Consider the following 144,179-nt stretch of genomic DNA (forward strand, 5'->3'; position numbering starts at 1 on the left):
CACCAATCCCGACTTCTTTGTATTTGTAACGCAGTATAACAAACATAATAAAAAAACTAAACTAAATCTAGAGCAACAAAATGTGTGATACAAAAAATGGGGCCACGACCCAGAAAAGTCCTTGTGAAGAAGCCTGGTAACTGCAGCTCAAGAAGAAACGTTAAATAACCTCCTTCACAGGCTCAACAATGTTGTTCTGTTTCAATGTATTTATGATTTTTTCTTCTCGGAATCATTAGAATATACTGTGCACAGTCTCCCGTGTGTTAATAACGAAGGCTGGCCAGGCTGTGGCTGCTCTTTTCCAAAGAGACGTTTCAATAGAAGCTCCAGACATGACATAAGAGAAATAAATAAAGAGGACATTAAAGAAAATGTGGAGAAAAGTGCAAGAAAAACCTAAATAAAGAGGAAAATAAAAGAAAGAATGCATGTCACATCCCATGGATGAAAATGGCTCCTCCATTTTTTTTTTTTTTTTACTTCAAAGAGTAAAATTTATCAGAAAAGTACTTTATTGTGGGTAAAGTCAATTCTTATTGACTATTCCTAATATTATTTTTTTAACCTCTGAGTTTTTATCTTTGATGTTTTTTTTTTAAAGGAATTTTTCAAGTAAAACAAATAATGTATATATTTACTTGTGTGTTGTAGTATGCTAGATGTTTACATATAATATTTGCTTTCCAGTAAAGATGGTGGGTTTTTTTTTGTTTTTCCAGCCCAAATCAACTGTTCTATTTGTAATTCCCAGACTGTCCACAGGGTGGAAGTGTTTCACCAGAATTTCCTTCTTCATTAAAACACAGTCAAATGAATAAAACTCCACTCTATACATCCCGTCTCAGGGTCTTGGGTTCGAGCTCCACGTCGGGCGAACACATTTTATGTTGTTGTTTTTTAAATAATATATATGCCGTCGATTAATATTATATCGACGCATCCCGTATATTGAATCCATTCATTATGTACAGGAAGCGAGAGCAATAATGTAATGCATAACCTACAGATGCTTCATTGTGACACTAGTCGGCGGTTGAGAAAGTTGTAGCGTTAAGCTGGTGAAACGCTTTGAATTATATATATATATATATATATATATATATATATATATATATATATATAAACAAAACAAAAAAAAACAGTGTGCGTCCTTGGGTGGGCTCGAACCACCAACCTTTCGGTTAACAGCCGAACGCGCTAACCGATTGCGCCACAGAGACCGCTTGCGCTGAATTTTTTTTCTTTTTTAATTTGATGAGAAGTCATTTTGGTGGATTTATTTGTCGACTCGTGGGTGAGGTTTTTCCTGTAAACGGCACATTGTTGAGTGAAAAAGGCAAATAGACATGAAGACAGACAGACGACAGAAGTTGCTCCTTCATTGCTTTGTTTAAAAAAGGTTTATTTTATAATATTTTTCTTTGCTCGGGTTCGTCAGGTTAAAGCAAGGGTATCAAACGCAGGCCACATTACGGCATAGTTTGTCCTCAAATGGGCCCGACCATAAAAATGTCGTATTATTGTTTCCTATTGTTAACACTTTCACGTTTAAACGACTGTGTAGAACCAAATTTTCCTAATTAAGTATTAATGCATGCAGATATTAAACGGGGGTCAGAATGCACGTGTGAGAGTAGAACCAATTACGACTATCCGTTTTTGACCCATAGCATCTATGCTTACTAGTTTTAAAGGGGGAATTACTGGGAAAACATGAAATGTTAAATAAAACTCATTATGGTAGGATTTTTATTTTATTTTTTATTTAACTATTTATTTATTTATTGCATTGCTGCTTTGCTATGGAGCAGATTCATTTCGATCAGTCTAGTCATTTACATTCATTAATTTCAACTTTGGGTACAATTAAAGTGAAATTCCTATTTCCTTCTGTCTATTTCACATCAAACTAAGCTGAATGTTTCCTCTAAGATTAAAAAAAGAATGTGTTTGATGCTTCAAAACTAATGTTTTAATCTAATTTTCACTTTGACCTCAATCAATTGATGAATTGAATGCTTCCGGTCCACGGGCCTTGAGTTTGACACCCATGTTTTAAAGCGTTTTTAAATGATGAATTAGAGGTCTGTTTTGGTAGCTTTAACAGCACAGGCTATACGTAAATAAGCTAACATCCCCACTGAGCAATGAACGTCTGTAGACGTCCAAGGAAAGTTGATTTCAAGTCAGTCCGTCCAGCCAGATATAGTTGAGAGAAGACAATGATATGAGGCGTTCGGCCTGGTCCCATTCTGGACGTCTAGTGACAGCCAGATATAGTTGAAATTAGATGTCCAAGCAGGCCATAATCTGAACGTCTATTTGACAGCCAGAAGTAGTTGAGAATGACATGAAGAAAATATGTTATTCTGGGCGTTTATAGACAGCCAGAACAAGTTGAAAATAGTCGTCTCTCTCAACAGGTGTTTTTTTTTTTTTTTTTTTTTTTTTTAACAACCAGAGTTAGTTGATAAATGCACTGTTCACTATAGCCTTACTGCTGATTTTGGTTGTTAGTCATTTTTTTTTTTTTTTTATTGTACACTTTTTTTCAAAAATTTCATGCCATATTGCTGTTTTTTTCTCATTTTTTTATTTTTTAATGTCTTATTGCATTTTCATCCAAGTTTAAGTGTGTTTATCATATTTGCACTAGTATTTTAGGGTCTTGTGATAACCTTATCTCAGGAAAAAAATTCTAAAAAATTTGAATTTTTTTGCCGGATTTGGGGTGTTTGTCGTTTTTCTCTCATTTTTCATGCCTGACTGCATTTTAATCCTTGTATAATTATGCACATCATATTTAGACTAGTTTTCGGGGTCTTGTGATAGCCTTATCTCAAAATTTTTTTTTTCAAACTTTTTAATTTTTATGCCTTACTATAGCCTTACCTCGGATTTGAGGTGTTTGTCATTTTTTTTTCATTTTTCATGCCTTACTGCATTTTTATCCTTGTATAAGTATGCACATCATATTAAGACTAGTTTTTGGGGTCTTGTGATAGCCTTATCTCAAAAATTTTTTTTCAAACTTTTTAATTTTTATGCCTTACTTATAGCCTTACCTCGGATTTGAGGTGTTTGTGATTTTTTTTTTCATTTTTCATGCCTTACTGCATTTTTATTCTTGTATAAGTATGCACATCATATTAAGACTAGTTTTTGGGGTCTTGTGATAGCCTTATCTCAATTTTTTTTTTAGGAAATTTTTAATTTTTAATTTTTTTTATAGCTTTACCTCGGATTTGGGGTGTTTGTCTTTTTTTTCATTTTTCATGCCTTACTGCATTTTTACTCTTGTATAAGTATGCACATCATATTTAGACTAGTTTTTGGGGTCTAGTGATAGCCTTATCTCAAAAAAATTTGTTGGAAATTTTTAATTTTTTTTTCCTTACTATAGCCTTACCTCGGATTTGAGGTGTTTGTCATTTTTTTCATTTTTCATGCCTTACTGCATTTTTATTCGTGTGTAAGTATGCACATCATATTAATACTAGTTTTCGGGGTCTTGTGATAGCCTTATCTCAAAATTTATTTTTTTCAAACTTTTTAATTTTCATGCCTTACTATAGCCTTACCTTGGATTTCAGGTGTTTGTCATTTTTTTTTTCATTTTTCAAGCCTTACTGCATTTTTATCCTTGTATAAGTATGCACATCATATTTAGACTAGTTTTTGGGGTCTTGTGATAGCCTTATCTCAAAATTTTATTTTGAAATTTTTAATTTTTATGCCCTACTATAGCCTTACCTCGGATTTGAGGTGTTTGTCATTTTTTTTTTTCATTTTTCAAGCCTTACTGCATTTTTATTCTTGTATAAGTATGCACATCATATTTAGACTAGTTTTTGGGGTCTTGTGATAGCCTTATCTCAATTTTTTTTTTAGGAAATTTTTAATTTTTAATTTTTTTTATAGCTTTACCTCGGATTTGGGGTGTTTGTCTTTTTTTTCATTTTTCATGCCTTACTGCATTTTTACTCTTGTATAAGTATGCACATCATATTTAGACTAGTTTTTGGGGTCTAGTGATAGCCTTATCTCAAAAAAATTTGTTGGAAATTTTTAATTTTTTTTTCCTTACTATAGCCTTACCTCGGATTTGAGGTGTTTGTCATTTTTTTCATTTTTCATGCCTTACTGCATTTTTATTCGTGTGTAAGTATGCACATCATATTAATACTAGTTTTCGGGGTCTTGTGATAGCCTTATCTCAAAATTTATTTTTTTCAAACTTTTTAATTTTCATGCCTTACTATAGCCTTACCTTGGATTTCAGGTGTTTGTCATTTTTTTTTTCATTTTTCAAGCCTTACTGCATTTTTATCCTTGTATAAGTATGCACATCATATTTAGACTAGTTTTTGGGGTCTTGTGATAGCCTTATCTCAAAATTTTATTTTGAAATTTTTAATTTTTATGCCCTACTATAGCCTTACCTCGGATTTGAGGTGTTTGTCATTTTTTTTTTCATTTTTCAAGCCTTACTGCATTTTTATTCTTGTATAAGTATGCACATCATATTTAGACTAGTTTTTGGGGTCTTGTTACAGCCTTATCTCAAAAAATATTTTTTCAAACTTTTTAATTTTTTTCTTACTTTAGCCTTACCTCGGATTCCAGGTGTTTGTCATTTTTTTAATTTTTCATGCCTTACTGCATTTTTATCCTTGTGTAAGTATGCACATCATATTTAGACTAGTCTTTGGGGTCTTGTTATAGCCTTATCTCAAAAAAATTTTTGGGAAATTTTGAATTTTTTTTTTGCCCTACTATAGCCTTACCTCGGATTTGAGGTGTTTGTGATTTTTTTTTTTCATTTTTCATGCCTTACTGCATTTTTATTCTTGTATAAGTATGCACATCATATTAAGACTAGTTTTTGGGGTCTTGTTATAGCATTATCTCAAAATTTTTTTTGAAATTTTTAATTTTTTTTTGCCTTACTATAGCCTTACCTCGGATTTGGGGTGTTTGTCATTTTTTCCTCATTTTTCATTTTTCAATGTTTTTCTTGTTTCAGTGTTCTGAAATTGGGGTAGTAGCTTAGTGGTAAAGCCATATGCTTTGTGTGTTTGAGATCCAAGGTTCAATCCCTGGCAACTCCAAGTAAAGAACAATCCAAAGCATTTAGTTTGTATGCGTCACTGTAGCCTTACCTTTGATTTGTGTTGTTTTTTTCTCATTGTCGACTTCTTCTCATTTTTCATGCCTTTCTGCATTTTAATCCTTGTATAAGTATGCACATCATAGTTAGACTAGTTTTCGGGGTCTTGTGATAGCCTTATCTCAAAATTTTTTTTTTCAAACTTTTTAATTTTTATGCCTTACTATAGCCTTACCTCGGATTTCAGGTGTTTGTCATTTTTTATTTTGTTATTTTTCATGCTTTACTGCATTTTTATCCTTGTATAAGTATGCACATCATATTTGGACTAGTTTTCAGGGTCTTGTGATAGCCTTATCTCAAAAATTTTTTTTTAAAACTTTTTAATTTTTTTGTCTTACTTTAGCCTTACCTCGGATTCCAGGTGTTTGTCATCTTTTTCATTTTTCATGCCTTACTGTATTTTTATCCTTGTATAAGTATGCACATCATATTAAGACTAGTTTTTGGGGTCTTGTGATAACCTTATCTCAAAAAAAAAATTTTTAAATTTTGAATTTTTTTTTGCCTTACTATAGCCTTACCTCGGATTTGAGGTGTTTATGATTTTTTTTTTCATTTTTCATGCCTTACTGCATTTTTATTCTTGTATAAGTATGCACATCATATTAAGACTAGTTTTTGGGGTCTTGTTATAGCATTATCTCAAAATTTTTTTGAAATTTTTAATTTTTTTTTGCCTTACTATAGCCTTACCTCGGATTTGGGGTGTTTGTCATTTTTTCCTCATTTTTCATTTTTCAATGTTTTTCTTGTTTCAGTGTTCTGAAATTGGGGTAGTAGCTTAGTGGTAAAGCCATATGCTTTGTGTGTTTGAGATCCAAGGTTCAATCCCTGGCAACTCCAAGTAAAGAACAATCCAAAGCATTTAGTTTGTATGCGTCACTGTAGCCTTACCTTTGATTTGTGTTGTTTTTTTCTCATTGTCGACTTCTTCTCATTTTTCATGCCTTTCTGCATTTTAATCCTTGTATAAGTATGCACATCATAGTTAGACTAGTTTTCGGGGTCTTGTGATAGCCTTATCTCAAAATTTTTTTTTTCAAACTTTTTAATTTTTATGCCTTACTATAGCCTTACCTCGGATTTCAGGTGGTTGTCATTTTTTATTTTGTTATTTTTCATGCTTTACTGCATTTTTATCCTTGTATAAGTATGCACATCATATTTGGACTAGTTTTCAGGGTCTTGTGATAGCCTTATCTCAAAAATTTTTTTTTAAAACTTTTTAATTTTTTTGTCTTACTTTAGCCTTACCTCGGATTCCAGGTGTTTGTCATCTTTTTCATTTTTCATGCCTTACTGTATTTTTATCCTTGTATAAGTATGCACATCATATTAAGACTAGTTTTTGGGGTCTTGTGATAACCTTATCTCAAAAAAAAAATTTTTAAATTTTGAATTTTTTTTTTGCCTTACTATAGCCTTACCTCGGATTTGAGGTGTTTATGATTTTTTTTTTCATTTTTCATGCCTTACTGCATTTTTATTCTTGTATAAGTATGCATATCATATTTAGACTAGTTTTTGGGGTCTTGTTACAGCCTTATCTCAAATTTTTATTTGAAATTTTTTTTTTTTTTTTTGCCTCACTATAGCCTTACCTCGGATTTGGGGTGTTTGTCATTTTTTCCTCATTTTTCATTTTTCAATGTTTTACTCATTTCAGTGTTCTGAAATTGGGGTTGTAGCTTAGTGGTAAAGCCATATGCTTTGTGTGTTTGAGGGCCAAGGTTCAAACCTTGGCAACTCCAAGTAAAAAACAATCCAAAGCATTTAGTTTGTATGCGTCACTGTAGCCTTACCTTTGATTTGTGTTGTTTTTTCTCATTGTCGAATTCTTCTCATTTTTCATGCCTTACTGCATTTTTATCCTTGTATAAGTATGCACATCATTTTTAGACTAGTCTTTGGGGTCTTGTTATAGCCTTATCTCAAAAAAAATTTTTGGAAATTTTTAATTTTTAATTTTTTTTATAGCTTTACCTCGGATTTGGGGTGTTGTCATTTTTTTCATTTTTCATGCCTTACTGCATTTTTATTCGTGTATAAGTATGCACATCATATTAAGACTAGTTTTTGGGGTCTTGTGATAACCTTATCTCAAAAATTTTTTTTTAAATTTTTAATTTTTATGCCTTACTATAGCCTTTCCTCGGATTTGAGGTGTTTGTGATTTTTTTTTTTTTCATTTTTCATGCCTTACTGTATTTTTATCCTTGTATAAGTATGCACATCATATTAAGACTAGTTTTTGGGGTGTTGTGATAGCCTTTTCTCAAATTTTTTTTTATAAAATTATTAATTTTTAATTTTTTTATAGCCTTACCTCGGATTTGGGGTGTTTGTCATTTTTTTTCATTTTTCATGCCTCACTGCATTTTTATTCTTGTGTAAGTATGCACATCATATTTCGACTAGTTTTCGGGGTTTTGTGATAGCCTTATCTCAAAAAAATTTTTTTAAATTTTTTAATTTTTCTGCCTTACTATAGCCTTACCTCGGATTTCAGGTGTTTGTCATTTTTTTTTTTTTTTTTTTTTTTTTCATGCCTTTTCTGCATTTTTATCCTTGTATAAGTATGCACATCATATTTAGACTAGTTTTTGGGGTCTTGTGATAGCCTTATCTCAAAATTTTTTTTTGAAATTTTTAATTTTTATGCCCTACTATAGCCTTACCTCGGATTTGAGGTGTTTGTGATTTTTTTTTTTTTCATTTTTCATGCCTTACTGCATTTTTATCCTTGTATAAGTATGCACATCATATTAAGACTAGTTTTTGGGGTGTTGTGATAGCCTTTTCTCAAATATTTTTTTTCATGAAATTATTAATTTTTAATTTTTTTATAGCCTTACCTCGGATTTGGGGTGTTTGTCATTTTTTTTTTCATTTTTCAAGCCTTACTGCATTTTTATCCTTGTATAAGTATGCACATCATATTAAGACTAGTTTTTGGGGTCTTGTGATAGCCTTATCTCAAAAAAATTTTTTTCAAACTTTTTAATTTTTTTGTGTTTCTTTAGCCTTACCTCGGATTCCAGGTGTTTGTCATCTTTTTCATTTTTCGTGCCTTACTGCATTTTTATCCTTGTATAAGTATGCACATCATATTTAGACTAGTTTTCGGGGTCTTGTGATAGCCTTATCTCAAAATTTTTTTTTTGCCTTACTATAGCCTTACCACGGATTTGGGGTGTTTGTCATTTTTTCCTCATTTTTCATTTTTCAATGTTTTTCTCGTTTCAGTGTTCTGAAATTGGGGTTGTAGCTTAGTGGTAAAGCCATATGCTTTGTGTGTTTGAGTTCCAAGGTTCAATCCCTGGCATCTCCAAGTTAAAAACAATCCAAAGCATTTAGTTTGTATGCTTCACTGTAGCCTTAGCTTTGATTTGTGTTGTTTTTTCTCATTGTCGACTTCTTCTCATTTTTCATGCCTTTCTGCATTTTAAATCTTGTATAATTATGCACATCGTATTTAGACTAGTTTTCGCGGTCTTGTGATAGCCTTCTCTCAAAATTTTTTTTTTCAAACTTTTTAATTTTTATGCCTTACTATAGCTTTACCTCGGATTTGGGGTGTTAGTCATTTTTTTTCATTTTTCATGCCTTACTGCATTTTTATCCTTGTATAAGTATGTACAGTACATCATATTTAGACTAGTTTTGGGGTCTTGTTATAGCCTTATCTCAAAAAAATGTTCTTTGAAATTTTAATTTTTTTGCTTTACTATAGCCTAACCTCGGATTTGGGGTGTTTGTCATTTCTTTTTTTTTTCATCCCTTACTGCATTTTTATCTTTATATAAGTATGCACATCATTTTAAGACAAATTTTTGGGGTCTTGTGATAACCTTATCTCAGAAAAAAAAAATCCTAATTTTTTCAATTTTTGTGCCTTACTATAGCCTTACCTCGGATTTTGGGTTTTTTTTTTTTTCATTTTTCATCCCTTACTGTTATAGCCTTATCTCAAAAAATTTTCTTTAAAATCTTTAATTTTTTTTTGCCTTACTCTAGCCTTACCTCGGATTTGGGGTGTTTTTTCTTTTTTTCATTTTTCATGCCTTACTGCATTTTTATCCTTGTATATTTATGCACATCATATTTAGACTAGTTTTTGGTGTCTTGTGATAGCCATAACTCAAATTTTTTTTGTTGATATTTTTCATTTTTTTGCCTTACAATAGCCTTACCTCGTATTTGGGGTGTTTGTTATTTTTCTCTAATTTTTCATGCCTGACTGCATTTTTATCCTAATATAAGTATGCACATCATTTTTAGAGTAGTTTTTGGGGTCTTGTGATATCCTTTTCTCAGAAATACAATTCTAAAATTTTTAATTTTTTACGCCTTACTATAGCTTTACCTCGGATTTGGGGTGTTAGTCATTTTTTTTCATTTTTCATGCCTTACTGCATTTTCATCCCAGTATAAGTATGCACATCATTTTTGCACTAAATGTTAGGGTCTTTTGATAGCCTTATCTCAGAGAAAAAAAAAATATTGTATGCCTTTCTTTAGCTCTGTGCATGGTGGCTCAGTGTTTAGTACGTCTACCTCACTGCAAGAATTTTCTGGGTTCAGTCCTTGGGGTTGACACTTTGGTCATTTCTGCTTGGAGTTTGTGTGTACTCCCTGTGCTGTGTGGGTGTACTCCGGCTTCCTTTTGCAATCCAAAAATTAGACTGTTTTTATGCCTTTCCTGTGATTTTGGGTGTTTCTCACTTTTTTTTCAAATTTGTAATGCTTTATTGCATTTACATCCCAGTTTAAGTGTTCTTATCATATTCACACTAGTTTTTAGGGTCTTATGATAGCCTTTTCTCAGAAAAACTATAGCCTTACCATTGATTTTGGGTGTTTGTCACTTTAGTATTGTATTTGGCTGTGTCTCTGGCTATAAAATATACTTAACCTCAATAAGCCTGCCCAACAACTACCAATAGGTAACATTGGGAACCCCATAAGATTTGTTATTAAATTGAGATTTTTTTTTAATTGTAACAGTTTGTGCTTCATACTGATTACGAAGCGTCCATGGCTCTCTGTGTTTGTGTGAGTGGTAAAATTGTTTGCGTGCATCACTGGAGCTTCTAATGGAAGTTAGATTGTCACATGAAAAGCACTGTTCGAAATTCTTTATGATGCTTCTGGCTCTGGAACATTATCATGCAGTGATCACTGCGGGCCAGACAGAGCATCTTCCTGTTTATTGTTGTGTGTAGAAGGGTAGTGATAACGAGAGTCCGATGAAAACTTGGCCCTTTTATTTATCATACACAGTTAACCTGATCGCTGTAGAAAGTCTCCATGCTGCAGGTTGAATGTGCTGCTGAAGCCTGGAGGCTCATGTCTGTTGATGAGAATCTGCAAGAATCAAATGAGGAGAAGGAAACTAGGTTACAGGAAGAAATGAGGTTAAGGCATGAGGTGAATTAGTTCCCGTGTTGTGCTCTGAGCAGGAAATATCTCTAGCTTTGTACAGCACTTGTTGGTAATTACATTTTCCTCAGAGTGGGATTCATTGTGTCATCAGCAACAACTCTCACTTTTTCACATTTTTCAATCAAAATCTTTGAATTTCAAACTCACATTCGTATTATCTCCGTTATTACAATACCCGTCGAGAGCTAGGCACAATCAGACGCCCAAGACCCTGAACAGGGATAAACGCAAGTAAGAGGATGACTGAATTAATAAATGATAATAATGATAAAGACACATTTGGAAATTGACGATTGGGTTTTCCTAGCACTTTTCCTAAAATACATTGTTTAACAGAAATTTACCAAACTATAGTTATACAGGTCTATATACTACAAACCAGGATTGGGGTGAATTATAATTGTAATTGCGTAATTTGTAATTGTAATTGAAAAAATCTGTTGCTGTTGTCATCATAATGGAATTGTAACTCAGTGTCGATAACTGACTTTGTATTTGTAATTGTCATGGATATTCTATAAAATTTAATTAAACACAAACCTGTGGAATCATGTTACAATTCTATGGCTTACATACATACTGTATGTAGTAATTTTTAAAATATGTTTTAGATTAAGTTTAACTGTCAGTTCTCTTGAGGATCATTAAAAAAAATAAAATAAATATTAAATATAATATTAAAAAAAATTGAAATCTAGGGGTATTCTGACAGAAAAAAAGCTCCGACGCCCACACCAAAAATATTAATACCAATATTTTCAGGGATAAGGAAGCCTAACATGGTAACCAAGAGATGAGAAACAAATTAGATGATAAATAATATTTTCTTTGTGTATTTTACAGCTGATTTAAGACATGGGTCAAAACTGACCCATTATCATAAGAAATTCTAATAGAAAGCTAACACAAGAGGAGAGTTAGGTTTTATTATTATTATTATTATTATTATTATTATTAAAGGCTCAGTGATGGTAATTGAAAAATGTAATTGACTGCAACCCTGTTCCAAACTGCTAACAGTGAAAAGCAACATTATCAACAACAAAAAGCCTCTGCTGAGTTCTTCCTGTTGTGTTTGCTCCTCCACCTTTGTGTATTTGACTTTTAAGCGTTCAGCACTCGGAGAGAGCCTTTGATCGATGAACAGCCTGGAAATGTCAAACTGCAGGCGGGAGGGGAACTCAGGATCGGCCCCGTTCCCAGCACACTCCCTATGAATGACCTGCTCGATTCAGTCAGATGTGCTGCGGTGAAGTAGTGCATGAAGGTGAGCTGTGGGAGATCCACTTTGGTGGGTTAAGATGTGTTGTTTCCTGAATATGGTGTTTTATAATATTGATTGGAATGAGACATGTCCATTTCTAGGTCAGATTGAGGTGTCATTTTGCCATAACATGATTTGTGTGGCTTTTCTTTTCATGTGTGTGTATGTGTACTTGTGTGTGTTAAGTAGGCCAACAGGAGACCCTCTGATCGGCAGGGAGAAGACCCACAACGGTGCCCTAATATCAAAGTCTGACGCATAAATGGATTTGAAACGATGGATTACTTGGAAGGACATTTGTGTCAGATGGAAGCAGCTCACGTGCCAGCATTGTGTCTCATCTGTGACTCTAAAGCCCAATAGAGGACAAAAGCACACGGCACGTGAGCCAACTCTGCCGTTGTCCTAACTTGCAGATGACAGTCACAATAACCAGCAAACATGAAAGCTTCCGATTCTGCTTAAAATACCTTCTAAAACCAGTAGAGTCCGGCTCTGTTATTCATTATGAAGAGGCTTTATTCTCATACAAAGAAATGATTTAAATTCAATGATATGAATGTACAGTAATTAATACTAGAGAAAAATATAAAGAGTCGTTCCTCAACTGAAAACAGGGTTTATTGTCAAAGTTTTACATTTCAGGGCTTGGTTACATGTCATTCAGGTCCTTGAACATGAACATTACTATGGACAGATTTGGACGTTTGGATAAAAATGCCAGTGGGTGTAGCATTTAGACGCTACTATCGTCCATCTTTACAGATGCCTTCAAGTTAAACAAAGACAACACCTTAAAACAGGCCATCACATGCTTTTAGCCTTATAAATCCAGTTGGAGTTACATGAATGGATCACTTCCTCCATTACATGAATGGAATCAGATTGTGGTGTCAATACTTACAGCTTTCATTGTTGTCCTAGATGAGGGGAAAAGCAGTTTGTAAATCAACAACATTTTTGAAAAATCCATTGTTTTCAACATCTGCAATATCAAATGTATCAGTTTGGTTCAAAATATTTATTTTTATCATGTGGTAAAGCAGACTTAAGCAACTGGCATTCGGCCCTCGGTCTAGTTTTAAGCAGCTCCCAAATGAAATGTACAAAATAACAGAAAAATACACAAAACAAGAGCAAGAATACGTTCAAAAACACAAATAATTACAACATTGCAGGAAAATACAGTAAAAGACCAGAGAAAAACAAGGAAAATACTCCAATAACACACAAAACTACTACAAAAATGAACAAAACGACAACAGTAATAAACAAAATGACTCAGAAAAATATACAAAATTACAGAAAATGACAACAAAAGTACACCAAAAGACAAGAAAAACACAAAAAATGGCTATGCAAACCCACAGCACAAACAAACAAGCAAAACAATAACAGAAATACACAAAAAATACTCCAAAAAAATGAAAATTGACAGCGCCAATACACAATATGACTCCAAAAAACATATATTTTAAAATTTACAGGATAAATACACTAAACCAATACAGAAATGCATAAAATGCCTCACAACGAACAAGACAACAACAAACATACGCTCACTATTCTAAATGCTGACATGAATGTTGATTAAACAAACACTTTTTTGTGGCCCCGCTGTGATAAAACATACCTACCTCTGTTGTAAAGGTTCTCATTTCCCCAGGTCAAATGCTATTAGCAAAGACTTGTGAAGGCAAATCATCCTAAAGAAAAAAAATGCATATTAATAAATAGTCTTTCATTCATATTCCCTTTGCATAGGCTGAGATCCAATCAACCCACAGCCTCGTCTTCATTTAGTTAATGGTGATGATGATGTTTGACTTTTCCCAGGACTGAGCAACAAAAACAGGAATGGTCAATTGCACAACTGCCATTCAATGAATAGTTCAAGGGTCCCAGCTTTTCATTTTCCCCCCTGCAAATGACTGACCTGTAAAGTGCTGAGAGGGGCACGGTCGTATCTGTGAGCTGTTAATGGATATTAGGAGGGAGATGTCTATAAAGTGTGCAATAACGTGACAGAGAGGGAATCTGTCCAACACCTCCACTACCGTGTGAGCTTCATTAGCATTCAGGCAAAGCTCTTTTTGATTTTTCAGCGGGAGTAAACAGCAGGCTTACATCACTGTTGTTTTCTGTAATTGGAGTGCTTCTGTTGACGGTGGCTTTAATGATGTGACGTGATTCAAGACAGATCAAAGTGGGTTGATTGGCACCAGGTTGTTCTTTGTATTTCACTGCGTGTGTAACGTGAAGGAGACGGGATTTATTGGATTGTCTCATGCTCTCCATCAATGCTGGCGTTTTTCCTACTTTGTTACATTCTTCAGGCCATGGGCTGTGCTGACCCTTACCTTGAAGTTTCCCTGATATAATGTACATGAAAAAGAAGGGAGAGAGGTGAAGTAATCTGTCGTGGATATGAATCTTCAGATTATGATTAACAGCAAAGTTTCTGGAAAAACAGTGATAGTTGTGGAAAATGAACACAGGGTTCAGAGTGAGCCAAAAATTCAGGCTGAAAGTTTTTTTTGTTTGTCCTAAAACTACTTTGAATCAGCTTCTCTGGACAACATCAACAAGATATACAGTAGATACAGTATAGGACATATTTTTTTTTCATTGATTCAAAATGTTTTTGTTGATTGAAAAGGTATTTTTTAATGAAGTCATCTTTTTTTGTTTTTGGGTCATATTATGGGTAGTACATTTGTCTTTATTATTCAATCAAAAAATAAAATATTTCAATTAAAGGAAAAAAAATGCAAAAAAAAAAAAAAAAAATTTGAGCCTCAAAAAATTACGTTTGAAAACGTTTTTTCTTTGATTGAAGTGAAAAAGTTTTTGAAGGGGGTTATGGGTAAGGTTCATGTTATTGTTATAATTATGGCTTAGTGTTTGCCTCTGATAAATACAAAAAACTAGGATTTTGTCCTTTCGGGTTTTGTTATGGATTTGACTCTTTTTTCCTGTTTCCTATCCACACACACTTCACAATGTTATTTTCAATGATTTGCACACCACACACTTATAACACAGAGACAACTATTGTTCCAACCCACAATGTTGGCAAGTATTTCTACCTTCAGTGAAGTCTTTGAATGTTATTAATGAAGGACTTTTCTAATCTCAGTAGGAGCAGCAGAAAGAGAAAATGGGATTAATTACAGCTACAGCTTTGGGAAATGTGTCAGAGCGACCCAGAGGAATTTCAGAGGGCGGGTTTAGTAGGAGAGAAGTCCCTTGGGTGCACATACTGTTTAAATACAAGCAAGGACTCATAGACATGTGTAAGGATAACAGATTGTAAAAAGAAAAAACTATTGAACTTCTGTAAATCTAAAAAATATTGGGAATCAAAGCATTATTTTGGAACATTGGAATTATTTGCCTTTTATTTAGTTTCATAAAGGGATATTTATTTTTATTTTAAACTAACTATAATAATCGGGGTATTAATTTGTTGATGTTGTTGTTGTTGTTGTTGTTGTTTTTTAAACAGTAAATCATTATTTTCCCAATATTTTACCTTTATTTTTTTTGGTGTACAGAATTTTTGTTATACTTTAATTGCTAAATTAATTTTCTTCTTCTTCTTCTTCTTCTTCTTCTTCTTCTTCTTCTTCTTCTTCTTCTTCTTGATGGCCAAGATGGCCGCATCTGCAGATGGTGGAGGCGCTGCTCCTCAGTTGCCGTCAGAGAAAGACATTTTACTACTAAACACCAACAAAGAAATGACCAAACTACGGGAACGAGCTAAAAAAGAAAGATGAACTACTCACCAAATATACGGACACGGTTGTCTTTCCTCTATAGTACTCTATGTGACAACGATAGTTCCCTGGGAGAATCGGGGTTCAAGATTGTCCTGTTTCACACCACAGCTGCCATTGTGAGCCAAAGTTGTAGTCCACTTACTATCCGTAATCGCTTTGAAGCCTTTTCGTACGAAAATGAAGACAAATTCAATCCGATTAAGTGAAAGAACTGCCAGGAAAACTCCTCCACCACCACCTAAATTAAATCCCCAGTGGTCGAAATCATCTGCAGCCCGTCGTAAACTCCTTAGAACAGCCGTCCAGAGGCATTCTATCACCACGCACACAGCCATCAACAAGCACCGCCCTACTCCACGTGTTGCTGAAGCGCTTCTTTGGCAGCTGATAATGGAGGATCCCACGCAGACATCAGCGACCCCCTCGCCTTTAGACGCAGAGCCGCTTCAACGCCGAACAGCGCCGATAACGGAGACTTCCCTGCAGCCTTTAGCGACCCGAATACCATCAGACACCCACACACAGCTGCCCCAACGCCATCCAACTCTGGTGACGGAGGCTTCACTGCAGCCAGTCCATCAAAAACAATTGGTTGTGGACTGGTTAGGTAAGATTTTTAAAATTCGGCTTTTGAAAGAGGCCTGGACAAGGAGAAACATGACAGCATTATTTTGATTTTCATCGCCATCAAAACAGCTATTGGCATAAGTCGGAGCTGCCATTTAAGCATGTTTTCAAGACTGATGGAAAATATGTATTTGGAGGCTCTTCAAGTCTGAGTTGTAATTTTACACTGATACACTGAAATTCAGGAATATTTTTGCAGCAACCAGATGGTGGGAGTTGGTCTTACTTCAACAATATTTGGCTCGCTTCATCATCACAACTTGGTTAAGTCTGAAAATGTTAAAAATGTCTGGAACCATTTTTCTCAAGAATGAGTACTCAGATTTGTGCACTCACTGATACAATAACCGATTACAACTGATTAGTTAGAGGTTACATATTATACCAATTTTCACCTTTTAAAACAGTTCCCTGTGGTCTAAATGACATATCTGGACTGAGCTATAAAACAGCTGTTTCCTAGCACTCAGTTTTGGGGGGCGTGTCCCTTGAGTTGCAAAGACCTCCCCCTCCCCCCGCCCCTCTCTTCCGCAGGGTGGCACACACTGATGAAGGTGCGTTCACACTGAATGCGATTGAAATAACTAGATTACATTCAAAATCAATGTAAATGACACAACTTCAAGCAAACTTCCTTCAAGCGACGCGACTTGCGTGATTCTCAAAATTTTAACTTTTCAAGCGACAACTCCCCCGTCCTTCACTGTCTGTAGAGCCGAGGCAGCAGTCCCTCCCTCCCGCTACAGTGAGACAGCTGCAGTGGGAGGCTTCCTCAACTTACCAGGGCAAAATTAAAGCGGTTAACTTTTGACTAAGCCTACATTCTGAGTGAACTCATCCTTTAGTAACTCCGTAAGTTGATCATTTAAACCGTAAAAGCGGTTGTGACTGCAGTCGCTACAGTCGCGTTCGATGTGAATTCACCTTCACTTCTTTGCTAGCAAGAAAAACAATGGTGGACTTTTGCAAAAGTTTTCATCAGGTTAGGGGTCGAATCCATGGGTAGAGTTACCAGCGGAGGGTAGGGTATTTTCTTTGCTGAATTAACTTGTGACATCACAAACTTAGAACATTTGAAACTGAGCACATTTCTCTGTGTTGTAAGACTTACACAGACCACAAACAAAGGACTGGATGGTTTTATTTCACATTTTGTGTGCCGATGGACACTCAAGTTACCTCATACGGTGTTCAAAAAGACAGCAAAACTGAATTTTTCGTAATTAGTTTAAATAAAACACAATTTCACTCATACAGTTCTTATTTTTCACGTTTATTATTTTTTATTATCCAACCTGGCCAACAGCTAAATGTTGAATTTCCAAGGTACCTTACTAAGTAAGATAACACCTATTATTGGGATGTTTTTGGGAGGTATGTATAGAAGGTGTTGTATGTTAATTAATTTGTTTTACTGCCTGTGCTCCCACCAGTAAATATGTATATATTTGTATCCGTTATACTTTTTATATATATATTTTTTTTCTATTTATGTTTTGTTTATTTATACTTATAATAAACAAAACATATACCCTCTATTATTATATTGCTTATTTCATCTTCAGTTCACTATTTTTCAGGTGTCTTTTGGGTTTTCTGTGTGTTGCTTTCTATTGTCTTTTTTATTGCACTTTATCTGATGTGAGCTGTCATGACAGTAAATTTCCCCACTGCGGGATCAATAAAGATACTTTATTCTACTCTACTGTACTCTATAGATTGAAAACAAGTTTGCAGCCTGTGAGTTGAGAACCTATTCTAAAGATACATGAAGCATTTTAATCCAACTGTGTTGAATGTTCAGGGTAAAACTCCCATATATCTCAGATGTTGTTTTGTTTGAGTATCCTTGAAAATGCTAATTTGTTGCAACAATAAATATTGCAGATAAATGTAGAGTCATCTAAAACTTTCGGGAATGGTAGCTTGCATGCTGAGAGATAAAATTCTCCTCAGGAGGTAAAATTGAAGCAACTTCTTCGTTTTGATCCTCCAGCTGAGCCCAGAGACTAAATCACCCTGTTGATTGCGATCCTCATTTGCCTAATCAAAGTAATTTGGCGTGGGCATTGAAGGGAGAGGAAGGAGCTGGTGTCACTGGGGGTGAGAAAAAGGCCTCCTGTGGCCGACCTGGTTCAAGCAAACACCAGCGGGATCTAAATGGAAACGTTCTTCACACCTGAGGAGCTCACGGCGCTGGGAAGGACGGATCAAAGGTTGATTCTCCACATGGAGAAAAACAAAACTAAAAGTGGCAATTTTCAGCTCAACGATGAGAGGAAGCAGAAGTGTTTTCCAGACATCCTGTTTAAAATCTGTACAATCCCACATCCCCAATTATGGGGCGCCGATTGTAAAGTTATGCATGCAAAAATAAACACATTTAGCAACAAACCATTTTTTTTTTTATTACTTTCCACGCGATGTACAGCAAATAACATTTATATTTACATTCAACATTTAAGATTTAGATTTAATATTTAACATTTAGAATTTAACATTGACATATTTTCATGAGAAAAAAAATCACAAAATTCACATATGTTTTTTTAAACGTGGTTTGTTGCTAAATGTGGCAAAGAGTTGCTGTTTATTTTAGCAAGCACAACTTTACAATGGGCGCCCCATACATTTACAGTAAATAACATTTAGATTTATATTTAACATTTAAGATTAGATTCAACATTTAGATTAAAGATGTATATTTAAATGTAACATTTAGATTTCGATTAAATATTTAACATTTAGATTTAAATTTAACATTTAGATTTAACATTTAGATTTAGATATAACATTGAGCATTTAGATTTCAAATGTATATTTAAATGTAACATTTAGATTTAACATTTAGATTTAGATTTAATATTTAAGATTTAGATTGAGATTTAACTTTTTGTTTTTAATTTAACATTTAGATTTAGCATTTAGATTTAATATTAACAATATATTTTCATGAGAAAATCATATTTAAAAAAAATTCACATAAGTTTTTAAACGTGGTTTGATGGTAAATGTATCAAAATGTTTATTTTGCAGCCCATACCCAACCCTCATATTGTATAAGTACTAAAATCTGCACCTGGAATACAAGAGCTTTTGGTTGTAATAGTTGATGGATGATGGAATTAAAATAAGTGAGTCCTCAGAGTGAGAGGGTCATGCTGTTGAACCACATGCTGTTGTGAAGGACTTTGAGTTTGACTTAACACCTGTTAACCACTGTAGGACGGATGCTTAGCATTAATGTGTGTACTATCACTTTAGACATCTGGTCATCTTTTGTTAATCCACTTGCAAAAAAACACTGTGTATGTAATAAGCTCAATATTGAAAGGTTATTTTTTTCTATAATGTTACAGTTTTCACATCATCACCTTATTTGTTGTGGAGTTCAACTGTTTAACCACTTAGATTTTCACTCTGGACAACTACTGAGCATGAATATACAAAACGTTGCGCTTTCTGTTCTTATTTTGCACAGATGATGTTTATTTGTGGTAAACCTACTTTCAGTGTAGCGTTACATTTAAAGTAGACCTAATGTGGTAATTCAATGGTGATAAATATAATGTGAGCTAAAATGACATTGGTTCATATCAGACATTTTGTGTTGGACAGTATAAGCATATTTTTGACCATCAGGTGTTTCAACTGTTGTGGCAAACATTGAATAGCGCTATCTGTAGTGAAATGTCTAAATAAAATGTATGAAATGAACCTTGAACAAACAGCAGAAACACATTTACAAAGACAAGAAGGATTACATTCTGTCACATGCACACAAAACCATCAGCACACAAACACGAAAGATGTTAAACCTATTCGTCAAACCCAGTGTCATGATCTACATCCTGGGCTCAACCCAATTAACCTTCAGACAAAGGGTGGGATGTTGGGAGGTGAAGAGGGGAGCAGCACTGAGAGAAATGCTGACATGGCTGGAATGGGATGGCAGATGAGTGAAGTGAAGAATAAATCCAGTGAAAGGTTAATAACACCAACGACCTTAATACGTTTTTTTTTTTTTGGTTTTAGCAAACATAGATATTTGATCCAGTAAACTGTTGTAATAGTAAACTTGTGTGATAAAGGGGGAGAAATAAATAAATACATATCACACACCTCTCGTATGTATCCAACCAACTGGGTGTCATTTCATTGTCATTAACATCTGCTGTGCTCTGTTCTGCTGTTCCGCTCTTCTTGCTTTAGCCTTTTAGCTGGGGTTCATGGATGATCAGGGAGGAGTGCGCTCCTGGCCTCCGGCTTTCCACGTAAGAACAGAGACAGGGCAAGGTGGTCTCAGAATAGACCCATACCGCCAAATGTAAAAGTACATGCACATCACTGTAAAGCGTTTGAAGACGCGATATAAAATCCAATGCATTATTATTGAGCATAAATCATTTATTTTGACTAAAACGGTCCTGACTGAACTGCGTTGATTATATTTGATTGTAAAGGCTTACTGGGGTGACTAACATAACATTCTGCCATTCTGGGGTGGAATTAATACAGTAGGTAAAAATAATCATGTTTGTCTTCTGATTGCCCTTCACAACTAAAAACAAGTAGATGTAGAGTATAATTAGGTTCTTCTGTTTGACCCTACTTATTTTATTCATATTTTATTAAAAAAAAGCTGAGTTGGCAGTTACTCTGTCAGTAGGTAACAGTAACAGTATGGAGAATTGGAAACACTATATTTCCCACCAGTCGCAGAAGGAGACATGATAGAAGAAGAATGTTTTTCTATTTATTATTGATTTAATCTTTGGCAGAAGTTTAATGTTAACGGAACTATACTAAGCTTGCTTTTTACAAGCATGTATGAATGCGGTGGATCATTTATCTTTGTCCTATCCACCTCAATTGATGGCTGGCTCCTGGACGAGGTATTTATAATGGGATTCTGTTATACCTTATGGATTTTCTGTAAATCCTACATACATCCGGATTTATGGCTCAAATCATTGAATTTTCTGACTGATCATAAAAAGCCAGATTAATCATTCACCACGACTGACAAAAAGAGCCTTGCAGGGATTTTTACACCACTAGGTAATAATATATATAGGATTCTGGGTCTTCAAAGCTGTGGAAAATATCCATATTTAGTTTGTGCACAGGATGGATCGTTAAAACTGGCACCACTATAACAATCAGGCCCTCAGTTCTTTAGAGCTGCTGTTATAGTCAGTGACGTGCAGTCAGGGTAGGCAAGGTAGGCAGTGCCTACCCAAGGGTGAATTGATATTTTGATTATATGTTTTAATTATAATACAATTATAAATTATTTATTTTTCAATTTTCCTATAATACCTATACGTTTTAAAGTGTCAGCATTTTCTGCTTTTCATGGCCTAAACGAATAAAAATCACTATTTCTTGGTGTAGCAGAGATTCTTCAGAGTCTCGCTCCGTGGTAAGGCAGGAGGAGGCCACACCCTTTCCATAGCGTGTTTTTATGTTTGCGCATGCGCAGTCAGTTCCCCAAGATGAAAACCATTTACGTAAAAGGGCAGCTCTCTACGCTGCCTTTGGACGTAACCATGCTATGCTAAATGCTATATGTAAGTTCACAGTGCGTTAGTGAATTGATACAATGTGGCCGCTGCTCCTACGTTCTCTCGCGAATGGGCGGGATCACACTACAGGATGACAGAAGATAGAGAAACTTTCTTTTGAGGAAAAATGACAACTTTTAAAAGATGGGAGACCAACACCTGAGCTACCAGACCGTCAGAAAAGTGAATGGTACAAAAAGAAGGATTGGCTTTGTGGATGCGCCTCACTGAGGTTGTTCCAAGTTCTTGTTGTTGTTGTCATTTTCTACGTGTTTCTGTGTTTCCAACACAAACAACGGATGTGCTGCCGTTTCATGAGATATATTTTGTTGGGAGAGTATGGAGGCTATTGTAAATAATTGTTTATGTTTCTTTAATGGTGTTTTACGATCTTGATTCTGTTAGATGGCTAAATGCTTGTTCATGTGGATCTTGTTGGGTTTTTTCTTTCTTATTATTCATTTTATATTTTATATTTATAACCCTAGTGCTCATGACACGTCACTGGTTATAGTCCTTTTTACATTCTATGAAACCTGCTTTGTGACCAGCTCAGAGGAAGAAGAGCAATGGATGAAGAGGAGGTGACGAAGAGAGTCAGGGCTGCATTAAAACGTGCTGTACGTCTCTGCACCCCCTGACACAGACCTGCAGCAGCACGTCAGCTCCAATAATAACACGGGGGTAAGGTCAGCCTCCGGTTTCAATTAACATCAAGTGTGCACCGGGTTGCACAAGGATTCTGTCATAAGGAGGGAAGGTCTCGCTCATGGCAGCTTCAGGCCAGGTTCATTATATCTGATGCTGTTACGTGATTATTGCTGGTTTGGGGGTGTCTGAGAAGATAGATTTTCCAAATGTCCCTTAAAAAACACAATCAGTTTGAATTTTAACAAAAAATACGTATCCCTTATTAATTATAGTGATAAGGGACATACTTTGTACCCTAAATTCTTTCCATCGATATTTACTGTATCAGATAAAATCCAACAGTGAAAGCTAAGATGTTGTTCTTTCCAGCCAAAATGATATCATTTCAGTAATCCAACTAGCAGAGGTGAAAGTAACGGATTACTCACGTTACTGTAACTGATTGGCTTTTATGGGTACTTGTACTCGTTTGAGTGTTTTTCTAAATCAGTCATTTTACTTGAACTGCAGTACGCTTTAATAGAAGTAAAGTCATTCATTACATTTTTACACCCAACAATTTGTAACATTGTGAAACTATAAAAAAATGAAATAACCAGAAAACAATCAAATGCATCACTTCATAGCCGACCAACCAGGTTAAACGTGATGCACCGCACCAATGGAGGTTGCAGTTCATAAATTTTGCAATACTTAGAGCCTGAGAATTTTATTAATTTTCATTGAATTAATTGGTGTTATTTCATTTTGAAAATGAGAATTATTATTTTATACAGATGCCTTTGAAGAAAATAAAAAAAGTTCCAATTGTGCAAGAGTTGGTCTCTTCCTTTTTAAGTTTATACATTAAATGTTTACTGTATGTAAGGGAACCTTGGTGAGATTTATTACCTAAAACAAACTTGGGGGTGAACGTAACTACTAAAAAGCTTCCAAACTTCACAGACGACAACTACTTACTTACCAGCTACCGTACATTGTATATTTCTATTACAACAAAAGTTCTCAACTCGCACATTCATTTCATAAAGGCAATAAAAACCTAAAAACCTTCTGCTGTTAATGTGACTTCTCTCTTCACACCTCTGACAGCAGAAGTTCAGTTTTAAGAAAGATTGATTTTAAATACTTTATTTTATACTTTAAATTGCACTTTTTGTTAAATAAATTTGAAATTTTGAAATAAAAAAACACTTGTTTAAAATAATTTTTTGTTATACATTTTCTGTATTATCGCCACTATTTTAACTTGTATTACAGTTGAAGTTTTTCCTCAGTTTGAGTTGTGGGTAATTTTTATTATTAGTATCGGTGATGCTGGATCTGGAAATCAGTGCAGCTGAGAATGACTGTAGTGCAAAGTATATTTAAGCTATTTTTTTTAAAATCTAAATGTGAACTATTTCTCTTTGGTTACAGATTCATTTTAAGGAGCTTTGTGCACACACTCAGACTTGGTGCAGGTGTCTATGTGCGCCTGTAATGTGTGGTGTACAAACAGTCAATCGATTAATGAATAAAATCAATTAAAAGCAATCTGTGGTTTCCAATAAAAATGTCACACTGTCATTTATTGGCTTGTAGATGATCATTCCCTCTGCAGATGTTAGCCACTAAAGTCAGCAACATGCCCCCGCAGATGTTTCTTCCATCTGTTGCGCTAACAACTGAAAGCAAACTATAATTTGCACTGCATGACATCAATGGCTTTGTGTTGTCTTTAAATGCCTTCTGATCATAGCAGGGATTACCTCACATCTTGCTACTGCAATTTATTTGGTACAATATTAGCTTTTTTATTGACATAGAAAATAATGCAGAAAACATGCAATGTCGGCTTAAAGAATGAAGTTCAAATTCATCCCAGCTCAGAGATTCTTCCTCATCCTGAGGTTCGAGTGGAAACTACAGCTAATAAATCAGCACAAATATATTCACACCCGTTCAAATTTCCACTGATGTAATCCGCTGACTCTCACTCAGTGGGTTTAATTACAACTTGAGGAAACCGAATGTGTTAATCTAAGGCTGCGTCCGAAAATGCGTCTGAAAATACACGTGAGCAGGTTCTTTTTTGGAGTGAACCGGAAATGGGTCAATACGAACTGTTTAGTAAAAGATGCAGAGTTTATTCCCTTTTCTCTCCTGCATGTTTACTGAGACATGACGAAAGGTCGCCGTGTGTATATCCTCCATACAATAACAATATTGAAATGAAGGTCATAATGGCATTAGAAAGTAACTGAAACAGTAATGCACAACTTTTTTATTTAAAGCTGCTGGACATATTTTTTCATCAGATAAATCCAAAGTGTAGGCCTCATTTGTAAATAATAAATTTAAAAAATCAATCATTTGCACAAAATAAAGGTTGAAATTGCCCCTTGGAAGTTGGTTTTCATCTCCACCGTAACTACTCCATTTGTTAACATTTTCATGCATTGCATTGTGGGATGTGGAATCGCAAAGATAGGTGCACATAAGTGTTTTCACTTCATTTTGATATTACAGGAACAAGCAAATCCCTGTCCTCTTTGTCTGGCTAAAAACACTTCTATGCATCCGTTTACAGGACTCCACATCCCACAATGCAATGAGGAAAACGATTCCGAGAGTTTATAGTGGAGATCAAAACTAACTTTGGAGCAGCAATTCTATCCTTTTTTTTTTTGTTCTTTTTGGAGTAAATGTTTCATTGATCTATGAGGCATACACTATGATTTTATAAAACAAAAAGCTTTAAATAATCATAAAAGTTACCCTTTTAATGAAGTAACTATGTTTAATAACTACCACAACACCGTCCTCGTGCAACCGCTTTCAAAAAGTCAATTTGTTTTACTGTGCGGCTGTTGTTGCTTTGTGTTTCATTTTAAATATAAATTCTGGTCAATTTATTCTACGTTTCAATGGTATTTGTTGAATTTTAAGTCACACAAACCTTGTTTGCCCGGAATCCTGTTTAGTATTAGCTCTAGGTTGTGTGTGGCCTTTTTTTTTAAAAAAAAAAAAAAAAAGAAGAAATGACCCCATGCATTATTTAAGCCCTCAGAATATTTTACATTCCCCACTGAGAATGGTCAGCCTTTATCTCCTGCATGAACGATCAGTGGGAAAACGTTTCCAATCTGCGTTCACAGCAAACATTAATGAGATAAGGTGATTTATGGAGGACTTTCATCGGCTAAATTAAAGCTGCATCACAAGTCCTAAGTGAAAAAAAAGACAAAGACAATGTCCTCAGTGAATAGAACTACAGTTTACTTGAAAAATGCCTAAAAACAACAATTTTAAATTGATTTCACAGGATATGACCAACAATGTGCAGTGCAACATGTCTTTGCTATTACTTCAGAGACAATAGTGTCACTTGCTCAGCTTAAATTCTGATCAACTGTATTTCTCTAAGGAAGAACAGAAACGCTCAATAATGCTCTTGTCAGATATAGTTCCAAATCTTACTACTAATAAAGTCACCAAATATACAGTTATGATCATTGCTATTACACTGTTTTTTTTAACACTCTGATAATAAATATTATTTATCCTAGTCTTTAGTCTACAGTAAACGAGTGAGAAGAAACAGATGTTACATAAACTCACACAGGAGATGTTGGAGCAATCACAACAGCTTATAGCTCCATCATCATCAACCAGTAGGGACACACATTATCATTAGATTCTACCACCATAGGACACACAGGAACGGGTGGAGAGGCAATAAACCACTTCCATTAGCAAAACCAATGCAAGACAGTGCAGTGCGACATGTTATCAAAGTGAATATGAACACAGAAGCTGCAAAACTCTCTTTGTGAGAATCCATTGCTGCCATGCGTCGCTGCTTTGAACCAATGACAAATCCATCAATCGCTCAAAGGAGTTCCTTGTGTAGCCGATGCAGCAGTAAGATTTAACACACTGACTGGGCCACATGTGACCCCCCCACAAAAAAAAAAAAAACTTTTCTGCCAAACACATGAAACAAAAGCAATATACACAAAATGACAGAAAAACGACATTAACAAAACACCTCAAATAACAGAAAATTACAAAAAAAAAAAACAACATAAAAAACACAAACTGACAGAATAAGACAACACAATGCGAAAAGCACATAAAACGCTCACAAAAACATTGTATTATTGCTTCGATTGGTTGTTATTTTCAATGTTGACATGAATGTTGATAATGTGATAAAAGCTGCACAGCATTGTAAAGCAAAGAACAACAGAACATTCCCTACACATTGAAGCAGCACATAAACAATAGTATAATGAGCATTGCTACAAAGGAGATGTTGAACAGAAAGTCTACAGGCATGTGAGGGACTGCTGTGACTTTACATTTCACATTCACTTCAAAATACCATTGAGCTCAAAGGAGATCTACAAGGCTAGAGCCCACAGCTAATGCACTTTAGTTATGGAACAGATCTTTCTAAGTAACGATGATGTAAAAATGTTATTTAAATCCAAACCTAAACGACCTTAGAGCTAATCCCAAAACCGCTATCGTTTATTGTCAGCTGGCAGCTGCACATCTAAAGTGCAATCATAAAGCTGTATGGTCGTGAAAGTGAACTTTTGTAGGGTAATTCATTACGAACATAGATGTGAGTCCTTTACATTGCTCCCTTTCTAACATGAAGAGCAAAAACACGAACCAAACGAAATGGTTTCAAGATTAATGTCAGCACGTCTATGGGAATGCCAAAGTAGCTCTAAATGTCCTTCATCCCCACAAACAGCACTCTGAGGACATACCACAGCAGTACTTCATGTCTCACGCCCGTGCCAGCATTAAAACGACATATTTCAATGTCCCAATTTGACACTTTAAAACAGAGCTGCTCCGTCCTCCTGTCCGCGTCCTCGTGGATTCAATAAAGAGGTCGATCGTCCTTCGTCTGTGACCCAATGCGCCGAAAGCTACTTAAAACATGGAGATATGGAGTGGATGATCACATAAGGAGTGCAGAGGAGTTTATGAACAAATCCATGGATGACCGACTTATCGTCGTCTCCATAGCTTTCATTTTACACAAGCTTTGTGTTCTTCTTGTTCTTTGTGATGACAAAAGGCCACCTCAGCAGTGTCACTCATGCTGTCCCTTTCAACACTTATTCAGCACTTCCAGACATGGGAATGTGATCCCAGCATTAAAAACAACACACACTACTATAGTCTGACGTCTATTATAATCATCATTGGTGAACATTTCTGTAGAAAAATAGTACTCGCTAATAAATGTGGGTTAAGCTGATGATGCAGCATCTCTATAAATATTCAAAAGTCTTTAAAGTACACATACACATGGCGTGAGGTAATTTGTCTACATAAGTACTGTAGGAACTTGCATTCCAGCTCCCAGAGGTGCATTCTTTAGGATTATCGGAATATTACCTGATCGTCTCAGATGGTTTGACCATATTAATTAAATTAATTCTATTGTTGCCAGATACTTAAAATGACTTCCTGTCTCAAAACTGTTTAAAAAAAGAGGGAAAAAATACTGCTTCAGTATGGATACCACCCAACCTGGCTGTTGCAAAGCAATAGTAGATAGTATTGTATCCATCAGATGAATGCGTCAAAATCCTACGACTTGCAGTTGCTGCATTATAGGAAAAGTAGGATTTTGTGTTTTGCCTTGTAAAGAATCCATCACCTAAACTGCTTTACATAAATAAAGTATCTGCTGTTTCAGCAGAAGACAAACATCTGAAAATGTTAATAAATTCCTACAAGTTAAAGACGGCAACAGTGGTTTAGAGGTAATTCACGATCACTGACAACGTCAGGCTTGTCTATCATTTTTGCTACTTTAAGGAGTTCAAGTACAACATGTAAAAAAAACAACCTCTAATTGAATTAAATTTACAGTAGGTGTTGTTGTCTATTTCTATAAATTTTGCTGTGTCCATGTTTACAGAACAGCAATGGATGTGTCCTCATGCAGTGCCTGCGAACCAACGGCTTCAGAGAAGAGCTAAAGGTTGGTTCACGGGTCTTAAACTATTAATGTTATGAAACATGCATGAATATGTCAATGGGTTGAGGGAACACAGAGGAGATCCTGGCCATGAAGGTCTAAAACGGGCAACAGTGTGTGAAGTGTAAAGGCTTTTAACTCTGCTCTACAGTTGTTCAATTCTCAGTAGAAACATTTAAACCTGAGGTATTACAACAGTCTTCCGAGAAGACTCGTATATGTATCTAAAGTTTAAAAATCACTGGTGTTATTTGGACAACTAGGAATAATTTGACGTCTAAGCTTGCCACAATAAAGCGGCAGGAAATCTATTTTCTAAAGGTCCCAGTAAGCACTTGTTTATGTACATATAAGCTCTACTTCCACACCTGAAGAAACAAGACTTCAATGGCTGTGAGCCTCCATCTATAAAGAGCAGATAGGATGGCCAAAGGCAAGGCAAACAAAAACGAGAAAAATCTCTGCCTGCAAAGTCAGACGTGTGGTATCTGCTGCTGTTTAATCTAACGCCGTCTCTGAACTCGCATATCTCACTCTAGTTAGCATCTTTGACATATTTAGGCTAGGGTGACGAGTCGTCTTCCCTTCTCCCGTTGCTTTCGTTATCTTGCAGTGAGTGAAGACGGGTAACAGAGAAAAGGGTTCACTGCCAGCTCAATCCGCCTTTCGTTTTCAGCATTTTAAAAAAAAACAGACCCAGAGTCTGTCACTGCTCCAGCTCCCAAGTGCTGAGCCTGGCCAGGAGCCACTGAGGAAAAGGACAATTCTCCTTCTCTAGAACCCCTTAAATGCCATCATCGTTCAACGGCGGGCTCAGATATGCAATAATCTGCCGACAAAAGCCAACGGAACATCGTCACAAGAGGTCGTCGTAGTCCAGAAGCTTGGAATGCTGACGGCTTTTCCACAGGCGGTAAAGGCGGAAGTCGAAGTACATTTCGATCATCTCTTTGCCTGCAGACGGTGGACGGCAAAGGAAAGAACAAGGTTAGAACACACTCTTCTTTTCTCACATTAAAGGACAGAAACACTTATATGGCACCAATGTGACAGTGTTTTCTGATCTATCAGTCTCTTTTTATGAGAGCCACCAGCGGTCACACACTGAAATTACTTCAATTAATGTGTGTTATATTCTGAGGCCTGTGGTAGATTTGTTCTTGCACCTGACATTGAAGATATTTCAGGTTTGGCAATCATTTACAACATCATTCGGCATGAGATGATGAAATTTCTTGCATATTGAAAGAACGGCACATTCTGACTCACGAGCGTCAAAAAGACAGCATGACTTTCTGAAATAATACAAGTGACATCAATCAAACCAGAGACATGTCATCTCTTAGCTCAACTTTGATTGTGGTGAGCATTTCTACATGCTGGTGTTCCAGTTTAGCTGATTTATTCAATTTTTGACAAACAAACAGTTCAGATTAATTTGCTACCAACGCAATTGATGGACTTGAATTCAATAGTGACAAATCACCATTTAAACAGATCCCCAAATTAACTGGAACTACAGTGCCATGCCCACCTGCGGATATTGTATTCTCGAGAACAGTGGTTCTCAAACTTTTTTGGCTCAAGTACCCATTTTACCCTAATTATTGTCAGAATACTGTGAAAAAACAATGAGTAATAACACACATTTTAAAGGATCTCATTTTGTAAACAAGTGGAATGAAACGGTATTCAGTGCCTCCTGAATATAATTATTTCCATAGTTTTTACGACTTCTGGTCACCTCCCACCTGGTGTGGGACCAAAACTGACACTTGTATTTTCAGTTCGTGTTCTAATCAAGATCATTTCCATCACCATGATAATGACAATCATTTTTAACTAAATTTAAACATTACAAAACCCTATAATTGAATGCTTTCTTTTACTCATTTTCTCTACCTCAAGTACCCCCATAGTGCCATTGCATACCCCTAGGGTACACGTGCCCATTTGAGAAACGCTGCTCTAGAAAGTCCGATTTTATTATTATTATTTTTTTTTTATTATTTCTACAAGAAGTGCAATCTTTTTAGGACAGCAATGCATGTTTTATTTTTGCAATTAAATAAATTCATTTATTTTATTGCATAATTGTGACCCTCGTCAGCCCTACCTAAGGAAGGGTAAGGAACATTTTATTATAGGGAGGATGTAAAAAGAGAGAGCAGTGTTTCACATAGGGGAGGAGAGACTCAAGGTAGGAAATGGAAAGGGTGCGGAAGAGTTGATTATTTTAAAGTTAGAGTGAGATGTGAAGTTGTAGTTGTGCATATTGTGCAAACAGGAATTTGGGATCAACGTGTTTAAGGTTAAGCCTAGTACGAGTTCTATCCCACAGCCCAAGGCATGCCAGTGCATCGTAGACCAATGTATGTGCAAGAACAGCTACCGCAAACCCAAGCTCCGCCCTGGGCCCGAAGATGCAGCCGGGCTAGCAGAAAGAGCGGCAGCTGAGCAGCCCCACAGATGCCCCCAAGATCCCAAGCCGTGAGGCAGCCACCGCCCCCCCACTTACACACCCGAGAAAGACCCAAGGAGTCGAGGATCCAGCGCACTCTGCCAACAACCCCAAGGCCCCCACGCCAACATCCACGCACCGCCAAAGCGGGGGCCACCCCACTCCACACCTGCAGGCATGTAAGGGCACGGCCCGCCCCGGAAGACCCCCGCCAGGTCCGACCCCGGCCAGCAGGCCAAGCCCACCGGACCCCAAGAGTTAGTTTTATATTTTCTGCCAACTTAATAAATGTAATTTGAGTAATTAAGCAAGGTAAAATGTAATTTTATGATTACTACAAAAAGTAATTTACATTAAATCATAGTCTGAGGTTAGAAGTGGATAAAGAAGATGAAGACTTGTAATTGGAGGATCGCTGGATCCATTGTAGTAATCACAAAGAACTTAACTCATTTACGTGTTCTATTTAGTTCAGCACTTTGAGATTACTTTGTTGTAAATTGTGCTATATACATAAAGGTGAATTGAATTGAACTCCCAAATGAAACAATTCAATTAATATGGTCCAACTATTTACTTTTTTTCAGTGTACCTGATTTCCACATGAATATGTATCAATGAGTTTGAAACAAAAAACTAAGTTTTCCATTCCTGATGATGTCTGGGGCTGTGTTTACTTTATTATGCATTCTTAACCTACGGGGGGGAAATCATCAATACTGACTTTTTTTTTTTTTTTGTCTGCACATGCTGTCAAAGGTCAACACTAAAATAAGTGCAATCTTTTTTAGACAGCAATGCATTTTTTTTTTTTTTTGTTATTGCAATTAAATAAACTGCATTATTTTATTGCATAATTGTGACCATCACCAGCCCTCCCTAAGGAAGGGAAAGAAACACTTTATTAAAGAGAGAATATAAAAAGAGAGGGCAGTGTTACACCTAGGTGAGGGGGTGGGGGGAGGTGGGGGAAGAGAGCAGGGAGGAGCGATTCAAGGTAGAGAAATGGAAGGGTGGGGAAGAGTTGTAAGTGGTAATACCTGAAACAGGTATTTGGGATCAACGTGTCTAAAGTTAAGCCCATGTGTATGTGGTGTAAACAGATCCGGAGGGTGGAAGCGGTAGTCACACCCTCCGGGGGGTGGTGGGTTGAGGTGCGATTAAAATTGGAGGGATTGGTAGGGCAATTTGAGGTGGGAAAGCCGCCCCCGCGCCACTACTCAGTAGCACAGTCGGCGGCACCCTCCACACCATGAGCCGCATGGTATTGACATGATGGTGGCTCAATAGATGTGGAGAATGAGGCTCGTGGTCACTAATTAATCCCCATTAACTTCATTTCACACTGTCGTCAGACCAAAAGAAAGATGATGACAACATTGTTTTGCAGCTTTATATTTTGTTGGATTTTGGCGTTTCCAATTATTGAACATCTGCCACCACCACATCTTTAATACAAAGAAGACGACGAAGGGACAAAAGCGCAGTAATTAGGTTTTAATTGAAAGTTAATTAGAGTGTCATCAACAGACTGCAGGAAAAGAAGTGATGAGGTTTTGCACGAGGAGATCAGCACAGTTCACATCTGCATGTTTGCTCACACCCCCACATGTGCTCCCCTTATCGCCGAGAGGCTTAGTGGCATTGATTAAAGCTTACGATTAGCATTTAGCACGAGAACAGCTCAGGCCTGAGGTGTTCAATCAGTAGAGGGAACAGATCAGTGACTTCACGTGTGTCCGTGCTGTTTAATGAACGAACATGTTACAGTGTAACCAAGGTGTAACTATTTGATAAAGTGCGTGCGTGGGGCTCACCTTGTGCAGAAAGCTCAAGCGGGGACTTGAATTCGACTGCTGTGGGTCTCATCAGCCGCTTGAGAGTCTGGATAAGCTGCAGTTAAACAGAGAAAGAATGGTAATGAATAAAATAAATAATAAAGAAATAGATTAATTAAAAATAAATAATTTTAATTAAAGAGTAACTAAACCCCTGCTTTCTCCTGACCTGCCACTAGGAGGAAAATACAAAAAAGTGCTAGTTTTTATAAAAGGGGCGGGGCTAAAGGTGCTTGTTTGTGACGCAAGATGGTCCCAAAACGAAACGTAGACATTTTTCAAACCAAACACACCAAATTGAAATACTTTGACTAAAATGTTGGACCAGGATCAATCAACAGCACTACTTCATAACCAAATACATTTTTATTCAGCAGAAACAAAATTGTTTTGGGATTTAATTACTCTGCACTGCTTGTTTGAATACAATACAACAACGATGCAGCGTTACAAAGCTGGATAGTGGCCTGCAGCTCTGAATCTGTTCACACAGTTTAGGAAAAAATATGTGTGCCACTCACACTGTGGGGAATAAAATGTGGTTTCTGTACATACAGTATGTACGGTGTATCTAGAGCTCAACCACAAGCAGTGAGACATCAAATCTCTAGCACACAGAGACAATCATAGAGAGAAAACCACACTTAGGGAAAAATGCAAACTCAGTTCAGAAAGGCAACAGCTGCTTCAAATGCAAAACCAAGCAGCTTGTACAAAAAAACAAAAAAAAAAACCCTGGATGACAGGTCACACAGCCTCAGCGATTCTAAAGTTAGACATACACATCTTTCCCTGCTTGCCAACCACCATCTCTGCCCCAGGAGGCTTTCTCTCTCATCGGGCATGTTTAGACTTCTCATTGTGTCGCACCAAATGTCAGCAACATCTGTACGTCCTTATGCGACACAAGTAATCTAATTAACAGTGTTATCAGCATGCACCTTGCAGTAAGAAGAAAGGAAAAGGCAAAACACTGATGATGTGTTCTTTAAGGAAAAAGGGGGAAGTAGAAAAACAACTTTATAATGAAAGCTTGAGATAAAAGTAGCAGCTTCTACGTTATCTTATCCAACAAGTGTGTGTTTGTATTGTTGAACTCGACGGTCAACAGCGTCACCACAATCGTGGAGATCTTTAATCATCCTCTCAGCTCGATCTGGGTTAAGTAGTGGCAGAGGCAGCAGTGCAACAATTGTCCTTCATTGTTGACACTGGCTGAAGGGCAACATTGGTTTCTTTGGTTGCAAGATTGTCAATCGAATGAAAAAACTCAACGTGAAATGCAAGGTGGCGTCTTTAAAACTGAGATATACCATTGTGAGATATCTTTTAGTGTACAATTAGATAACGGTAATCTTCTAATCAGCATTTGGACAGCTGGAGAAAATATAGTTGATGAAGATAACCCAACATTTAAACCTTGAAATATTTTCTTTTATGTAGGCAAATCAAGAATGTTTATGTCTCTTTTGAGGCAATAACGACGTGAATTACTTACGGCCAAATAGAGAGCAAAATTTGGTGCGCGCGATTGCATGCTCTGTTTATTCAATTGTTGAATATTAATCACAATTGTCTATACATGGATGATAACAGGTGCAGAAGAGGTGGGGACCCACCGTTTAAATCAGGGTTTGAGGCTTTAAAGTGGGAAAAATCATCTTATTTTGAAAGGGGATAAAGGCAGAGATGCATTGGTTCACTTTCACACCACGACCGTGGAGGGAACTCTGAGCCTCAGTTCAATGGTTTATAAATTTCTCTCTTCTCTGTTGTGCAAATTCACTGTTTGACAGTCCATCCGCCCACCCCCCCCCCCCCCTGCAATTCCCGCTCTGGCTGTGTCCCAAGTCAGTGTTGACAATCTTCAGAGGATTTGGTCTCCAAAGGTGGCTCACAGCACAGAGAGAACACAGCTAAAACAACAGAAGGCTCTTCCTCTTTGAGGTTTTCGAGGGTGAAAAAGTTCTTCTGCTGGTGGCCTGTGCAGCATCTGGAATAACAGATTCTATGGCCATGTTTTGTGGATGAGGACAATCATGCAGTGTATGAAGCTGTTTCCATCTTTTTGTGGTATCTGATAGTTTGGTGTATGCATCGTAGTACGCTGTAAATTATCTGTGGAAGCTGCTGGAACATTCTGTTCTATACAAGCTGGACTTTACAGATCAACTGCTCATGTCTTGGTGCTTTATACAACCGCCAATAATCAGAATAGTTGTTATTTCCGGGTATTATATTTTGAAATGTTTTTTTACTTACGCTTGACACGACACTCTTCAAATTGCCCTAATGGACACGGCCAAGCACACACAACCTGACCGAGGTGAGTGCAGTGTATGCAGCACCACAGACCACCTTTTTAGAGCACTGGTCCCCAACCACCAGGCCGCAGATCGGGCCATTTGATGAAGGGCCACAAATAAAAAAAAAAATATAATTTTCATTTTTATGTTCACATTATTTTAATTTGAAAAATGATCACTTCTGCTTTTGCGCTCACATCGCCTTCACTTGACTGCATTTGATTAAACTGTGCCCGCAAATAAAAGGCACACAAGACTAGATCCACATGGACCCAAGCACCTGCCGCCAAACCCCCCCCCCAAAATTGCAGAGAGGACAGGTAAGAAACCAGTCCAAGAATAACAAAATGTTGGGGATTACAGCTTTAAATAACTCAACTGTGAGGATTCCAACAGCAAAATATTAAATAGATACTTTAATATGTAAGGATTAAATGGGTTCTTACTTTGAAAATCCTTTGAAATAAACATTAGCCCTCATTTCTCCACTGCACCTGTGTATCTGGCTCCTCCTCCTTTGTCTTTTCCCTGTTGTTTTGTTTCCTTCTCTCGTTTCTCCTCCTCTCCTGGGTCTGGTGCATTGCCAGCTGTGTTTGCTGTCATGCATGATGAGGCTCACAGTGGCCAAATGACATTTCCAGGTTTCATCTCCAGGGAATAAACTACACATCCATCCATCGATGCAAAGCAGAGATTGACACCAAGCTGTGAGCTTTTCTCTATGGAAAGTAATATTAGTCTAATGTTTACTGAAATGTTTAGAAGACAGCTGTGAAAAACATCTATCAAACTATGTTATATCTTCGATACATTGTATGATTGAAACAATAAAAATCTTCAGTGTTGCTCTTTATGCTCCTTTCTGTTATTTAAGTCCTTTCAGACCTTTTAATAACAGATGGCTTGGATACCTAGGCTGTACCAGATATGCTTACAACATCAATCGTGTTTTATGTATTTGCAATAATTAAAAAATATGCATATTCTCTGGGACAGACGTAATAGTGAGCAACCATATTTGTCTGGATGTGATGTAAACTTGTTCCTTCCAAGTTATCTGGTGCAAGTAAACAAACATCTCAGCATCTCAGAGGTAGAATGTGGCTATAACTGTGGTGAAATGAGTATGAGTAGTTATCTGTTCCACCCAGAGAGGGACAATGCTTAAGGTTACCGAGTCATCGCATTCTAGTGATTCAGAGGAAGAGAATTCCAGCAGAGATGCAGGCTGTGCTCCATTGTGCTAAATGACATTTGAGTCTTACTGTTGTAAAGAGCATGAACTCATAGCAGAGGAAGACGATGTTAGATCGACAACAAATCTGCACGGATGTGTCCAAAAATGGAAGTCCAGCATCTTTGGAAATGGAGTTTAGTGATGGGATAAACCAACAGTACCTCCAAGTACCAGCACCTACCTGATGGTGAGCTGACCAACAGGCAAGTTCTGCCTCTCAGTGAAGACTAGGGGTGTCTATTGCCTGGCATCTGGCGATACGATTCCTATCCCGATACATAGGTCACAATAAATTAAATTAAATTAAATTAAATTAAATTAAATTAATTAAATTAATTAATTAAAATTAAATTAAATTAAATCGGGCTTTCGCCTTTAATTGGCCATGTAATGTTAGTACATTATTGGAATTTGTCTTCTGCACTTAACCCATCCCTGAGGAGCAGTCGGCAGCCATTTTGCGGCGCCTGGGGAGCAGTTCGGGGTTAAGGGACTTGCTCAACATCCCACAGTGACAGCCCCGGTGAGGCTTGAACCGGCAACCCTCCGATTACAAGCCCAGCGTCCTTAACCACTAGGCCACCACTCCCCTATTTTTTTTTTTTTTTTTTTTTTTTTTTTTTTTTTACGATGCGATATACCCCGATATTAAAGTATAAGGCAATTATTGTGATTTTTTTTAAATATATGACTAAAGAAACAACTTATCTGTAAACTTGTACACCTTCATGAGAACATTATGTATGGAATATATTTTATTGGCATATTTTACACTCAAAACATTGGTTTTAACATGCCATGTGAAATCAACTTAAAATAACAAATACCGGTAAAAGCATGAAATATAAGGGGATTTTAAAATGTGTATTTTTGGTTTAAAATGATAATGATGATAATAAAAGTGATCTTTTATTAGAACATGAACTGAAAATACAAGGATAAGTCTTGATATCACACCAGGGGAAAGATGACAGGATATAATACAAATCTATTCAGGAGGCACTAAATACACAGTTAGATTGTTTAAAATGTGTTATCATGCATTTATTACATCATTATGCTCTATAGTATATATAAAAATATATATTATTCAGAGCAAAAATGTAGTCGGACAAAGTGGGTACTTGGATTTAGAAATAACAGAACGGGGGTGCTTAAGCCAAACGAGTTTGAGAACCACTGGTTTCAAATATTAGAGCGAAACTTATTCAGAAAGATTACAAAAAGGTCACAATGTCTGTCAGTCGCCACATCTGCTGCTAATGACCTGCGATGCTGCTTAACCTTAACATCTCCCACAGGCTTTATGGTGTCTTTCAATCCACACACACCGTGACGTTTTCACAGTGGGCAGAAGGCTCTGACTGTGAGGAGGAAGCGGTAGCACTCTCGTTTCAGTCAACTGTAGTTAAAGTGTGATCTGCTTAATTTAGTCAGATTACATCACTTGTGGTTATGTGCAGCACTTCAAATCAGGCCAGAATAGTATCTGATTTCTTGGTGTTGAATTCACACATACAGAATCCTGGCGCGTATTACTTATTAATTGATCCATGCACAATGCTGATTAAAAACACATTCCTACTGCGTAATCTTTAAAACAGAGTCGGTTTACATGCACCAATAAATAAAGATCTGCTGCAGCTCACTCAAGGCAACCCATTACCCCAGCCCTGGATATCTAGCCTAGCCTTTAAATTGATATTTTTTCAAGTACCAAAAGCAATTAATTTTTCATCTTTGAATCAAACCTGCTCTAGCGGCAGACACAGACACCATATGGGCTAAAAAGTCTACCCAATCATAAGGTGACAGTAAGATGAATGATAACATCAGAGATAAATGGGTCAGTGCGAGGGTGCAGCGTGTCACAACAGAAACGTGGCAGACAGGCCCAGTAACCCATATCATCCTCCATTAACACATTCATTGGGTTAAAGGCTTTGGAATGAATCTAGTTGTGACAAGAATCTTTTTTTCTTAAATGCTTGTAAATGTTATTTGACAGGTTTTTTTGCCGATGACTCCAATAGTCAAGGTTTGCTGATGTAATATGTAACACATTCACACTCACATTCACTTCCATTATCACTTTAAAAACTGCAGTGGACCTGTTTATGGAGTATTTGTGTCCAAACAAGTCTAAAAACAAGCCCCCACTTGAATGGGCAGAGGACATCTGATAATGGTAATACCTTGAGGGTTTGGATGAGTTTGCGTTCACAACGCAATTCATGAATCGCTCCAAACTGACAGGAAAATCCCATCAGTTGCTGTAACTCAAACCTTCCTTTAGCTGAATTTCTATTACAGATTTTTGCAAATTAAAAGTGATTTTTCTGCATGTTGACATAGTATAATTGCGCTCTGAATGTGTTTCCAATAAAGGTTGTTTTGGGCAGGTGACTCGTAACTCCAGTAAAATCATCCCGCGAGACTTCGCAGCAGAAAGATGGACGCTCAGAACCTCCTTGTGACTCACTGTATTCCTTTGTTGTTTCATGTCTAATGTAGCAGTAATAATTTTTAAGTACAGTGCTTAGAAATGTCCCAGTCTCCTCTTACCTTCTTGGAGAGAAGTGGTCATGTGACCATGTATGTCACATTCTGTGAGGTGTATTTGTGAAAAAAGCATTTCCATAGCGCTTTTGCGACATTTCAATATCAAAACGTCCAAAATTGCACCGCATGAAAGTGTAAAAACCTTTTAGGGAAACTTGAGTGTTTTTTCAAAAAGTTTCCATCACCAGTTTTTTATTGCGCTATTTCGATTTTGCGCATTTCCAAGGATAATAGAAACGCATCTAATGTTGATATGATTTTTAGCAGAAGGGTGAACAAAAGGTGAAGCAAGTCAGTGACTCCTGGACTCACTTCTCCTCAACGAGTCACAGAGTCTTATGCACGATTGTGCGTTTTATGAGCTGGTGAAGCCATAGCTCTCTTCTTCCCTCTAAACATATTCAAATCTGGTAATTCTTGAGAGTTTTTCACAAACAACCACGCACGGATGCCCGTCCTCACCACATTACATCTACAAATGAGGCACTTTTTTTAATGATGTATGTTGTTTCTTTGGATTGATGGTGCGGTCTGTAAGAAATGTTTGTTTGCAACTGCTACAAGACCGCAGTTTTCAACCTGAGTGGAATCTGCTTCTCTGTTTGTTTTAAAATCAAGTTGTGTTCACGCTGGGTCAAAAAAAGTAGACTTTCCAGGGGGAAACAAATCCTAAGGTAGGATTTGCTTGTGTGAAGTGCCCTAAGGCAAAAAAACAAAAAGAAAAAAAACATTATTGCTGCCTCAGTGAAATGTATTTTTAATATACCTCACCTTTGCTTGTTTACTCAGCTGCTTTTTGCTGCTGAAACTCCCATCAACACTGCAACAGTACAGCATTAAAAACAAGCAGCTTTTGTAACGGGCAGAGTTGTCCTGTAAGTTTGGAGCCATTCCAAAAACTCAGTGTGAACACAAAACGCAAAAAATCAAGGTGTTAAAGTTACGATCTCTTCGATGTCTATTTGAGCCGATTCCTGGATTATTCCAGCAGCATACAGAACTACATTAAGCACAGAGCTCCGTGCCAGGGGAGCAGTTTGGGAGAAACACAAACGCTGCCATTTCACAATTGTTGCTGAGTGCAGCACATTCACTGGTTTTCGAATGTGCAGCAGTGGTTAGCAGCTTGACCTCACATCAGAAGCATTTGAATTTCTCGTGTGGACCTGGAACACCTCTTTGTGGAGTTTACATGTTCTCCAGTTCACCTCGCGATGAAAGGATGCATGCTTTAGACTCAACCAAGTTGGGCCAGGGAGTGGCAGCAACATGTGTTGGCAATGTAAAACCATCCATCCATCCATCCAATTTCACTGGCCACTCAGACGAATATATGGTAATATTTTTCTTTCTTTCTTTATAATAGGGGTGTATGAAAGCACTTTATCTCCCATACGTGCCTGTTCTCTCGGTCACAGGAAGCTGGGAATCATCAAGGTGCAAAATCCACACCGGCTCAAGATAACAGATAACTGCTACTAGGCCTTGGCACATTTTTTTTGCATAAATAAGCAGAAAAGAAAATATTAACAAAGAAAAAATGGGGGGATAAAATAAAATGTTTTTTGCATGAATAAAACTTTCTTCCTTTTTTATAAACCTATCTCATTAAGTTATCATTACATTTGTTGGTAACACTGTACTTAAGGTTTTATACGTGAGGTTGACATTACGTGGTAATTATCTGGCATTAGCATTAACAGGGTGTGATTAAGTGTGTTTCGATAAATTATGACACTTTTGGATCCATGTTGGCATTTTTGGGGTCGAGGGAGGGATCTAGTGGGGTTGGATAGGGTTAGGGTAACGAACGACACTTAATGACAGCCGTCATGACACCTTATTCATGCTAATGACAGGTGTCACGTCATAATAATGACAGCATAATGTCAGCTATATGTATAAATCTTCAAGTAAAGTGTTACCAATTTGTTTAAATGTAATATAATACAGTTATAAAAACTTTGATAAAGCCAATAAATAATCAGCTAGAATTTCCAGAAAATAGCTTTTTTTGTGCTTTTACTTTGGTAATGCAGATGAAAATTTGGTGTGAAAAAGGAAGTTTAAAGCATTTTTTTGGTCCATTTCCTTGCTTCACATTAAGCCCTGAGCTGCACAGACACAGAACACACTGTAAAAGTCCTTTAACCTTCAGCTGCTTTTAAATAAGTGGCCCATATTTATCCATTCAAACTGCAGGTCGACTGAGCGGTTAAAGCTCTCCATGAGCGGTTCGGACGGGTATGTATTAGTTTGGCATCAAATCTGTAGTGTATACGTGCTTTATGTGCGTACGCTGTAAGTGCTACTGTAGATGTTTGTGTCGGTTCTTAATCTTAAAGAGATTTTGCTGTAGTCGAGGTGTGAGGAGGAGAGGGAGGTCGCTGCCAAAGCTCGCAGATGAGTCTGTGAGAATGTGAAGATTATTGAGTCGATGCCAGGAAGTCAATACACATTGTGTTCAAAGGTGTGACATTTGTACCAGTTGATTCAAATTTAATTAAAGCAAAATGGCAGGAAGACGGCTGTTTCATTTAATTCGAGATTCATTATTCCAAGGAGAGAAAACAAAATCTATCCTGAGATCTGCTCCACGTGTGACAGATGCTTAGTCAGAGATGATCCTCTTCTGCACAGTTTTGTATTGTACCCGGAAGTTTAGAACTATTGGATAAATATTTCTAGCTCCTGACATAAAGATGATCCTTCTAGGAATACCAGACACCATAACACTAAACAATTCTAAGCAATGTTTTCTTTCTTACAGCATTATCACTGCCAAGAAGTTGCTTCTCACACATTGGAAAAAGAAAGAACCTCCGCATATAAAAATGTGACTTGGTGAACTTACAAATACTCTCCATTTATAACGGATAAGATCCACACTTTTAATTTAAAGAGGTATGGTCTCCTATCTTACAATACCTTTCTCTGAGACCCTGAAAACCTTAAAAGTCTCATATCAAGCTATTTTTCACCCATCTCCATTTGTTCTAAGAACCCCAAAAACATAGTATTTGAGGTTTATTTTGCCAAACTCGCCTGTTTTCCAGAGTTTTAGCCTCTGAAATGTCACTTTCTGAGCAACTCTACACAAACAGGCTGATTTGCGGCCTACGTATGTATATTTGTGAGTGGGCGTGTCTATAGACGGGACACTGACTTCCTCCTCCCCGCACGGTGACGTAGGGCCATAGGACGGCCCGCCCTCCTCCCACCCACTCCGTAGCCGAGCTCATGCTGCTTTATAAACACGAGACAGAGCGTAGGGGCGGAGCGGGGCGTTCGCCGGTACATACATAGTACTGCACGAAGTGGGCGTGTCTGTTTACATGTCAATGATGGCACAGAGCTTCCTGGAGGCGCGGCTTCACCAGCTCAGTGCCGCGTCAATATCGTCATCTAATAAAAACATTTAAAACAAAGATGTGGCATGTGTTCACGTGTGTGCGTGCGTGTGTGTGTTCTGCACAGGTTTGAATCAGAGCTGCAGGTCACGGCAGAAGGTGCTGATGGAGTCAGATTTAAGTCACGTGCCTATAATGATACAAAAAAGCCCCAAAAAATGGCTACTTTATATTTTTAAATATTTTCACATGCAATAAAAGTCTTGTTTATCACTGTACATGTGATAAAGAGCCGTTTTTGCCATATCTAACCCTGCATTGCTTTACATTATCAGGACAGAAGAACTAACAGATTGTCTGAGTGATTAATCCTCACAATGTCAGCTCTGAGCATGTGTTTCAGCACACAAAAATGACTAATCACCTTACACATGCACACAGATGTTTACAGCCTTGTGGGAGCCTTGTTTGCATTGAAAGTTACATTAACCTACCTTTTCTCCATTGGCACTCCCCAGCACGTAGCAGCCCATGATGTGGATGAGGTTCGGCTCTGGGTTCAGCTTGCTCATCAGTCGGCCGAGTCGCCGCCAGAATCTAATCACACAGATGAGACGAGTGATGAAGACCTGCATAAATGCATTTTAAAACCTCTGTGGAGATGGAGATGTACTGAAGATGCTCTTGTGGAGGCGGAGTTTGGTTGTAACAGGTCATGAAAAGGTGAGCATCACTTAAAGGTTATATGTAAAAAAAACAAAAAAAACAAAGCTGTGTCCTCTATTTGTTGCTTATCGCAGTAATAAATTAGAGTCAACACTCACTAATGTCCCACGCAGCACAAGTGCTCCAACGGTTCTGAAGAAGTCCAGAAAAATAATATAAAATATAAACATATTCCACTTTAGGATTTAGGTTTATCTGCATGAACGCAACATGAGAGCTACAGACACAGTCTGTTTATTCTCCATTTAGAATTTTACTAGCATTAACACTAATCATTTCCTGCATTAATTACTTCCTGCTTTTATTGCAGCAACAGTGTTGTTTTTGGTCTGAATTATGGCATTTAATTATTCATATTTTTAACGAATTACTCTTCAATTGCAACGTTAATTGCTCTCCACAGCTTATCCGTGATTGTGATTGGTCTGACGCTGTAATCTCCACCTCTGTCACAAGAGCGCGCATGTAGCCAGGCTGAAATCACCTCACTTAAAGCAGAACTAAGTAACTTGTGCTTACGCTCGCGCTGAAGGTCCCATTTGGTTATGTCACTGTCGTAAACACACCACACCCCCCTGCCGCCTGCCCCACCCGCACCTTTGCTCTCTGAAGATGGGAGCAACCGATCACTGAAAAATCCTAATACAACAGTGACACTAAGGGTGCTTTCACACATATAGTCCCATGTGACCATGTCAACAGTATGAGGAAAAGAGACAAGTAAAATAAATTAATGATGTGGGAGTAATACGGAAGGGAGTGTGGAAATGTGTGTGATGTATTTGTTTGTGTACTGACAAAGAAGCTCTGAAAATGGATGGATGGACATTTGTGTGTGTGCTGCCAGATGGAGCGCTGCGTTGCGAGAGTGTGCACATGCCTGTTGCCGTGACGACAATGTGTTTGATTGCTGTGTGTTGCTGCTGAGCTGTCAGTGCATGGAGTTGCTCTGTTCCTTGGACAAAGGTCTTCTCCGCCTTTTTTTTGTTGGCTCCACCATGATATAAGTTTGAGAAAAGTGAATTTGTAGACAACCGTGGTCATAATCTAGCATTAGTTTGTATTGGGCTGCCGTAAAGCAGCATATCTTGCCACTGGGTCGGAGGCATGAAAGTTGCAAGTGCTGTTTTCTGACCAGAGACAGCAGGGGTGATGAAAGACCTCCCAAAACTCCATAAACACTGGTATTACCCTCACAGGGACTATGAGAATAATTTATTAAGGTGAAAAAGTAACTCTTTAACCTAGCGAGTTGTAATCAAGATTCATAGGACAGCTTCTCCGCTAACGGAGATAAATCCAGGATATAATTATCTAGCTTTGTACAGATCCTTGGAATCAATTTGTGTATTTTTGCCTATATTTAGTGCATCTTGTTAATAGTTTGTGTATATGTCATTTTCTTTGTTTTTAGAATCATTTTGAGAATTTTTGTTGTCATTTTCTGTGTTTTTGTTGTTTTGTGTGTTTTCAATGATATTTTGTTTCTTTTTCCTTCATCTACTGTGTTTTTGGAATCAATGTGTGTCTTTGTTTTCAGGGCCACAACAAAATGAGACAGAGGGCTGCATGTGGCCCGTGAGCCACCAGGTGCCTGTGCCTGGCTTAGATGGCATTAAACCTTTGTTCAGTCTGGACTGAATAGATGTAATGAATGGTGACCATTCGGTACTGAGAATACAATTGTTCAGGGATTGTGGACACATCTCTTTGTTATTTAACTTGCAGAATATTAGCCAGTGCTACATCAAAATAACAAGAAACCTGGTTGGAAAAGTACATTTGATGCATTTTTTCCTTTTAAGATCAAAACCAATCAAAGACCAATATCATCCAAAAAAGTAACTTCAAGTTTCAACATTACTCTCGTTTTGGTTTTTAAAAGATGGCTCGTGCAGTCAAACTTACTGGCTCAAGTCGTCCTCCTTTTCCACCTTAGCGAAGGTTGCCACTTTATTTTTCAGCAGGTACAAATGTCCCGGGCCTCCCTAAGGAAACAGGTTTCAGTTTTGAGAAAATCACAGAGCATAAACAAATAATAATAAATAATAATATTCTAACAAGTCTGTGCAACATGTCAACTATACAATTTGCAGAACAAACCTACAAACATTTCCCTCCACAAATCTGACACTTACGATACCAAATGTATAGAGATTGAGAGCAATGTTTGTATTTCAATAGAACAATCAGTACTATTACTTAACAACAAGGCACATACTGTAATTATGGGATTTCTTACATTTCATTAGCTGTATGGACATGTATGTAATGATTGTAAAGTGCTTCAAAAACACTTTAATGATGTATTTTAAATATATAATGCCGACAGTGGACTGTTGTGACTAGGGATGCCCCGATACAACTTTTTCGCTTCCGATACGATGCCGATATTGCAGCCTTGCGTAGTGGCCGATACCGATCCGATATCAGCACGAATCATACATACTTTTATTACTTATTTTGTAGTGTTGAATGTTAGAAAAGGCCTGATTTCAAGTGATGTTACTCAAACAGAGAACAATAGAACTATAGAATAGTCATTTATTATTAACCAATTGGTTACATACATTTTAACCTTCAACATAATATTTACAGTATTCTACAATTGAATAAATATAATATAATACTGTATATATCGGCAGTTTTCGATGCAGTCCGATAAAATCCGATGTTGGTTTTCTGGCTGATATCGGACCGATATCCGATCAATATCGGATCGGGACAGCCCTAGTTGCGACACTCATACTCTGTGTAGGAGCACCAATTTGATCAAGGACAACAGAAATGACCTTCTGAAACAATAATGTTAATTTCAAATAAATAAATACATTGTTTTTCAACAGAATCAGGTCGAAATGGCAACATGACTGAGAATATACCCTCCCATGCATGTTTTTGGACAATGTGACACTTTTACACATTATTTTTCGGTGGAATTGAGTAGCTGAATATGTATCAAAGGGACGGAAATGTAAAATCTCTTGTAAAAAAATCTGGCTGAAACATTTATAGTCAATCTACATGTAATTGTATTTATCCCGTTTAAATGCAGGCAAATCTAAATTGGAATTGCCTGTGGATAATCTGATTATTTTGCCCTGCTTTATTTAGAGGAAACGGATGATGTAATAGTGTCAAATCATGTTGCCGTCACTCACCTGACAGAAAATGAGCATGTTCCAAATTTTGCAGCCTTTCCTGTAGGCAGCGAGCTTCTTCTCTATCTCCTCTGGGTGAGCCACGGAGACACGGAGACAAACCAGGGAGAAAGTAAGACAAAGAGGGACACATTATTATGTATTCATCACGTAAGAATCAAAAACTGACGAGTCATCGATTCACTCCATTAAACTTGGACCCATTCCACCCTCATCGTTTCTCTATATACGGGAAAAGAGGCATTTTCACTTCTGCAGAGCTTGTACACAAGAAAAGAAGAAACGGAACAGAAGTATCAGCACTTACCGAGAATATCGTCAAACGTGGCGTGTTCGTGGTCCTTCACGTGGAAACAAAAAGATACAATTAAATGATTAGTCATTTTAAGACATACTGCACTGTTTAAAGATAAAAGGAGAGTATTTTATTTTCAACACTTTCTTTATTTCCATTTAAAAATGCAAAGTGAGGAGAAATAGACCTAAATGAAACTTCATTTGCCTTTGAAGTAGCCTCGATTCTCATTGGTACAATGCACAAAGACAGGGATTTTTTTATTATAAAAATACATGGTAAAGATCACCCAGTGATGAAAAAAATATGTGCTAATGATCATTAATTTTCTGATTATTTCTTTTTCACCTAATGATTTTTTCAAATCTGCAGCCGTTAGGAGCCTCCCAATTACAGTAAGTAGGGCTGGTTATTCATGTCACAATATTATTTGCAGTGTACAGTACAATACAATGTAATAGTATATAATCCCGCATAGCACGCAACACCATTTACCATATACACCGGGGTATACAGTATATTGCTATCATTTTCACTTAAAATTGAGAGTGTGACTTATATGGCGGAGCGTACTATTTTTCAGCCAGTCGACAGCACCATTTAGTGTGAAGGAGTAGAATGTGAACTGAGTCACTTTGGGACATGAATCACTTTGTGTGAAAGTGAAAGAATGTTGATATCTTATTTACATTATATTTTTGAAAATAATAAGGTTCCTAGCATGAAGTATCCAAAATACAGCATTCATTTTGATTATGTCTGATTGCGCTCTGGGGCAAAAAAAAAAAAAGAAGCAGGCTTGTGTTAAAAATAAACCTTTTCACGTACGTCTCAAGTAATTTAATAAGCGTGTATCTTTTTTACAATTGCAATGGAGAGATAGATTTGTATCCTAATATTTAGTGTGGTTGAAAATAAAAAAAAAAATCTTAGAACTTCAGCTTTGTCCCTTTCAGAACAGATGGAGCTGAGGAGCCAGCACGCTTAGGACGTTTGGCTGTTTGTGTTAGCTAACCGGCTTCATGCCAAAGAGTCAATAAAAGACAGTCTGCACGACTTTCTGCCAAGTTCAGAGTGAGATCATCACTTAAGAAAGTGATTTTTTAAAGTATGAATAAAACTAATTAATTACCTTTTTATGCCTTTAAAACGTTGCCAAAAATGTTTGCTTTTTTTGAGAATTTGAATCCTTGCATTGCATTACAGCATTGCAGTAAACCGGGATTGTAGCATGAGTTTGTTTTGCACATCATGGATGTTGAAACTGACATCTTCTCTCTCATACATCCTTCAAACAACTGAATTGAAATGCACACAGAGACACAAACTTTGATCTCTACAGCTGACCATACAGCTTTCCTCTGTTGTTTCAAGTAACATTTCATCAACATTAGGTGTGGATTTCTATTCAAAGCACACAAGAAAAGAGTTTCAGTTTTGTGTTTGGCCGCTTTTACATCAGGAAAGCCGTGGACTCAGGTCAAACGTGTAAAGAACACTTTCATTTGTCTCAGTTTATGTTTACAGAACACTTTCTGGATCGCTCCAAAGTGACGGGAAAACGCAGTCATTTACAAAGCTAATCTTTTTTGATGCTGTATCTCAAACTTTACAGTGTGGATATGATTCTCAGAAAATAAAAAGAGTAGAGTGAACAAGCAAAGGTGAACTTTGAGACAAATGGTCTTATTTGTGTGTGTTTCCTGAGCTTAACTAGTCATCTTCTTAGTTTCTACAAACATCCACACACGCCTCCTTGTTGCAGCAAAAAAGCTGTTTCTTTGTATTTAAAAAAAAAAAAATATATATATATATATAAATATTTTATTTTTTTTATGTAAAATATTATTGGAAAACATTTTAGTGTTTACAACCTCATAGAATCTGCTATACTTTCCAGAATTAAATATTCTCAGATTGCTTGTACTGATGGGTATCAAATGGTCAATGGCTGATACTCACATAAAGAATGGGAATTATGGAGGGGTCGTTCCTCCGAATGATGTTGGGAACATACTCTGCTTTTGGAACCTTGGAAGATACCAACTGTGAAAAATAGAAATGCATTAATCTGTATTCAGATGCTTTTGGCACAACTAAAGTCAATTTTCCAAATCCCTACCATAATTTTGGGTGGGATGAAATCATCTCCTTCGCAGGCCACTCTCTCCATTTCCTTTTCCTGCTCCCAGTCGTCATCCTCGTCTGGCCCTTCATTGAGAGTCCCTGAAGAGGCCTGGAGGTCGCCACCTGGCTCATACACAAGAACAAAGGCCGAGATGAAAGGACGTCACACAACCCAGGTTAGAGCTGCATCTGTTTTGTTTCACAAATGCACGAGGATGACATATTATCCTGTATGCAGAACTAACTAGTTAGCAGTAACAGACAAACAGAAACGACACGAGAAGCCAATGAGCAGATGGAAAACAGGCAGAAGGATGAGGACGGACAGTCACATCCTAGTGCTCAGGAGCACGAGTTAAATCATACATCAGGAGTGTGTGCGCAGACTCACTATCTCTGGAGTCATGCAGGGACTCAGGCTTGACAGGGGTGGGGTCGCTCCAAGAACGGCTGAAGCTCTTGGCACGGCGGTCGGCAAAAGCTGATGAAGGCGACGAAGGAAGAAAGTCAATCAAACCCCCACTGGGTGTGAACACATGCACGCACACACACACACACGCATACACACACATTCTTCCCAGTCTCTCTCTTTCTCTCTGCAGGAAAATAATGTTAAAAATAAAAATATTTGCACTTTTTATCCCCAACACTAACAACAGTTATAAGCTTTCCACTGTGACTGAGCTATAGTCGTGATAGCCACACACCACAGGGGTGATAATAAATGCCCCAAGCAGTGATTGTTGACAAACAAAAATGTAAAGTTAGAACGAAACGCAACATATCACATTAATTCATTTAGATGATGTGCCTAAAGCTGAACAATAAAACTAATTTGTTTAAAAAATGTCTTTGGTGTCTTTTACATCAACAAACATATCTCTTTTTACGTGAGCATCTAATCAAGTTCAAAAACAACAATTAAAACACAGGGAGCAGAAAAAACAAATAACTTTGACTTGCAAAAACACAACTTTTCCGTTGTAACATTTTGTGCACGAAAGACCAACAATTTGCAGACACATGGTCATCATTTTTTGGCAGTTATTAAATCAAAACACACATTACGGCCATCAGACCAAAAATCACTCGATAAGTGAAGAAAATGTTCAGACACACTAACACACACGCCACACGGCTCAACACACACAGTCTGAGAAACGACAGCGTCACAACACTTCACTCCTACAACGACAGAATGTATCGACTTCTCAGATCTAAACATAAACGGCGCATGCAGCTCAATGCAAAAAGCGTGACACAACTCTGGCTAATATCTTACGTGATGTTATGACTTCACACATCAGATTGGGTGAACGCACAAAAGCCACGGAGACGTCAATGTACACACAAGCATGCGGGTTGGGTAGATGCACAACAGGACTCACTCTGCGCCTTCATCCGACGGCTGCCCACCATCCGAAGGTGTTTTCGAAAATTTCTGCAGTTAAAAAAACAAGATAAAAAGGTTGAAGAGGCAAATTTATTCCAAGACAGTGGAAAATATGTTTTAAAGGGGACAAAAAATAGAAAACAACCTGAAGGCACAAAACACAAAGTCTTTTTTATACCAAATGCAGAGATAAGATAAGGATACGGATAAGAAACATAACCATGTATTTGTCCAAAATAGGTCTTACTTGAAAATGAGACCTTGTTGTCTCAATGGGAGTAACCTACCTGTATCATTAAAGGTTATAATACGTATATAATCCTCCAAACAGCATCTTACATAGGGTCCCCACAAAGCTAGGAACTGCTCTGGCAATACAGAGTCAACCATGAGTCCATGTCCTCACAGTATTTAATTACTTTGAGAAGCAGAAGAAGAAGAAGTAAAAGCAGTGAATATTAATGTAGTCTTGGCTCACAAAGGCAGGCTAAAATACATGCCAATTTTTGTAGAAATACCATACTTGGTCTCAAGAATGTGACATCAGAAATGTGGTTAACCCCTCTCATTCACTGAGATGCAATTAGCTGACGTAGCGTGAGGAGAAGCAGTATTTAGACAAAGTGCTCCCATTTCTCGTGTGATAAAGTGTTACTCCAGAAGTAATTGGTGGTTACTATTTCAACTGAATTCGATTCAGTTTCTAATAATGAATTTTACTGAAAATTGTTTTGAATAAAGAAGTTAATTTGAACACGTTAAGAATTAGTGTGACAATCAGACCTTATATAGAAGATTTACCAGCATTATTAGCATGTTAGCTTTACTTGTGTATGCTACTAGCTTCACTTACAATAAATATAGCCTAAGAAGTAGGTTCATTTGCACCTTAGCTAATTGTGTTTGCTAGTATCATTAGCTCATGTGCCGAAAAACATTTAGAATGTCTAATAGCCGTACTTGTCTTAAGCCAACTAGCATGTTGTTTTTTAAGTGCACTATTAGCAAATTTGCTTTATTACACTAGTTAGTTATTAGCTTTATTAGCACAATAGCTTACTAGCGTTATTAGCACATTAGCTTTCATCATTTTCATTATACGTTAAAAAAGTAGGAAGCTAGCAGAATGTGTAAAAGCATGACAACATTAGGTTTTAGGAAATCATCCCTCCACCTTTCTAAAGTAACCTACGGCTTTCACACAAACATTATTAAGCATACACAAATATTTGTTGAACACATTCCTCCCTCTTTTTTATGTCAAACATTAGGGAGGAAATCAGAGAAGAATCTAAATCCCTATAGTAACCATTATAACTGCAATAACCAATTTGCTTTTGTTTTATTTTTATACCATCATGTGACACTGGGTTTATCACTCAGAGAGAGAGAAGCAATCTAAAGTGAAAAGTAAAAGAGGGGAAAAAAGGACAGAAGAAATGTCCCAAGAGGTTGGGCGAAAAAAAGACAATGTCATCAAGGTTTCCCTCTACTTGATGACTCATTACTGTAATAGTAGGAGCCATGATCAACAAAAACAAACCCCAAGCAGAAATGAAGCTCAAAGCACAAAACTCAAACAAACCCTGAAGCACGAAGCCCAAACAAAGCATGAAGAACAAATGGAGCACAAAGCACAAAAGAAGGACGAAGCCCAAATGAACCCCCAAAGCGGAAAAGAAGCACAAAGCACAAACGAAGCAGAAACAAAACACGAAGCCCAAATGAAGCAGAAAGCAGAAACAAAGTACGAAGCACAAACGAAGCACAAAGCAGAAATGAACCTCGAAGAACAAACAAAGAACACACGAAGCACAAAGCCCACGCAAAGCACAAATGAAGCACAAAGCACAAATGAAGCAGGGAGGCAGCACAAACAAAGCATGAAACACAAACGAAGCCCAAACGAAGCATGAAGCACAAACAAACCCTGAAGCAGCAACAAAGCATGAAGCACAAATGAACCCTGAAGCAGAAACAAACCCCGAAGCACAAATGAAGCATGAAGCACAAATGAACCCTGAAGCAGAAACAAACCCCAAAGCCCAAACAAAGTAAAAATGAAGCATAAACGAAGCACAAAGAACACCAAACCCCGTAGCACAAACAAAGCATGAAGCAAAAACGAAGCACGGAGCCCAAATGAACCCCAATAGCCAATTAAAGCAGAAATGAAGCATTAACAAAGCATGAAGCACAAACAAACCCTGAGGCAGAAACAAAACACAAATGAACTCCGAAGCAGAAACTAAACACGAAGCACAAACAAACCCCAAAGCACAAACGAAGCATGAAGCCCAAACGAAGCACAAAGCAGAAACAAAGCACGAAGCACAAACTAAGCATGAAGCAGAAGCTGAGCACAAAGCAAAAAGAGAAAAAATAAAAAAATTAAAAGGTTTCTTCCCTCTACTTGATGATTCATTTCATTGGTAGTGGGAGCCATGATCACGTTTTTTATCATTTGTGCCAATTTTTGAGCTTATAAAGAAAACATTACTTATCAGTTTAACCACAGCAGTTCTCAATAGAGAGCATAAAACACATAAATGACTACTTTATATTCTTTCAGGGTATTCAGAAAAAAAATTCTTTAAATCAGAGGTTCTCAGTCTGTTGGTCAGACCCAAAAGTGGGTCATGGACCTGTTTCATTTAAAAACATCTCCTGCTTTTATTTTAAAAGGCACATAATTATACAGCAGAGTGCAGACTCATAATATATGTACATTTTCTATTTTATGTCAGTCAGAAGGGCTTTTTTAGCACAACAGTTTCAAACCTTTGATTAAAAACTAAAGCCAAACTTTGTGTTTGGAAGCTGTTTTATATCAGGTTGAGAATGCACCTACTTTACATGGTATGAGGAGATACTGGAATGGATCTTTTATCACAGTGGGGGCCATAAAGGTATGATTGATCTGATCTGAGGGCAACATTATCAAAATTAATGTCAGCATTCAGAATAATGACCAATCTAAACATTAATACGGGAAAGAACAATAGTTTTAGGTGTCTTTGTTGTCATTTTGTGTATTTTTCTGTAATTTTGTCTGATTTTGGTGTCTTTTTGCGTGTCTGGAGCCTATTTTTGTGGTTTTGTTGTCATTTACTGTATTCTTGGAGCTATTTGCTGTATTTGTTTTGGAGGCTGCACAAAGGTAGACCGAGGGCCACCAGTTGCCCATCAGTGTGCTTGATGCTTTGAATTGAGATTTTTTTTTCTTTAAACCTGAAGAACTATTGAGGTGATGGATGTCCAATAAGTTTCTAGCAAGCAAGTACTTTATTGGAGATTACACACCAGTACTCTTCATAAAGTGTTATACCAGTGCTTCTTCTGCACGACAGAAGATGCAAACTTTCTGTAATTACTGCCTGTGATAATGTGGTGGTCATGAGAAGTGATGCCGCAGAGCCTTTACACTTCAGCTCATTATTTATAATGATCTGGAAAATAACATGGAGTGACATTCCTAGTAAGTGGAAAGTCTCGATTTTCTTCCTACATGGATAATCTGACATCTGACGTAACCGTGACTAAACAGTAGGGGAGGCTCATCAAAGTGTCAATGTGGCACAGCGTTCATTGGACCTTCCCCCCTACCCCATGTGCATTGTTTAAAGTATTGTTTTAAAGCGAGCATCCGGGGTACAGTTAAGAGCAATCCACAGAAACACCGCTGACATGTCAGCGTTGATTGCCGGAGTCGTGAAGGAGCATCCTAAAATAGAAGCATGACTCAGTGGAGAGGAGGATCTGTCAGTCACCCAGCCATGCATTTTCCCCCCTTCCTGACAAGTTTGTTTTCGAAGATCACGACCTCCGTGTCACACTCCTGTCGCTGAGCATGCATGTGAATCCACAGATATCTGAAGCCGTCTAGGCATCTCAGTCAGACGTAGACCTTTCCGGCTACACAAATTTCAAGCACATTTACTCATACGTGATTGAAATCTGAAAATGCACAACCACCTGCAGCTGTGGCTTAGAATGGGGAGCGCAGATACAAGTCGAAACCATAGCGATAAAAGCACAGCATAAAAACCTTTACACAAGGGCACAACAAAGAAGGTGAACGTCTAGAATCTTGGAGCCACAGTAATTTCGTAACATGGGAAGTCCAAAGTTCCTGTCTTTCTGTTTGTATCATCAACAAAGACAAGGACGTAGCAATAAAACTTTATTTTATACAGAACAGAAGTCAAAGTATGTCCTCTGTGGTTTTATGGAGGAGTTCATCTGTAAATAAATAAATTTCTTTCCGTAATTTTTTACATTGGCTGTTTACTGTCATGGGTTGCTCAGCCTGTTCCAGCTGACTGAGTATGCAAAGGTCAAACTTGGGGACCAACAGTGCACCTCAAACCTATGAACTTAACTCGGGGTGTCCCTATATAACTTTTTTAATGCAGTCTTAGGTATCGCCTTATGCCGATACTGATCCGAAACGATATCGGTACAGATCATATACACTTTTGTTACTTATTTTGGAGAGTGGAATGCTAGAAAATGCTTGATCGAGTGATGTTACTGAAACAGTGTCAGCAACAGAAGCTAAGCGAAAAACTAACCCATTTATTAACCAATGAGTTAGATACATTTTAAGGTTAAACATAAGAATATCATTTAATAAAACAAATAAGAACCTGAAAAATAACTTCAATAAATTAAAAAAAGATATTAAAAAAATACGGATAGAGGTGCTGGAGAGGATTCTGGAATGGACTGTTTGTATCGGATTACTAATATCGGAGATTTTAGAAGCAGGCTGATCAAATCCGATACTATTTCATTTTCAATTCCATTATTGGATCAGGACATCCTTACTGAACCTCTGCTAACCTGTGTTTCCAAGTGTTTTTACTCTGTAGTCATTTCAAAACCTATGAATACTGCAGGTATTTGAGGAAAAACCCTATGGGACGTTAGATTTGTTGTGAGAATCATCAATTTCATAAATGGGGTTAGATTCAAATTACAATCAGGAAGAACAAGCAGTGTGAAGTTCAAAACGGTTTGCAGATGCAATATAAGCAAACGACAACTATGGGCCTACACAACAACTCTGTCACAAATTAAACAAAAAAATATGTTTTTGACTGATTCTTAATTGCTGATGTGTTACGAGGTGTTTTTCTTGGACGTTTTGACGTGGACGGCCAAGTACTACACAGGACAGGACAGGACAGCCAGGACACAGTACCTCTCAATCACGGTGGCTGCTTCCTGCTCTCTTTTCCGTCTTTTTCTCTCAGCAATGCCTCGGAAAGCCCTGCTGGGACGTCAAAGTGTTAAGTGAAGCTTAGTGGTTGTAGCGTCAGAGAGACGGCTTGATTTGTCTGAACCCAATCGGACCCAAAAGGTAAAAAAAACCATCACAGAACTTTGTGACAGTCACAGAGATGAGTAGTATCTAAAAACACACTATCTGATAGTGCCAGAGTGTATCTATAGGTCCATATGGGTTCAGACAGGAATTGCATGGGTTTGTAATGGGTGGGTTACGATTGAGGAGGGTTATATTTGGCAAGGCTAGTGAGTAAGTTTGGTGTGGTTATCGTTGGGGACGCTTTATCCACCAGAGGCAGGAGACAAGAGGGTCACTATCATGAAAACACACTCTCACACACTGGGATAACTTTACAGACACTGTGGGAGTAACCAAGAAACAGCACAGCAGACTGCCAAACGAGCACTGGCAAATATCACCAAAAAACAAACCTTCTGTTATACGTAGCTAGCAATTAGCCACAAATGTCACAAATGAATGACTGATAAATGCGCACTACTTCTTGAATAATCTGCATGATGTATTCTAGTGTGTTAATGTCTTTGACAGCATATCAGGACTAATAAGAACGATCCGTGGCAGCTCATTACAGAAGCCGGACTGAGTTGCAGTTGTGATTGGCAGACAGCCCGATGACTAATGGGCTGAAGTCACAGATAGGTTTTGACTGACAAGATTAACAAATAAACTTTAGGATGTGTGTGATCTAAACCCTGAAAGCTGTTATCTCGACTTTTCATTTTCATTTTTGGGCGTTTGGGCAACCACTTTGCTAGTTGGCTATTTTCCTAACAGGATCAACATTCACTGCCAGTTTGAATGGTTTAGTTCTGAACACTTGGGTTTAGAAGGTTTGCATCTGTGTTGAACACTGTTTTTGCTTTCAGTGTGTTTATGCAGCTTAAGAAATTTTAATAACTTAGTCTGAAAGTAACTGGATTTTTAAATGCACACACAGGTTAGCTGAGATGAAATTGGAACACACTCAGATAATGCAACTAGCAATTCAGCTAATGAGGCATGTAGCTGCTTTAGCGCGATTAGAATCAGACCATCAATATAAAAGAAAAACGATGAAAAAAACAGAAGAAAACGGCGCCACCCATGGAGGGAAATTAGGATGGAGGAGTTTGGTTTTCTATATTCTATATCGTTTTTCCTGTTTCTGGTTACCTGGCTCTAAATTTTTTACACATCACTATCCTCGATCAATACAATGAACTCAAAGCAGTTAGAAAATTAACTAAATTGAATGTGTTGTGCGCAGGGTGTTGGACCTCTTACATATATGTTACTGGTGAAAGAAGATGAATATTGAATATCAGTAGATTTTATAACCTTATACACATTGGGTTTTGGCAATACTATTATTAGGAAGATGGGAATAAAGCACAGTTTATTTGCATTTACAGTGGACAGCCATTATATTGTGACTACCTACTAAATGTCTTGTAATGCTAACACACCTATCTAATATTTTGTCCCTTCAAAATAAAAACATTACTTTTAATTTCTTATTTTTGACGCACTGAAAACACAACCTTGACCCACTTTCAGAGCCCGACCCACATGTTGAGAACCCCTGCACCACACCAACAGTGAAAGACTTTTACATTTTAGAAAAAAAGCATCTCAAGAATAATTTCAGTATTGATCTCCTACTATTCGGATGCTACTTTTTTCACCCTGGCCTTATCACTTTTCAAACAGTGCAGCAGACACTGAGGTTGAGGTCAAGGACACAGCGGACTCAAAGCAACAAAACCACATGAGAAAAAACGGGTCGAGACAGGTCACCCCACTGACAGGATCAAGAAAACAGGAAAGGAAATATAAGAGGAGCGAGAAGAACAAAGGGGGCGCTTGAAAGTGTTACTCACGATATTCTACGGTCGTGGTTTGGAAAGCCGTCGAGGAGAGGAAGAAGACAAAAGAGGGAGATAAAAATAGTAAGTAAGACAGAAATAAACTTAAAGAAAAACAACAACATACTGAACCATACAGAGTTTCATTAATAAAAAAACAACTGTCTTTAGAAAACAGAATATAAAACATTTTTTATCTTCTTTGGGACAGCTTAAAAATGTTAAGGAAGCAACGTTAAATACAAAAACTCACCTGTTTGGACTAAAGAATCAATTTATAATCAGCAAATACACAAGTTTAATATTGACATGCAGAGGAAACTTGCAAACAACAATAAATAATAACGTTAATACGTTTTAGTTAGTTGTGCCTGTCAAGAACACCTTACTAAGAATTCAAGTTCAAGTTTGGTTAAAGTTTAGTGTCTCCGGAAATCACAGATTTAATTTCCTGAAACAGAAAAAACTATACGACGAGGAATATAACCTCCCGTACATGTTGTGGAAGAATATCACACATTTTCACCATTCCACCGCAAGCTTTGGCAGGATTTGAGAGGATTGTTTCGAGTTCTGAGGCAAAGAAAAATAAAATGATTTACTAGACTTACTTTAATTAATCTCTTCTGAGCAAATGTGGCATACATTTGGGAGGTTTAGTTTGTCAGTAAATACATCAAATTAGGAAAAGCCGATAAAATGGAAATACAAGAGCACCCAGAGAGGGCATACCTTCGCCAAGCGCCAAATATCCTCTTTGCCAGATGTTCACAGTTATCTGGGACTATGATAATTCACACTTAAAAAGGCTTGTAAGTAATTTCTATCCCCATTAGGGGATGACACACAGGGGGAGATGGGTGATTAATGATGATCATCAACAATTATAGCAACATTTTTGGGTCATAGACTGTAAAAAGAATGGATGGGACAAGCTCCCCGGTGGAGTGAAGCTTTTATTTTTAGAGTTGCCCCTGCTGACTGGCTGCAGTATAGGCCATAAACCCCACCTCCTCAATGATAACAGAAAGGATGTGGGTCAAACTGTAAAGTTAAAGGTATTGTGGAAGATGTTTTTTGGCATCTAATTCCGGGTGGATCATCAAGACTATTGGTCCCCCTAAGTGCCAATCATTCTGGTGATATGTTTCCGTAAGGACCTTGTACGTACGTGCCCTTAGCTAATTTTGGCTTGCTGCACATGCGCACTTTCAAAAAACGTTAAGTGGGAACAGCTACAGTGTGCACCCACTGGTTTGGATAACTAAAGTACCTCAGGACATTTAGGATTACTAAATACCAAAGCTTTCCATTCAATCCAATAATTGACAACTCTTTGGATACTTTCTTACCCCATTATTCCTAAAAACAATTCAAAACCTCATCAGCCATTCCGCTGCTTATCAGAAGTCTCTCGTCTCTAAACATGAGGATTCATTTCTCACATTGAAATGGTTAAGTGGTGTTTTTCCTTAATATTTATATATGCATATACAGTTTAAATCATGTTCATTAATATTATGTATGCAACAAACAAGACATTTACTGACCCTGCGTAAAAAAATAAATAAACAGCCATGTTGACAAAACTATAATCATACGCTCTAACACAAGCAGTGAAATACATTGGGGGATATTTTTGTGCCATTTTAGTCCCGGAATCCATTGAGACTCATATATCAGTCTGATGCTACTGGGGACGTAAGGTGATGGAAACGGATGGAAATAGGAAGCAGGGACAAGATAGAGCAGGGGAGGGAGGTACTGAATACATCTGAAGAGCTTCTGTAGAGCCATAATTACAGCATCACAAGAGATAGGGGATAATTACACGGTCAACAAGAGCCCAGAGGAACCGATATGTACGCACACACACACACACGCGGACACAAGTACACCTTCTAAATAAATCATGATTGGAACACTCACAAAATGCAAACTGTCTGCTTATCTTTGCGGTCTAAGCAACACTGATCCAGTGGTTGAAATGTAAACTTTGTCGATGTTTAGATTCCTTTATATCACATCAACTTAAAGCTAAACTAATGTAATTGTGATGTACGAAGGCAAATACAAGTGCAGCAATTATGGGCATCCATCGTTTAGTACCCATTAAGCTGCTCACATTTCAACTTGTTGATGGAGGTGGTGGTGAGTGTTGAAGGCAGCACCTCTGACCTCGTCGTGCATACATTTAAAGGGACACCCAACCCATTACATGATTGCACTTTAAATGATAGGTCTAAAGCTGAATCACAAAACTTTGTTACTTGTTTATGTAAGAAATGTCTTTGGAGGCATTTATATCCACATTTAGCCTCTCTTGATATGTTGGCATCACCATTGTGGATACATTTGGATGCCAAATGTCAGTTATTCTACTTAAAATACACTCATGCCTTCCAACAGAAGAAGAAAGACACCTTAAAACAGGAAAGTCTTTGCAATCATCGGAACCATCGGATCCAGTTGAGCAGTTATATGGGTTGGATATCTCTTTTGGTACTCAGGTATCAATACCAGACTAAATGTGTTAAAACTCTCTTAAAACACATACACAAAAAAAATAATTATAATTCATCATTGCTCAATCATTAGAAAAAAATATATTTCTTTAAAAGATAGATAGATAGATAGAGATAGATAGAGATAGATAGAGATAGATAGAGATAGATAGAGATAGATAGATAGTTTATTGTCATTAATACATATACACCACAGGCGCACACAGAAAGACATTTTCCACACAAGGCTTGACTATTAGGCTTTAAAAATAAAAGCATAAAGACACAATAAAACAGTATAAAAACACAATTAAAACAGTGATCAAGCGCTGACACAGGATTAGTATTAATTAATTCTCTAATTGCGGTAAGGTTAAAGTCTTTCACTCAAATTGGACATTTATCTAAAACCACTAATTGATTGGAACAAAAACCAAAAACTCAAAAGAAGTTGAGTTAACTTCTTAAAGCTGTCACTGCGTGAACACTGTGTGTGTTGTAATGAAACACTGCCATGCTCAATAGTGGGAGTACATGCTATACTTACGCCTGCATGGTGGTGGTGGCTGTCTGAAAGCTGAACATGTTCTCTTTGGGGAACCAGCTATTAGGATTGTCTTCTGCAAATTCAAAAGGGGAACAAAGGCGGGCGTGGTGTCAACTCGCAGAACATTCAAATACAGGCCTAACAGAATGCAGAGGCGTCTTTGAACACAACCTCAGGGAGGAAAGTGAAGGCATCTCTGGGTGAAGAGAGCACTGTCCTGCAATTAGCTGTACTTTGTCGAAGACCAAGAGGACTTTCTGATCAATGTTTAACATGCATAAATGTGGAAAATAAACATTTGTGTAGGAGGGAAAAATCCCTCTACATTTTGTTTTACCTTTTTGTTTCTTATCTGTTGGGAAGACGTGGTAATTTTAGACCAGAAAGGGACATACTGTATGATTGAATGGTAGGGGTGATTTGTGTGTTTGAGATCAAAAAGTCATAGGACTTGTACTTTGATTCCTGTTAATTTCCTAAATCAACGTTATAAACACAGCATGCCAAAGGCTACATGTATGGTGGCCGTAAAAGCTCACAACACAACACAAAATGAAGAACCCCACAACACAACAAAAAACTCCCTGAGAACTCACAACACAGAATGACAAAGGCCACAACGCTACACAAAACGAAAGCGCACACAAATACAAACCCCACAACACAACACGAACGCTCACAACACGAAAACAGTCTAATAAAAATCCACAAAGAAAAATGATGGAAAAGATCAGGGCCGTGAAAGGATCGGGCACTGACACCAACGTCTTTATCATGGATTTTTTTTTTATCTACATGGGCTACAAAAGGTCTCTGACCCTATGATGTGCAGAGAAGTAATTTTAACATCAGTTTTTTTTTTACCCTTGTCATCAGTAGACGTTCTGTCCTCACTGTACATTCGCTCTAGCTTCTTGCGTGGCTTTCCTCCCTCCCGTGGTAAGGTATCGAGGTCTAGAGAGCGCTGGCTTTGACACGGAGCTCGAATGCAGTCCGGGGTATATTCTTCCCGGGACCTTGTTCGCCTCATCCCCCAGTCTCGAATGTTATTGGCACTCCCTGAGCTCTGCAATGGCTGTGCTGGTGGCGGACCGCCTTGAAATTGACTCATGTGTTGATGGTTGCTGCGATGGTGGCTGCTCCGATGATGGCTGCTACGTGCAGCTGTGGCCGACAGCTGGATGGTGCAGGAGTGACTGTGGTTGGTCTCAGTAGAGGAAGAGGTGAGCGACTGCTCCCTGGATTCCTTCAGCACCTCCAGCTCCAGGCTCTCCTCACTGCCGCGGCCCCCCAGAGTCATGTCTCCCTCCCTGGTGATTGTGTAAACCCTCGCAGGCTTCAGGCCACCTTCAGGTCTCCTGGCAACTCGAGGGTCCTCTGCGGAGAGGCTGCGCTCCACTGAAAGTAGACGTTTAGAGGGGCCGAGCGGTGCTTGAGCTTTGAGGGCTTGGGACTGTGGGTGGATGCTCAAACTGTACTGGTTGGGTTTAGTTACAGGCAAGCATTGGCTCTGTGTTGGTAGATTATTGTTATGCAAGTGGCTGATGTGTGGTGAGTCACAGTCTTGACCAGTTAAAGTGTCAGACAACAAATGATCTGTGGACAAGAAGAGTAAGAGAAAAACAGATTACATTTACACTTTGTATCTAAGCAGTTGTTGAAGTAAGTCAAATTTCATGAGTGAGTCTTTTTCAGATTTCTACTTTAGTGAAGGAAATCTACTCTTAATTCAGTAAATATGCATCAATCAGGTTGAAGCAGTATTTGACATTATGATGTCTCCACCTTCTCTATAGAATTTCTTTAGAAAACTCAGATTTCATGTGTCATTTCATCATTTCTGCCAACTTAAAATAGTAATTTCAGTCATTAAGCAAACTGAACTTTTCATGAAACTGTTGTATAAGGAAAGAAGCTGAGTAATGGACTTGTAACAAAAGAGTCGCTGATTCGAACCCCACCATGGTCATTGCTATGGACCCTTGAGCAAGGCCCTTTACTGTTAGTGCTGCAGCTTAAGGGGGCAGAATAAAAGGAAAGAAGGTAAAAACTTTAAGTTAGCGTGCCTTCATTTTGATATAGACTAATGCACAAAACACGTGACACATGTTAACATTAGCCCTTTCTTTAATTTTTTTCTTTATTTAGGTTATTACACCACTTTGCTTTGTGACATACATGTGGTGATAATCGTTATTAAAACAGGAGGAGCAGCTTCTGGTGCGCAGACTTACTTTTCTCTTCTGTCTGTAACTCCCTGGCATCATATATGATCTTTAGTTAGAGATACCTTTAAAAACAATATTGTCCAATGCTTGATCATATCAGAAAACTCTAGCAAATCTTGGGTGTGCAAATTTTAAGGAAGGAAATGACAAAATAAGATTCAGAAATCAGCGAGCTGATACTGGTCAGGAACTGTGGGGAAAAAGCAGAGCTGGTTTGTCCTAGTGGGTTCTGGAAATCTAAGTAAGCAGCTGTGAGGCTGCAGGCTTGTAAATAAGTGTTGGCTCATGGGAATGTCTGAATTTTTCAAACTGTCTGTGCAGCAGGAACACGCCTCACCCTCTGAGACCTCAATTGAGCAGAACAAGCTTCTTCATGCCAACTACCATTTTGGTTTTAATGAAATCATAATGATGGTATTTTAATGCGTACCCTTGAAACTTTAAACTTTGTAAAATAGAATTACCTATACTTTGACAGATAGAGAGGAAAGTATGATAAACAATGCATATTTTTTGACGTTATTCCACACAATTAAATTGTGAATAATTGTTAGCAGCAATTAATTTTTTCGTGTGCCAACAATGCTAATTTTTTGGCAAATCTTCGAGCCACAAGGAACACAAGGAGCCACATTTGTAACTTTAAAAAGACTATTTCTTTTGTCCAACTTACCTGCTCCGTTTCGATTATCCGGGTTGGTGTGAGACAGGTATTCTCCGAAAGTTCGGGCAGCTCTGCGGAGACACAACAAAAGTAGAAGTTAGCCTTTACACAAACTGCTGCAGTCAGGCACTGCAAGGTGACTCACCAAAAACACAAAATTACTAATTACTTATTTTTCATCCTTTATTATAAGGACATATATATCAATCTGTAAAAACTTGAAACAAACCTCTGAAGCTGCAGTTTGGAGACTTTCCAAACAACTTATCTGACCACAATTACGGTACCTCATTACCCATTTCCCCTGCTTCACATCAACGTCAATGACAACGTGTTTTTTGAGATGCCATAATGAAAACATAATCAACCACTTAAGCTTTTAGTGATCATAATGTTAAAGGAACCTCTGTGTCACAGCAGGACAAGCAAAATACTTTTCCTAACAGAGACATCTCGTGCTAGAAACAAAGCCAAGAAAAGTATGCATTCACATGTTATAAGTGCACACATTCTGGCAGGAGCAGCGAGAAACTGGCACACTGTGCAGCATCACCGTGGCAGCCAGCCTGCAGTATACAAAACATAATGTCCTCTCATGCAAGGCATTGCAGTGCTCCCAAAGAGCCAGACTTAAGCAGGTATTTTAAGAAGAAAATTGTCCTCTTTTCACACAGAGCTGCAGAGACCTGATGGATAGGTTTTCTAGCACTCTTTACTTTTACAAAAATATCACAAATAAACCAAATGACTACAGCATTAAAACATACAAAAAGACCACACAATTCTTTACTGATATGGCCAGTCACTGTTAACACACAGAAATTATGCGTGATGTATTTCCAATTATGGTAAAGATAAATTAACCATTCCCCAGTATCTTACAGTGTTACCAACAAGTCAGCGTTGATAGTCCAGAAAGTCGCTAGAAGTTGCTGAAGGATGGTTGGTTATCTTTAAAGAAGTACGACTACTGGCTAACTTGTTGCCAACTAGTCCAGTGCATCTTAAAGAGATCCTCAACCCAAATAACAAGGACAGCTCAACTGAAAGACTATTATATATAACCTACCTTTACTAGACAATTTAGAAGCTGTATATGCAATTAAAAGCACTTTGAACACATTTGTGGAGATTGACATGTTTGACAAACTGTAGTGTAGTGATAACTCAAAGAAGTGCAATATCCACCTAACTGTAACTAGTTTTTTGAGGTTAAAGGCATCAGATTATTGCGATTGTAGTGTATAGTTAACAGTTTAAGGTGTAATAAGCTGTGGTAGAAAGCGGCATCCAAATGCCAAAAGTCCAATTTCTTGTTTCGTGGTAAGTGCACGGTAAAAATTCGACCACCAAAATGTTACTGGTCTTCTTAGAAATAATGTCATAATATCCAAGGACCTTGATAACACGCAACTAAGATGGAAAACATCGGATTGAAATGCTATCTTACCGTAGACTTTCTATGGAAGCAAAAAAAAAAAAGAGTAGTCCTGACGTGACGAGAATACAATATACTAACACTGATTGACTAAAATCTCCAAAATGATTACATGTTAAGTGAATATTATGTGTATTTAAGGGACAAATGTTGATATAAATGACTCCAAAGACATTTGTATTGTTCAGCTTTTGACCTATCATTCAAAGCGCATTAATGTGATGGTTGCGAACAGGGTTGGGGTCAATTATTATTGTAATTGTACAAAATTCTATAAAAACAGCCTTATTCCTGTCTACAAAATACATGTGCGACCAACAAGGTATCTTCCAACCAGACTAATTAATCGGAATTTGATTGTAATTTTAAATGCTGGTCGTAAGTAATCATAACTTAATTGTAACTAAACATGGATAATTGAAGATGTAATTGTAACTGAAAAATGCAGTTGCGCACTATAAAGACTTTGATTCTATATGAATGGAAAACAGCTGCATCTTTATTAGTGGTTACTGCCTTATTGATTATTTCCTGAGCATTTATATTAATTGGATGTACAATTTTGTAATGAATTACACAAGACTGTGTTCTGTCTGTCATTCACCAGTTTGTACTAAATATCCAACTTAATGCCTTGCAAAACAACAGACTAATCAATTCCACTGTCACCTTTTAGTTCTAAAAAATATCATATTTGAGAGGCTCAAATATGATATCTGCTGGTCAGTGGAACATGCAATAAAAGAACACTTTTAGTTGAGTGTGAGACCTTTGTTTGTTTGTCAGATACTCATCTCTTCCACTAAAACGCCCACACACAGCACACGAGTAATAAAAGATGTAGGCCACACGCACAGATGCACCTTTTGGAGAAGCAGTTCAAACTCCAATCCAGCCCCTCCCACTCACGCTGACCTGGCATCCCTGGTATCTCCGAAACACCCAGTGTACATGTGCAAAGAGTATGCAGGAATGTAAAAGTCTTTGCGAAGACTAGACACGCAAAACCTCACACACAGAGATGCACAGCACATTTTCTACCACTACACGGGTTAAAATCTCACGGGGGTTGCTGTGAGATGAAAACGCTGTGTTGACGCTGCAGCATATATGCTTTCCTGCGACGACACTAAGTAATTAAATATGAGGCGGCACGTGCAGCGCACCCCGTGAAAACTCCCTCCTCCCTCCTTGGATGATGGGAGTAGAGAAGGAGGAGGAGGAAGAGAGCGGCACGAGGAAGAAAATGCAATCATGTCAGATCTATCTGTTTGACTCTGTGCACCCGTCTCCATAAACACTGCAACATTGACGGTTTGAAAAGGGGTTGTGCTTTGTGTTTGTGAGGTCGAGAGTCTTTTTCTGTGAGTGCAGAGAGCACCAAGACACCAATTTACTGCACAAAGAGGAAGGAGTAAGAGTATATTCCAGATAAAACAACTGAAATTGCATCAGGGGTTAAAGGTGGTTGTTTAAAATCTTCAACAGGGTAAACTGGGAGAAGATGGATGTGAAAACAAGCTGTGGCCGCAAAACTATAAATCACTCCTAAACCCACAATCAGGAGTCAAATATGCAGACTTTATGCTCAAGACTCGTTTTCTTGCTACAAAGGCAGCACAGCAGCTCTTTGATTTCATGGATGCATATTTTTCTCTGATATTTTGCAGGTGATGTTTGGCCACCCTTTTCTCTAGCTGACTTAAGCAAAATAAATCAAAAGAAAATGCATTTTGTTTAATCGTATCCAAGTTCCTTAGTCATAGTCATCTCGCTTTCAATGTCATAAATAAACTCCCAGTGAACAATTCAAATAGGTGCACATTCTGCTTCTGCCCAAAATATATTTCAGGAATTGCACGGAAAAAGGAAAAAAGATAATTTTTGCTGAATCGTGATTTGCTAGCCATACAATAAATATTGAATAAGATTATTATCTGCCTATTCTACTATCCATCCATCATCCATCCCATCTGTCTATCCAAACATCTATCCATCCATCCATTCATCATCCTAATCCAACCATCCATCCATGAGCCTGGCCAAGCTCATTCAAAGGACAAGTATTGAATATCACAAAGTGAACAGACACATAGAAATATTGATCTTATTCTCTCCTGAGGTCAATATGAAGCTTTAGAGACACATGAGCACATGATCAGACAGTCCAAAATAGATAGGATCATTTACATGCTATAGATGCTAAGATTTGACAGTCTGAAAACTGTCAAAAGCTTTAAAAACTAACACTTAAACCCTTTAAAGTTCAGGTTTCCCTACCTTGCAGTTTGAATGCATTTAGCCTTATATTTTGCTTAGTGGTCCCTGATACACAACATGTACACCAGTAGTGTGTCGGAGCGTTTTATACCATAAATTATGCATTACAGTTGGACTCCTTTTGCTGTGACCCTATGTCGCTGCTGCACAAACACTGGTGCTTTTGGATGATTTTTCCCCCTAATCATGTTTTCAGCCATGTGACATGATGAAGAGGAGGGAGGGGAGGAGGAAGGAAAAACACAGCGACAAGAGTGAGAGGTGTTTATCAGACCGAAATAGATTGTAAGAAGGGGGTGTGTAGTGGGATTAAAAGGGGGAAGCATAATGGGCTAAGAAAGAGTAGCCTACCAATTACGAGAAGAAGGTAAGAGGTGGACAGGAGAAAGATGATCCGGTGTGGACCTGGTCATATGCCAGACCACCAGCCAAGAGGGACTGGATAGGATCCTAAGGAAAGGGTTACATCGAGTGCTGAAAGCCAGATAACAGATCTTCTGTTCAGATACAAAAGAAAAGTCTTTGGGTTTGAGAGGTTGTGCTTTGTGCGGTCAAGAATCTGCAGAGCACTATGCCACTGAATGACTTGTACACAAAGGAAAAAGAGGAAGAGATAAAGAAAAACCTGGGATCACATCAGGGGTGAAAGATGGTCTGTTAACAGTAATAAAAGCTTCAAATGTAGAGTTGACAAAAGTTGTTCATCTTCATTCTTTGACTCTTCATTGTGCACAAAGTACTCTGGAGATATGAATGACCTCTAAAAGAAGAGTGGAATCTTGGAAATAAATGAATCAGTTCAACTTCTACGACTCAATCATAGTCAGCCAGTGCTGCAGATACAAGGGGAGCATGAGGGAGTTTAGGTCTAGAGTTTTACATGCAAGTTCTCCCCATGATTGTATGTATGGTTGAATAGTCGGCAAATCCCAAAATAATCATACAGTATATATGACAAGGAATATAGTCTTACCTAGATGTTCTCTGAAAATATCACATATTTTAACTACATAAATGTGGTTTATTTGATAGATAAGCAAAATTTTACTTTGTTGTGATCAATATTTTGCAGCTTGGCGAGATTTGGGCATACTGTTTTGTCCTGTACTTCTTAAGGAAAAAAAAAAAAAAAACAATTAGATTGAACTCAAACCCTAATAAGCATTCTTGGCAAGATTTGTTTGCCAGTGGTTAAATTAAATTAGGAAAAGCCGATACAATAGAAATGGTTATACCCTGATACGTGATTTGGGAAAACTTAAAACCAGAATTGGATTCTCTAAATTGATGATAGGAATTAATTAGTGTGGGATTAGGAATGAACTCTGGCGTACTTCTTGTTCCCAAAGTGTGGTGTGGAAAATAGAGTAGACGTCTCCAACCAGTACCAAGTGTATAAAGAGATTGAATCCACTCTTTATATACTACATATGCTAAGTTACACTTTACACTTGCAATTAAAAGTCAAATCATTTAGGAATTAATCCTCCAAATTCCAAAAAGGGTGATCCACTGCAAAAGCATTGTTTGTGGAAAATCAATTTCATACTATGTATAGATTTTAATCTTTAAGCAAAATGAAAAATGTGTCTACATCGTTGTTTATTTTGCATAATAGAGCTATTGGGACAGCTTGGAGCGCACAAGTGTGGCTATTTGTATTTTGCGTGATTAATGCTGCTCGTATCCCTCGTGCACAGTATCCAAAGCTAACTGATGCACAGACGGAGAGCGCATCAGAGACAACATTCATCAGGTGAATCATCCACTGAAGTGTCAATTCAAAACTTTACTCGATTAATGGTTTTCTGACTCCATTCAGGCACAGACATCTCTCATGTCAACCGTGGACCTATATTCAATAAAAATATAGAATTGATGTTGTCCCTAAAGCAATAAACCTACACGGCCATCGCTGCCGCATTTCTTCTTGAACGTGAGGCAGGTATCATTGTAAAGTCCGTGGTTGTGTTTTATGATGAAGAAACTGCAGCCTCAAAACTGAGAAGAGCTTGACCCCGCTGTGCCCTCCATGTAACATCCGCTCGCTGGGAGGCAATCAGCAATGCAGATCATAATTAGTCAGATCAATGAGCGGACTGCCGGCCATCCCAGTGCTCATGTGCCTACATCTCTCATTACACGGGCCTCATAATTATAGCTCTGTTACCAAACAAAGCTGATGTTGCCTTCTGCAGGAAAAGAGGAACTTACACCATCAACGAGGGGTGCAAGAAAGCATACAAAGTGAAAATATACGTAGAGAATGTCACATAATGCAAGAATGCACTGTTAAATCCTGAGCATTGCAAAAAGATCTTTGTAATAGTTGAGGTCATCCCTGCTTTTTATTGGTACCACATCTTGTCTTCTCATTAATTAAGGGGTAGGAGAAAAAATCAATAGATCAATGCAATGTCATTCTGACATAATTGGCGCATCCACGTCCAATAATCAATTATTTAAATTATATGAAATACTGTGAAAGGAATTTCAACTGATATATTAAAAGCATATGGTTAAGTAGCTGATTTATTATTAAAACGTAAAGATTGCTTGGACATGGATATTTTTTTTGATCCAGCATAAAGTCCACTTTCTCTGTGCCACATGAACATTGATTTGAGTTTTTTTTTTACCGTAATAATAATAATGCTTAATACTGGCAAGTATGGTGCAACTTTGGATCTTGACCATGCAGTTCTAACTGGTTTCCATTGGTTTAATAAAAGTGAAAGATGGAAATCTGTCTCCTGTGTCTGAATGCTAATGCTGTTATTAAAAACAACAATTCATCAGTGGGTACAGTCAGAAACACATACAGTGAAATGTGCATCTAGATGCATTGATTCAAGACAAAAGGCGATGTATCAATATTCGAATCATGAGGTGCCTAAAGAATCCCACCCCAGTAACAACCAACACAAGAGGAAAATAATCAGAAACAGTGTTTCATATCTATGCTGTTGGTTCTTCAAGTGCATCTTAAACTGCTTTGATTTTTTTAAGAATAAGTTTACTGAGAGTGAATCTTTTTTAAAGTTATTTGTGACAAGTCAGCTGTTTACAGAAACCGTGCACGGTCCTGATGTGTGACTGTCGACCAGAAAAACTAGAAGAATGCAATGGAAACAAAACAAACTCAGGCAGTTTATCCTATCTTGTCTAATGTTGACATTGTTATCCACTTGTATCGCTACTGAATATTACTCTGCACCAGTGACGTGCAGTCAGGGTAGGCAAGGTAGGCAGTGCCTACCCAAGGGTGAATTGATATTTTGATTATTTGTTTTAATTATAATATAATTATAAATTATTTATTTTTCAATTTCCGATAACCTACAATACCTATAAGTTTGAAAGTGTCAGCAATTTGTGCTTTTCATAGCCCAAATCGCTAAACATCGCTATTTCCTAACCGCTGTAAGGCAGGAGGAGGCCACACCCCTTCAAAAAAGGCACGTTGCTGCTCTGCCTCTGTTGCCATAGCGTGTTTTTATGTGTTTGCGCATGCGCAGTCAGTTCCCCAAGATGACAACCATTTACGTCCAAAGGCAGCTCTCTACGCTGCCTTTGGACGTAACCGTGCTATGCTAAATGCTATACCTAAGTTCACAGTGCATTAGTGAATTGATATGACGTGACCGCTGCTGCTACGTTCTCTAGCTTATGTCAGGATGACAGTGCTAGACATGATAAAGAAACTTTTTTTTGAGGAAAAATTACAGCTTTTAAAAGATGGGAGACCAACACCTGAGCTACCAGACCTTCAGCAAAGGGAAGGTCAGAAAATTTGTTCGTATTTTCTACAATGAATGGAAAGATTGGCTTTGTGGATGCGCTTCACTGAGGCTGTTCCGAGGTGTTGTTGTCATTTCCTCCCCTTTATTGTGTTTCCAACACAAACAACGGATGCACTGCCGTGTCATGAGATATATCTTGTTGGGAGAGTATGGAGGCTATTGTAAATAATTGTTTATGTTTCTTTAATGGTGTTTTACGATGTTGATTTTGTTCGATGGCTAAATACTTGTTCATGTGGATCTTGTTGGATTTTTCTTTCTTATTATGAATTTTATAATTGAGCTATACGAATAAAGTTGAATTTAATTGAATTAACACTCGCCAGCAGAAACATTTGAAATTGTCATTGGTGTTGATATCGGTGGTCTCGATTTGGAATGCCCTGCCTACCCTACCCTAGTGCTCACAGCAGGTCACTGCTCTGCACAACACATACTCAAAAAGGCCAAACCCAAAAGAGCTGATGACTTCATTAAGAAACACTTGCTTCATTACATTTTGCAGACAACACAGGCCAAGAGTCAAGCTATTACCTCGATTTCCCAGGAGGCTCTAAGTGGCTTTATCTGTAGGCACTGGATGGAGGGAAATAACCACAAATATAAAGCATCTTAGCTAAAGCTGCGAGTGGCAGGGAGGAAGCACAGATAGATTAAACATTTATTCTGTTACTTGGATCAGTAGCTACTAGATCTTATCCTGATCCTGTTTATTGCCTTTCGGCATTAATGACTACATTGTCTTTCACTTGAGGGTGAGTGAGATACTGTATGAGTTTTATGATATCCCAAACCTGAATCCCGTCCGAGACAGCAACTGAAGATTTGAAAAGCACCCCCAAAAGAACTTGACTGTGTGCTCACGAAAGCAAAACTGGAGAAGATAAAAATAGCTCCCAACACTATGTTCCTCTGTCTGACTGACCTTAGCTGTATGTAATTAGTCTCATTAAATGTAACCATCACCACTCACCCAATTACAAGTCAGGCACCATCATGGCAGAAGTAAGGCTAAAGTCAGGCATTCAGGGGGCTTTCATTGATGTAACGTTAAATGGCAGTTGAAGGACGCCAAAGGTTAACGATAATTTAACAACCTTTAGCAAAGCAGACGCAGAGTGACACCCATCTATGACGTACCACGACTTTGTTAAATGTCACATTATTAACTTACAGAATAATTAAAGCTCAATGTTGGAATAGTTTGAGATATGTTCATACTTAGCATGTTTATTTTATGTAAGGTGAGCAGCTGCAAACCAGTATAAACGCTACGCCGTGAACAGAAGAAGCTGGACTTGGCAAGAGCATGACCTGGCTTCCGCGATTAAGCTTTTTTTAGTCTTTTGACACTTGAATAGGTGTCACTCCCACTGCTGTTTCCTACGTCCCGGGTCACATGTAACACAGTAACTTGACAGACTTCAGAACGCAGTCGGAACACAGACACAAGCTGTACAGGACTCACATCTTCTATCCGGGGTGATGACTTCGCTGCACTTACAGCTCCAAAAACTGTTGGTTGTTAAGTGGTACTTCCACACTGAAATGCAAACTCTCTTCTAGCAAGAATTCAAGGTTCAAACTCTTGACAGTTTAGCACATGGATGGCATAGCTGAGAGGCAAATCATCCTTAGTCTTGATTAGAAAACTGTAAGTTCTAGGATCATACAGTAGCCCACATGGCATTTAACAATTTCTTGTCCATCAAAGCTGGATGTTTGTCGACATCTGTTATAACACTATTATCCTTCTGTAATGAAAACCCTCTAAATAAAATATCCAAGCTATGCCTGTTCACTTTGTGTTCATTCCCTCTGCCAACTCCCATCTTGCTGCGTTACACAATATCCACCTTGCCTATAATAATGTGTGTGTTGAAGATATGAGTAAATAGGCCCACAAACAGTGTTTGTAAGTAAAAGCTTGTTGTACCACAAAGCACTTGATCTGCAGTAACCCTGCAATTGTTTGTCATCGTTCATACATATTTTAGAGATGCGGTGAATCTCATTCCCTTTCCGTTTTCACTGAAACTCCAATCGTTTCAGCTGTTACTAACTTTGAATGAAAATAAAGGAGAGTAACAACAAAAAAAGCTGTCTGGTGAGGAAACGTTTGAGACCCTAGAAAGACTGAGGCTTCAAGTTGCCAATCTGTAACGTTTTTCAAATAACTCCAGCTTTGAATGGGATAAGGCCTGTAGAAATGTACAGAAACCTTAAGAAATCAGGCTGGCTGGACTGGTTTTCATGCATCATGGGAGAGTTTAACCATTTTGCAATTGTTGGATTTGACACATGCTCACGCTACCCACACTGAGCATTTGTCTGTCTGTATCATGTATGTGATAAATGACATAATGGTGATTAGTTTTTGTATTTAAAGATAAAATACAGAACAGTTCAATGAGAATATATATTTTTTTATTTCCCTCTATCATCTTTCAACTTATAAGTTGAACTAATACGATGCAATTAAGGCAGAACCATTTAAGCATACATTTTAAATTTAGTTTGGTGTTTCCTATCTCTATGGCTTCCCACCAGTAAATCTGTCAGCTTTATGGTTTAGAAAGAGAGATGGAGCCCCAGATGTTTTTACAGCCAACGGTCACACTGGACCATGGGCGGAGCTAATTTGGGGAGCAATGAGGATTTGGGTCATTGCTGGTCACATGATCCTGTGGGAGAGAAGCCATGAAAATCCAATTTCCAACCACGTCAGAGCTATTGAAGCCTGAAAACTGCTGTGCTGTACTTCCTTTCAGAAGTCACTCCCCGGTTGTTGAAATAATAAACGTTGGCATGTAAGTGCTCCAAATCTTTTCAATCAAAGCAGACGGGGAGCTTTAACGGCACCGTTAAAAAACGATTACCCGGACGGGGAGGAAGGCTGTGCCATTGGTGCATGCTTTGTGCAGTGCACATACAGTAAAGGACAACTCATTTTCCTTTACCTCTCCTTCAAAAGTTGGATATTAAACACTATTCAGTGTGAATTAAATGATTTTAAAACAGGTCAAGACTGTAAATGACCTTCAAGACTTTTCCCAGTCATGATCTATAGATGCCATAAGACTTTGGTTAAAGTGACTTTTGCTGTCCTGATTGTTTGCCTGAGACTTAACTTTTCAGATACAACACAACACCATCAAAGCCAATACTGTGCCAGTTTCAAGCTAATGTGAGCCAGTTTTCAATTGCACGCTTGTGGTCACCAAGAATGGCTCAAGTTTGATATTTTGTTATTCAATGTACACCAGCCAGATGAGGACAGAATATCGGTCAAACAAAAAAATGTTAATTAAAGGTTTGATATGCCAACTTTCAGCTAAGATTCTGAGTTTCTAATTCCAAAGATCTGCTCCCAGACCAGAATGGTCCAGGACTCTGCTTTAGCGGGCGGAGAAAAGCTCATCATCACCTTAATTTTGTTCAGTTTGCTTCCAAAAGCACTTTTGAAATAGCTCCAAAAGTATTAAATCAGTTCATTTCTTTAGGCCTTCTGGGTCAGACAAGTTAGGGTTAGCGGTAATGGTAACTTGACAGATGTAACTTTCCAGAGGCAACAAATTGTTTAAACTAAACAACATATAATATTTTTTAATCTGGCACATTTTGGACATGTATTGCATTAGATCCTAATTGCTTGAAATAAATCTCCAAACCTTAATCCATCTTTTGTATCTTCCCTTAGACTTCTTCCTTCTTACCTTCTTTACAGATCTTTGCTGAATGTGAGTTCTCAATATGGGATTTTATTTTACTGCGTTTTCATTGTTTCTTGATACTTATAATTTTGTTTTGTTTTATAAAGAATCCTTGGGTGTCATGAAAGACGCTTATATTCAAATAGAAAAGTATTATTGTAATGTCGCCAATATGAACGCTCCCTGGAATTGCCATTTAGACTGAAGTAGAGATAAAGTATTGGGAAAACTTGAGACTTGCTCTTCTCGTTTGCTGCACAACACATTAAATAAGATTATCCTGCAGATTGAAGACACTATTAACCATCAGCAGAATCTAAGTTTGTGCGGTGAATTGATGATATTGATGGCCAGTATCCATTATTCATTTTGTCAACGTGTGGCTAATAACTGCTGGCAGACCGAGATGTGCGAGAGATTTGGCCGCAATCCACATTACTTTTCTTGGCGCAGATCTGGTTGATTTATGGAAAGTTAAAGTGAGGTGTGAAGAAGCCAGCAAAGCCGAGGGGAATGGAGATCAACAGATGAACAGAAAAAGAAGGCAAAAACAAATGGAGTTGGGGAATGCATGTGGAAAGGGTGCATAGCAGTCACTCGGGATGTAGGAAGATGACCACATGGACACATGAAGCAGAAAAAAACAAGTAGAAAATAGTACGGTACTTGTCTGCAGGCACGACAGAGAGAAGCACCATGTTTGCCTGAATTATAGAGTTACGGCGACAAACTTTCCAACAAGCGAACATTAGTCATCAGACTGGGAACACGCAGATGTGACACCTATGACTCTAAGACCTTTCAACGCATTACTCATACACAAGTTAAATGTCACGAGAGCAGCATACAAGTCTACAGGGCCCAACTACAAGTTTGTAGATCATTAAAACCAAACTATACCTTTCATTAAATGCAGGCTGAAGAAAGGATGAAGCCATTAAAATAGCCAACATCAACAAAGTCAATTGAGGCAATGTCGTCATTTTTCAAACCCCAAGAAAATATAGTTTATATGAGTGCTAAAGCTATATACATCTTTACAGTTGCACTTTCCCAAAGCACAGTGAGTTAATTGCACAACAAACCCACACCTAGGCTCAGAATAGTTTCTTTAAGAGGACTCTTAGGTGAATGCTGCAGCAACATTTACATACTGTGCACTAATCTAAATTCATAAATGGAATAAAACTTACAGCCACTAAAACAAATGCATACTAAAAGTCATTTCAACCATAAATTAAAACTTCTGTAATAAAAAAGAAGTCCATAAAAGGGTTATTTATTACTAATGTTTTAACAACATAAAACAAAGCAACAGAAATCTTTCATTTACAATGATAACTTACCTCTGTTCTTATAAATCTTAAGAAATGAGGTATTTTCTGCCATATTTAGCATCAGTGTCTGGCACTATTATTTGAAGTAGCCTCATCTAGACAACAAGGTCTCATTTTTATGAGAGGCCTATCGTAGAGAAATGCATAAATACAATCAGTTGCAGACAGAAGAACTGGTCGATTAATAAGCAATTCAGAATAAAGAGCCAAATCCTTTTTATACTAAATCAGGACACACACATCCGTACAAAAAGGAGGTAAAGTTTCCAGAACTCACCAAAAACACGACGGAAACTGTGAGGACTCAAATAATAGTCTTATTTCAGGGCTATTAATCGAAAATAAAATGATAATTTAAAGTTCATTCATGTTGGGTGTGGGATACATATGTATGTGTATATACGTATATATGCATATGTGAGTATCCATAAAATGAAGAGTCCGTCCTAAAGACTGCTCTACTGTAAAGTGTCTTGAGATACCATTGGTTATGATTTGGTGCTATACAAATAAAAGATTGATTGATTGATTGATTAAAGTAAATAAAAATGAAAGATACTAGTACAGTGCCCGTCGGAAGTATGTATTCATATAGTGGGAGCTTATGTAGAGCTGTCAATTATGGGCAAATGAGTATGTGTTTGAAGGTTGGATGTACAAAGAGGTGTACATACTCTGTACTCTGTAGTGTTATAAGTGCGATTGCAATGCAAAATAGCGCGTGCGATTTCCCTGGTGTAATTCTATGGGAACGCGCACGATAAATCGATAAATAAAGTTTGCACCAATGTTCGCTGGACTTAAGCAAATGGATAATAAATGTCATCCCCTATCTTTAGACCCTCCTTCGGCAAGGTAAAACTAAAAAAAAAAAAAAAAACAGTGGTAAATTTAATTACACACAAACATGTCATGTACATCCAAGATGTGCATTAGATTATAAACACGTGGTGAAAATATCAGCATTTATAACGCTGTGTTCATGGAGAAATGTGCACGTTTACACGAACTTTGCGGGCATGTGTTTACAGTAGAGAGCGGTCTAACTGAAATAAAATTAAAATAAACGTTTTGCAACATCAAATAACTCAAAAAAAAAATAAAAATGGATGCACACACTCGGGCTATATGCAAGCTGTTAATGTTTCAGGTCATTCAGACACTGCATCAAGGAGATATGCTCCACACACACACAGACAGACGTTCCTTCATTTATAGATAGATGAGCAAATATAAACATTTTTAAATGATGAAATTATTCAAATGAACCACCATGATTTAGTGGGCAACTCAGATTAACCCTAATCCATTAAAGGCATCCAATTTACTAGTACTGTCGACAGACAAGTTACAAATAATATAATAAATAACAGTCAAAGAGCCAAGTGGAGCAGTTTCAAAACAGGAATAATTTGACAGGAATTATTCCAAATGCTTTAAACAATTGCATCCTATACCCCAAATGAAATAAACTGGACAACTTCAGATCTCTTTTGTAAGGTATTCCAGAGCTTTAACTAATAAAGGACTGGTGGAGCAGGCTGTAATGGTGCATCTTTTGTGTAGGTGGAGATATGAAAATAAAAACCCTGGATTGGTTTGTAGGTAAAGTTGTAGCAGTTAATCAGAGAATACAGAGTAGAACAGAGGCTGAGAAGGATACAGACAGTTGTGAAGTTTAATATTATGTGGAAGAAGCATTCAGCATCATCTGTACAGAGCCATTCATATCAATATAATATGTTTCAATAAAACATGATATTTTTAGACCATAATCTGTAAACCCCAGAGACAATGGTGATAAATGAGCAGGTTCTGAAACACTCAAAAACAATGCAATCAGTTTGTGAGGCTTACGTCTGAACTTCACGACATACTCCATATAAATTGCTGCAATGTTGATTGGAGTGATTGGTCTATAATGATCACTCAGGGGTTTATTCTAAAGTAAGAAGTGGTTGGATTATGGGAGGAGTGATTAGAATCAAATACACAACTATAAATCTAGAAGAAGAAGAAGAAAAAATCATGATCAGAAATCTATTTTGACCAGGTTATAACTAATCTGTTATTTCTGTCTGGTTTAAAGCCGGCTCGTGCCGTGCGCTCTTTTCTGCCGAACACTCACCGAACTTTTGCGGCCACAGAAGAAATGGCATCACTCCTCAGGTTCTTCCTTTTGGACACAGCAGTTCCCATGCTGAAGTGGAAACGACCCAGGAGGAAAACTGCAGACCATCCCACTGACTGGTTGGTGTGGAAACGCACACAGAGGTAGAGAAAAGCACCGCCAGGAGAAGCGATGGGGGAACCAACCGCATCTGCGCTCTCACAGCTCCCCCAGGTCTCACAGCTCAGAGCCGGTCCTGGTCCTGGTCCTGGTCCTGGTCCTGGTCCTGGTGTGTGAAGCACCACTGCCCGGGTCGGATCTGTTCCTCTGGGCTGGATGTAGATAGTGGAATAACGCAGCTCTGCTCTGCTCTGATCAGCTGATCTGGAGGCAGCAGGACGGAAACATGACCATATAAGGAAATGCAGCCCGCCCTCTTTACGCGCTCCAGGACAGGTGCTCTGCTTCACATTGGTGATATGAGGCAGAAACACGAGATGTCTCATTTTCAACCAATGCAATGCGTGCAGATTTGAGTCACATCTGGAAGGAAACCAGATGTTTAGGTAGTAAAATACTCATTTTAAATTCTGTAAATAGAAATATTAATATATACTATTGTGTGAAGTGCTCTCCTTATAACCTCATATCCTGTCTTGTCTTATTGTCTAGTTCAGTGTTTCTCAAATGGGGGTATGTGTACCCCTAGGGGTACGCAATGGCACTGAATGGGGTAATGAGAAAAAGAGAGAAAGTGAAAAATTAACAATTAAAGTGTCAGTCTTGGTCCCACCCCAGGCATGATATGACCGGAAATGATAAAAACAATAGAAATTAGTCTATTCAGCAGCCACTAAATCAGTGGTTTTCAACCTTGGGGTCAGGACCCCATGTCGGCATGTGGGGTCGCCTGAAATTTCTGAAAAATGTGAATAGATTTTTGAAATGTTTCAATTAGTATTCTTTTTTTAATTTATTAAAACACAAAGTTAAAAAAAAAAAAAAAAAAAAAAACGCCTTTGGGGTTGCCAGAAATTCTTGACATCATAATGGGGTCACAATCCAAAAATAGGTTTGGAAGCACTGCACTAAATACCGTTTCTTTTCGCTTGAAATTCATTAAAATGTGTGCCATCACTCACTCATTCATTACATCATTATGCTGACAATTAATTTAAAAAAAATAATAGGCAAATGGACCAAATTCGTTTTTAGACTATTTTCAATAAATATGCTCAATAAAATACTATATTTTCTTGCAATTTATTGAAACAGGATTATTTTATGCTGTAGAGGCCATTTTATCACACTTCTGACAATAATTAGCTACATTTTACAAAGGAGACTGTATTTACTTACTATTGAAGTAAGCACAAAAGTTGTAGTTTAACTAAATTCCACTCATTGTTTTGAGTTTGTAGATTAACCCTTAGGGAACCAATGTTCAAGACTGCTGTTCCACAAATGAAAAAGCATATGAAATAATGGAGAGATTAGCTATGATATGAAGAGAGGGTACACATGATTTGATGTTACAGGTCTGATCATTGGCAGTTGTTAATGTGAAGTATTATTGTTTCTTTAAGACATAAGATACTTATATTAAACAGCACTTATGACAGTGCTTCTCAACCTTTTCACGGCCGTGACCCCGTTTTGATATCACAAATTTCTGGCGACACCAAGACAATTTTTTCTTTTCTTTAAGAAGTAGTTTTTCATCATGTGACAAGATGCGCTACCTCAGATATTATTATACTGCATTTTATTTTAACTAGATTCACTGTGTATTTGATAAGGTTGAAGTACAGAATTCCGTTTTTTGATATTTTGTGTGTGTGTGGTGTGTTAATTTGAAAAAGAATAATAATGTAAAAAATTGAAAAAATACAATTTCAATCAGTAAAGTTGTTATTTGTTTGTTTGTTTTTACCATCTACTAGAAATTTCAGGTGACCCCATTTTTTTTTCCAGGCAACCCCATATGGGGTCACAACCCCAAGGTTGAAAAATGAGTTATTAGCTATTAAAATAACTATTATTTTCCTGGCCTACCTTCTGGGACAAGGATAAGAAGTTCAGAAACATCCGATTTCGACTAAATCAAGCTGACAAAAAAGTGTGTAAGCAACGAGACAAGTCAGATACATATGTCAACCCCAGGGTCACTCGTTTTTTAATAATTAAGACAGTTTGAAACCAAATGCCAAATTCTAAAAGAATAATTATGAACAAATAGCATTTTCTAGTCTCTCTTATTACAAACCAAAATGAATAAATAGCACACACTTTAGACCCCCTCACAATAATTATATCACATATAACATCATCATATGAAAGACCTGATAAAACAATACTCTTCTTATTGGTATTGCTTTAATCAGCAGAAATTCTCATCTTTAGTTCATCTGTGTGATAACTGATCATTATATATATATATATATATATATATATATATATATATATATATACCTTTAAATATCCACATCTATTTAAGGCTAAGAATGTGTGTATTTTTTATTTTAATTTTTTTTTTATCTCTTGCCTCCTTTCTGTGAGACCGGCCCTAATGTTTTGACTGATAATCAGAATTTACATAGTAAAAACAATTCTATGAATCTGTCTATGGGACTCTATATCCCACAATGTAATGCATGAAACTTTTATGAAAATGTCTATAAGAGAGTGCAAACATTATGATTTTATCAAATAAAAAATAGCAAGAGCAGCAGTTTTAACATGAGAAAGCAAACGCTACAAATGGACGCATCAGCTAAAGGGTATGTGCTTTAATATCTGTCTGAAACAGATAAGATGGTACAGAATAATGAGTTTGTGAGGGTGCATTGCATGAAATATATCACTTTTGTTTTGCTTTTCAGTACAGGTGTTTAGGCTCTCTTGGGGGTTTGGTGTTTACTAAAGATTAAACCAGGTTCATTCAAATAAAGTAATAACAGATCACCTGCTGACCAAACTGTATAATGAACCACGGGAAAGCACTGCACTGTAAACAAAAGCAGCTCATTTGACTTTCATTTGCAGTCCCATCAAGGTGTTTATCGACCTGAGGAGCACGCAGAATAATTTATGCGTTCAGGTGATTCAAATTCAATCTTATGTCAACAGTCTATAATCATAAAACAATGGCTCTTTTGGGTCATGAAAGCAGCTCTGACGTACAGACCGTAGCTTACATTATATAGTGTTTTCATTATTTTATGAGCTTCTGACACTCTGGCCAGCTGTGAAATCCTGACATCAGGATGAAGACAGAAAACCACCGACTGTCAGCATTTATAAAACGTGTGAGCACAGCGGAGTTGGGTGATTTCAGATGTGTGGAAATTTTAGTCTGATTACATTTTGCCGCAGGGAGGTAACCTTCTCTCATCACACAACGGCAGGGTCAGTCAGGGCTAAGCGAGCAAAAGTGTGTCGAAATAAGAGCAATAAAAGGAGAAATAATCAAGAAGTCATAATGTCAGCATCATCATCTGCCTTTTAGCCTCCCTAGAATATATACTGTACAGTGGGTAAAAAAAGTATTCAGACACCTTTAAATGTTTCACTCTTTTTTGATTTTAGCAAATGGCTGCAATGAAACAAAGTTCATTTTATTCAGTACACTCAGCACGTCATCTTGACGGTAAAAAAAAAACAGAAATGTAGAATTTTTTGCAAATTTATTTAAAAAGAAAAACTGAAATATCACATGGTCATAAGTATTCAGACCCATGATTGTGCCTAGAGGCGCCCAGAGTATAGGCACAGTCTGTTTAACATCACCCATCATGCAGATTTATAGAGGGGTTATAAAGACCCATTTCGTGTGACGTATGCATACTAATTTAGGTGCTCGGTGCAAAACAACTGGAGAACTGCTGAGGCGTTGGTGCACGGAAGCGGACGGAGTGCTATCTTAGTCTGGATCCAGTAAAAATTGACCATGAAAAGCTGGATATAGACTGATATGCAGACGTGGGACAGTGAGGAGGATGTAGAGATGGAAATTCATCCTTTGAAACTGATCAGAATACGCGTTATTACACATAAACCGCCCCTAGTGGCCACAAGCGCCGCAGCACTGTCACAAAAATCAACAAACAGTCAGTCGGGCCAGCTTTCCCTTGTCTTTTGATTGTGTATGCAGACAGTAGCTGACCTGTAACTTTGGGATAAGGATTGGCTCTAAGGGCTGGGTGCGAAGCGGGGCTGGGCTTGCGCCATGGCTGGAGGAGCAGCCGCCGCCGGAGGCCTGGTGCTCGGCCCTCCTCGCCACGTCGATGGCGCCCCCCCCTTACTCTCTGGCCGCCTTCGCCGGGCACGGCGGCTAGGGTCAAGGGGGACGGGCAACCCGGCGTGCGCGGGGCGGTGTCCGGCGCCGGGCGGAAGGTAGGTCGGCGCAAGGGGCGGGTCTCGGCAGTGTCTCTTTAGCCTCCTCAGAAGCAGTTTAAAACTTTTTGCTTGCCTCGGCCATGACCAGGAGTCGAACAGGCGTAAAAATGCTAGCAAAAGCCTTATAGCCCAATGAATATATCTGAGTCTGTGGTCACGTGTCTGACGTAAAGTGAAACGTTCTCCAGGCATTCTCCAGGTCACATGACCTGGCCAAAGACGGTCCGTCTCCCCAAACTTATATGGGTGGTATTTCAAGAGGGAAGCCCCGCTCGGAGCATTGATACTGTCAAGCGCTGTATATTGGCCTGTGGAATCATTTAAAATGACTCATATGGGTCAACGCTTTAGGTCAAAAAGTCTGCGGTGTGCCTTTAAATAATCTCAAACCCTTATTTTATGATATGTAAACCATATTATCAGATAACTGACATAAAACAGACACTCTGTGGTTCAGGAAAAAGCAATCAGAGACATCATAACATTTATTCAACATAATTCATATTTTTGAGTGGAAGGTGAGTGAGAGCAACCATTCTCAATGTGACATTCTTTCAGTTTCACTTTTGTTCCTCATAATCTGGTAGTCTCTTTTCCTTTGATTTGCATTATATCAGGGGAGAGTGCAACTTTTAGTAGTCCATTTTCAGAAATGTGTAGTTTTTTCACGACGGCATATGTCACAAGCCTTCGCGGCTGTCAGATTATAACATCACGAGGGGAAGAGCGTCTGATTGTCAAAACAACCCCTCTCCTAAGACCTTTCCTTAACCCCATGACATCATCCACAGGGTTATGTAAAAGTGGATAGGAAAGGAGATAGGAGGGACTATTCGGACACAACCTAATTTATTTAATAAGAGCCTTAGGAGACACGGATATTGGATATGGTTGCCAACCGCCGTAAAACTACACAGAAGAAGAAGAACATGGATATTATGAAAAGAGTGGATGGACGAAGGCATAAACATTCGAACATTCACACGGACACAGAGTTATTACACACACAGACATCAGCAAACGAAGAGGCTTCATCAGGACATGAAGCACCAAAGCTTCACTTATAACGCGTGGATCATTAGAAAGTTAATTTTCCACCCAACGTCCTGTGTAGTGGAGGCAGAACTGCTGCATTAACCGCTGGCTTTGATTGTCCAAAGTACGAACTTCTATCTCTCTCCTGCTCTGCAGGTGAACGCAAAATCGTGTGTTTTTGTCGAGCAGCTGCTTCAAAACTGCAATCAAAATAAAAGTGAAACAGTTCCCATGTGTGGTCTTCTATGTTGGAGCTGAAAATGAAAGGCCTTTTCAGAGCTGACAGCTTCAAGCTTTTCTTGATTTTAACAAAGCTCTCGTGACTGTATGACAAGTAGAGAATAGAGAAGGGAATCGTACTATCTGCCACCACAGTCATGGAAATGAAATGTCTCACAGGATTAGGCATCAGTGACTTTGTAGTGGCTTCATTACCCCAGGCATGCATAAGATGGAATCATAGCTGGTAAAGAAAGAAGCCACTTGGTACAATCCCTTTCACACACTGTGCTCTCATTGCCTCAGATAAACAGGCCATTTTTGACTCATTCCCTCAGCTGATGAAGTTTACTGACCGTTTCATTTGCTAATCCTTCTATAAAGACCCAGGTACCTCGTTTGTTCGTTTAGATGCCACAGTTTTGGTTAAAATGTTTGGATTTCTTTTTCTGTTCTTTGATTATTCTTTTGTAAAACAGCCAATGGTGAAATTAGCTCAAGTTGCACCAAATAAGACGTTGATAGGTTCCACACTCTAGTCCAGTAGGTCCCTGCAGTTTAGACTTAAAAGTTTGCCTTGAAACCATTACAAATGGTAGAGTGACCAAACATCCTCTTTTATCCTGTTATGCACTCACATCTTCTTTTGGCGTATCACTATCTCATCAATATCATACCTAGTGGGTAAAATAAAACTTTTCTGAAAGATAAGATGTCCTAATTGTCACAGCTTTACACACAGATGGCTGCAAAGAGGACACCTGGGGATAAAATGAAGACGATGGATCACATTGGTTCCTTTTTAATTCAGAATAAAAGTTAAATATTCTTTAAACTGACCATGTAAACACTTAATTCCTAATCTTTCTTTGTTTTTCTTCTGCTAACCGTCTCTATATATATATATTTTTTTTAAAAAAAACTTGATATGCTGTTCTTCTTGTTTTCCCCACAGCTTTTGTTAAATTTCCTCTTCCACCAACACCTCAGAACTTCTCTATTCTTACATTTACTTATTTTAAATAGAGTGCTCTCCACAAATGTTGCACCTGTATCATAGGCAACGAACAAAAAGCTTGTGCAATCAATTTGCGTGTATGTGCACCAGATTTAGCGCTCTTTATTTAGGAACTTTGTAAATCATGCTCGTAGCCTTCTACTGGGGTAATGAGACACCAACAATTTAAAAGAATTAAAATGACATTTATTTTCATCAGGAAAATGTAATTAATATAAATGTATAATATAAAATGTTATCTACAAATGGCCTCAAGTGCTACAAAAAAACCCCTGTCATATTAAATAGAAAATCAATGCTTCCACATGCACTGACAACTTTAATTCATGTCAAAGGATCACGTCTCTGTAAAAGCAGCTGCCTTCGAATAAAACTGCCATGTTTAAACAGATATAAATCTACGGCGCGCATTGTAGATTTCCAGTCACCGCTCTAAGCAGCAGATGTGGTATCCTAATCAACAATTCTCCCGCTCCTCCACCAAGATGCTAAACTATATATAGAGTAATGTATTATTGCACAAAAACAACAGAGGAGAGGGTTTCTGCACCAACATTAATAATGGTAACAGATGAAGAAGCACCGAGTCGTGCCCTGGCATCAAAGGACCACTGGCTTGGTTTGGTTTGGCTTGGAATTCAGACAGAGATCTCTGTGTTTTCTATGATATTCAGGCCAGAGTGATGCTCAGATCCAGACTGGAAGGAAGGATTCAGCAAAGCAGCCAACGCGACCTCCACAAAGCAGGGTTACGCATCCCTATGGGGACGTCTGTATGAGGAGCCACTTCTAATCCATCACTCCATTCTCACTCTTTCCTCCACCTCCCCCTCCCCCTCTCTTTGGAACACCTTCTCCCTCTGGGCTCTTCTCCTTTTCCTCCTCCTCCTCTTCCTACAGCACGTGAGGCCGATCAGGCAGCAATGAGGAGGGAACGTTAACAAATCGACTGTATGAATATTTGAGCAGCCATCTGGGTTTCTCCTTCTCTTTGTTTGCTGCCATGCAGTGTTTGTTTGGTGACAGTTTCTCACCACCCTGGAAACAATAGTCCACAAATACTGTGAGAATTCTGCATGCATTTATGCAGTAAGCTGTGAGGGGAGCAATGGATTAATATTGTCCTTTGCTTTAAGTATAGGAGCCCACACACACTACAGGAACAGCGGCATGTCTAAATACCATACAAACATGAACACTACATGATTACCTTATAAAACACACGTCAAACTCAAGGCCCAGGGGCCAAATCCGGTCCTTTAGATCAGTGGTTCTCATGTACCAAATTCTCTTATTTCTGAATCCAAGTACCTACTTTGTCCGACTACAACATTTTGATTATAGAGCATAATGATAGAATGAATGAGTGATAAGACACATTTTAAAGAATTTCATTTTGTAAATAAGTGGAAAGAAACAGTATTTAGTGCAGTGGTTCCCAACCTTTTATGGATTGTGACCCCATTTTGACGCCAAAGACGTTTTTTTTCTAGAATTAGATTTTGATTGTGTTTGAACTCAATTTTTTCTTTTTTTTTTAATTGCATTTTAGCTGAACTACATTTATATTTCATACAGGGAAATACAGTTGTTTACGATTGTGTGTTGTTTTAATTTAAAAAATAAATAAAAATAATTATGAATAATTAAAAAAATTCAAAAATCTATTTTAATTTTTCTGAAATTTCAGGTGACCCCACATGGGGTCCCGACCCTAAAGATTGAAAAACCTAAAACAGCTGTATTTCTACAATTTGTATCATTTCCGATAATCTCACACCTGGGGTGGGACCAAGAATGACTTTATTTGTTCATTTTCCTCTATCTCTCTCTCTTTCTCAAGTACCCCCTGTAGTGTCATCGTTTACCCCCATTTGAGAAACACTGCTTTAGAGCATTCAATTCAGCAAAAAAAGTTAGAGAAACCATGAATCATGACCAAATAATTCAGTAGATATCTACAAATTAATTCACAAATTCAGTGAAACTCCACAGTATCAGCAGGGCTCACATTTTTCCCATGCTTATCACATGAATGCAGCCATTTTAATCTCAAGTTATTAAAAACTCTACATAAAAATGGGTCACAAAATCAAACAAATGCAGGGACTGATATTTGTCACATATTGCTTTGATATTATCAGTGCCGTACATAATTTATCATTTTTTTTTTTTACATGGGATTGCAAACTAGAGCACAATAATGATTAAATTATCCACTTTCACGCCTAAAATCTGTGGCCCCCTTAAGATACACTGCTATGTATTTGACCCCTGAACTAAAAGAAGTTTGACACCCCTGTTAGAAAACATGGAGGTGCTTGATTATAAGTGCTTTTGATGGGCTTTAAAAACATGCACACACCCACACTTTGGGAATAAAAGTGTTCTATTAAACCTTGACCACCAAAATAATCTATGGATACATTTTAATTGGGAGCTCTGCACACAAGTGGACTAAACACCTGTTGTCTTGTCTGCGTAAACATGGAGGAAAGAAAACTGAACTCCAAACAAACTGTCTGACTCCGCCTCCATTAGTGGCACTGTAACATTGCGAAATGTTCCACGTGAACCTATGAAGATAACAACTGATGAAAATCTTTTGAATTTTATTCCTCTTTCTCTTTCCCATGTATTTTAAGGTGCCTGACTCTTATCTGTGGGAGCATTTAATAGGTTTCCTTGCATATTTTCTGCCTCCTGCCCACCGTCATCTCCATCATCTTCCGGGGGAAAGACACGGGAGAAAAGTAATGTGTGCACAGAATGCTGTGTCTGTTCCCTGTCGTACAAATGCAACTAGCATTATTAGCTCAATTGTTATTATCTGGATGTGTTAAAGCTACTGATAGTTCATATCCAGCTGCTCTAATCTGTTTACATACATCAAGTGTGATCATTATTGGCTCTCCCTTTACCTTAGGTCCCACACCCATAAGTGGTAATTATAGTCAAAAAGCCCAAAAAGCACATTTGTGTGATGGATAGCAGTGTGTTAGTGCAGGCCAGCTAATGTAGTCCAAACCCCTCTATGTAGGCAGAGTAATGATGAGGAGAGCTGATGCTGACAGGACTGCACATGAGACACTTAATGTGGAGCAGTGAAAGCAGAGAGAGAAAAGCACAGCCAGAAGTGCTTCATAGTCTGAGGTCGACCTCCCACCTGCCCTGCATACTTCCAACCCTTGATTGACGGGTTTGTATCCACCTTTCTGGAATAGAAACTGACCTATCTGGAGGAAAGCCTTCTGAGGCAGCAAATGCCTCAGGGTTAGGGCTTGAGTTTGGAACCTATACTGGCCTAAAACCTGCATGAAACACTTCCAGTCAGACACATCATTCATCAGTAGGCAATCTTCTCTGAACACATGGGTTGGACAAGACCCAAAATTGCTTTGGAGTCAAATCTTCATTGCGTAGCGTGTATTTCCTCAGGGAAAAAAAGAGATTGTGTAATTTTATTTTGAAGGAGATAGATTCACGTAGAAGATCAAATCTCACCTTTAACTATAGGTGTAATAGTTTGCCAGTTAAGTTAGTCAGTGTTTACCTGAGGTTCATGTATAATCAGAAGTAAAGTTATTCTTTTTTCCACATTTTGTTTGGCTTTTAATGATGGAGATCAGACACCTTCGGTATTTGGCTTCTGCTCCCTATAAGCTGAAAACTGACGCCACCTTGCTGAAGATTAACCATGCATTGCAATCAGCATCTGTTTATGTAAATAAACTGGACCACTATTAAATCCTTCACATTAAATAACCCTTGTGTGATTGGTTTAATAGTGGTACTGTTTATTTACATGAACAGAAGCTTGCAGCTATGTGCAGTTGGTCGCTAGTAAGATGGCAGCTACATAGTTCTTAAATGCAGCTTTTAACTAAAATGCAGATAATTAGGAGAATATTATTTCTCAAGCATCCCAACCTGGTTTTGTCCTTAAAGACCAAATCTTCTCATTAGATTAATGACATTTAAGAAATTTCACTAAATTTGGGTTTTGCTTGCTGTAAAAGATGATCCTGAACTACCAGACTCGTCATGTAACCTCCATACCTGCTTATCTTGATCAGGGTAGTTGGGCGTTGATCTCTTAGAGGTGACTAATCGCACATTTTTTTTTTTTTACAGGTGCAAGGATACAAATGGTATATGGTCGTGATTTATATAGTGCTTAAATGACCACCAAAGTAGTTCCAACACGCTTTGCATTATCAGCTCATTCACACAGACACAAACCCAGCAGCTGTGCAAGGCACTAGTCGACCGTTGGAAGCAGCTTGTCTTGCCCATACATAGACGGGTATAACCCTGGGATCGAACCCCAGATTTTCCGATCAGAAGACCCCTCAACCAGCTGAGCTACGGTAACCCTAAGTTAAATAGAGTTGAAATGTAAAAACCCAGATAAAACAATCTTGCAAATTCCACAATAAAACGAGCAGCCAATGTGCATTAATACCCCAGTCATAACTACAGCACAGCTAACTATGAGTGCCGATCAGCACTCTGATAAATATGTAATGAAGGCGATAATAATCCATTCTCTTTGCTCAGCAGCTAATGATGAGCTGTAGCTTCATTCACATCCTTTAGTCTGTTTGTCTTTCTACCCAAGCACCAGTTATTTACAGCCGTAAGTATATTAATGAAGCAGTAAACAAGATTTACATTTCATCTCTGTTTGGTCCCAGGTGATTTATACATGTGCAGTAATTAATGTCTTCGGCGTTTATTAACCGTTAATTTACAATGTTTTCTGACAGCTGAGATGAAGAGTTAGTTATTAGGTTTTTGCTTTTTTTTTTTTTTTAGGTGAATACAATAGACTGTTCTGTTGTGTGCTCCTTATCCAGTTCCATGTCATTGGAGTAGGAACCTTAGCGGACGCCACCCTGCGGAGAGAACTAATTTCAATCGCTTTTTCTTTGGATCATTGTCCAAAGCTCATGATCATTTGTGAGGGTTGGAAAGTAGATTTACCGGTAAACGGTGAACTTCTCTTCCTGACATATACAGTAGCTTTTTCTTCACCAAACCGGACCAGTTAAGTATCTGCATAACTGCAGATTGAGCTCCTATCTGCTGGTTGATCTTAGGCTCCGTCTTACCCTCACTCGTGAACAAGATCCAGAGATACATGAACTCTTCCACTTCGGGCAAGACTTCTACCTATTCCTGGAGTTGGCAATCCACCCGAGGCCTCAGCCGTGGAGGTACTGATCCTCATCCCAGCTGCTTCTCACTCAGCTGCAAACCTTCACAGCAAGAGCCAGAGGCTGTTTGAAATCCACTGAACCCTATAATCGACCCTCTTCACCACCCGGCTGCTCCTAGATTCTGTCCATAAAAGTTACTAACACAACCAGGCTTTTTTTTCCTCCTGTTTAAAGTATTATTTCAAGTTTGCTTTGATTTATCAGGTCTTAGAAATCTGTAGAAATCACCTCTAACAACCTTTTTTTGGGGACATAGAAATAAAGATTTAGGTGTTTCTCCTCATTGTTCCAATTTCTCAGCCTAATACCCTTAACAATGGAGTTTGAGTACACGCCCTCCTTTGGGTCAAAATACACTCCTTACCAATGCGTTCACTTCACTTAGCCTTTAATTAAGATCTGACAGAAGGTGTTGAGGTGAACATCCATCATTGGTCTCGAATGATAACCCAAAGTGGATTTTGCCATCTATCATCAATCTTCTGCACCAAATGTGTCCCACCTTTTAATCCCTGAAGAGTTTCCCAGCAAACATTAAGCAAAATACAATATAACTGTGTCAATATAATACATACCTATCCAAGTCTAAAGATATATTCATCCTCTTAGAGATGCCTTAAACGAGGTCTAAAGATAACTTAAAGATATTTAATTCTTAGCAATTACATGAAGCAGACATTTCAGTAGCACTACCTGTAAAACGTAAATCCATAAGTGAGAAGCTGTAGGGTTAAAAGCATTGTGGGTGATCCTATTTTAATAGTATTAATTATAAAAGCAAGGTGTCTGAAAGGAGGAAAAAGAGCAGTCTTGGGAGTTGTGGTTTAAAGACATCAAAGCCCTCAGACATTACTTACAGGGGTTTTTAATCCGGCTATAATGACAGAAACAATTCTGCATAGGTTTGGGATGTCTACTCTGTGCAGAAAGCCACAATGCTAATCAGGTCAGCCAACTGCTGCAGCGGTTCAAGTGGTCATTTTGTACACGACAGCATTAAAGTAAAGAACTCTGTCTCTTTCCATTGAGAAAAAAAGTACAGCCAATAAAATGCGTCATTGCTGGGATCCCTACACTTTGAAAGTTGCACCTGCAAGTTCACATCATCCGGTTTGACCTCAAAGAGGTGAACTGAGACACATTTTAACCGTAACCGTAACACTACTAAAGAACTCTTGGAACAAGGCCAACATTTTCACCCACTAAATATTGATTTTACATACATTTTTATTTATTATGTTGGGAAAAATCATTAGTTGGTAAGATAAATATATCAGAGTAGAGGACGAAGGCTAGAATGTATCCTTACGTTTCTGTGTTTTAAGGAAGATTACTTTAAGGTAAATCAAGTTTTATCTGAAAGTCTTAGAATTAAATAAACATATTTGCTGTGTCAACTGATGCTACATAAATACAAGAGATTTAGACACACTCTGAATGGGTTTGTTCCAGAATACATCAGTGAGATGTTAGTCAAGTATGAACCCAGCAGGTCTAAACATGGAGATGCTGACTTTTAGTTGTTATGCTGCCAAGAAGTGGAGCAAACTACCAGCAGACCCTTTTAAATGTCTTATGGTTCTTATTGATTTCTTAACTGTGTAGAGTTTTCTGTTGCACTTTTTAATTTATGTAAAGCACATTGAATTGCCTTGAGTATGAAAAGCACTATTTAAAATCCCAGAGATGCCCTAATCTTGTGCATTAACCCCCTCAAAAGACATTAAACATACAAATGGGTGTTAATGTAACACAGGGGAGAAAACAATAGCACGCTCGTGGTGATGAACCACCCCTTCTATGAACAGAAAAGGTAATAGCATGGATATACCTGGACCTGCAGTACAGGAGGTGATCTGGGCTGTGAAATACAGCACTCCAGGGAGGGAACACAGTAATGGAAGGTGCATGTCGATATATATTGTGCTGATACACTATCAGTCAAGCATGCGATTCTGTACGCCATGCATTTCTATAGGCCTCTCTGAACTGAACAGGGGTGCTCCAGTAGACATTCATCTTATTAGGGTAAAGTGCAGCAAGCCCCAGGAGACCCAAAATGTCCGTCACTGTAATATCTTGTAGGAAAGGTTAAAAGGGAGATTTGGTGGCAAGAAGTTTGCATGTTTTTTCCTATGCTAGCATGGCTTTCTTTCCATTATTCAATGTATGTTATGTTAAGCTGAAATAGGCATCAGCAGACCTCAATGACCCTGAATAGGAATTAGATAGTTGAAAGATAAATTACTAACACAATTAAATATATTAGTTATGATACCACGTATTTTAAAGTACTGCTAAATAAAAATTTTGTGGGGAATTTTTAAATCATGAATATTAAACTGATAAACTTTTTTTTTTTGTTTGTTAAGAATAGGTATCCCTGCCTAAAGCCCAATGAGAGCTGGAGATAGACACCAGCAGCCCCAACATCCTGAAAAATGGAGCAAGAAAATGGATGGATAAAAAATGTATACAATTTGTCTTGTTCAGCTGCTTAAATTTAAGAATATTACTGGACCTTATTAATCAGCATTTGTTTTTACAACATGTAAAAACTGAAACGGTTTAAGGCAATCAGCTACCTAAAATTCAAGTAAATTCAACTAATTCAGGTTAAGGATACAAAAACCAACAACAAAAATACACAATACTCCTCTTCTACCCATGCTTGGCACACCCTAAACAGGTACATTTTTTGAAAACATTAAATGGAGTCCAGCAGAGTGTGTGCATGTCTGGGGTTAAAATCCAGGAAGCTCATCAGCTAAAGTATCACAGAGGGAGGTAGTCCAGACTGATTACCTTGCATTGTACTGTTGTTGGCATTGTAACATGATTTTTTATTTGGATGGACAGTCTTAGTCATAAAGGGGGCCTCTAAATCTTGTACTGGGTTTATTATATACTGAAGGGGGGGCGGACAGCGGTTGTTTATTGTAACTAATGTCTTGTGTCCTGCATGTCTTGTATACTGCTACTGGGTTTGGATGCCTTGAATTTCCATCGGGATCAATAAAGTATCCATCTATCTATATATCAGTGTGTCATCCTAATCATTTGTCCTCAAGGTGAAAACATTTCTTTTTTTTTTTTTGCGCCTTCACCAGGAGGTGTTTTTGTTAAGTGTAGCTCAGTGTAGACCTGCAGGAATATTGGCTGTTTGTCACACATCACTCATCTGGCTTTTGGTTGAGCAGTTTAGAATTATTGAGCAGGAACATCAGTCTGGATTGGGAGCAAAGTTTTTGTTTCAGTTGCCATTATTCAATCCAAACATTAGATTTAAAGTTAAAATGCTCAGTTACTCCTTAGAAACAGTTATTCATTGTTTCTTAAAGACAGATTATTAATCTTTTAGGAAAATGACAAAATATCTATCCATAGATAAAGCAGAGGCCTCCTTGTCCTCTCTGCCCTGCCATCTATTCATCTTCATGCTAATGGATTTCTTCCGGCAATATTGACCTTGCTCAAAGATACAGTGTCCAATCCAATCTCCATAAGTCAGCTTCTTTGAGATGAACATTATGAGCAAACATTTAAATATGCCCAACCTCCCTCCTTTCCCAAACATGTCCAGGTGACAGATTGGACCCAGCTGACTTCTCCATGCACCATGACAGTTGTCATTTCATAGTTGTTCCGAGCATTGGGTGAAAGAATGGGGAGATGGGGTTGGAATGAGTAGGATGACTGGGAGCTAGTTGGGGGAGGAATTAGGAATATGACACGTGCTCAGACTTGGAGATGAAACAAGGCAGGACAGAACTCTATCACAGGGCCAGGTCTATGGTTCAGGGTGGTTTGGACCAAAAGACATTATCTCTTTCTCATGCAAATGACTAAATATCGGATGGAATTAGTACAACTTGGCAATTATACTCAACACAGAAGCCATGAAAACCTATTGACCTCCCAGTAAGATCCATCCCTCTGCACTGAACATGTTGCCAGTCAGTAGTGGGTAGCATTAGCATTGTTTTTCTTCAGATTTAAGCTTAGTCTTGAAGGTAAGTGTTTAAATGAATGTGTAAATGGGTATACGTGATTATCAACGTAGGGTGCTACATAAATTAAGTTCATTTACCACTTGGTAGGTAGGTGAGGGATTTACTTGCAAACAAAAATACTTCAATGACCTATGATTTTTAACTGTGCAATAAAAAATTGAGTATTCTGAGAACATCCATACTACATGCTGAAATATACCACAGCCACATTGGAATCTTTCAGTGAGGAGTCTTCATCAGCCTCTACGGTTGTTTTTTTTTTTTTTACTATAAAGCAGAATTGCTGTACCTTATAGTATTGAAGACATGGGAGATGGCGCTTAAGCCATAACGTCTGGTGTCCTTTGCTTATTCTATCGAGTTCAGCCACAAAACATAAATCTACAGGCAGCATCAGTATCTCCCAGAGAGAAGATGCTCCAGTTTCTTTATCCCCAAAGACTTTGATTGAACCCTGCTGTCGATCAAAGCAAAACTTGGCGAACGACTTTTTAGCCTCAAAGAGTGAATCGGCTTCGATTACTATTGAAATCTGGCCAAATTAGCATCCACTTCCATCAGTGCCTTACAGCTGGGACTCTAACCATTAACAGAGCATGATGTTCTACTGCTGCCCGTGCAGGATGGTATCTCTGCTTTTTAAATACAGTTGTGGGTTAGCTACATGCATTGCATGATTGCCTATAGGAGAACTTTTCTGAAAAATAAAGTATCACATTAACATTATTATTATTAGATTGATTTTTTTCTTAGATTGATTTTTTTCACAATCCATCCACAACATGCAGAATACAAATAGTGTTGTTCCGATGTCCTTTTTTGGCCCCGATACCGATACCCAGTTGAGTAGGATCGGCCGATACCAATACATGCTGATACTGTAGCGTTTAAAAAAAGATATGACCTGTTATTCCTAAGAGCTGAATACTCACTTGGATGGAAAAGTTATTGCTATCATGGCTTGGTCTGGCACTGGTTAAACCTTTGTGAAACAGGAAAAAAATACCAACGCAGTTAACCCAAATGCAACTTTTTTTTTTTTTTTTTTTTTTACTGTCTTTCTGGTATGGGTGACAAATGAATAAACTTTTTTGAAACCTAAATTTTGGCTCTCAAATGCCAACCTGTAACCATATGTGTTAGTGTGATCAGGAGGGCAGCAGTGAGAGTCAGTGGAGGGTTGGACATTGTTTTAATTTGAATGATTCTGATTATCTTAAGAGACATGGTCAAATAAGCTAAGCTAACCATGAACCGCTCCATTAATTTGAATCCTATGAACTTTTTACGAATTTTACTAGGAATTTCTCACAGGGCTGTTTTCAACTAGTATATGAATTTGACAATAAATGTGAAGAAGAGTGTGATGCGGTAAATCGGCGGTATCTGCGTGTTGATAGCAAAGCTCTCAAATCTCACGCATTGGGCGTGAGACACAGGCATTTCAACCTATTCACATGCCACACCGTGTAAATTTCACACAAAGAAATCACTTGGATAATAGTGATGTGTCGGCTCTTCGACGTGAACAGGAGCCAGCTCCTGATCAATGTGTGTGTGTTATCGCTCCCTGTGCTGAGCAAAGGATGGAGGGGGCGGAGTTACACACACTATTTTTGTCACACAGCACTCAGTCAGAGCAGAGGAGACGCCTATGTGGAGCATAAGGTTAGAAACTAAACCAAAATTAGGAGAATGAAACAAACCCCCCCCCCCCCCCCCCCAAAATAAATAAAATAATAAAAAAATAAAAAAAACTTGAAAACTAACGAATGTTTTAGCTTGCAATTCAACCCCACTTAATAGTCTTTAACTCAATTTCATATTGACTCGGTCTAATTTTATGCGGCCCCCAAAGTAAATGTACAAAATAATAGAAATAACAACACAAGAGTGAGAATACATTAAAAAAATACATAATTTCTGGAAAATACAGTAAAAGACAGAAAATACTCCAAAAACACAAAACTACTACAAAAATGAACAAAACGACAACAGTAATATACAAAAATACAGAAAATGACAACAGAAGTATGCAAAAAGACAAGAAAAACACAAAAAATGACAACAGAATATGCAAAAAGACAAGAAAAACACAAAAAATTCCTTTGCAAACCCACAGTACTAACAAGCAAAACAACAATAGAAATACACAAAAATTACTCAAAAGAAATGCAAAATGGCAGCACAAATACACAATGTGACTGCAAAAAACATATTTTACAGGAAAAATACACTAAAGGACTACAGAAATGCAAAAAATGCCTCACAACGAGTAAGTCAACAACAAACATACACAGAATGACAGAAAAACACACAAAATTGCTATAAAAACGTTTTCTCCTTTCCTGTATTAATGCTCAGATTGGTGATTATTCTAAATGCTGACATGAATGTTGATCATGTGGCCCTCCGATCAAACGAACACATTTTTATGGTCCCCGTCTGGTCTAAAGCATCAAAGTCATGAAGTAATTAGATAAACAGTAAGGTCTTTTACCTGCTTTCTGTGAAGTGTGTTGCGATAACACGTGTTATGAATTGGCGCTATACGAATAAAGATCGATAGATTAGTGAAGTTATTTTGAGACGTAATGACCTCTTTCAATGGCAAAATAAAGAAAATAAAAAACAAGAATCAACAGAACGTAAATTTTTTGTTCTAATTATATTTAAGGTGTTTAACTTTTTTGTCTCTCCATGAGGTTATTCTTCTCCTGCAGTGTCCATTACAATTACGTGCAAAAGGACAATAAATCAAATCAGGAAATGACGTCATTTCGCCTGTGCTGAAGTCCTCAACACCTGCCACTAACACTTACATTAAACACACAGACACGCACGCACGCAAACACACGCGCACACCTGCAGTAAGAAATGTTAAATGCTAAATAAATTGTCTTATCAGATTGTACCCTAACCGCCTCTGCAGCCAAAGTCTCACTCTGAACTGAGTTCAAAACTTGAGAGCCATGTGATAGTTAATACTTGCCGATACCGATCCTGCCTTTTAGTGCCGTATCGGGTCTCCTCCTGATACTAGTATCGGTACAACATTAATTACAAATGAGGGCAATTGACCCAACCGTCCCTTTGCTCTGAACCGGATTGACGAGTCCCTTCAGACTGAACACAGAGAGGCTGATGGAGGATCACCACATGCATAGAGCAGAAACAGGCAGGTTCCAGGGAAGGTTATCAGGAACTTTTGACTGGCAGATTCATATCAGAATGTCAAGATATTGTGCTGACATATGCTTATTCACATGGTGCCGTTAAATATCCAGAAGCATCAGGGAATATGGGACACTGGTGCAACAATTTGGTGAAAGACATGGAAAAACACTGAGAGGAGGACGACACAAAACCTGGCATACATTTTTAAAATAGCCTACATTTATTTACACTTATCTCTAATAAGGACAGAGCATTTACCTCAACGAAACAAAAAAATACTCGATTTCCTTAATCCAAACCAGCAAAAATCAACAGAATAACTTTTTTTTACTCCAACGTGCAAATTGATGGATCATTGCGCATTAGTGGTGCACATGTGGCCAGTTCCAGTAAATTAACGTCATGGCTGAGTGCTGTTTTCCGAGAAAACAGCATTTTGTTTGGTTCACTGAGGACGTGTAGTGTATGCCTCAGTAATATCGAAGATAATGTGCAGTCATACATTGAAAGTGGAGCCTAAATGTCTTTCAACAGAACAAAAATAATGGTTCAGAACAATAAGATCTTACTGCAGCCCCATCATTTGTACTGATGTGATCCACATGCAAAGTTTGAAGATATAAAAGTAGGGTGGGTATATACAACATGTGATGACCCAGATAAGCAGAGTTTCAGGTCACTGTGTGCATTGACAGTTTTTCTAACAGGGAAACGTGCTTTGCCTCAGCATGCTGCCATCTCAGTGAAGCGTTTGGTGAAGTGCACGCGTGCTGCAGCCAGAGGAGGGACACTTTCAGCTGTGCAGAGACCTACATACTCTGCTCTGTTTTACCTTCAACATGGACGGCAGTGGCACCAAGATATGCTGAGCCCATAGGACAAGGATGCTACACACAATTTGGCCACAAAAACATATCATTTCTGACAATTTGAGCAGGATGCAGTTCTTTATACAATATGCAACTTTTGGGTTACTTAAAAAGGTTTCCAACCCCATACTCAAGTGTATTTGTTACTTCTTATTATTCATACATTTCATATCCACATCCACCTGTTTTCTTTTGTATTTTGATATGAAAAATGGGGTAAGGAATTACTTTAAAAAGTTTTTTTTTTTTTTTTGTGTGTGTGTGTGTGTGTGTGTGTGTGTTATTCATCTGTGGTTCTTAAATATATTGTGTTTGGTTCCATGAGCACATCCAGCATCAGCACTGTGTGATGGTAGCCACTCTGGACCTACCATCATGCACATCTCTGGTTGCATTTTCCTTCTGGGAATCACTAGAACGTCATTAATCACCGTCTTCGCCAGCTTTATCCTTCTCTGGCTCCAATGAATTACCAATCACATAGATTACACCCAAGTTACAGCCATATGTTTTCCTTTGAAACGCTTTTGACCAAAATGCACTGTTTGTTCCAACCAAATAACCTGGAATCAATGCCTTTACGTCAAAATTGGCCCCGGCTCAAAAATCTGCGAGAATGGTCAGTGTGCGCTTTGGTCATTGAATTTTATGTTCCAAAAATTATTTTAAAAATAGAAAAATTGTGTTTTATTGATTTCAAATTTAAAATTCAAAAATGAAGATTTCAATTCAAGGCATTTTTCTGTCAGGGTTGAGAAAGGATAAAGAAAACTTTAAAAACCCGTTATTTTAATTTTCTGTTTCTAAAAACAAAGAAGCACCCGTTTTTCTATATGGTGCGACTTGAATTTGCTGTTTTCAAAGTAAGAGCACGTATAAGAATGTAAATATACTGGTATTGGAAGTTTAGTTTCTTTACCCTTCTTTGAATTTCAATCTTAATTGTTGAATTTGAAAATTAAAAGCAAATAACCAATCTTTTTGTGAACAAAAAAAATCAAATCACCAAAACATAAAAAAAATAATGAGGTCCTCATCTGGTGCATGGTATAGCCCGGGGTTTATTGAAATTGAGGTACACAATGGCACTAAAGGGGGTATTTGAGAGAGAGGAAAAATAACAAATGAAAGCATTAAAAATATGGGGTTTTACAATATTTATTTTTAGTTAAAAACTATCATCTTACTAAATATTACCAGCAACTCACAAAATGACACCAAAAACACACGCACTCACAGAGAAAAATACTAACTATCACTAGCTAGAGAAATAAACGACAACAAAGACACACTAAATGAGAGAAAAATACACAAGAGCATTACAAAATACACAAAAATAACAGAAACATACAAAACAACATAACAACAATTAAACAACACCCAAAACACAAACGAGATAGTCGTTTAAATAATGCGGCAACAACACACGAAAATTACAACACAAACACAAAATATGAAAAAAGTAAACGGAATAATCAAAAGAACAGAAACAACAAAATGACCAAAAACACAATGATTTTAGAAATTATCTTCATTAGAACATGAGCTGAAAATACAAGGGTCAGTCTTGGTCTCACATCAGGAGAGAGATGACTGGAAATGATAAAAACTATAGAAATAAATCTATTCAGGAGGTAGACAAGGGTGCCATCTAAGATAGAGTTTATAATGTCTTAGATCACTTTAAATAGTTATTAATGCCTTGTCATTCAGGGTGTGATTTATTGTCAAACTGTCTACTTTCCGATAACAAACCATATATATTGCATAGACCACAGACAAATAGTATAAACATTTATTTATCAAATAAGTTAAACCTATTTACACAATAAACCAAAAGAGCGCTACGCTCACGAAGCTAAGGATAAATATACAATTTAAAAGTGAAAAGCTTAGTAGAAATGTGGTTTCATTCTGTGTGTGTGTGTGTGTGTGTGTGTGTGTGTGTGTAAGAGAGAACTATGATGAGATCAGTATGGAGATCAGGACTATGAGACTGTAAGTTCTTTTAAGCCCAATTGGAATTGGAGATCCAGAGTGTACCTCAAGTTTAGTTAAAGTCTAATAAAATAAAATACTGTGATGTTACAAAGAAAATATAAAAGCACATTGCGATGGGGTGACTCAGCGACCAGCACCTATCAAATCCAAAGATTTGAATTTTGCGCTTGGCCTTATAATGGTGATGACATACTGTATATGGGTTTAAGCGACTACCATTGGTTGACGTTTTTTGCGGCAGCCAATCAGATTGCTTTGGGTGATTTGTGAGCTCGTTCGTGGGTGTTTTCGTGAGTGGATGAAAACTTCTTTGGAAAAGAAATGAGAGCAGAGATCATATTTTTCTAGTCAGTTTAACACGATATGCTGCTTGCAGTGTTACTGGGGAATAATCGGTAGGAACACTTAATGTAACTTTACTGTATATCAGGTAAACTACATTTCAATTTTGTATCAAAAATCTGTGTCCAATTTTAAAATGTTTTCATTGTTAATTCTTGCAGCAAAAATTCCTGCATGCACCCTTTTTCTCAGCCTGGGAGAGCGAGGAGGGAGGAGAACAAACGGAGGTTCAAGTCACTGTTCCTGTGGTTAAAAAGGTGTGCCGTAGTATCCGTGACAAGTCACAGACATGGTCTCCTACACACTAAATACTGTTTCATTCCACTTATTTACAATATGAGATTCTTTATAATGTGTGTTATCACTAATTCAGTCCATCATTATGCTCTATAGTTGTTTTTTCATACAATTCAAAGAGCAAAATAAACATCTAGTCGGACAAATGGGGTCCTTTCATTCAAAAGTAAGAGAAAGGGGGGTAGTTGGGTTAAAAAAAAGGTTGAGAACCACTGGTGTAGCCTACATAAGACATGATTTCCAAACTGCTGTCGTGTTTTGATTCGCATTACCTGGATCGTCATTTACGTTTCCTCGGTTACATTTCTGTCCAACAGTCCTTTGTGGTGCAGAAATACAACATCTGATGCATGATTAATCTGCTCCTCAGAGCTTTACGTCTCATGAAAGTGACAGACCAACTCAGTCTGTAGACCCCATGTTAATCAGCCACAAGGCTGAGCACGTGCAGCTGCTTTTATCAGTGAGGTGTTGCACGGTGGCGCCACCTTGGGTCAAACTAAGGCACTGCAGGCTTACAGAGAACTCGAAGAGTACTGATAAAGTAGAAGTACTGTTACTTGATTGAAATTGTACTTAAGTACAAGGTAAAGTAAGTCCTACATAAAATACTCAAGTACAAGTAAAAAAAAAAGTAGTTACTCGTTACTTTCACCCCCCACATTTATTGCTGGTAATACATCTTGCAACAGTACTCTTGCATACAGTAAACATCTCATGTATAAACTTAAAACGAAGAGACCAAATCTTGCACAATTGGCATCCGCATAAAATAAAAGGTTTGTCAAAATGTACAAATTAAAAAAAAACATAAAAAAAATCTAATTCAAATTAAAAAGTGATCGGACTCTAAGTATACATTTATGAACTCTAAAACTGAGAAAATAACCTTCATTTAATGCTGTTTTGGCATGGGTGCATTACGTTTAATCTGATTAGTCGACTATGATGTGATGCATTTGATTGTTTTTTGGGTCATTTCATTTTTTGTAGTTTCACAATGTCTATTGATCATTTTAAAACAAAAAAATATAATTTCCTTTTTTTTTAAACATACCTCAATCCAAGTACAATGACTCATTTAGAAATATACTCAAAAAAGTACAAGTATCCATAAAAGCTACTCAATTACAGTAATGTGAGTACTTGTAATCCATTACTTTCACCTCTGATTATGAATGTTTTTGGATCGTGACACAATCTTGCTCTACAATTAAAGAGCTGTGTGAAACTGGTTGTGTCGCCCTTGGTTTGTCAGACAGGAGTTTGCATGTTCTCCCTGTGTGTGGGAGACACGAAAATACCTCCTGATGCGTTTACGTTAATTCCACAGCTGTGATGACTATCGAGTGTGCTGAGATTTAATCAGTTTAAGGCTGTTGTCCTTGATTTCTTTGCAGGTTGAACAAACTCAGTGTCTCAAAGGTACACACTAACCTGATAATATCAATATCTTTAAAGATTATTAACCAACATTCCATTCTTTTATATTAATAGTGATTTTTGCTGGTGAGAAGGCGGATTTCACATCCAGCTGTGAAGCGTCATTTTCACCTGACAAGGATTTGGTCTCTTTCAAGGAAGTTGTTAGTCCAAATGGATGAAAATAAAGAAATCACGGCTTGAGCTCACACCTATTAACTACTGTGAACCCCTAATGGCTGGAAGCTGTGATGTAAAAGTTATGGGAGTATTTGATGCCTGAACATAATTGCAGAATCAAGACAATTCAGATGTAACTATAGAAAATTAGCATTTCCTGAGTAAAATACAAGTGAGAATGCATATGCTTGACATTGCATGAAGGAAAAAATGCAGAATAAACGTATATTGAAATGACTCAGCAAACAAGATCTGTTCTGTCCGCCTCCTCCAACAAGGCAATCAGCCATCTGTGAGTAAAGCTGTGACAGAAAAGATCCGCCTGTTGAACGTGATAAACAAATACAGACAAACAGCCCAACTAATAAACTAAATCTAAACGAATCTAAATTCCCAATAATTTGCAGATTCTGGCAGAAAAGCTCAAATTACATATTCACGAGAGGCTAAAACTCAAGACAGTAGATGACTCGTGATATTTTGCTAGTTTGATAGATGCAATCCTCATTGCACTCAATGAGTAGATTAACTGCCGTGTGTTTGTACACACTGTCACTTAAGCACACATTTTTACTTAAGCATTCAGGAAATCAGCCAAGTGTTGGAAATAAAACAACACATTTTGAGGAAAAACAAAAAGCTTTTCTATTTAGTTTGTCAGTGATTTGTAACATTATTAAAATATAAATGCTGTGTTAAAACAAAGCCATAAATACATCCTTTTCAAAGACTTTATTCATCTCCAGAAGGGGAAATTCAAGTGCCCAGTAGCATACAGTGTGTCCCATCCATTCCACACACATACTCATAAATACATAAATAAATGAAAGATTAAAAAGTTACTGATAAATTGCAATAAAAGTACACATTAGCAGTTTATCTGTGGGTATTGTTCTACATTCATAGATGGAGGAGGATCCCCTAAGTGATGGTCAAAAATGTATCAAGTAGATAGTCTTTAATAGTACAGAAACTTAGCTTACATTACATGTAATACATCACACATAATGTAACAGGTACATTATGTGCACTGGAAGTTCACTAAATATATTCATTTGTGTTCCCTTTATTTGAACATACCCTTGGACAAAAACATTCTGGCAAATGACAGTTTCACCTCCGACCATTTAAAATCAATGGACTTTAATATGGAGTTGGCCCTTTTGCAGCTTTAACAGCTTCCACTCTTCTCTAAAAGCTTTCTATACGATGATGGAGAGTTTTTCATTTGTGCCCATTCATTTTGTAGAGCATTTATGAGGTCAGGCACTGCTGTTGGGCGACTTGGCCTTGCCCACAATCTCTTTTCTAGTTCACCCCAGTGTCCCCATGAAGTTGGAAGCAAAAGATTGACCAAAAATTGGTCACCAGATAATATGAGTACGAGCTAAATTAAAACACCGTCATAAACTAACTCTCAAACACAGGGTTGAAGCGGGTTCAGCAAAAGCAGGAGATGAATGAGAAGTTACAGATTTTTTCATATGATAATCAAGTCATTTTACTTACTCTGTGTGTGTCAAATCACACAATGGCTTTAACAAAAATATACACCCACAGTATGTTAGCCAATCACATATCAGTTCTCACTCAAAGTTCTGCACACACGATGTATCAACAACAACCTGTATGAACTCGTCCCTTGGTCTCATTTTGTGAGGCCCCTAAAACAAAATTGTAATTCATGAAGTTGGAAGTTATTTGAAGCCACAACACACAAAACTCCAGAAACACAGAAAACGACAGCGAAATGTCAACAAAAGTACACAAATTGATAACAAAGACACACTAAACAACCACTTGAACACAAAATGACTACAAATACAACAACATATACAAAAGGACTTCAAAGACACACACAATGACAACAATAACACAAAAATATAACAGGAATATGTAGTGTATTGATGTACTTAACATTTCGATATTAAAAGGTTTATACTCATTTGAACTAAGGTTAACAGTTTCAACACATGTATGTCCTGTGTATCATCATTTTATTTTCAGAGAATGAGGCCCAGTGTGCTGTATCAATAATGGCTGTAGTAATATCCTTATGTTTCTAGAACACACTCAATAAACACACAAAAATGTGACAAAAATGTGTGTTTTTGACAAGAGAATAGATTAAATGAATCCAAAAACAAATAAAATGTCTAAAAACACCAAGAAAACCTTCACAAAAGGTATAAAAAAAAAAAGACAAAACTTTATGTTCTTTTGTGTGTTAATGCTGAGATTGGTCTTTATTCTAAATGCTAATATGAATGTTGATGATGTGGCCCTCGGATCAGACAATGACATTTTTGTGGGCCCCGCTCTGATAGAAGTTGCCTATCTCTGCTCGAGGGAGTTTAAAACCTGGCTATTGCAACTAAATGTTGCTATTGGCTGAGAACGAGATTCTGTGACGTCATTGAACAATCTTACGTTTTGCTGGCAAAGAGATATATTGAGTATTAAGTAGCTAGTTAGCATAGCATAGATTGTTCTTTGGAGATTTCGTAGTATAGCCTGGGCGTGTCTTAACTGCCCCAGGAGCCCCGCCCATAATTAAGGCATTTTCAGAAATAATGTCCTGCTTCAGTCGTTTCCCCTGCAAAGATAAAGCTTGGGAGGAGGAGCAGTAAATCTGCTGGGAATCAGGTGCTAATTTACCTGAGGTCAGGCTGTCACGTATTTACGACTCATCTAAAGGAATCTTATAGAGATAGTATTCTCATTTGGATAGGACTTTAGTGCAATGATAGATTTTAAATGTACAGAGTTGGCACACAGTCATGAGTCGTGACCTATCTGTGAATTTAAAGCCCTCTATATCACAGTTAATGTTCTGTCCCCTCACACAGCCTCTCAGTGATAGTGATAATCAGCTTCCACCCTCAGCCTCCTCTGTTGGCTTCTGATAATAGCAGAAAATAAGCGGCTCTCAGATGGATTGATTAAAAAAAAAAAAAAAAAAAAAAGGAAGAAAGAAAGCTGACAGTAAAAAAAAAAACTAGACTGTTATTATGTGGGGAAAAAAATGTAAAAATTGCAGGTTCTTTGCAGGCTTAAAGGTCATTTTCACTGGTAGCCCAGTCCGTGCCGGCTGAGGTGGCAAAAGAGTGGGATGGTGATGCTCAAGCAAACAAACTGGAAACAAATAAAAGCTTGTCAGTGAATCCAGGTGGTAAACTCATCTCAGATTTTACATATAGATATTAATTAACAGAATGGTTTTAAAGAAAGAAACTGGTCAATGTTAAGATAACCTCCCAACAGTTTTGCGTTATTTTACCAGTGATCAGATGGCACCATCTAGTAGTTGTTGTTGGTGTGACGAAAGCAATGAAGAAAATCCAATGTTAAATTAATTTACCTGGTTAAATTTGAAGTGGGTCGAACATGAAAAATACCAAATCCTTCTTGAAAATGATCAAGATTATTACGTAACTTTGAAACTATTTGATGTTGTGACCTGCAGTTTTCTTTTTTTGTTCTTTTCTTTTCTCAAACAAAAATCATCAATGTAATTTGTGGTAATTATGTACAACTATTTGTGAAAAATTGCAGGTTTTTAGAAAAAAAACCTGCAATTTTTCACAATGTAATCTCCCTGTCACAAGAGGTTCATCACAGTCTTCACATACTGTGGAATTTAATTAGATTTGTAATAAATTTTCACTTTGAAAAAAATCCTCTTGCGGTCCGGATTGAACACTTTGGCTGACCGCACTTGGCCCACGAACCTTGAGTTTGACACGCCTATGCTAAATGGACTTTCGTGAGAGGTGGATAGACCTGAGGGCTTTTGTCCGAGGAGTATGTGAGTCAATTTCCACAGTTGTAAACTAACATTTTCTTATTGTAATTTATTTTTTTTTGCTCAATATTTAACAAAATGTTCATTGCTCTACTCTTTAAAAAAAAAAACAACATTCATGAAAGATAAATTAAGCTGACAGTTACCCCATTGCGAAGAAGTTCATATATAGTGAAAATGTTAGCGTTTTTTTTTTTTTTTAAATTAAATAAATATTAAATAATTATTTGGTGTCTATAATCTAGACAAGTGACCAAACACCATTGCAACAATTACAGTATTGTACCTGAAGGATGAACATGGTGATGACACCAGCTCCTGTGCTCAGGTAATTTCTGGAAAACCAGTCCCTCAACTTCTCAAGACACCCCTGAAAAGCAAGAAATGTATTTTAAATGATGTGCCCCAACTCAAACAACTTGCAAATAGTCATTTTTCCTATTCAGATAAAGCTGACATGTAGAATCGTCTTCATTCAACCAATCAATCACACATTCCATCCCACATTTTACAAAATGGATCAACTTCAACTGCTTTAATACAGTAGATATTAGATGTGTTGGATGTCAAAGTAATTTGTTTGCTGATAAGATTTTACTTCACAAGTTGTTATTTAACAACTTTTGAAAAATCATAAAAAGACACCTTATAAGCAGTAAATCTTATTTTTGAATCATACTAAATAGTGTAAACCAGGCTGTATAATTTTCCTGAGGCCAATGTATGAAGGATGAAAAAAAAATTCAGCCTTTTAGTTCTTGTAAGTACTTTTCCAGTACTTACAAGTTTGCCAGAGTGTATAATACCATATATCGGTACTTTCTAGGCAACGATTGAACTCAGGATATTGTTAGACTTCCAAAGAATACAAAAATAATTTACTATTACACTGTTTTGAGGTGGCTTGGTATACTTTTAGAAATCAAATGTAAACAGGCTTTTACCGGGTTCCTAGCTTAGTGAGAAGTCTATATGATTTCACTTTCACACATTTTCAAGTGACTCGCAAATTGACATTTTTACTTGCTAGATGGTGCTGAAAAATCCACAAATAAATCGCTCTGAAGTATAAGTCACTTTATATTCAGATTCCTTCATCGTACAATGAGCCTGCTAACAATCCTGCTTGAAATATGAAGTATTAGAAATAAAGGTGCATCATCAGCAAACAAACTATGTAGATGTCCGATTTGAGGCTGAGTATTAAATTACCTCCTCTTAACTAGAGGTAATGTAAATAAAAGCCTAAGGGGCGGAATCGCTAAGATCTGAAATAAAGGGTGGTAAACCATGTGCGTCCCTAAATCCTTTGGTGGCGCTGTTTCCACACCTGCTGTGGGGAATTCACTAATGCATAGATGTGGTTGAGACCGCCCTGTTTAAATGAACATTTTGCTCGTTCAATGTGCAAAGGTGAATACACAGAAGCACATTACATTTCAAGAAGTTCAATTGGAGGCTGGTGGACTTCTCTGTCTGCTGCACAAACATTTATTAATGTAGAAAACCAAATAAACAAAAAAAAATATTCGTTTTAAAAAAACAAAAAAAAACCCCAACAACAACATAATTTAATGTGGGTGCTTCGCCAGGTCCTGTAACTTTGCTCTTATCAATTCATGGAAAACAGGCAGATCTGGACAGAAACCATCCTATTGATGCCATTGATCGGAGTTAATGCAGCAACACAGTCTGTCAATCAGTCGATTAGCACCATTTGAAGATGATCTACTGAGCGTCATTCAGCAGGTCTGAGCTCCTGAGAGCGCTTGTCACGCGCCCTCATTTGTGAAAATTGTGCCATCACTACGTAAATTGCGCAGCTGGTCAGCTGATTCTGGACTGATGCTCTTGCCATCAACGCGACACTAGAGTTTGACGGTCAAAACATGGAGAGAAAGACACAGGAGCTCAGTGGAGCGGTGTGTCTGGAGCGACCGCCATGGAGCTCCGCGCACAGCATCCTCTCTGCACCGCAGCCACACCAGATTCCACATGTCCAGCTTTTTCTCTCCCTCACACACACATTTACTCTGCATTTTCTTATTCAGTGGTTGTTAATATGAACAATTGTTTTATTGAAATTATTTTCTTATTCTAGAAAGGTTAACTGGAGCAATTTTTTTCCACCTCCGCTGTGTTTTGTGTCAACATTCAGTGCAGCTGATCTCTGTGTGTGAGTTTAGACCTGCCTGTGGGTCGTACTATTTGCGGCGCATAAAGCAGTTACCGCAAACAGTTCCTGGATTGATGAATTGCATTGCGTCCCCTGCATTAATTTATTTGCATTTCTTCCTCCCATTTTTTTGCGCTCCTTATGAGATCCACCTACTTTACATGTTCATCAGAGTGAAACGCGCTAAATGGATTGTGGGCACATTGTGACGTGCTGAACACGCATAATCCTGATTCCCTAGGGTTTGTACCCCTTATTAGTGCGTGGAGTTATGTTTGCACACATTTTAGTACCCCTAAACATTTAGTGAATCCTCCCCTAAGTGTTTTAATGTTAGGGATGAAAGAAGTCACCTCTTCCCAGTTGGTGTGAATGACTGAGTTACAAGGATCATTGATGCAACAGGAGATTGGGACGTTCCCCCTCCAGTCAGCTTGACTTTTAACCCCACAGCACCTGAACTGTCAAAAAACAAACAACAAGGAACATTTATCGTATCTGAACAAAAGTGTATGCCAAGAAACCGATGACTAGTGTCTGTGAACATCAGCCTTAAAACATTAGTAATAAAAAACATGTCATTATAGAAAATTCTGTGTATACCTATTTAGTGAAAAACGTTTAATGATTGATGACTTAGATCAAAGTAGAGTTGTGAATCCTTTGGTTACCAGGTATTGGACAGCATCAAAGTCATCTTTAATAGTCTGGTTGCCCCCTGGACTGGATTGCCTGTAGATCTCCAAACTCTCCATCAGATCTCTCTCAAAGTATGTGTTGATCTGTGTGACAAGAAGACACAGCTGGTCTATACTGCTGCCTGGTGGATGTTAAAGGTAGTGATTCTGAGGCTGATTTAAGTGTTGAATCCACAATGAAGCTCACCTCTCTGCTGTAGACCAGGAACACCAGGGCCATGGCCAGCTCCACCAGCATCAGGATGAACAAAAGGACGTAAAACTGCATTCACAATGTGAACAGGATTAAACTGCTGTGTCTCAGTCAATAAGAGAAGAACTGCTTTGTCACTGACTGTGATCATCATGCAGCGGTTCTCCCTCATGCCTCCCAGGATCCCCAGGTAGCAAATGCAGGTAACAATAGTGCCAGTGACCACCAGAGTGTTGGCGGGGTAGATAGGCCAGAAGCTGGTGACGAGGGAAGCGAATCTGGAGTTCATCATCTGAAACTCTCCGAAGGCCACAACAAAGGCCCCACACAGCTAAACACAAATGCCAACAACATTATTATTATTAATAAAGAATAAAACATTTAGAGACTGGACTGGTGGGAAAGGTACTCTCAAATAGAAAGAAACACATTTTGTCATCATTGTACAAAAGATACAATGAAATGGGAAGACAGACATTCTGATAAAGAGACAATGTAACTATATACTGAAAATGCCTTATTAAAGCTGCAGTATGTAGAATCCTGTCTCCGTATTTCGAAACCGAATCGGAAACTCAACCTCCCTTACCGGTGTAGTTGTGAACGCTGTTAGCAACTTTTTTCTCAATAGAGACTAGTGATAAATGCAGTGACTTTAACTTGTGTTTGTGGAAAGTTATCTGGTGTTTTATAGACTCTGACATGAATGTACATATCACTCTTTAGTTACTGCCCTGAGTAACGGCTGCTGCCGTCAGCTAGTCCCCGCCACACAACCGACACAGGCGGCTGTGATCTCAGCTGCGCCTGCCGCTCTGAGCGGACTGACAACCACCACTCCACATCCAGACTGTAAAATTACTTGTGTCTGTTCTCTCCACTTTAAATAAGCTTCTCTTAGGTTTACACGCGATATATCTCATCTGTTCTCACTCACCCTCTGAAACCAGTACGTGGGGCAGACCCTGTCTAGTCATGGGGACTTCTGCTGGGACATGCGCCATTGCACTTTTACTCTCAATGGCATGTGAACTCGCCCGACTTCAGTCGAGCAGCCAATAGTAACACCCAAAACAGCCCACGGAGCGCACGTGTTGGTAGAAAGATCTCTGATTGGCTGAAATCCAGCATCACGCTCCTGGATTTCTAAACTTCATTTACAGGGCCAGGAGAAAGAGAAGAGATCCACTGCTTACTCACAACACTTTGGATTGCAATATGCTCAAAGATGATTATGGATTTTTCAGCAAATGATGCCAAAAAACACTTACATACTGCAGCTTTAATACAATAACACTTAAAATGGGTCTCTGTTTTCAACCAACCCAAATTGCATTTGCATTCTTAACTGAACAACTTTGACCGATTAGGAGTTTTACTCAATCAGCCCAGTATCACTACATCACTTTCTCAACCATGTCGACCTCCACAAGTGTACGTTTAAAGTGTTTGTGTTACATATGCAGCTTCTAAATCGCCTCTCATTCCTACTAGTGAAGGTTACATTTATAGTCTTTCACTTGAGCTGTCTTAGTCATCTCAGTTGAGTATCACCATCCTTACATACATTGGACTGTAGTAGGAAGACAAGAATAGGGAGAACATGACATTTGTCACACAAAAGTACCAGATCTCCACCTGGAAGTCAAATTAAGGGCATGTCTGTTATTTTTATTCAATTTATGCAAATAAAGTTCTTACTGTACTTATCGGTTTCCTTTAAACCAGGGGTCACCAATCTGAAACTGTGAGCTACTTCATAGGTACTCAATAGTCCGAAGGGCTACCTGTTAGAAAAGCACTTCTTAAATACTACATTTTCATGGTATCACTTTAATTAAAGGTTAGGATAACGAAGATAGCAGTAGCTTAAAAACATAGGAACTGTTGAGGTTTCAACATGGAACACTTTATTTCTCATAATTTATGCAAATGTTTAATTTGCATTCAATTTAATAGAAAACCCACCTTATGTTTTTTAAAAATGGATCTTATATCATGTCATATTATATATACCATACCACTGACCAACACTTAAAAATATTTGTCACAATGTTTCAATGAAAATTAACATTTAAATATGTTATTTTGGTAATAACACTTCATCAGCATCATTTAACTTTACAAAGTACTAACTACATTATCTGACACCTGTATTCAACTCATGAGTTTGAATCCTAGAAAACCAATCAGATTTTAAATGGAGATCATTGGTGACTAGAACTCGTGAGGGCCCCTCACATGGTCCGGGCACCATGTCGGTGACCCCTGATGTAAACTGACGCTTCCACAGATCCTGTGAGTGTGGTGAATGTGGAAAGGGACCAAATCATTGCAAATGCATTTTTTTTTATGAAAAATTCACAAAAGACTTATATAACACATAAAGCAAACAAAAAATGGGTGTGAATAATGTCTGAGACAACCCTGCCAGGCCCATTAGTGCTGACCACTTACCCAACAGAAGAAGTGTAGAGCCACCATCAGAGACTTCAGGCAGCTCACCCAGGAGCTGTTCATCTTCTACACGAGATCAAAAAGAGTGCACAAGTTTGTGTCAATGAATCTGATGAACACCAGTAGAAAAACACACACATACAGTCCAATTTGTCAGAGGGGAAACAACGTGCCGTTGCAGCTCCTGTTCATGGCACTGTTTACAGGACATCACTGTTTGATGTGGCAACACTGAATCAGGAGCCACAATGGACACCTGTGACCTATTCAAGCTCTAGACAATCACTTGTACCTGCTTTTAAATCCAGATTAAACATTTGTGGCAAGTTTGCACCAGAAAACACTCAAAGTGTATTAAAATTGACCTTTTCTAAGGCAACTAAGCTGTAACATTTATAACCACATGTCCTGTCAGTGGGTATATTTGAAACTCACCTACAGAGAAATAAAACAATATTATACAACTTTTAAAAGCCTAAAATGTTTTGAGCTTTTTTTGACAGCTTTGGGGTATTACTTTTATATCTAAGGTGAACCAAAGAGGGAAAAGTGCTTACCGTAAATGCACTGTATCCAGCAGTATCCCAGTGACAGATACAAAAAATTATATTATGGTGCTCCTCTTTACATGCCCAGAGTCCACTGATGACAGACAGGTATGAGGAGGAAGAGAAAAATAGAAGGAAAAGGACAAGTAGGAGAAGGAGGAGGAGGAAAGGGGGTCGAAGTCTTTGATCAATCAAGCAACAGAGAAAAAGGAGGAGGGGCATCGAGATGACCTTCATAAAGAGACAAATTGTGTGTTTTCTTCTCCGCAGTCAATGCCAGCAGAGCTTGGTGGTATCTGTGAGTTTTCCCTGTTTTACGTTGCAGTTACCGTTCCTGCAGAACTGCAGCTGCATGATGCTCCCGCCTCCATGCCTCAGTAAAGATGGGAAAGAAACCTTATAGAGGAAGGAATTTTAGACTCAAAACCATCAGATTATATAGTCTTTCCAGCTCATTTGTCTTCCTGAAGCAGAAGTCGTGCTCATCTTGTGTCTTGGGAACCAAGAGTGAGTCGCAAAACGATTTTCCATGAGTTGCAAAAATGTTGTTGTATCCAATAGGAAAAGTATGTTGTGCTTTTGTTATGAAAGGTATAAATGTACACTGTAGCGTGCAGACTATGAAGATAACACACTGTGTAGGTACTGGTCAACATCAAATCAAAATGTACATTTTTAGTTTTTGTCCTTGTGAAATGCCTTTTATGGTTAAGTTTTTCTACTCTTTTTTTTTTAAGATAAAACTTGTGTCTTGAAGATGCATTTTTTAGTCATAGATTAAAAGCTGTAAATTAGCGCAAAATGGACGATTTCACCCTCAGCATCATAAAATTTTGGTTTTACCACCCAATCCTTTTTTACAGCCTCTCTTTTAAATGAGAATAAATGTCTGTATAATTATGTGCAGAAATTAGTTTGAATACTTGTCAGAAATCGTTTGATTTCAACATTATACATTCATCCAAAGGGATTTCTGGACAAGTCTATAATCTAGATGCAATATGTCTTACATTACTGACACTTTGCACTACACGTGTAGATCTATACTGTAGAATAACTATAGAAATGGTCCTACAATCATTAAAGCTAGTTGAACAGCCCTTTAACCATGGGTTCTTTATCCACTGAAGATACATTTATGATAGTCTAATGTGGCTGCCCATTTGGGGACCCCCAAAGATTTTTGGCAACAATAAGACAATTTAATACATATCATTGTGTTGGCAACGCCTCAAGGGTGTAACTTGCAATTTCCATCAGTAGGAACAGGTAAATGGACAATTTTGGAGGGCTTGCATATAGCTATCACAGCAAAGTCCCAGATCAAACCTCCAATATGAATGAAGTGTAACAAACTTTATATATATACAATGTTTACCTTTTAAATATAACGTGAATTGTGTTATAACAGTTAAAATGTGAAATAAAATTAAACAGTACAAAAAAACATGAAAATTAAACTTTTAATTAAACAAAACATATAATTTTAGCAGAATTAGCGTAACATTTTTATTTAGGTAATTATGTTGTTTGCAGATTGTCTCCATCCTGGCTCACAGTGTATTTCTTTCTTTCCTTCAAGTGGGTAAATATGGGCGAGGGAGAAAAACTGGTAGGAGCCAGTTTTGCTTTTAAAACACACACTGAGTTTCATACAAGACTGTTAATGCGTCAAAGTTCAAGGAAAAACACATTTTGGCAGAGAAACTAAAAAGTGGTTCATGATGCATTTTCGCAATTTTTTCTAAAATCCAACTTGATCAAAACAGAAACAGAGGAAAGTGGTGGCCTAAAGGTTAAGGAAGTGAGGGTTGCAGGTTCAAATCCAATATGGGCCACCACGAAAAAGATTTTAAATCTTAATGACACTTTTGTGGTTAAATAGAAAATTACATTTCAAAAAACAGATTTTAAAGACATTTTTTAATCAAAACCCTGGCCCGACACTGAACGACTGAGGAAGAACAGGGAAGTATTTCAGTGCATTGTGGAAAAGGAAAATCTGAAGCACTAAAGCAAATCAAACCTGACCAAGTGCCAAACTGGAATGACCCTGTAAGATCATCATTGTGTTTGTTTTCCCGTTGTGGCTGGTCTAAAACATTTAAAAGTTCTATTACTGACAGGACATTATGACATTATGCTGGACAAGCCCCCACATCACAAATGGCTTGAAGCCATGGCAAAAAGTCAAGACAAAAAGTGACTTTTATTTGCCAGTACCTCAACCAAACGTCTGCCACAGGAGAGCGAGAAATGTCAGAGGAGCCGAACCTAAATAGAGGAAGACCCTTTAGGCGACTCAGGACCAGGTGGGTTCTCTCCTCCTGACACACCTAAAGCCCCCGCTCAGACAGAAAAACCAAAATGATGACCCCACAGTGTGTCAGCACACAAACCAGTAGAGCAAAGAATGATGGATCCCAAATGAGCTGGTTTCAGCCCCTCTACGTAGCTTAATAAAAACATAAAACAAAAAGGACAACAAATGGTTTCTTTTACTCAGCTTTTTTGGATGTTTGGCCCGACTCAAAAAAAGGAGCGCGTTTTCAGTGCAGCAGCAAGTGTACAAGAATCCACAAGATAGTCTGTGTTCACAGCTTAAACTGGATCGAACAGTAAATAGAGCCAACTACAATTTACTCTAAAGACTCCAGCCTTACACATGTAGAAAAATAAAAAGTCACAGAAGGAACCTCTAGGTGAGCTACGAATGGGTTTCCTGTCAGTTTACCTAAATGAGTTCACATGTGGTCAAACGTATTTTGAAAATGGTTTAAAACTAGTGTAATTTATTGCTTTAACAAAGCTTCTGCTCTGTTGCTGCTGTACATAGTTCCCCCTCTCTGAGATCCAGTAGCATGTCCAGCATCAGATTTCTGCTTCCACTTTTGGAGTTTGTCAGGCGATGCAAACGGCCCCTATTAGTTCAGCTGTGCTTGGGATTCATTACCACGCTAGCAGCTTTATCTTCAAGTTTCAGTTTAAAATGTCGCATCACTTCATGCTGTTGTTGTTCTCTTGGCTCCAGGGTTAAACTCATGTCATTGTTATTTAAGTTTAATCTGAGTAACAAGGTTCAGTAGAGAAAAAAACCCTTTGCACTGTTTCCCAGGTGAATCATTTGAGATTAGAACCCGATTTACGATCATCAATAGAAACGCTTGCGTCTGTTGTCCTTCCAGCGGCTGTAGATGATCAGCCCGACCACGACCAGCAGGCAAAGACCGAGCACCGAGAAGATGAAGGTGAAGAAGAGATGGACGGTGCTCATCCCTTTCTCTTCCACTTTCACTGTGATGTAAAGGTAAAAAGATGTTTGTATTGAACAGGACTTTATGATGTGCTCTCAGGCAGGGGTTCTCAACCTTGGGGTCGTGAGACACTGGGAGGGTGTAGCCAGATGCCTTCAAGAAACTAAGAATATTTTTTTAAACAATTTGAGCCCATTTTAGCTTATTTTTACCTTTTTCTTTGCCATATTTTTGCTCTTTTAAATGCATTTTTGCTACATTACACCCATTTCTGCAACTTCACCATTAAACTTCAATGTCTTTCCTGCACATTTTTTCAGACATTTTTGGCATTTCACATTATGGTGGCCCATTATTGTCACTTTTAACCTCTTTTCACCCTATTTGATGCTTATTTTTTGCCAATTTAACCACATTCTCAATTTGTCATGCCCATTATTTGCAAGTTTAAACTAACTGTTCCAATGTTGACACTTTGAATTTTTTTTCTTACCACTTTTTCTGTTCGTTTTGGCTACTCTAACTTGTAACCAATTTTTGTGGTTTTTAAAATCCCATTTCACCACCTTTTCCACCCATTTTACTTCTGATTAAAACAAGGACTTACATCATAAATAGGGGCAAAATATAATAAACTTCCTGGATAACTTCCTGGATTATTATTCAGCCACCTTCAGTAACAGTGGGGGCCCCAGTCTCTGGCCCCTTTGTTTTGGGGGTCGAAGGCTAAAGGTTGAGAACCACTGCTCTAAGGGAGGAAGGACATGGTGCCTGTACCCTCAAACTGCGACATGTCCACTCTGGGGAGGGTGACCTCCTCCTCCTCCTCCTCCTCCTCCTGAGGAGTCTGCTCCACATCCAGTTGGTACAACTTCATGGAGATGATGTCGTGGTTGTCTAGATGCACAATTAAGACACTGGAAGTCAATTCAATTCAAAACAATCAAACCTAAACAACAGTTGTTCAGAAATATATTTGTTCTTCATAAGAATGCAAGTCTTTAACAATTCATCAAGGGTTTCATACCCGTCAGGTCTCCCGTTGCCGACGAGGCACCAAAGAAGTAGCCTAATGGCAGCTGCAGCCCAGTGATGTCAGCACAATCTGTCCATTGCTGCTTACCTTCAACGTCAACCATGATCTGAAAGGAGGAGGAGCACAATATGCAAAACAGGAGGAGAGAAACCAATTAAGAGCATTGGACTCAGCAAACAGTTTCTGCACATTTCCTTTTATGGTAGAATTAACAGATGGATGCATGTTAAGACCTAATATAGCTTGAATAATTATAATTTCATAGATTTCTTGGTTGGTTGGTTGGTTTGTAGATAGTCAAGGCTTCAAAGGCTCAAACATCATGTCTGAGGTTTACACAGTAATGCATTCATTGTCAACACAAAGTGCAAACACAAGCTGTGTGTCCATTACCCTAGGAAATGCACAAAATCTAAAAAGTGCAATAAAAACTGGTGATGAGAACACCTTCATTTAAAAAAACACTCAAATATTGCTAAAAAATTTTTGACACTTTCGTGAGGAGCATTTTGAGATGTTTCGATATTGAAATGTGTCGCAAAAGCGCCATGGAAACACTTTTTCCACAAATACATGGCACAGAATGTGACATGATCACTTCGCTCCGAGAAAACATGATGTGGTACGTGTAAACAGAAGTGGAGACTGGGAGATTTCTTAGCATTGTACATAAAACTTAATACTGCCACGTTAGACGTGAAACACCAAAGGAATACAGAGTGTTATAAGGAGGTTTGGAGCGTCCGTCTTCCTGCAGCGAAGTCTCACAGGAGTTACGAGGCTCTTGCCCAAAAACAAGCTTCAATGGAAACAAAGCGCAATTATACTTTGTTGACATTTAAAAATGTCACTGTATCTGTATCTGTAATGGAAACCCAGCTACAGTCTTTCGTGTTGTACCGTGAGGCGACGTTTGGAATATCTGATGAGGAGAAAAGTGTCATGGACGGAGTTGCGCACAGTCACTGAGCATCCTCCGAGCTCGGTGGTTCGTCCGTCGTGATCGTGTTCGTACATCACAGTCCCGTTGCCGAGCATCACTGAGATGTAAGGAAAGACTCTCTGTGGGCAAAAAACATGGTGGACACGTCGTGTGTAACTTTCTGCAGGTTTTATCTCCTTCAACAACAAACCTAAACGTGCCAACTCACATCATGGCTTTTGTCAGCATTGGGATAAGTGTCCACAAATATTCCAAGTCCAACGAACTGATTCATGTTGCCAAACGCAGGACCTTCAGACAAACACAGGGTGGGATTAGAACAGTTTGTGCCCAATCAGGAGACATGAAACGAGGATTACTGTGAACAGGGTCAGATCATCTAAGATAGTTAAGAGTTAACTGAGAGAAAAGTTAGAACGTTTGTTGTAATATCTATAAGCTTCGACAAGTGTTTGGGACAAAGACTGATGTACACAGGTGACCTAAGACACGTGTCAAACTCAACCGGGGCGCCAAATCCGGCCCTTAAGGGCCTCCAATTGACAGAGAAAAAATGAATCATTTATAAATTATTAAAGAATTTAGTTGTAAATTGTTGTTGAAAGAACTCTAATTCTTCCAAAATCCTGCAATTTTTCTCAAGTTATTCCACAAAATCTGCCCAAATTAAATAAAAATTGGTCAAAAAATAAATACATCAAAGGACATTTAAATATCTGTCACTTATTACTTAGATATTGTTGATACCTTGCATGCTTCATGTCTGATTTATAACTGGAAGTGCAAACTTGGGCACATTAATGGTGAAATTGTTTTCCCACCTAAAACCTGGGGCACACATGTGATCGAACTGGTCCTTGAACTACAATGAGTTTGACACCCCGACCTAAGAGGAACAATCTTTAAAGAAGCCAAGTTACAAACCTTGAGGCCACAAGTTAAACTGTGCTGTGGTATCTGTTCAAAAAAATAGTAGCAGGATTTTCCACATTTTTGCTAACACATTAAATTTGAAATCATGATGTTAAATTGCAGCCAACTATATTCAATTCCACAAGCAGGTGTCTTTACATTATCATTCACGATTCTAATCAGGCTTTAGTCAAAAATCTTTGAGTGTCAAACCTTTGAATGCATCGACCATAATTCCAGCAAACACAACTGGAAAAGTTACCTGTTGAGTACCAACCGGTACATGCAAAAGTTCAACCGTGTGTGTGCTCAGCACTTTATGCTCTGATTTCTATAGTCCATCTACTTACCATTGAGCATGCGATCTTTGGTTAACCACAAGGCCAGTCCGTCCCCATTAAAGTTCTTCTTCCCCTGGCCGTGGATCTTAAAATGCACTTTCAGCTCCCAGTCCCGCAGGTGTAAGGGCTGGAAAGTGAAATGTATCGTATATGGACAACTGAAAACTCCCACTTCATAAATGACCAAAACAGACAAATACAAACTCAGAAAACTGTTATTGAGGAAGCACGGTGCGTATATTGTGAATCACTATCACATTATAATGGGATATTATACTGTACAAACATGATATTGTAAACTTTTGAATGGTGATTGAAAACAATTTGAAGATGCGTTAAGGTGAGTTCACACTGAACGCTACTTCACCGACTCTGGTGACTAGATTACATTCAAAATCAATGTAAATGACGCAACGTCAAGCTACATCCCTTCAAGCGTCGAGACTCGAGCAATTCCAGCAAAAGTTTAACTTTTCAAGCGACAACTCCCTTGGCCGTCACTGTCTGTAGAGCCGGAGGCTGTCCCCTCCTTCTACAGTGACCAAAAAACGTGACAATGTTCAAGTGACTCATCATGGGTGATTTAAGCGAATATTGGCCCTGAAGTCGCGTTCGGTGTGAACGCACCTTTACACCAAACATGACTAAATTACATTAAAAATCAACATACTGTAAATGATGTGATCTCAAGCGACCTGACTTGTGCCATTTTTGCGACTTGGTCCTGCGCGACCTAGTCACTCTAAGTTGAAAAATTTGAACTTTTCAAGCGACAACTCCCCCGGCTGTCACTGTCTGTGGAGCCGAGGCAGCAGGCCCTCCCTCCCTCTACAGTGAGACGGCTACAGCGGGAGGGCTGTACACTTCCTCAATTTACCAGGGCAAAATTAATTGAATAAACCCACATTCTAGGTGAACTCTTTGATATGCTACAAAAGATGACTTAAAAAGTTTTTGATTGTACGTAACTAGAGCTTTGTGGTATATTTTATGGTGGTACATTTTATTTTTGTTCATTTAGTAGATTATTCATTCAATAATAGATGAATACTCATCCATTAATGTTGGATGAGTATTCTGGTATTGAGGTATTCACAATTCACATTTACAATCATTTGTGTTTTTGATTATATTTTTATGTTGTAGTAAGCTTTGTATTTTTCTCATTTATCTTAGGTTCTCTTTTGGTTTTACATATATATATCTATATATATAGATATATATATATATATATATCTTTTCTTTTTTAAGTTCTGTTGTATTGCCTGTTCTTTACTGATTACTATTTAGATAAAGGCTTCAAAAAAGATCTTTGAGCTTTCTGCCTTTTCCTGCACGGTTTATCCATCTTTTATGTGATAATGTGTATTATTCTGTAATTGTGCAAAATAAAAATAAAAATAAAACAATGGTTAATTTAAAGTCGACTTAATGCTTGAGTGATGTTTGATGGTCTAACTCTAAGTGAACACTTGATAGGTACATCATACTACTTTGCTGTGAATGCGTAAATGTTCGACACTTGTAAAGAAGGGGCACTGTGAAGTAGTGGTGGGCTTACGATTCGACTCCACACAGCTCCTTGTCTGCTCTGCTGGTCCGGGGTCAGCCTCACATAGTCAGGAGTCACCACAGCAGTGCCCATTAGATCCCACTGAGACGAGCTGGAGAAGCCCAGGCCTGCAAAACAGTATGTGCAAGTACATCAAACTGTGTGCAAAACCTCCATCCAAAGGTTTTTATTATAAGATTGGAAACAGTCACCCAGATGACACCGACATATATATATGAACATGGTACATTTGGAGGAAAATGAGCTTCAACAAAAAAGTGGATGGATGGTTTGAAATCGGATTCAGAACACGAACAAGATTAAGAATGAATAAGATAACATGATTACAGCAGAATTTTACCAGGCTTTAGAGAAAACATCCAGGCCGTATCATTGATATCATATGCTAACATGAGATGAAGTGAACTTTTGTTTCATGTGCAATGCCAATGTCACAAGGGGAAATGCAGCAAAACAAATGCTAAAAAATTGTTTTGAAAAATAAGTATAGGTTATTCTAATCATGGTCATTTTTGAGCATTACAATCCAGCTTTTTATTTAGAATTATTTATTTTAGGATTAATGATGTTTTTCAGGAAAACCATTTGGTTGTCCTCTTGAAGGATAGCTCATAGAATTTAGAATACAGATAGAACACTGCTGCTTGGTTCATAAATGTGCAACGTTGGATTTGTTTGGACATCCCAAACCCACATCCCGCAGAATAACTCAATGTTGACAGGTAGTCATGGCAACTGAGGCTAAGTTAAAAGCTGAGTGACTGCACTAAGGGCTTTGAAAAATAACTAGTGTGTCTAATATCCCAAAAAAGAAAAAAAAAAAAAAAAACACCCCGTAAATATTGACCAACAGGTGTCCTCGGTGAGCAAAGTTTGTAACTAAGGCGTGTAGTAATAACAACAATAAAAAAATAAATTGCATTGCGTGTGTAATTCAGAATTAATTTTGCATTAGGAAGTGAGTGTTTACAAGGTCAGTTTAAAGAGGATTTAACTTTTATTCTGAATTAAAGAGGATTTAATGCTCCCATGTAAACCATCCATGAAAAAGCTACTTAACCTCCCACTTTTCTATAGCAAGACACACTTCTACGGGCACTGCACTAGTTTAGCTTAAAATCACAAAAACACTGAAGTGAAACGCTCTTTCGCCCCATGACTGTCAGGAGGATATTACGTAATATACTGACCCTTCAAAGCAAAAGCACTAATTCTAAACTGACAGATGGTTAAAGAATTTTAATAAACACGCATTAAAAAATTCACAATAGATTAACTTTATTACAATTTACGTTATTAAGGCGTTAACTTATTGATACTACAGTCGCCAAAAAGGTATTACGCTTTACAGTTATTTCGCCTCATGAAATTAAAGCAAAAGGTGGTAATGTTGTTGGTAACGTAACTTCACATTTTTCTGACAGTAATGACATAGTTAGCATTAGTTAATAACCACTATTAAAATGTAATTACGAGTGTCTCGCCCTAAAGTAGCTTCAACGCACGCACGAAAGGACAAATATTGACTTTAGTTGGTTTAAGAAGATAATAAATCGGTAAATTATGCTGAAAAGGGCCGAACTGGGTCTTAGCAGTGACTTTGATCAGTTTCTGACGCAACTGATGTGTGACTTTTAGCTTAACTCACCGCGGTACGGCTTAGCCAGAGAGTATTCCCGCTTCAAAAACTCCTCCGTTGGCATAGAGTCATCCGCCAACGATCGGTCCGTCAGCACACAAACAACAAGGAGAAGACATATGGACTGACGGAAAGCCTTCCGGAAAAACAAGAAGCGAAGAAAACTGAAAATCCCGAGGAGACTGGATCCGTATGAGCTTAGCGCGGCAGCCATCTTTACACTCCCACTACTACGATTAGGTCACGTGAGAGGTGGAGGTTTACAGGTGGCTGACGTCACTGAAAAATGCGGAAATCTGTCAATCTGTGTATTTTTTTTTATCAAGAGAATAGGAATTATTTTTTGTGTTTTTGAATGAGTTTATTTAGTTTTTCGGGTTATTGGTGTTTCTTTTTTTGTTTTTTGTTTTTTTTTATTGTTTTTGTTTTAGCGTATTTTAAGTTTTGTGCTCTGTGTGAAATGGTATTACTTTTTGTAGTACGTCTACTGTGATGAAATGATTCACTATATGTATCGGCCTGATTTAGTGTGAACTATTTTAAAAACATCGTAAAGTATATTATTTGCTAAATGTCTTTTTAAAATAAGAAATGGTTAAATAAAAATTGTTAAAAGTATGTAAGTAAGTCCAGTATGAGAAAATATTATAAGAAATGTTTCAGAAAACAAATTACTACTATTACTACTACTACTACTACTACTACTACTACTACTTTTTTTTCATACTGTTTCAAATAATAATAATTATTCATTATATATATTGAATCGAGTGTCCAAACCTACTTTTAAGAGTTTAAAAAGGTTTACACTTTAAAAGTATACATTGATGTTTCAACATGTTTCTAATAAAGTCCGGTAAAACAATTTAAAAAAGTTTTCCAGAAATGTTTTAAAAATATCCCAACCTAATTAAAATAAATAAATGAATACATTTCAATGAATTTGAGAATGTATTCAAGTCATCAAAAAAGTCTCCTGCTATACAAGTGCGCCATCTAACGGCCAAAACTAGCCTGGCAGTAGCTGTAATTTGTAAATTGAATGAATTTGATGTATGTATTTTATCATGTTGTATATAAGTTGTCATGTTCATTTTGCACATACATATTAAAGATTGAAAACAAATATTTTTCCTAAATGTTTTACTTTTGAATTATACACAAAATGATCACATAGATAAGACAGAAACTAATATAAATAGTATATATATTGGCTTACCTGTTTCAGGTTTCTTGATGCTATTTCACGTTTGTATCCAGAAAGTTTAAAACTATTATTTGTTGCAACACAAAGTAAAAATCTGAGATCATAGTAATCTAAAGCTTGCTTTATTGAACTTACATTTCCTAGATCTTACAGTAAAGTTTTGTTTTTTATATTTAGAAATGTTTCAAAAGTTGACCTTGTTTCTTAAAATGATATGTAACTATTACATCAATGCACTTTAAATGAGAGGTCTAAAGGTGGATATTAGAAACTTTATTTAATCATGTCAGAAAAGCCTTTGGAGCGATTTATATAAACTCTTAGCCTAGAACACTCATCATAATCCTTTTGTATGTGGGATTTGCCTTTTTGAAAATGTCAACCAATGAGTGTTTGCAAATCAGGTTGTCATCAAGTCATGATTTATTCCAATTGAAAGTCTATGATGAAATAGCATTTTAATCCATCATTTTAGCCCTTAGTTACTTTCTGTTATGACATTATTCCAAGGTAAACCAGGGAACATTACAAAGGATGGAATTTGACATTGCAGATACCAGGAAATGATAAATCAGACTCGTGGGTTTGGTGGGGTGCATTATTTTGATGCCACAATCAGCCATCTTACAACAGTTCCACTTACCTATGCCTTCCAGCTGGACAAGGAAGACCTTGAAATACGTACATCTATGCAACATTCAGATGCCTTTAACCTCATAGAGCCAGTTTGAGTTACACTACCAGTCAAAAGTTTTAGAACACCCTCAACACCGTTATTTATTGCCATTCAAGTCGTGCAAGTCTAATGAAGGTAAGTACTGAACAGCCAAAAGTAGAAAAAAAAGGTTTGGTTACCCAAAACTGAAAAACAATGTACATTTCAGAATTATACAAATGGGACTTTTTCAGGGAACACAAAGTGGGTTATTAATTTAAAGCTGTTCTGCAGCACTGAAGGTTGAATCAGCCTTGAAAGCTGGTGCTAATAATTCCTACAGGTGTTCCAACTTTTCTTGGTTACTTCCAACTCTCTCTGTCTGCATAAAAGCAGTGTTGGAACACACTGTGGTACCAGACCATCGTGAGCAGCAGGTGAACAGTATTGTTCTTGGATTCCGTTATTTCTTTTTCAACTCAATATGCTCATGTGTTCCATGCTTTCATTTCAGAGTGCAATGACACAATAAACTCAATCATTTTCAGTAAAAAAAAAAAACTTGTAAAAAGTGTGTTGTTCTAAAACTTTTCTCTGATAGTGTACATCTAATGTGAAAAAAGCGCACAAGTGCTTTTTTTTAATTGCAGATGCAGCTTCTAAATCACCTCTCATTCCTACTAAAGGTTACATCTAATAGTTTTCCAGTTGAGCTGTCTTTGTCATTTCTGTTGAGTATTCCTTTTAAGCATTTTCACATCTAAATTTAAACAATCAACTTGTGTCATTCCCTGGTCTTGTATTGCTCATACTGATCACAACTTTAAAAACAAATTCTAATAAAATATATCTATTCAAAACTAATCTTTTTTTTCATTCTTTATCTTAAAAACTCTCTTTAGCTTTGCTGATATGTCTGGTAATAAATTGATAATGTTGCATTGTTTAATGTTTTGTGATCAAAAGTTTATCAAAGTTTTATTTATTTTTTCCCACTATACTAGTGGTTCCCAACCTGTATTTTCCATTGTTAGTCCCTCTTTATATCACATGCACACATTTAACTATTTAATATGATTTAATATTTAGCTTTGAAAAATGTTTTCAAGTCCCATCTGTAATGCGCCATCATACCCCTAGAGGTAGACATAGTTATTTGGAAATACTACATTGTTTATGATATGGTGGTTTATGAACTGTCAAACTTTACTTTAAACTTTTAAAAACATAAATCTTTGGGGATTTTCTTCTTTTTCTTTAAAAGGTGTTAAAAAAAATTCTGATTCTATAATTGCGAGTTTTATTTTGAAAATACTCTGATGATTTAGATTTCATGACAGTAATCCTGAATTTTAAACTCAGATCTAAGCCTGGTAGATTTTCTCAAATCAGTTTAATTAATTCTTCATTTTACCATTACCACTTATTATCGTTGGTTTATTTTTTATTTTTTATTAAAAGGCATTTTTACACAACATTTTCAAAACATCTATGACATCTCTAGCTCCGCATACCTGTCAAGTTTTGGATTTGAAAATACAGGACATTTTCTGGCGCTTGCTACCAGCCTTCCCACCACCCCAACCAAGCTCCAGTATCCCTTATATTTTAAGACAGGTGTACAAAAACTCTAAAATACCCACTTGTCAACCACTTAGGGGTGAGTATTAGCAAGGATGTTGCAATACAATACATATCACGATAAGATATTCGACCAAGTTAATATCCAAATTAAACGTAAAGATGAAAAATCAAGTTGTTGTATATGTTCATCAGTGTTACACACTGCCATCATGAATTACAGTGCAACAAGTTTCTTTTCACTGAAACTATAGAAGTCTCAAAGTAACCATGACAACAAATGATGGCATTGTAACAACTGTAAGTGAGAACATTAAGGATAAATCACCCTGAGTTACTGATAATGCACAAAAATAAGAAAAAAATAATTTCTCCTATTGTGTCAGTTTAATCACTGATCTGAACAGATTATATAAAAATAAAATGCCTGTGCATACATACATAAATATTGCAGGCATCACACACTGCCATCATAATATCAAGTGCATCAGGTAACCATTGCAATACATTGAAAGCATTGTAACCACCACTGCAATATTGCACAAATACACAAAAATATTGATTAAATCTAAAAAATTTAAAAAAATCAATTGTTTAAATTAAAAAAAAAATTGGTTTAAAATCGGCACCCAAAAAAATCACAATATATCGTAAAATGTATCAGGTGATAAGAATCTGGTAGGCCAACCTTTGTTGACATTGAAATACTGTGAACATTCCTACGTTATAATACAACTTAAATGGGTATGATATATGAAGCACATTTTGTATTTAATATACTTACAGTTCATATACAAGTCAACACGTTGTATATTTACGGTCAATTTCACATTACTTGTGCTTAGACATTTACATTTTATTTTTATATACATATTTTCTTTTAATTTCTCATGCTCACTCATGTGGTTCTCTGCATTCACTAATGCCTTATTATACAGATTTGTTGCAGACTTTATATCCTTTAACACTTTTTGGAAGGAGTGTATATGTGTCGCTTGTGCTTGGTAGATTTTTCATCCTGACTTACAGTACATCGTTCCTTCCCTCGATGGAGACGCTAAAATCTAAGTTACAAATTTTACAGAACACGCACGTGTTCCATCCCGCTCCTCTTTAGGGAGCTCATTTTCCTGTCCTTTTTTTCATGGTATTTACACAAGTTTTTTTGTTTTTTCACCAGAAATTCACATCCATCCATCTCGATTCTTAGTTGTTTCCGGGTGTTTTCCTGCTGTCTGCATGAACATAATCACGTGAGAACTGCCAACCAGGTCAGTGAAGGTAACGGTTCTCGTGAGGCTGGTGACAGTGTTCAGTTTGGAGAAGCAGAGGAACGTTTTTATTTATCTTTTAATTAATACTATATTATAATACAGGATATTTATGGGATAATATTAGTAATACAGGAGGATGGCGGGAAAGAGGGGTAAAATATGGTAGTTTCCCGCTCAAAGCGGGAGACTTGACAGATATGTACAGTAGCTATGCCCGCTTTAAGTTTACCAAAATCTAACACAACCTTTTTCATTACTCCTCTGTCTAATGATGGATTCTGGCTCATTAGGGACCAAACATTTGGGTTTGTTTGTGCTGCCTTTCTGCGTCTCATAAAAGGATGACCCTCGGTTCGATTAATGGACTGGGCCAAGTATTGACATGGGATGGTGAGTAACAGGCCTGTGTCGGGATCTGGAGAGGAATTACAGTAATGCAGCCCACTGGAGAGTGATGCTATTGCTCCTCTGAGACACACAAAGCAACAGAGTGGGAATAAAAAGCACCAACATGCAGGTGTTTATAGTCCTGTGGTGACTTGAGGCCCTTAGTATTTCCTGTATACGTCCCCTGGGAGGATATCATTCACTTGTGTAGAGGCAAGACTGTGGAGCTTCAGCTGAACACCGAAATCTGAAACAACAGTGTCTCGCACCTCTCCTGACACCCACGCATCACCATTTGTGTATCTTGTAATCCGCAGAGGAGACTGACACATGAGGCTCGGAGTTGCCCGCGGGGCCATAAATTCTCCCTCAGCTTACATCGTGGACAGGATCAGGAGACACGCAGCGCGCAGCCGCGTCCCGCCAGGGAAGACTTTGACTGTAATCCCCATTTGCAAGGTCAAGAGATATTTTAATGTCCTGGGGGTCACAGTCAGATTCAGAGCTCATCTTTATTTTAAAGCCCTCCACAACTGTCGAAGCGTAAACAATCGGGAGTGAAAGTTTCCCAGGCATGAGTTTTACAAGACCACAGGCTGTGTGCTGGCAGCAGGGCCAAGTGTAGAAGAGAAAATGGATCAACAATAACACACCCAGGCTCAAAAGCCTGGGCCCAGTTTCAAAAATCCAGCTAGAACAGGAGAAGAGTTCAGTTGCCACGGTCACTACGCATGTGAAGCTATAGCCTGATTTGTTTTTATGATGATAACTCTTTCTAAATGCCTAAAGAAATGTGTAAACCTGCAACCTAATAGTCTACAGTGTTTGGTTAAGATTGTATATTATTGGTTGTTGCAGTTTAACAGGCAATTGTAAGTAATATGTCCAATTACTATATAAGTTCATGTTTACTTCATGTTATGACTGTACTCATGGCTAGACTTATTTCCAGTATTTACTTTTCATACAATAAATGTAGTCTGTGGTTCATTGTCGATTGATTAATAACTTTTTTTGTCACGTTTAACAGTTTTTTGTTTTTGTTGTTGACTAATAAAAAATGTCAATACAAAGAAATGCACTTATATTAAAACTAGAATGATTCAGTAAAAGTTTTACTACTATGAATGAGAATTGAGTTTTGTCCAATGAGTTAATTTTTTTTTGTTTTTTTTTTTTACAATAAAACACTTATTGTGACTGATCTATTTACAGGGCGCAGCGAGGAGTGTGTCCATCAAACTAGCAAATTAACTGGAGCAATACATTTAGCACGTTTGCCATTAATGAATATATAACCTGGTTAATCTATCAGGAAATGCAAATTATTGGAAGAAAAGTATATATACCAATTCAACACACAATATGATTTACCAAAGCTGGAGCTGATGCTGGTTATGTTATTGTCGGAGGAGGAGACGTGAACAAAACCAAAGGAGACATAGAGAACATATCTTTTCTGCTGAGTCAGCAGTTGTGGAAAGTATTGATAAAAATTAATTGAAACATTTCTTGTGAGCTATTTCTTCTTCTTTTCTTAGCTTTATCTGTTCTTCCTGTTTTTGCCACAGCATTGACTTTCTCGTAGGCGACCTTTCATATGGTGTTTTCCATGCTTATTGTCACATTTGTTTGCTGGAATTAAACCATATGTCTATTCACCATTTTATATATATATATATATATATATATATATATATATATATATTTGTGTATATCTGTACTTTACTTGAATATTATTTTTGGGGGATATTTTCACTCCACTACATTTGAAAGGCATGGATGGTTACTAAGTACTTTTTTTGTCCTGTCAGCCCAGACTTTTCTTTCCATTGCTTCAGTTTTAACTTCTGACACTGAAAAGTGTCTGTTGATCCTTACATGGGTTTTCACAGTTCTACCATAGATTTAACACATCATGCTCAAGGGCCAATCAGAGAGAGGCAGGTCACATCTACTGGCAGTGTTGCCAATCACTTTGCCAGAGATGAACCCTGAGAAGGATGAAGACACGCGGCCTGAGCATCCATGGCCATATTCTAGACTCACGTTCAAGGTTTGTGAAACCAAAAGTCATTTGTAGCATAAAAACCACAATTTCATGCTGGCAATTTGATGTCTGGTTAGCTAAACAAAAGACGCACTGAGCATTACATTTAATTAGTTATTTAGTGTTATGTTAAATACATCATGATCCCTAAAAGTAGATTTGTTTTTTGTCAAATAGAACAGTTGTATTGATGAATACAAGGAGTATTGTTCATTCTGTGAATATTGGTGATTTGGTTGGTTTGATGTGGTTTTTAATATCAACAAACTTAAGTGTAACCAGGCATGGCACAATCGGAGCCGGTCAGAAACAGGCAGCGGAATTAACAGGTGGATGGCAGCATAGCGCTCAAAAATGTTGGCTTTATTTTAATTTTTCTTATATCAAAATTATTGTTGGGTTCTCTATTTTCTATTAAAATAACTTGTTTTATCAAGCCACAAGGACTAGTCTAGCTTTTACCATTTTAGTAAAAGCATTTTTAATTTTGCATATTTAGTTGGAAAATATCAGAGTTACTGGTCTCTAAGGGTTGAACTCCGGCTATTACAATTGTATTTTGCAATTGGCTGAGACAGATTATTTGGATTACCCTGCAGTTTTCACTGTTGGCCCCGCCCCTCCTATAAAAGCTGAGAGGAGGGAGGAGGGTTTCCTCCAATCACAGCCCTCAGTGAGCACTGATTGACAGCCTCAATGAGGAAGTCTAATGCTCCGTGTGAAACAGCCCCGCTGCAGTGATGTTTTTGACTCTGTGCTTTCATAAAGAGCAGATTCTGGTCTAATCAGAAGGTTAATCAAGCAATGTGTGTATGCACAGACAGTGTGTGTATATCCACGTCTGTCTCTGTGTGTGCGTGCATGTGGTTTATGTGTGTGTGAGGCCAAGGTGTTCTGAGGATCACCCCGAATTTCCACTGGATACGTCTCCACTGCATTACGGTTCCGATCCGCATTTGCTCCGCTGTCCGTCCAAATCCGCCGGTTGCATTCAGAGTGCGCCACGGCACAGTCAGGTCGGACGACTGACGTCACGAGACCGAGGAATTCGTGCGATATTTACATAATCGTGTGAAAACGCAGTTAAAGGTATGTGTAATAAACACAACAACAAACAGATAAACAGGCCCACGGTGTCGTCAATGACCTTTGAAAACCTCATACCTGTTGACTCCGGGCCTGGCCCCGCCCATTATGACGTTTTGGTGATGTAGTTATTTGAAATATGTGTTTTTTAAATATTTTGAAAAGTAACCGGATGTTTTAATGTTGAGTATGTGCTTAACTTCTTGTTTTGCTAAATTTGCTCTGTGCTGAGTTGATGCTTCATGCTCCGGCATCTGCCGGAAGGCTCCGGACTGTTGGAGCTGGGACGGAGCTGGGATGGAGCAGATACGCAGCACACCCGGTGGAAATTAACACAGACTAAAATGGAACCTATCAGCTTCACTGGCGTGTCAGAGACGTAACGTATGCTTGTGGACTGTGTATTTTGTGTAGTAGTTGAGAAGACAGTGCTCTGTCACTGCCAGCACTGTGTGCTGCCTGAGTGGGCGTGTCTTACTGCGTCAGTAATAACGCTCATAATCAAGGCATTTTTTTAAATTTCCCCCCTAGTGGCAGGTCAGCAGAAAGAAGGGGTTTAGTTAAAAAGTTCGGCATTAAATTGAAAATATCCTCCTGTTTGTCGCGCCTCACCTGTCATGTCTCCATTGCCCACAAGGGGGGCACGCTACACAATTTGAAAAACACTGCTTTAGTGGCAGGAGTTTTTTTTTATTCATGAATGTAGGTTAACATAATTTAATTACAAAATCTTCTGAACTTGACGGCGGGCCCACTCTCCTTACACACAAGGCCGTCTTTAATCGTAGCCTTGCTGTGACCTTAGTGCTCCTGCAACCTCCAGCCCACCCACAGACCTTTGGTGTGAAGCAAGCGATGATTAAATAATGAGGAGACCCTAATGCTTCCTCTGGCAGGACGCGGCCCCGTTAATATACGAGCACTTACGGCTGACGATAAGTGTCTGCTTATGGAGCGCAGACATTAGGAGGCAGCAAACACCTCTGGACATAAATATTCACACTATTCAAATCAACAGGCCCGAGAGGACATCATCCCATCAGTCAGCGTGGTGGAACAGAGCAGCTGCCTTTTCAGACACATTTTAAAGGGCTTTTCATCCCTCTCAGCTCTCTCTCTTCGTGCTGACAAACAGAAAACTACATCTTCCTAATTGAACTATTCCTATCTCTCACCAATCGATGCATTGTTGCATGTTGCAGGTAGACGTTTTCATTCATGATCCTAAAAAATGATTTACCTCTGGGAGGCAACATGGTATCATCATGCACAGCAACAATATGACAACATTGATGAATAACACTGACAAATATTCAAAGGCTGTTTTATATTGCAATGATTGGCATATAAAAACATTAATCAAATCCACATCAGTGACTCCAAGCCTACAAGGGAAATGATTGCCAGATGCAATTATGTATTGAGGCCACCAGTATGGTCAGTGTATGTTTTAGTCATTGCATTTTCCATTCAGAAAAAGAAATAAAAAACAAAAAATGATTGGTTATTGGATTTTGAAATTGAACAACTGAAATTGAAATTCAAGCCATATTTCTTCATCAGGGTCAACAAGGGATAAACAACTAAATATTTTTGTTTCTGTTTTTCATTATGGTGAGACCGTAAATTGTTCTTTTCAAAATAAGAGCACATATATGAGGACACTACTGTTTTTCTGGCACCAATTTATATATCGGTGAGTCGCATTAAACCATTTTCTGTGCAAAATCTCCTCACATGTTTTTCTGAAACACCCCTTCCACCTTCACTTTGGTCCAATATATTTTCAGTGATTGCTGCAGATGACAAGCCTTGTTTTGCCATTTTAAAAATTATTTTGTTGTTGAGTACAGTTCCAAAGACATTTTAAACAACAGGGAAATATTCATATATTTTGGTGCCAGAAAAATAGCAGCGTCATCATATGTGCTCTTATTTTGAAAAGAAGAACTTCCGGTCTCACCAAAATTAAAAACCGCCTTTTTTTTTTTGGCCTCTAGTATTTCTGTTTTTTTTAAATCAACCACTTTTTAAATGTATGTTTACCCCTCCTTGACCCTGATGAAGAAATATACCTTGAATTTCAATTTTAGTTCGATTTGAAAACCACAATCAAATAGCCAATCGTTTTTTTGTTTTTCCATTTCCTTTTCTGAACGGACAATTCAATTAGCAAAACATAAACTGACCCCAGTATAAATAGTAAACTTCTTCACTTATGAATATAAACAGTCATTTCTGGCAAAATAAAAAAAAAAATAGCAGAAATCAAACAGTGCCCGCAGACAAGCCGTCTTAATCCAACAGAAGAATAATTCACATTACCCCAACATTGATCATAATGTTGTCAAAGTATGGTTAAATGTACTTCACCCTAATAAAACTACTTAATTCCACTTATTGATGAATGTTGAGACCAACATGGTGCCAAAGTGATTCACGTTTGCTGTGGCGGGTTTTTAAACAGATCTGTAAACAAAATGAGTGATTTCTCTTTGTAACTGTTTACTCCCTCACACAATCAAGTGCTACTCCAGAAAATTAGCATTTGTCTGCCAGCTCCTTTAAATCATGGTAGAAAGTGCACCAGTCTTCATTCATTTAGCTTGACTAAGCTGAAAGAGAGGATGGATAGCTGAGAGGCGTCAACATTTGTAGGCGAGGAGGGAAATGAAGGCGTTTTACTGCAGTGTTTGGTGCCCAATTAAGTCACATTTACGTTGTGATTGTTTTGTGTACGAACAGCATTGTACAGTATTCACACTGGTTACAGTATATTGTTATGATCCAGTGACGGGTAAAAAGGACAACACTGATTATGTTTTATTAAGTTAACAGTTGGAGTCAATGAGCATTAAAGTACGGGAAACTATCATCACAGCAGGGCCGCAAAACTGTGATTGTATCTTATCCGTAGGCCACATTATGAACGTCATGTCAGTATTTAGAATAATCACCAATCTGAGCATTAATCCAGGAAAGAACAAATGGTTTTTTGTGTTTTTGTTGTTTTGTGTATTTTTTTGTTATTTTTTTTAGGTTTTTGGAATCATTCTGAGTGAATTTGCTGTTTCTCTGTGTTATGAGCTTTTTTGTGTATTATACTTGTCATTTTATGTTTTTGGAGTACTTTTGGTGTTGTTGTGTATTATCAGTCACCAAGTATTTTTGTTCTTGTGTTCTTGGTGTCATTTTGCATTACATTTATGTGTATTTCATGGTATTTATGTGCATTTTTTGTAGTCATTTTGTGTATTTTTGTTGTTGTTTTGTGTGTGTTTATTAGTATATTTTTGTAATTTGTATGTTTTTGTGGATTTTTCTTATCATTTTGTGTATTTTGCTGTAATTTATGTATATTTTGGGTCATTTTGTGAGTTTACTTTGGGGACTTAGTGATAGTTAATAAATGCTTAGATACACAGTCAGAGGTCACTGAAGATAACGACTATGCAGGCACACAGGCCCTGGAAACGTCCATCATCCTCCCAATGAATTATTAAGAATATCAGCCAACAGAAGAAGAAACTCTATTGTTATTAATTACAGAGCACAATTAATTAATCACACAATTCTTTTAATCTCTTGACAGCACTAATTATGTTAATAAATCCAGTCATCTATGTGAAGGGATGAAGGAAAAAAAATTATGTCCAGGTCATTTGAAACACCAGCATTAAAAGACCCACATTGCCGATGTTTGCATTAAAGGGTACCTGTTATGTTGAAAACATCAATTGTAACTGTTGTAATCGATTTACCTGCTGCAAGTAAACGTTTGTGTGAATGATTCTAGCAGGGACAATGTGTGTGAGGACTTTGGATATTCTGTCACAGCAATGTAATAACCATACATCACTCATAATAATAAAAAAACCATATATGAGTTTTTGATGCATCATAATTTACCATAATTGGTGAAAGTGTAGTCTGTAGAAGATTTTAAGAAAGGTACTAGAGCCATGAACCTCTGGAACAGCCTTGACGAAGAGACACAACAGTCCGATAATCTGAAACAATTTAAGGAGAAAACGAGGAGTACATTTCTACACGCATACAGATCTCAAGTCAACTCTTCATTGAACGCTACAGCGACGACATGGAACTCATTAACTGGTCATTGAGCGCCATTGACAAAATTTTCTCAACGAGGCAATTGCTTCAGCACGAAATACCGTGTCCAAAGGACACATACCCAGGTGGATATGTCATGGATGCACGAGGGAGAAGCCAGATGCTCTGTCTCTCCCAGCTGACAGTGGAATATGTGGAGGACATCTATCTGCTAGGAGTCATGATCTTTGCCCTGCTAATGATGGGGGTATGTGTATGTGCATGTGCCCTCCGGATGGATCGTAAGCTGAGGCGACTTTCAGAGGATATGAAGGTACTCCGAAAGAAGAAGAACTTCACGTTTGGAGAGTTGGAGGAACGTAAACAACGACTGGAAAAGAAAGCCCGAGGAAATACGGAGGAAAAGGACAGTGAAGAGGAGTAACAACAGGAACAATGACTGCAGACGAGAACACATCACAAAAAAAAAGGACAAAAAAAAAAAAAAAAAAAGGGAAGAAACGAGGTTGGATGTAAAATTATCTGTGTTCAAATTAGGGGACGGATCTGGATAAGCATAATGCTTTTTTCCGTCGCCCTTTCCGGCATGAAAAAGGACAAAAAAAGGACAAAAAAAAAAAAAACAATGATGTGATTTTGCTCTGAATGTCAAATGAATTTCTGTGAATGCAACGATGTCGGAAATGAACTGAATAAAAAAATAAATAAAATAAATAGTACAAATGCAAAAAAATATGTCATTGAAGGTACAACACTATAAGAAAATAGTTGGATCATATAATATATAGTTTTCATTTGTCATCATGTATGATGGTTATGTACCATATTTTTAAAGAAATTAAAAAAAGAGGTGAAGACGTAAGGAAATAACAGCATTCATGATTTATTAAGGGTTTTACTAAATAATATTCATTAATATATTAAGTTTTGCCACTTCAAATAGAGCTGTTTTAATGGACTCACTGGTTTGTTTATAGCCTTTTCACATGTTGCCCATAACACACACACACTTTGCTTTTAATAGATAGGACTTCTTTTAAAGAAGCCAGGCCACTAATGTAACAAATATTTAACATCTTTGTAAGCAAGTCACTAAAATGCTATGAATTGTGTCCCTCTGTTCATTCATTCAGACTCAAAGTAATGATGGAGAATGCTTAAGAGCATCAGCTCATCAGCTGAGAAGCCATTTTAGTTGGAGCTCTTCTTAACATCCAGCCTCCAATTCGTATCCCCCTCTCCATGAGCTAATAGTCCTAATGTGTCAAAATTGATTTCTTCCTCCTCCTCTCACAGCTTTTCTTTCATTCCCTTTCTTCACTCACCGTCCTGCAAGATTGATTTATGACCATGACGAACAAACCTGCGTTCAGTGTTAGGTTTGCTGTCTCGGCACAATGCGGTAGAAAAACCCTCAAAAGCTTCGCTGAGGCGGGAGATGTTTTAATTCTGAGCACAATGTGGGGCCGGCTCTACGCAGGGGCAAGAAGGGGCAGTGCCCCTCAAATCAAAGATTATGATTCCTCACTCCATGCTCAGATTTCACGAGAGGTGCATCTATTACACTCTGTTCCCACACGTTTTTACACACATTACAGGGCTGCCAAGTTTCAGAAAATGACAAGAGTGAGACTTTAGTGACCTGATGCTTTCTGGCAAAAAAAAAAAAAGTGTCCTTTTTTAACATGGTTTTGGCCCGTTTTAATGTTGATTTCTACCTTAAGACTGATGTCCTCTCCTCCATGCCAGCGGCTCTCCCTGCACTGTGGCCTCCTAATGCTAGTTTTAATTAACCAGAAATTAGAAATGAAAACTAACAAGAATTTAAAAAAAATACATTTATTTGTCAATATTTCATTTCAACCAACTCTCCATAATTTAGCTGGGGACATGTTGTAGGTGTTCGTCACAGATTTTGATGCCTTGATAACAGAGGCAGGGGGCTCTCACTTAAACCACCGTGGCCCAAGGCAGTGCTACCTTTACCTCAGCTCTCCTTGTCTGCAACAGAAAGGAGGTCATTAAAAAGATAATCATGTAAAAAAACCATAAAACATCAAGTGATTTTAGATTGAATGAATGTCTTAGCAGCAGACTCAAGGTCCATAGAAATACACTATTATATACAAAACTAATCAAATAAGAACAGTTCATCATTTACTATGTATTTATGCTGATATAACCATAAGTGCAATTCAGCTACTAGCAGTGTTCATAACACTGATAGGAGCTGAATAAGAGTTTTAAATAATTTGAGTTAATGTCTAGCACAGACACACACATAAGGGGTGGGCAATATGGGGAAGAAAAAAAAAATCATATCACAATTTATTCTTTGTAAAATCACGATCAAATAATTTAGACTATATTAAAGTTATTTACCAAAAAAACAAATCAATTCACCTACTTAAAATCAACGCCCTAAATGGAAAAAAGGAATAAAAGATCATTTAAGACAAGGTCATTTTCAAATATGTTTTTAAATTGTATGTAAGCAATTTATCGAACTGGTTCCAAGTACAATTAACATCAAACATGTTCTTATAGTCACGCAGTCTCTTTCCTTTGTTTAACTAAAGTGGTGTAGCATTAGCAACACTTGCTACATAACAAGGCAGCATATCAGTCTAGAGATTTCCATTTGTTATTGAGGTAACACACTCATATTAATAAAATCCTACTTTAAGCAGTGTTTGAACCCCTCATTTCACACAGTTTAGACAATCGTATCCTTTACAAGATAAAACATTACTCTTGGTTACATTAGGCCTGGGTGATATGGACCAATATTCATATCTCTATTTTTCCTCAAAATGGCAATAAGTGATATAAACCATTTATTTTTTTCAGGAAACGCGGTGGCCGTGAAGTGTCAGGTGAATGCATTTAAAGAAATGAACACAAATGCAAAAAGGTCACAACACGAATGCAAAATGGCCACAACAGAAGTGTTTCCGACGGACCGGTATTATGATATTTGCTCCACACACACACACAGACGTTCCTTGCTTTTTAGATAAGATGGAAGGACCCTAAATACTAATACAACAAAGACCACGGCAATTAAACAGGGTTAAACTGAAGTAAAGTAGAGAAATTGACAAAAATCTGAAATGCACAAAAAATTGGAGGTAAGGCACGATATGGCCAAAGAGTGAAAAAAAGTAGCATTTTTTTCCTGGATTTTAAGACTATGGAAGGACCTTAAATACTGATGCAACATTGACCACGGCAATTAAACGGGGTTAAAGTGAAGTAAAGTACAGAAATTGACAAAAATCTGAAATGCAAAAAAGTGGCCAAAAAGTGAGAAAAAGTTGAATTTTTTTCCTGGATTTTAAAACTATGGAAGGACCCTAAATACTAACACAACAATGACCAAGACAATTAAACAGTATTAAACTGAAGTAAAGTACAGAAATTGACAAAAATATGAAACACAAAAAAGGCGCCGTATGGCCAAAAAATAAAAAAAAATGTTGCATTCTATTTTCTTTTTTTTTTTCTGAAAAGGCAGCCTATATATGTTTACTTGTTGCTACTGTCATCATTCCATTCTTCTGTCTTTTATCATTGTTCTGGTTACATCATAATTGTTCACCCATTCAAATAATCATGTTACAGTTTAAACAACTGTCACTGTGCAGGGAAAGGCCTGTCAGCATGTTTGTTTGTTAGCCAGCAGCACTTCAGGGTTCCGGGAAACCTGATTGGCTAATCCAAGTCAAGTTTAAATAGGGGTGTTTGGTGGGCTGATGTGGGCACAAACCATCTGTACAGGGGTGTTTGTGTAATGTTTGTTCATTATGGATTTTTAAAACATTTGAGGTGAATTAAATTACTTAAATTCATGATGGATGCTTGGGTAATTAATATTTTGTTATTTTGTATGTTGTTTATAGGAATTTATTTTGTTATTGAGTTCAATGATTCCAGATTGTGTTTTTTTGTCAAGTTCTGTACTATACTTCTGTCACTTTCTTTAATTGCCTTTGTCATTTTTGCATCCATATTTACTTTCCTTTCAAAGTCATAAAACCAGAAAAAAAAAAAAAAAAAAAATTCTACAATTTATAACTTTTTTGCCATAGACCTACACTATTCCACTCTCAGAACAAGCTATTGATTTAATGTGATACGTTCTGTTGCTCTCATAACATTAAAAACAACCATTCTTCAGCTGTGCCCACCTTCAAGATCCCACTGCATGTTTGATATGAGCTCAGATGGTTGCTTCAGCACCTCTGCTGCCCTGTAAAATCTACATTCCTCCCGCCTCTGAGGGCCAAATATGTCCACTCACAAGAACCTGTTGCCATTTGGCCCTTCATCAACGCTCATTTGTCAAAACATGAGAGGTGTTAGAGGAGACGGTCCGTCTACGGGCTTTGGAAACGTTCCAGTGACCTCAGGTTGTGTAGAGAGGTTCCAGTAGAAAACTGCAGAAGACACATGAGACTTTCAGAGGTGAATCTAACACTCTTTACTGAATTCCTTCTTGACTGCAGAGACAATAATTTACAAAAAAGTGTTTAAAAGAAGCTCAGTTTTGTAATATTAACTTTGGTCTGGTCACCTTAAAGATGATTATTAGTTCAGATGAAGTGACTGTCTTAACCTCACACGCGAAGCTGCACAAGCAGCCCACTCACATCTGTTTATTCTATTTAACCTCTAATCCAAGGATTGTAAGAAGATTCCTCTGCTTGATCAAAAGGTCTAAAGCAGTGGTTTTTAAATTCAGTAGTTGTTGAAGCTCCATCATGAACAAGTGAGATGCACAAAAAAAAAAAAAAAGTTATATTTATACATATATAAAGCACTTTACTAGTTTCACTCCTGCTGATGATATTTAAGCAATGTGGATGATTAGGGTTTGAATACGTTGAGATGGGGAAGGTAATCATAGTACCCAAGAGAAAAGGCTTCCTCGAGTATATCAATGCTCACAAATCCAAGAAGTGGCCCTTTAAAGCAGTGGTTCTAAAACCTTTTTGGATCAAGTACCCCCTTTCTCTTACTTTGGAATCCAAGCACCCCCTTTGTCCGACGAGGACATTTTGCTCAGAATTCTGTGAAAAAACAACTATAAAGCATAATGATGGAGTGAATGAGTGTTAACACACATTGTAAAGAATCTAATTTTTTAAATATGTGAATGAAACAGTATTCAGTGTCACCTGAATACATTTCTATAGTTTTGATCATTTCTGGACATCTCCCTCCTGGTGTGAGACCAAGACTGATCTTTGTATTTTCAGTTCATGTTTTAATCAAGATCATTTCTACCATCATTTTGGTGTTTTTGGTGTCATTTTGTTTATTTTTGTTGCTGTTTGTCTGTTCTGTTTATTATTCTGTATATGTTTCTCTTATTTTGTGTGTTTTTGTTTCTTGTTGCTATTATTTAAATTAATCTCTCTCTGTGTGCGTTTTTGGTGCAGTTTGGTTGTTTCTCTGTTATTTTTAGTATATTTTGTAGCGGTCTTGTATTTTTCTCATTTAGTGTGCGTCTTTGTGGTCATTTTGTGTGTCATAGTGAATATTTTTCTCTCTTAGTGTGTGTGTTTTTGCTGTTATTTTGTTGTGGTTTGTCTGTTATTTTTATTATTCAGTATATTTTTCTCTTATTTTGTGCGTTTTGTCGTTGTTTTGTGAGTTGCTGGCAATATTTGGTATAATAATCATTTTTAATTAAAAAAATAAACATTATAAAACGTATTACATGTGTATTACATGTGTTTGAAGGCTAAAAGTTGATCCAAGGACATTTTTGACGCAGATTAGTAACAAAGTTGTATTACTCCGCAGGTCACTCTGCGATGGAGTGGAGTGAATGGAAATAACGATGGTTCTTCACTACCAGACTGATTGGCCTTCTTTGAGCATTATTTTGCACCAACGGCTGCTTGACAATGACTTATGAAGAATACTATCTGACTAAACATCCAGTATTATACCAGATATTTTATTAATTAAAATAAATAAAAATCACCGCAGAGATGCACTTCAAAACTTCCAAGTTGGTAATAAAAATGCAACTCAATACAAAATAATTAAGAAAAATGTCAGGTAACACACAAGTGTTTTTTGTTTTTGTTGTTAGTTTAAAGTGATTTATTCATCTCACTCTTATCCTGTGAAGGCTCAAACATGACAGATAATTACAAGCAATGCTGGGTGTCATCCCACTGTTAACCTAGTGACACAACTTCCTGTCCCAGCCCAACGTTTGGCTTCTCCACTGTAGACCCGACACAAGATCCATGCAGTAATGTAGACGTTTTATGATGATGAGTGTTACTGAGCTGTGACCCGATAGAGAGCTGTGGGTTTATCCTCAGTGACAGCTTTCACACGCAGCTCGAGGGGCCGAACCCACAAATAACAGCCAGGCGTCCTGTTTGCTGTCATTCTCTGGCCTGTTTCAGATTACCGGCTCGTTCTTTGAAGCCGGTGGACAAGCGGGGTTTTCCCCTTCCTCTCTGCCAGAAACCGATTGGGTCATCAACAGCTTCTGCCACCCACGGCATATATTGAAAGACCCCTGAATAAGACACATGCTTACTTAGGCATCTGATCATAGGGGCCGATGGAAGCTGCAATAACATGAACAGTGTCCGGTTATCCAGATTTCACAGCACAGTCCATGCTGTATTACATGTCTCAGTGTGTTGCTTTAGGAGTAACTGCTGTTTTTCATCAGCAGTGTTTCATCAAAGGCAAAGACAAAACAATGAATGAAAGGATTCTCATTAACACAGACCCTTAAACACAGTGAATGTGACCTATTTATACTAGAATGAGCAAGTATATACCTTCCTGTAAGTATTAAGATGCTGTAGTTATTTATCTACCATGCTCGAGTGCATACATTGCCTTACTGATTTTTCCACAGCTATTCCACTACTTTTTTTTTTCACATGCCAGGATATTGTAGTTATTCCAAGGTGGAAAATTCGTAAAAAATAGAACCTCTTCTGGGGCACAGGTTTTTACTCCTATGGCTGCTTGACAATGACCTAAACCTTTAGTATTACTATGTTTTTTTGATTGAACTTGTAATAAAAGTTCACAACAAATACCATTTAAATGGATCCTCAACATAAACAACAAAACCAGCTAAACTGAAAAATGATTATATGAAACCTATGGACATTTTTGAATTGACAGTCTGATATCTGTGAAACACCACATGGTTTCATGTCATGAACAGACACACAGGATGATACAGTCACTAAAGATACAAAGTTTGGTGACTTCCTTGAATCATGTTTAAGAACATAGTCAGCAGAGTTGTTTAGGTCCATCTACAGTGTCAATAGATTAGTTTTTGTGAGTTTCTGTTGTAGTTTTGTGTCTTTTTGATGTTGTTTTGTTTTTTCTGAGTTTTTAATGCAATTTTGTGTTTTACTGTATTTTGTGTTTTGTTCTCGTTTTCAGACTCAGGGACTTCCGGGATTTAATCTGCGTGTGCTGTCCTACAAAGCCGGCTAATGTCTTATGGGGCTAAAAATCACCATGGTAACTTGGGCTGAACGACAAACCTGGTCGGGATAGGTTTAGTTCTGGCTAGGATCTGAGAGAGTACTACATCCCTGCCTCCTGACCAATCAGTTCTCCTAGAAAGAGAGCCTCAGTCCTGTAAGTTAATATAAAATATAAATATTGGCCACCTTACGATGTAGGCTGAGCTGTATGAACGCAGCATCAGAGCCATGGACAAGATAATGGTGAAAATGAAACTCATCAGAATGTGTGTTTATTCTCCGTTTATAATCTCACGAAGTGTTAACGCTCTGCATTCAGTCCTTGCTGCTTTTACTGAAGCAACCGTGTTGTTTTTGGTCTGAATTATTGATTTTAATTCTTCATATTTTTAAAGAATTATTCCTCAATCGTGATGTACATTGATCTACAGTTGGTCCGTGATTGTGATTGGTCTGACCCTGCAATCTCGACCCCTGTCACAAGAGCGTGCACGTAGCCAGGCTGAAATCGCTTAACTTAGCTTCAAAGTACAGCTTCTCTCTGAAGGAGAATGTTTGGATAGGTGAAGCCCGCTAACGGAGATAAATCCAGGATATAATTATCAGGCTTGAGGAGTAATGGATTACAAGTAACGGCATTAAGTAATCTGGATACAAAAGTAATCCAACTGTAATCCGTTACAGTATATTAAAAGACATGTTATCAGATTAATGGTATTTTTTAATAAAAATGGGGATTACTTAGTGGGATTACATTTTAAAAGCAAGCGGAATATACACCGGACCATAGCATGTTATTACCTAAAACATCTACTTCAGTTGGCATTTTTTTCTAATAGAAATGACAATTGTTACTAAGTTGTGTATGTAACCTTTGTGGCTATAACTAAAGAACTTGTTAAAACCTGACATACCACTTCAGTATAGTGCTTTCTGTCTTACATATATTACAAAACTGTAACAATTATTATATATAACACAAAAATCATTATGGTATAGTCTTTGGTCTAGGTCAATGATCCAACTGAATTGTTCATAATTAATGAGTGAACTGATTTTTCAACACCTTATTTATTTAAACTACTATGGTTTCTCTCAGTCTGTGTTAAACTAAAACATTTCCTTTAATACAGTGTGACTGTAAAAGATGATTTTATGTTTGTCTAATATAATACAGTGAGCAGGTTGCTTCTTGTGTCTTTATTTGCATGTTTTGTATTGATGTATTCCAAAAAGTAACTAAAAGTAATCAGTTACATTACTTTAATAAAGTAATACTTAGATTAAGTTACTGATTCCATTTTTTAACAGGTAACTTGTAATTGTACCGGATTACTTTTTTAAAGTAACCCTCCCAGCCCTGATAATTATCTAGCTTCATAGTCCAGGCCCTTTGGGTTTTTGTTATCGTTTTGCATCTTTTATATTTTTTTGCGAGGTTTTGTTGTCATTTTGCAAATTTTAATTTAAATTTTTTCACTTCATTCATGAGTTTTAACATTTTACATGTGACACACTAAGACAGAGAAAGACATACAGCCAGGCACTAAGTATACATAAAGATACAGCACTTAGTCCAGAGTTCATTGCAAACACAAATACCTGGACAAAACAAGAACACAGAACCAATACACAAAACAACAAAATACATAATATTAACAATAAGGCTATTAACATCATTAAAATATCCACAGTTTATCCACAAAATAATAAGTATAATCGGAGTCATTTAAAGTTTTAAATACTCCAAAATAGGTTTCCATGTGCTGTAAATATCGATTCCCTGACATTTCATATCTCAGTTTTTGAATATGGAATACTCCAATAAATTCTCTCAGCCAAGCTTCAAATACAGGTGGGGCATCCGATTTCCATGTTTTCAAAATACATCTCTTTGGAATAACCAAAAGATAAGCAAAAGTTGTACAGATTTTTTTGTCATTATTTTCCAATGCACTAGAAATGCCCAACAAGGCAGATTCAAGGTTCGGCTCAAGATTAATTTCAAATATAGAGGAATACTATTTAAATATTTTACATTAAAAGTTTTTCATCTTTGGGCATTCCCAGAAGAGATGTGCCAGTGTACCATTGAATATCTTACATCTTTCACACAATGGTGAAGTTTGAGGGAACATTTTATGTAACTTAGTTCTTGAATAGTGTAACCTATGCAAAACTTTGAATTGAATGAATTGTAATCTTGAATTAACAGAACAATAATGAATATCCTTTAATGCTTGTTTACAAATGTTATCCTGAATTGTAATATTAAAGGGCAGCCTCCCATTTATGCTTAATTTTACCATCTGTTTGGGACAGTTTCTAAGAAAAAAATTTTAATCACTTTCAAAAATAATCCCCTAGCTTCTGGGGGGCCGAGTAAGAACTTAAACAAGGAGTTGTCTTCTGCAAGGGAATTGTGTAACGGAATGTTTTGACTTATATTATTTCGTAATTGCTGATATCTGGAAAAATGTGATTTAGCCAAGTCGTATTTAACTTGTAGTTGTTCAAAAGAACAAAGATGTTTATTATTATAGAGGTGTTTTAAAGAAATTATGCTTCTCCCTCTCCACTCTTTCAAAACTGCATCTGTGAATGAAGGTGGAAAGGCATGCGATAAACCCATATTGGGGAATACACTGAAGTATCTGGAAGTTCACAGTGTTTTCTAATCTAATGCCAGATTTTTTCAATGTTAAATATAGTGAAATGTTCTTCCTTACCCGAGACCTTGAGCTTCATTTCGCAATTTTTAATGTTGTTTTGTAGCCTTGCTCTAGAATTTTTGTGGTTATTTGTATTTTTTAAAATATGTTGTTCTGTCTGTTTTGGGAGTTTTTATGTCATGTGCTTTTT

The 144,179-nt window shown here is 37.6% G+C and overlaps 3 protein-coding genes and 1 non-coding gene across 8 annotated transcripts; all 4 read right to left on the bottom strand.

Annotated features, from left to right (window-relative positions):
* Window positions 1-1,149: 1,149 nt before the first annotated feature.
* On the bottom strand, window positions 1,150-1,223 carry trnan-guu (transfer RNA asparagine (anticodon GUU)). The gene has a single exon. It is a non-coding gene; the product is annotated as a tRNA-Asn (tRNA).
* A 25,422-nt stretch (window positions 1,224-26,645) lies between these two features.
* On the bottom strand, window positions 26,646-78,078 carry nsmfb (NMDA receptor synaptonuclear signaling and neuronal migration factor b). Of its 5 annotated transcripts, XM_028458620.1 has the most exons (16): window positions 77,764-78,078; window positions 63,074-63,135; window positions 61,037-61,768; window positions 60,173-60,245; window positions 57,137-57,142; window positions 55,170-55,238; window positions 49,959-50,011; window positions 48,962-49,051; window positions 48,566-48,693; window positions 48,406-48,489; window positions 46,456-46,489; window positions 46,149-46,219; window positions 44,896-44,975; window positions 42,756-42,858; window positions 32,786-32,861; window positions 26,646-29,461 (listed from the first exon to the last, which is right to left on the bottom strand). In XM_028458620.1, the coding sequence occupies exons 1-16, from the start codon at window positions 77,832-77,834 to the stop codon at window positions 29,364-29,366; spliced, it is 1,830 nt and encodes a 609-aa protein (XP_028314421.1). In that variant the 5' UTR covers window positions 77,835-78,078; the 3' UTR covers window positions 26,646-29,363. The 5 variants fall into 5 exon arrangements, with proteins under 5 accessions (XP_028314421.1, XP_028314416.1, XP_028314419.1 ...); XM_028458615.1 differs by lacking the exon at window positions 55,170-55,238 and having other exon boundaries at window positions 77,764-77,965; XM_028458618.1 differs by lacking the exon at window positions 48,962-49,051 and having other exon boundaries at window positions 77,764-77,965.
* Window positions 78,079-104,161: 26,083 nt separating this feature from the next.
* On the bottom strand, window positions 104,162-111,939 carry LOC114469918 (leukocyte surface antigen CD53-like). The gene is made up of 8 exons (XM_028457814.1): window positions 111,825-111,939; window positions 111,268-111,333; window positions 108,953-109,141; window positions 108,805-108,879; window positions 108,591-108,701; window positions 108,273-108,380; window positions 106,030-106,113; window positions 104,162-105,073 (listed from the first exon to the last, which is right to left on the bottom strand). The coding sequence occupies exons 2-8, from the start codon at window positions 111,328-111,330 to the stop codon at window positions 105,005-105,007; spliced, it is 699 nt and encodes a 232-aa protein (XP_028313615.1). The 5' UTR covers window positions 111,331-111,333; window positions 111,825-111,939; the 3' UTR covers window positions 104,162-105,004.
* A 1,323-nt stretch (window positions 111,940-113,262) lies between these two features.
* On the bottom strand, window positions 113,263-121,735 carry lman2lb (lectin, mannose-binding 2-like b). The gene is made up of 8 exons (XM_028458517.1): window positions 121,523-121,735; window positions 119,863-119,981; window positions 118,311-118,428; window positions 117,257-117,339; window positions 117,006-117,167; window positions 116,097-116,211; window positions 115,847-115,966; window positions 113,263-115,109 (listed from the first exon to the last, which is right to left on the bottom strand). The coding sequence occupies exons 1-8, from the start codon at window positions 121,725-121,727 to the stop codon at window positions 114,967-114,969; spliced, it is 1,065 nt and encodes a 354-aa protein (XP_028314318.1). The 5' UTR covers window positions 121,728-121,735; the 3' UTR covers window positions 113,263-114,966.
* Between the last annotated feature and the right edge of the window lie 22,444 nt (window positions 121,736-144,179).

This window comes from Gouania willdenowi, chromosome 9 (genome assembly GCF_900634775.1).
Source record: "Gouania willdenowi chromosome 9, fGouWil2.1, whole genome shotgun sequence".
NCBI classification, from domain to species: domain Eukaryota; kingdom Metazoa; phylum Chordata; class Actinopteri; order Blenniiformes; family Gobiesocidae; genus Gouania; species Gouania willdenowi.

Excerpts from the sequence above, each read along its gene's own strand:
- nsmfb (XM_028458620.1), bottom strand. The coding sequence starts at position 77,834 with ATGGGAACTGCTGTGTCCAAAAGGAAGAACCTGAGGAGTGATGCCATT. Across the intron at positions 48,694-48,961 it reads CCTGCATGACTCCAGAGATA|GTGGCGACCTCCAGGCCTCT; the intron begins GTGAGTCTGCGC and ends TGTATGAGCCAG. Across the intron at positions 32,862-42,755 it reads GGAGTGCCAATGGAGAAAAG|CTTATCCAGACTCTCAAGCG; the intron begins GTAGGTTAATGT and ends GTTTAACTGCAG.
- LOC114469918 (XM_028457814.1), bottom strand. The coding sequence starts at position 111,330 with ATGAACAGCTCCTGGGTGAGCTGCCTGAAGTCTCTGATGGTGGCTCTA. Across the intron at positions 108,702-108,804 it reads TCCTGGTCTACAGCAGAGAG|ATCAACACATACTTTGAGAG; the intron begins GTGAGCTTCATT and ends CTTGTCACACAG. Across the intron at positions 105,074-106,029 it reads TCACCATGTTCATCCTTCAG|TTTGTTTGCTTGAGCATCAC; the intron begins GTACAATACTGT and ends ATTTGTTTCCAG.
- lman2lb (XM_028458517.1), bottom strand. The coding sequence starts at position 121,727 with ATGGCTGCCGCGCTAAGCTCATACGGATCCAGTCTCCTCGGGATTTTC. Across the intron at positions 116,212-117,005 it reads ATTCCAAACGTCGCCTCACG|ATCATGGTTGACGTTGAAGG; the intron begins GTACAACACGAA and ends TCCTCCTTTCAG. Across the intron at positions 115,110-115,846 it reads GGACATGTCGCAGTTTGAGG|TGAAAGTGGAAGAGAAAGGG; the intron begins GTACAGGCACCA and ends TTTACATCACAG.